Source organism: Vitis vinifera, chromosome 2, assembly GCF_030704535.1.
Source record: "Vitis vinifera cultivar Pinot Noir 40024 chromosome 2, ASM3070453v1".
Taxonomy (NCBI): domain Eukaryota; kingdom Viridiplantae; phylum Streptophyta; class Magnoliopsida; order Vitales; family Vitaceae; genus Vitis; species Vitis vinifera.
In genome coordinates, this window is record NC_081806.1 from 6,456,739 (window position 1) to 6,572,500 (window position 115,762).

The 115,762-nt window shown below is 34.9% G+C and overlaps 6 protein-coding genes across 10 annotated transcripts in view; 2 read left to right on the top strand and 4 right to left on the bottom strand.

Moving 5' to 3' along the window:
• Window positions 1-1,430: 1,430 nt before the first annotated feature.
• On the bottom strand, window positions 1,431-2,641 carry LOC104878324 (uncharacterized). The gene is made up of 2 exons (XM_010648489.1): window positions 2,204-2,641; window positions 1,431-2,051 (listed from the first exon to the last, which is right to left on the bottom strand). Exons 1-2 carry the CDS (start codon window positions 2,639-2,641, stop codon window positions 1,431-1,433), a joined length of 1,059 nt encoding a protein of 352 aa, XP_010646791.1.
• Window positions 2,642-4,164: 1,523 nt separating this feature from the next.
• On the bottom strand, window positions 4,165-92,719 carry LOC100855178 (ATP-dependent Clp protease proteolytic subunit-related protein 4, chloroplastic). Of its 5 annotated transcripts, none has more exons than XR_009464549.1 (9): window positions 92,381-92,698; window positions 80,245-80,448; window positions 75,772-75,827; window positions 71,214-71,340; window positions 70,968-71,045; window positions 70,162-70,279; window positions 69,981-70,081; window positions 69,117-69,234; window positions 68,200-68,553 (listed from the first exon to the last, which is right to left on the bottom strand). XR_009464549.1 is itself a non-coding variant. In XM_059734009.1 (8 exons), the coding sequence occupies exons 1-7, from the start codon at window positions 92,621-92,623 to the stop codon at window positions 70,014-70,016; spliced, it is 894 nt and encodes a 297-aa protein (XP_059589992.1). In that variant the 5' UTR covers window positions 92,624-92,698; the 3' UTR covers window positions 4,165-4,470; window positions 69,981-70,013. The 5 variants fall into 5 exon arrangements, 3 of the variants coding, with proteins under 3 accessions (XP_059589992.1, XP_059589985.1, XP_059589988.1); XR_009464548.1 differs by having other exon boundaries at window positions 69,117-69,237; XM_059734009.1 differs by lacking the exons at window positions 68,200-68,553; window positions 69,117-69,234 and adding an exon at window positions 4,165-4,470.
• Window positions 20,034-21,655, bottom strand: LOC132252794 (expansin-like B1). The gene is made up of 4 exons (XM_059734015.1): window positions 21,462-21,655; window positions 21,278-21,384; window positions 20,551-20,862; window positions 20,034-20,454 (listed from the first exon to the last, which is right to left on the bottom strand). Exons 1-4 carry the CDS (start codon window positions 21,595-21,597, stop codon window positions 20,254-20,256), a joined length of 756 nt encoding a protein of 251 aa, XP_059589998.1. The 5' UTR covers window positions 21,598-21,655; the 3' UTR covers window positions 20,034-20,253.
• On the bottom strand, window positions 64,527-66,178 carry LOC100243043 (expansin-like B1). The gene is made up of 4 exons (XM_002273860.4): window positions 65,962-66,178; window positions 65,778-65,884; window positions 65,047-65,358; window positions 64,527-64,947 (listed from the first exon to the last, which is right to left on the bottom strand). The coding sequence occupies exons 1-4, from the start codon at window positions 66,095-66,097 to the stop codon at window positions 64,747-64,749; spliced, it is 756 nt and encodes a 251-aa protein (XP_002273896.1). The 5' UTR covers window positions 66,098-66,178; the 3' UTR covers window positions 64,527-64,746.
• Window positions 92,720-109,396: 16,677 nt separating the features above from the next.
• Window positions 109,397-110,779, top strand: LOC100852638 (ankyrin repeat-containing protein BDA1). The gene has a single exon (XM_003635033.2). It carries the CDS (start codon window positions 109,397-109,399, stop codon window positions 110,777-110,779), a length of 1,383 nt encoding a protein of 460 aa, XP_003635081.2.
• A 4,391-nt stretch (window positions 110,780-115,170) lies between these two features.
• LOC132254932 (ankyrin repeat-containing protein BDA1-like) overlaps window positions 115,171-115,762 on the top strand; it is a 1,493-nt gene continuing 901 nt past the window's right edge. The window contains exon 1 of the mRNA XM_059742006.1: window positions 115,171-115,762. This exon is cut by the window's right edge and continues 901 nt beyond it. Coding sequence (XP_059597989.1) covers window positions 115,171-115,762 — 592 coding nt within the window.

The following is a 115,762-nucleotide window of genomic DNA, read 5'->3' on the forward strand; positions in this document are numbered from 1 at the left end:
TTGTGTCAAGCCTTGCTACTGGAGCAAATGTTTCAGAATAATCAACACCAAAAAACTGTGCATATCCTTTAACTACGAGCCTTGCTTTATACTTGTTGACTGAACCATCAGCATTTAGCTTGGTTCTAAACACCCATTTTACCCCAATTACCTTTCTTTCTTGAGGTCTATCAACAAGCTCCCAGGTTTTGTTTTTTTTCAATCATGAATAGCTCCTCCTTCATTGCATCCTTCCATTTGGACTCTTTGAGTGCTTCTTCATGGTCGACAGGTTCATAAATTGCAACATTGCATCTCTGATAAATTTCAGAGAGCAATCGAGTACTTCTTACTAGTGGATCATCCTCCATTTCATCTAAAAAACTTGTTTCAAGCTTTGTCTTTGAATCTTCCCAATCCCATTCTTCATTTTCCATGAAGTGGACATCTCTACTGATAATTATAGTATCAGTATGTGGCTGGAAGACTTTATAAGCCTTTGAAATTGTACTATAACCAATAAAAATTTCTGCAGCAACTTTTTTGTCTAGTTTATCTCGTTTAACCTGAGGAACATAGGTAAAACAAAGACAACCAAACACTTTAAGAAAAGTCATTGGAGGTTTGTACCCATACCATGCTTCAAAAGGAGTTTGATTCTTTACTGCCTTGGTAGAGAGTCTATTATGCAAAAATACAGTTGTGTTTGCAGCCTCTGCCCAAAATTTCTTCGGCAAATTCTTCTTGTGGAGCATGCATTTGGCCATCTCCATAATAAATTGATTTCTTAGTTCACTCACTCCATTTTGCTCTGGAGTATAAGGAGCTGAAAGTTGGTGTTCAATTCCTGCTTCTTCACAAAATAAATTGAGTTGACATGAAGTATATTCCTTGCCATTATCAGATCTTAAAATCAGAATTTTGCAGCCACTTTCATTCTCCACTTTTGCTTTGAACTTCCAGAAAGTGTTCCCAACCTCAAATTTGAATTTCAAAAAATATATCTAGCACATTCTAGTCAGATCATCTATAAAAATGATATAATAGCGACTACCTTTGATTGAGGGTGTCCTTTGAGGTCCTCCAACATCGGTGTGAATCAACTGCAACTTATTTCAAGCTCTCCAAGTTGCTGTTGGGAATGGAAGTCTGCTTTGCTTTCCATATTGACAAGTTTGGCAGCTTCTGGAAATCACTTCAAACTCAGGTAAACCTTCCACCATTTCTGATTTTTGCATTTTGAAAAGCCCTTGATAACGATAGTGCCCCAACCGTTTATGCCATAACTCAACAATATTTTCTTTTACTGGAAAAGCTATTTGTTCTTCCTCAAGTGGATCTAATGAGAAACTTTTTCCTCTCATTTTGACCTTAAACAAGTCTTGACCAGAGGCATCCTTGATCAGGCAATAATTATCTTCAAAATACACCTTGAAACCTTTTTCTAGCAGCTAACCAACACTTAACAAGTTTTGGTCTATTCCAGGTACGTAAAGCACATCATCGATGACTTTAGTACCTAAATGGGTTGTAATAGCAACAGTTCCAATTCCTTTCGCAGGAATATGACCACCATGATCTATTCGAACTCTTGCAATTTTTGTAGGCTTCAATTCTTTGAAAAGTTCCTTGTCATGAGTCATGTGATTGGTGCATCCACTGTCAATCAAGCAGCTATCGCTTGAAATGCTACCTGAAAAACAAGTTGCAACAAAGAGATGATCATTTTCATCTTCATTAGCGATTTGGGCATTTGTGTCTTGCTGCTGGTTTTGGTTCTTGCAAATGATAGCTTCATGTCCAAGTTGATTGCACTTGTTACACTTAGCATCTGGCCTTTTCCAGCACTTGAACGGTGAGTGGCCAGTTTTGTCACAATGCTTACAAGGTGGGTACTTTCCCTTGGAACTTCCAGCTTTGTTTTTGTTGCTCCTGTGTGCTGCAGCTTCTCCATTTGATTGTTGGTGCTTTCTATTTTTCTTATTTTTGTTTCTCCAACCATCTTCATGTTTGGCGGGCAAGGCTTCCTCTACAGTTGCTTCTTGTCTCGTAACCATCCGTTGTTCTTGCGCCTGCAAAGAGTTCAACAACTCTGCCAACGTGATTTTGGACAAATCTTTGGTATTTTCCAAAGTGGTTATGGTAGCTTTAAATCTTTCAAGAATAGTAACCAGAGTTTTTTCAACATTCCAAAGTCTTTAAACTCCGAACCAAGCAATCTTACTCTGTTGGCTATGCTTAAAAGCCTTCTAGAGTACTCCTTGATGGTTTCTAACTCTTTCATCTTCTGCAACTCAAAATCTCTGATTAGATTCAGCACTTTCATGCCTTTAATTATATCATCTCCTTCATATTCAAATTTGAGATAACTCCAAATGGCTTTGGCTGATTTCAAAGACATAATTCGGGTGAAGATTGTAGCTGAAATTGCTGCAAATAGGCAGGCTTTTGCCTTAGACTTTCTGGTTTTCATTTCATTGTGATTCTTGACTTGAGCCATCATTGGGTTGTCTGATAGTGGAGGAACGTCATAGTCATTTTCAACAGCCTCCCATAGATCTACAGCGTCTAGGTAGGCTTCCATCCGCACAGCCCATATGGTGTAATTATCACCATTGAAGACTAGAGGTGCTATTATTGAGAAACTTGAGTCTCCTTCCATGCTTGAAATTTTGGTGGAATACGTGGTGTTTTGGTGGACCTCAACTCTCTTGAAAACTCACAATTTTTTTCACTCACGGTCCTTCAAGAATATAAAGCTCTGATACCAATTGTTGGTGTTTTAAGACAAGCTAAGGAAAGAAGACACAATAGAAAATAGAGAAAATATATCAACGGAAGTCACTTTTTTATTTCCTCCATCCAACGTACATTTATAGAACTGGGAAATAACTGAAAAGAGAAAAAAAAATCTCAAATTCAAAACAGATAGTACGTGATCCACAATTTATGAAAGTGGACTCACATCTCCTAAAGAATAGGAACTAACAATAACTTAGTTTTATTCAAACTTTGAAAAATTAAAATATAACGTGGCAGTCCAAAAAGCAAACTTCTAACAAGTGTCTTTAGCCATAGAATTCGACTGTAATCACTTCTGTTTGTAATGTCGCCCATTTTGGTGACTCAATGCATATTCCTTTTTATGTCTTTTGTGTTTTTTTATAATAACACCGACTTTAGAAAAAAATTCGAAATAATAATAATAATAATAATAATAATAATAATAATAATAATAATAATAATAATAATAATAATAATAATAAATAATAAAATTCGAATATGTTTTCTTTTATTCTAATAATAATAATACCGACTAAGAGAGAGCTGTCTTGAGTTCACAAAATTTGTTTTCTCAGAGCTGTTTACGCACACCTTCCCAGACAACTTAAGATGGAAAACGACTCCCAAGTATTCCTTTGTCTATGATTCAGAATGTGAATTTAGTTGATCCAGTTTTCAGTTTTGTAGTAAGGAGACTGAACCTTTTGCACAAGGCAACGTATAGCTAAACAGAAATAGAATTGCAACAGAAGACCATTGTGTTGAGGCCTTGCGTCCCAGTGATCCACGTAGCTGCCAAGTGGACGCACGCTTTCAACCAAGATTGAGTTCTGGTTCAATCTTCCTTGCAAAAGATGTCCGGACAGGGTGTCCGGACACACCCTCCGATGGTTTTGTTAGCCATGGCTCAAGAGATTAAGATGTCTGACTTTTTCAAGGATAGCAAGCTTACCTTCCTCCTTATGTGAAGGTCTTTTTATATAGTGTCAGAAGCTCTGCCTCCCTCTTTAATGGTGGGAAGACTTTTTGGTTCGTCATGATGCCTCTAGGTGGTGGCAGGGCCATCATCACCTTTCGGATGGCTGTCAGAGATCGTGGGATGTGACTTGCCATCATTCTTGTCCTTTTGCTCTGCAGGCGGCGGAACGTGGGTTGTGTCAGGCTGTCGGAATGACGTAGCAAGGCTTGCTCACTTTAGTCGATAATCTGGATAGGGATATGCTATCGTCAGGATGTGATGTTCGCGAGTGCCGTGTGCTTCTCCCTGAGGGAGTTCGGAAAGGGGAGCGCGCCACGTGTCCTTTTAGGGGAATCCGAATAGAGTTGATCCGGATAGCGATGCGCGCCACGTGTCATCAGGGGGGAGGGGTCCCTACACATTGATGATATCTTTGATTAGGGTGGAGTTCATCCTTTTATGGGCTTTCATAAGATAAAATACGATGCATGGTTCCATATACCTAACGAAGCATCTACAAGCACAACTTGGTATAGGAAGACAAATAAATGTTATGGCTATCATTTCATTGGAAGAGTGATTTAATAGTATGACACACGCACCCAAAAATACATGTATTGCCCTAAAAGTGCCACAAAATTCTGTCTACTATTAATTCTGTGGCTCCCTTCCATCAATTATAGTTCCAACACTTGCTCTTGATCCAGTTATGAGCTCATCACCCTCGCATTTTGCATCCACCACTTCTCCTGCCATTCCAATTCAATATACATTGCATCACTAAACATTTGATGAAGCTACAAACATGGACATTTACATCAAATTAACTACAGAACATCTGGACTGACTAGTTATGTATAGACTGATCAGTTTACACTGATAATTTGATATTTTTTCATACACGTGGGGTGGAAAGAGAGAGAGAGAGAGAGGGCCCTAACTTTGGGATAGTGACTATCGCTATGAAGTGACTCTTCCTATTAATGCGTTGGGAGCACTTAGAGCAAAAGATAGAACGCTAAGATGGTACTTGAGGACCAAGACGTGTGGGGTTCATATTTCCAAAACTGTTACTTATGACATCTCTTTCCTACACTTGTAATTTTGGGATGAATAGGAGAGAAGAGAGGGTACTGGCGGGGGCTAGAAACAGAAATACGAAGCAACAAAACGAATTATTACAGAGCCAACCATAAATCCCCATCCCTTCACAATCACTCCCACACTCCAGCAACCATACAGAACAATAAAAAAACCGAGTGCAAAGGTGTAAGGCATATTAAGCATATAGCGAAGCCAGCAACATTACCTACTACACTTTGCTAGGTATCACTTTGGCAAAGTTTTTGGAGGGACAGAGAGAGTTGGAATTACAGGTGGTATAGCCATGAAAAGAACAGTTATCCCTTTTCACCTCCAGAACCTACTGATCCTCCCAGTAAAACAATGGATTGGTTAAGCAACAAACACAGGCTCAGTTCTTGTGGTGGGAATAGAAAGATATACTAGTGATTGAGATGTGAGAGCAGAATTAAAAGTATCACATATAAAAAGGTTCAGTTCCTCCTTGGTATTAGATGCTTTCAGTTACTAATCAGAATCAAGGTACTGTAGGCCATCCTTTATCGATGCTATTATATTAAGCCAATGCCTGTTTGGTCTTCCCTTGCCACCCCTTAGAAGATCAACTTTTGTAACATACCCACCGGTGTCCTTACTTTCACTAGAAAAGCAGCAGCATGCTAGACATTTCAATGTTTGACCTTTTTTATGAAACAACCCCATCCACATCTTGAGACAGGCAACCAGAAAAGACCAGAGAGGTCCATACCTCATGGGAGTCAAGCCACATTAAAAAATCTAATCCTTTTCCCAACAACTTGAATTGCACAAGCAGGAACTGGTGAGATCTTGTGGTCCCAGTTGCCAACTCTTGGGTCTCGACTACAATCTTAAGTTCAAGTACAATCAATATTGAGCAGCATAATCAATACACTGTAACTCGTCACAAACGCCATGAAGGAGTTCAGGAAAAACGTTGAACGATATTCCTAGCAAATTGCTGGGGAAAAAGTGGACACCGAATGTTAACCCTCATCTAAACATTTAATCTATAACTCAGAATCAGTGTCTCACGAACAATTGAGTGTAATCAAACTTGAGTTTACCTGAATACTCATTACAATCATCATTTCAAGTCCCAAACTATCAAATGAGTTGAGCTTTTTTGAGGTCAGCAACAACTCCCCGATCCTCAGAGCTCCTTTCATTGTATAGTACCTGAATAAAATTGAGAGAATGGGTTAGATACAACATGAAAACCAGACTGAATGCAAATTAATTCTTTCGACTGGAGGTACCTTGTCAATAATGCTGTATTCAACACCTTCACTAGGACTAAAATATTTTGGGCGCCTGATGTCAGCTTCAATTTGCTCGGGTGACTTTCCCACATGTTTTGCATAGAGTTTAACCTTGAACATAAGTTAAATGACAAAATGTTCTTTTTCTTCTCATATGCTTGGCTACATGACCAAATGAACAAGTGCTTGTCAGTCAGGTCCATCCTCAGCTTGCTTTAAACTCTAAGGAAAAACAACATTGTTGGATAGAAACTGATTCAACAAGCACTCAAAATAATAAGAAAATACACTTGCCCTTTTTCTAAAATAACTATCAATACTAGTCATCTGACTTGAGAAATTGACTCACACCAACTTATTACAATGAACAAACAAGCATGCCATTTATTACTTCCATACTCAAAGCTGTGGTTTCAGCCATCAATCAAAACTGGAGTGACTCCATAGGTTCCAGATGATGAGCCAATGATTGTATATCGACTAGATAGGAAGAAGAAGAGAGAGAGAAAGAGAGAGGGATTTTATTGTTTAGACAATACAACACCTCTGCTATATATAGCAGGGATTAGGAAAATAGAGAATAACAGAGTTTTAACAAAGAAACGAAAATAACTAATGCTATTGCAACAAACTAAACAAACTAAACTACTAGTTGTTAATTGCTACTTTGCCTAATTTGCTCCCTCAAACGAAGCCTCTGGGAGCCACTGAACCTGCCACCATAAACTTCAATCATTCAAGCTTTTTACCACTCAGTAGAAGCAATCAGACTTTCAAAAGGAGATCCTAAGAACCTTCACTGATTTTCCCTTTCAAAACAAACATCCCAGCAACTCCAAGCAAATATTGCTGTCACACTAAGCCTAATCTCCATTCTTCAGATCAAGAGAAGTAACAGTAAGCTTCCCACGCAGCTTGTCAAAGAACCTGAAAGATAAAGGCTTTGTGAACACATCTGCAACTTGATCCCCAGTTGGTACATGATTGACCACCAACTTTCTCTCCATTACTTTCTCTCTTACAAAATAAAGGTCTAACTCCATATGCTTAGTCTTCGAATGCAAAACTGGATTAGCTAAAAGGGAAACGGTACTTATATTGTCACACCAAATTACAGGAACCATAGTCATCTTAGTTTGGAGCTCAGACAAGAGGGACTGCAACCATAACATTTATGAGGTCAAGCTAGCCAAGCTTTTATATTCTACTTCAGTACTAGATCTAGAAATAGCGTGCTGCTTTTTTGAACTCCATGAAACCAAGCTTTTCCCAAGAAAAACACAATGCCCAGATGTAGACCTTCGATCATCAACATCACTCCCCCAGTCAGCATCGTAAAACCCCACTAAATTCATAGTTTCTGATGGCTTCAACACAATACCAAGATCTGTAGTGCCATTGAGATACCTTAAAATTCGTTTGATAGCCTTCCAATGAGTATCTAAAGGCTTCTGCATAAATTGGCAAACTTTGTTGACACTAAAAGCAATCTTGGGTCTAGTGATGGTTATGTATTCCGAAGCTCCAACAACACTTCTATACTAAAAAACATTATCAATTGGATCACCCGTTCCAGTTGAAAGTTTTAAACCAGAAAGCATAGGAGTGGGAAATGACTTAACTCCATCCATTTTAGTCTTCTTGAGCAGATCCTGAATGTATTTTTTTTTTTAGAGATATGGAGTCCACCATCTGTAGTTTTCTTTACCTCAATTCCCAAAAAATAGCTAAGCTCACCAAGATCTTTAAGAGAAAACAAACCACTTAACTTTGAGATAAGCTCGTGAATCTCTTGACTACTACTTCCTATCACCACAATGTCATCAACATAAACAAGAACAAAGAAAGAAGAACAGTTGGTAAACCTTACAAATAAGGACTGATCTGACTTAGTGGAAGAAAAACCAAACCATTGAAGAGAAATCTTGAGTTTGTCAAACCAGGCCCGAGGTGCCTGCTTTAAGCCATACAAGGCCTTATGTAGTTTGCAAACTAGCTTTTGTTCTTGATTGGTTCTACCATCAAAACCTGGAGGTTGGTCCATGTAAACTTCCTCTTGCAATTCACCATTTAAAAAGGCATTATTGACATCCAACTGCCTTATAGACTAGCTTTGAGAAATAGCAACAGCAAGAACAACTCTAATTGTAGTAGGCTTCACAACTGGGTTGAAGGTTTCAGAAAAATCAAAACCAGGAACTTGAGAGTAGCCCTTTGCTACTAGACGAGCTTTGTACCTAGAGATAGAACCATCAGGATTCCTTTTGAGTTTAAAAACCCATCTGCACCTAACAAAAGTTTTGTTACTTGGAAGAGAAACCAAAGACCAGGTCTTGTTCTTCATCAAAGCTCTAAATTCTTCACCCATTGCTTCTTTCCATTTGGGATGAGAGATTGCTTCCTGGAAAGCATTAGGTTCTTCAACGTTAAGATTAACAGTATAGACCTTCGGTTTAAAAATACCATTCTTTGACCTCATAACCATATGATGTGGTTGTTGTGGTAAAGTGACTGGTCTTGTATTGATAAATTCATTTGGTTCATCTGAATTTGTTGATCAAGGAATTGTACCAGGAAGAGCATATAGATTAGAAGAAGAATATATGGAAGCTGACTCATTGAGAATTGGCACAATTGAAGAAGAATCAGTGTTTGATAAATCCTGTTGAACAGACCTAATGTCTGAACCAGGATTCTCATCAAGTTGATGACTTGACTGAGCTGAAGATGTGGGAAGTGACAGTGAAGGACTGACACTTATTGTCTCTAGGTTTTTAACTAAAGGAATGCAAGGAAGACCAACTGTTGAATGTAAAACAGTTTGAACAGGTTTTTGAAGTTTATCTGCAAAAGGAAACTTAGTTTCATCAAAGATAACACTTCTAGAAATAAACATTCTTCCTTGTTGATTTAAGCATTTATACTCTTTGTGTTTAGAACTATAACTAAGGAAAGTACAAGGTGAGGACCTAAAATCTAGTTCATGTTTATTGTAAGGTCTTAGGTGAGGAAAACAAAGGCAGCCAAACACCTTAAGCTGAGAATAATTGGGTTTAGAATTAAACAAAAACTCATAGGGACTTTTGCTTTAAGACCTCAGTAGGCAACTTGTTGATAATAAAAATAGATGTGGAAAAAGCATCAGACCAATATTTAAGTGGAACAGAAGCTTGAGCAAGAAGAGTCAAACCTAACTCCACTATATGTCTATGCTTTCTTTCAATAATGCCATTCTATTTTGAAGTATGAGGACATGAAAGCCTATGTATTATACCATTTTGTTCAAAATAGGTTTTCAAACTTCTAAATTCACCACCCCAATCTGTTTGAAAGGTTTTGAGTTTACAACCAAATTGGAGTTTAGCTTGAGCTTTAAACAGTAAAAAGGCTTCTTTGGTTTGTGACTTAGTTTTCAAGAAATAAACCTAGGTGTATCTAGAGTATGCATTAGCAAAAGAAACATAATATGTGAACCCATAAAAAGAATTAATTGGAGCTGGCCCCCATAAATCTGATACAACTAACTGAAGAGGCTTAGTATACATAGTTTGAGAAATTGGAAAAGGCAAATTATGACTTTTCCCGAGCTAACAAGCTGAACAAATTGAAGAACCAGATTTGGTAGAAAATGGAATTTTATTATCATTGAGAATTTGTGTTACAATTTTTGTGGCCAGATGACCAAGCCTTTTATGCCACAGATCAAAAACATGAAAACTAGAATTGGTTGTTTCTGGAAAATCAAAATTGTCATTATGCATAAGAAAAGCAGTACAACATGTAAGTTCATTTTGACCATTTGATAAAGAAAGACCAGATGCTTTTCCAAAGAGTTTCTTTGACAGGTTGAACTAATAGAGTCCTTTATGTAGATTGCCCTGCAAGAGTAAAGAGTGATTAGATCTGTCTTTAACAAAACAAACCTTTGGATGAAACTCAAAATAAACATTATTATCTCTAGCAAATTGAGAAACACTTAACAGATTTTTCTTAATTGTAGGAACTCTAAGAATATTTTTAAGAAAAAGAACTTTATTTGGACTAGAAGAAGAAGGAAAAATAGATAAACCAATGTGTGAAATTTCAGGTCCAGTCCCATTTCCCATGTGGATTTTTGAGTTGCCATTATACTCAACACCAGAATTGAGGTTGCCAAGATCATGAGTAACATGGTTTGTGGCTCCTGAGTCTGGGAATGAACAACAATTTTGAAGATCTTCAGGAGTGGCAACAATTGCTTCCATTTTTGAGTAATCTTGATCTTCTTGAGCATCATACTCAGTGAGATTGACATTTCCAACACTAGAAATTGAACCAGATGCTCCATTCCTTGCACCACTTCCTAAAACACCAGGAGTAGGTCCATTAGCAGGCATATTCCCATGGAAATTTGGATTATACCTATAGAAGCAACGATGAACAGTATGACCAAATTTATTGCATAGTTGACACTAAGGCTTGATTCCTCCTTGAGCTCTGCCATGACCTCTTCCTCTATTAGGAACAAAAAACCCTCTAATTATCTGATTTCCTCCAAATTGATTCCTATTCTGAAAACCACTAGAAGGGTAGCCATTAGAATTCCAAGAGGAAGAAGAACCTCTATTAGAATACTGAGAGGTGTAATTCACAGAAAGATCATTAGAGGAGATTTTGTGTGCAATTCTTCCTTCATGAGCAATCAAAGTCGAGGTGACATATTGAAGAGAAGGAGAAGACTTTTTAGAGGAGATAACAGCAATGACAGACTCGTATTCATCTCCAAGACCTTGCATTATAGCAAGTATATGATCTGTGTCTGAAATCTTATGACCAGCAGTAGCAAGAAGATCACAATAATTCTTCATTTTGGTAAGATAATCTCTCATAGTCAGACCATCCTTTTTTAACATATGCATTTGACTCTTGTAGAACATAACCTTTGCAGAAGATTGAGAATTGAAATTATGGGAAATTGTATTCCATACCTCAAAAGCTGAAGAACACCCAACAACCTGAGGCAAGAACGCACTTCCGATTGAAGATAGAAGCCAAGAAATCAACAGATGATCTTGGCGTTGGTAATCTCTGAACTTAGGATTTGGAACCAAAATCCCTGTTCCATCATTCACCATCTTTGGTGGAACTTGCTCTGTTCCAAACAAGAAACCTTCAAGACCATAACCCCGTACAACATTTTCAATTTGATACTTCCACATCAAGAAATTATCATCCTCTAGACGCATAGTAATAAGCTGACTCAAAGGGCTTATTGCCATTCTCAAAGATTCGTCTGTGGTCGTCGGATTGCCTCTTCTAGTTTCAGCTGAAGGATCCAAATGTAGCACCTCTCTAGTAGTCTGATTCACATCTGCCATTGATGTGTGAGCACTGATGCTCTGATACCAAGATAGGAAGAAGAAGAGAGAGAGAAAGAGAGAGAGGGATTTTATTGTTTAGACAATATAACACCTCTGCTATATATAGCAAGGATTAGGAAAACAGAGAATAACAGAGTTTTAACAAAGAAACGAAAATAACTAATGCTGTTGCAACAAACTAAACTACTAGTTGTTAATTGCTACTTTGCCTAATTCAACTCAATGTAAGACATCTCAGCAAATTAGGAATACTCCATTTTTCAAAACATAATAGAGAACTTTCCGAGTTTATGCCACTTAGTTGCTTTTTAAAAGGCATATTTATTTATTATTTATTTTATTTTTTATTTTTATTTATTTATTTTTATGAGAAAAAGGCATATTTCCCACCTCATAGATTCAAGGCTTATGAACATATTATGCCATAGATAAACCTTTCGCAACATTTAAACAAGTCAATACATATTACAATCAAACTCCACCTGCCAGCACTTCATATGTAATAGTAGACAAAGGCAACATAATTGACTGTTAATCTTACCAACTCTGCCTTCACATTCTTCACTTCTTTTCTTGCAAGGTCAATATCTGTCGCCTGACCTTGAAGCCTTGCAATTGGATGCAGATTGATAGGAGGACATGACTTTTCATCTTAAAATTTGAAAAATTCCTTTGGAAATTTAATTAACATCATGACACTCTTTCGAGCCTTGTAAAAAAGACAAAGCAAGAGAACAAAAGATACACAATAGCTTAGAGCAATAAAAAGTACTGGTAAAGAAGAAACCTGCTTTAGCATGATTGTTGATGAAGGCAAAGCTGAACGGTTTCCTTTTGCACCTGCAACCAAAAGTAAGGCTGCTTCTCCCCAAGGATTACCAACACACAAAGTAAAAATCAGTGACTTTACATACCTGCAGCAGAAGATAATAGCTAAGTCAGATATAGGAAAAAGAAGTAAAGAGTTACTCCAAAACTACTAGGTAAGCAACCGTGTAATAACAAAGTTTTGATTTGCATTGGCAAGCTTCTTGTTTTTATTTATTTTGGTTAGGCAATTTGCATTCACGAAGGCTTCTAATAATTGTATCTAGCATCGATACAATACAATACATGTACAAATACAAGATATCAATAACATTTGTCACTACAAAATCAGTGCCAAAAGGGAAAAATATTTACATATTTTGTTAAATGGTTATTGGTGTTAACTTTTATTAGTAAAGGACCTATGCGTTATTTTAGTCTTTTATGGTATTTTGAATACGATATATATGCTTCCCTTCCTCTCAAAATTTTTGGGTGTGTTTTCTTTGTTCATAATCTTCCTCCAAATAAGGGCAAGATTAATATTTCTCGGATACTCAAAAATGCAAAATGAATACAAGTGCTTTGACCCTGTGTCATTAATATTTTATTAGTGCTGAATTAACCTTCTTTAATATACCCTTTGTTTTCCTCATCATGTTTTTTTTTTTTTGATAAGTAAAAGCAATTGTATTAAGAAAGCTTGATGTACACCTTAAAGCATACACGATGTCAAGGCCAAAAGGAAAAGCAAAAAAATCATCCCCTTACAACCCAACCCATCAATGAAATCAGAAATGGACCATGATGTACAATCTACATGCACAACAATCCAATCTAAAAACATGTACAAAAAAGACCGTAAAATAGCTTGATCCACTAATGAGTTGATCATGTTTTCCTCATCATGTTTCACAACTAGACAATGAGTTGTCTCAATCTAATTTTATTCCTCCCCCTTCTATTACTAATAATCCTCCACTTGGAACTAGAAAACCATTACAAGTGTCAAAAGAAACGATTGATTAAAAATAGGGAAGAAAATGAAGCCACCATGTCCAAACTCTCGGAATAACCTTTCCCCTACCCTTCAGTCTTTTACTCATATCATGTCTACAACTTTCATCCTTAAATCTTATCAAAAAGTAATTTTTATTATATATAAGTAAAAGTATTGTATTACGATGAGGCACTAAAATAGGGACCCAAAGACAATGGAAGAAGAGATGCATGCTCTTCTTAATAGAGGTACATGGAAGCTTGCTCACCAGCCCCAAAGGAAGGATATTGTTGGTTGCAGGAGTCTTTGCCAACAAGTATCATCCATATGAGATTATAAAGTGATGGGAGGCTAAGGAGTATACTCAAATTTAAGGTGTAAATTACTTTGAGACCTCTCCAGTTGACTATATTAGTTAGATGTGAGAATGCATTATTTTATGTTGATTTGAGTAAGGAAGTATAATTAGGGGAATTTGAGAGTTCAGTTTGCAAATTAATAAGGTTATTTATAGATTAAAACAATCTCCTCATGCCTAGTTAGATATATTAAGTATTATTTTTCTATCATTTGGTTTTACAAAATATGATATTGACTACCTTGTGTATTTGTTCTCAAGAGGGAAACTGGCATAGTAGTACTCATATATGTAGATTCTCTAACAGTGATATCATAAGCATTGAAGAAGTGAAACATTACTTGAAAAAAAACCATTTTAGACAAAGGATCATGGGTTGTTGGGTTACATCTGAGGCAATTCAACACATACCATATGTAAGATTGTTTTGCCAAAGTAAATATGTATCACATTTGCTCATTGAGATTGGTATGTTAGGAGTAAAGCCAGGGGAGATCCTATGTACCAAATTGGGAAAGTTAATAGACAAGATAGTCCTATAGTTCTAAACCTCCAGATAAAAGAAGGTATCAGAGTTTAGTGCGTACGCTCATTTATTTGACAGCTAGTTCATGGAAGCACCAAAGCAAATTTACTGGGACGCAATGTGCACAATCTTAACGTATCTTAAAGCCTAAAGGTACTATAAGTATGAGAGTAATCTAAAAAAGAAGTTCTAGCTTTGTCCTTGATGCTGCGAGCCTTTCAAATGTGGACTAGGCAGAATCTTCAACTAACAGGTGGTCCGCTAGTGGGTATTTTACCTTGTGCGTGGTAACCTAGTTACTTGGAGAAGCAAAGGTAGAATGTCATATTTAAGTAGAATACAGGACTATGACTCATACAGTGTGAGAGTTAATGTTGGGTCCCAAATTTCTATAGGACTTTGGATTTTCTCTTGAAAAGCTCTTGATCATGTATTGTGATAATTAGGCTATTATTCACACTACCAGTTACCCCATTTTTGACAAAGCACATTGAGGTTGACTCATTTTATCAAAGAAGTTTATGAGCAAGAAAGTAAATTCTCTACACTGATGAGAACTTGACTCAACTCAGGAAAGCCATATTCCAACTGCTTTGGGAGAAATAAGATAAATGTTCTCAAGGATTAGAGTAGAACTTTTACACAAGCATTCCACCAAAGGCAAATCTCTTCTTTCACTTTCTCTTATACTCTGATCTTTCCAATTACTGCTTTAAGATTCATGACTTTCTGATGCATTTAGGCTCACTAGTATCTTCAAACTATTTGTAAAATTTTGTGTTAACATTTATATTTCAATATGGAAGTTAGACATCAATACACAACATAGACTATTGATACATGCCACTTCAATAATTAACTGAATGAATTAGGGTGGATCCAATTGGCTATTAACTTTAAAGGCCAGAGTGATATTTTGTGGTGGAAATTTTTAAAAAAGTTACAAATAAACAAAGCACAATGAGCATAATCCAAAAAAAATGTTGGCACAAACTCAATCATATTCAGTTTGAGGTCTAAAAGACATGCTCTAATTCAATGTGGATAATGAAAGAAGTTTAGGCAAATGCATTGTTCTACAGAAAAACTAAGAGATGATAGGCTTGGAAAAAGTTGGAAACTATCGAATTCCCCAGAAATTACGATAGTCACCAGATCATAGTTGTTAATAGGTACGCTTAAAGCTACTCTAGGCCCAAGGCTCAACTACTCCTAGTCGTAGCTCCTTGCTTGTCAAGGCATGCACCTTGTTGGAGAAGCGCATCTCATCTACTTTACTCTTCCTTTTCTAACTCTTTTATTGTTAGTATTTCTAACAGTGTGTTGAAATTTATATGATCTCATTATTTTTTGGTTGAAGACTTCTTTTAAATGTTTGGAATTTGAAACTTTTTATCAATTGGATTGGATTTTGAATAACTTTTTATCAATTGGATTGGATTTTGAATAACATTATAGAAAATTGACATATTCTAGGTCATATTTCACTTGGCTCAAGCGTGCATCTTATGTTGTGCCTAAGCATAAGCCTAAGCCTAAGCCTAAACCTTAAGAGACTTTTACACCCTAGGTGCACTTATCGCCTTTTAAAACTATTGACTAGATTGAATCCCTGGAACTATAAATTAGTATTTACGCAATTTTTCTTTAGTCAATGAAAATTTAAATTCAGTCAGATTTCTAGTCAGAAATTGGACAGGAAAATTAAATATCCATCTTCTAAAAAGAAATAATCTTCTAAAAAAAAAAGAAAAAAAATCCCATATCCATTTAAAGTAAGGAATAGATAACCTGTATAATGTAATAGTGTAAAAGAAGGAAAATCATATATGATAGCCAAGTGCTTAAACTAAAATAAAATTTGTATATGATAATGAGAAGTGACCTTGTTGAATCTGTGGTTTAAAAGCCACATAAGAATTTTTCTATGGGGACTGATATAAGATGATGTGCAATCTCATTTCAACAAAAAGCATTGAAGCTTCCACAGTAGCAAGGAAAGAAACTCCATTATTTTATTAGAAGAAAAGAAATTTAAAATAGTACTCAATTCTTGAGATAAAACGTAATGATGTTCTAATCCAACCCAATGTGTACTTGAACTAGTCTCACTAAGATTCATGTAGTCTTAAACCTAAAAAAGTTTTAGTTCAACTATTTAACCACTAAGACTTTGGAATTCACTCTTCAAATTCAGATAGCCAAAAGAAGTATGATTTTGGTTCCTGTTTTATTCGTAATGTGGAATCACTAACCCCACGTCGAAGGATTGAGGAAAACCACAGATACACAACCCCTTCCCCTAGAACTGTTATCATGCAAGCTTGGGAATCGAATCTGAGACCTCTAATTTGGGAGTCCGAGAATAAGGTTTTAACCATATCCAACACTTGGATGCATGTGACAGTCAGATACCACTCATTTTGTGCTGATAATACCATCAAAATATTCTACCATTGCAACACCTAGACAAGTTCTCATGACAGAAGATACACGTATAAATACTAAGGTACCAACACACTGATTTTTGTTTCTTGCAAGTATTTGGCACTTTTTCTTGCATTTTAAAATGTATAATTAAAAATGTAATATGGTCTATACTTGTATATCCCAATATGTTGAATCCTCAATCACTAGGATTTGTACCACATAGCCAACTATTAACATGATGAAATAGACGTTGAAACGCAAAAGTTCGCTAAACAACTTGCTGCTGAGATTGCTTCAGGAGAAGTTCTTGCAGAAGAGGTTTCTGTACTGAAATTAGAGTGTTCAAAACTCAAGGAGGACCTCGAACATCTTAGAAATTCTAAGTCAATTCCCGAATTTGCTAGGAGGGAAATTATCCGGACAGATTAGGATCATAGATTTGAAGACTCACAGCTGAGATGGCTAAAGGGATTTTTAAATATGGAGGACAAGACGAGAGTTTCAAACTAAGGACCTCAAACAAAGAACTGGACAAACAATTTCCATGTTCAATGCTTTACCATCAGAAATTGCAAACATAAAGGAGATGAGAGAAAGACAACAATTTGTGTCAGGAACTGGATTTGATGCTGTATTATATCAACCTAAAGATTTCCTTCATTACTTAGTGTATCTGGCCTGGTTTCTATTGTACCTGATTCTCTAGATGCCACCAATGCAACAAAAGACAAATCCTTTAAACTTCAAAGAGAGGGTTGGATGAGTCTAAAGCCGAACGGGAAAGCCTTGCAAGAAAAATGGACCAGATGGAGTACTACTATGAAGCCCTTGTGCAGGAGCTTGAGAAAAACCAGAAGCAGATGCTGGGAGAATTGCAGAATCTGCAGAATTTGCACTCTCAATTACAAGAGGGATAGAAAGCTCTACCTTTGGATCTGAAATTAGTCTCCAAAAATTGAAACAGACGATGATGTCCGAACTTGATTCAGAGAATAAAGTAGGGAAGTTAAAGAATTCTAATATAAAATTGCAACTGGAGAATTCTGATTTGCATGTAAAGGACTTAGGTAATTCCCTGCACCACAAGCCTGAGTAGGAAGTCATGCTGCTAACAGATGAACATGGACATACAAAAAGGTCCGAGGAAAAGGAAATCGACTTCATTTTCGACCACGACCTATGGTCATCCTCTCAAGCTGAATCCAATTGGATGTGATTCTTCAGCCTTCAGTTCTTCAGCTATCAGAAATGGCAGTCCAAAAAGAATAAATTTCTCAGCATATTTCAGAGATTTATACGAGGAATTAATGTCAAAGCTCTTGGAAGTAAGTCCGAACGTAAGGGATTTCAAGTAATCAGAAAAGACCCAAAAATGCAGCGATGTAAGGTATTTGAATACGTGCAAGAGAGTAGAAAGGGAAAATTTAGAGAGAATAACGGCAGCACCTACAACCACCAGCAACAGTCACAACTGGACCCCCAAGCCCCACTCTAGCACGGCCATTCTGGTGCACATTACCCTCTTCCTCTTGCACCCTCTTGTTATCCTCGTATTTTTACATATTTTAAATTGTGTTCTCAAAATCGTTTTCATCCAAATAATTCTTATTTTAAAGAATCGTCCTCAATCCTTCCATAAGCAGTAAGATCCAGATTTTAACAAACCCGTTGCTGCCAATTTTCCCTCTGGTATGCATTTTCACTGTTTTCAAATGATTTTCTTGATTTTCTTTTTTAAGCAAGCATGAGCAAACTTCATGATTCCAAACAATGGAATTCATAGAATCAACTCATGCAAAATCAACTAGGGCTTTGGTGGGGGCCCGATATTCATGATATTCTCATCAATATAGTTTGCTTGATATTTGATTGATTGTACTTCCTCTTTGTGGTATTGAGATTATTTCGCACTTGTTATTAAGCAAACTTGTTTCCCATAGAAGAGTATTAGCTTGCTATCTAGGTACGCTCATCATGCCCTCAAACTCTAAAATTCTATGAATGTGTATGTTATCATGAGCCATGTCCATGTTTGATGCCATAATTGATTGCCTTGATGCTTGTTTGATCATCTTTGATAAAAATGCATATTATGCGTCATATTTTCAAACTACCCTTTGATGTCTTGTGATAGCGCTTGAGAAGCCGTTCAGGTACGCACTTTGACTCTCTCTTATGATCAGACTTTGTTGCTTGACATACTATTTTTTGAAAACCCTTAGCTTACTTAGGTGTCCATAATCAATCATTTATTTGCCACGTTTCCCTCAACTTAGTCAGTAGAGACTTTTATAAGGCTTAGAGGGGGGCTACCTTTTAGAGGTATCTTCCCAATAAGTAACATGATCCTCGGACCTAGACTCGGGTTTTTTCAAAGACATGTTTTTTCCAAAAATTATGGAGTCACATTTTAGGGTTTTTCTTTCTTGTTTTATTTTCCCTTTAAAATAAAAATAAAATAAGGGGCGACTCCGACTTTTTCCAAAATTAATTTTTCACAAATAAAAAGCGAGTCTCGTCGATCAAGTGGGGGCGCACGTGAAAAATGCGGGTCCACAATAATGTAAGAGCCCATTAGAGCCGCAATCCAAGCGTAAAGATTGTGGAAGCTTAGTTGAAACTTTAAGGATAGTGGAACCCTCACTAGGTGAGGAGTTTAAGGGAAGTGGACGTAAGCAAGGGATGTCAAACCACTATAAAATTGTGTTTGATCTCTCTAACTCAATCTCTTTACATTTATTCCTTATTTTGCTTAAAATTGTTGTGGCTGAAAAAGTTTTTGAAAAACCCAATTCATTTGGGTGTTTTTTTTTTTTTTTATAATTAGATTAGCCTTATTTTCTCATTTCTGTTACAACTTCCATGTTTTTTTTTTTTTTTTTTTGTTGTTACATGTCATCTTTTATTAATGTTAACTTATATATCTTATGAACCATTTAAACTTAAGTATAATACTCACTCATCTTTTTAAATCATTGAAATCGAAATTATTAGCATTATTGATGCTTAAATGAGATATAGATGTTGATTAAATTAGAATATTATCACATGATTATAATTAAAAACAATGCCAATCTTCCTTTTAAATGCCGATCTTTGCCTAAAAATGGGTATTTTAAACCTAAAGTTTCTTTAATAATATATTTTGCTCACATATTAACATATTAACCCTAACATGTTATTACATGAGTTTTATGACATAAATGATTCATGTTGTTAAACAAAATAACATGAAATTAGAGAAAATGCTTGTAGCATGGCCCAATTGGAAAACATGCATACAAAGCCAAAGTCATCTCTATCAAATTTATCAAATATTTACATCAATTTTAATACATATTTAATATTTTAATCGCCATTTGGTGAATACAATTTAATGAGTTAGAGCTACTAAAGATGAATCAACTTGTGTTGCATATTAGCATGAGCATGTTGCTTGATCATTTAGTTTTGTTTTGCCAAAATATCTGAAAAAGTGGAACTTTATTGATAATATATATCACTAAACTTGGTACACAGTCCCATTCTTTATTGAGCAAAGCCAAGAGTGCTTTGTTGTAACACCACATACAAACATATATTTGATCACTCCACAAACAAAAAACTAGAAATATTTAATAACCCATATAGCTACCACTTCCTATGATACTCTCTGATTATGCAGAAGTTGGAACCACAATGGAAGAGCTTAATAATCAAGCTGAAATTTTGAGTCATACGCAACCCCAGCCTTCCAATGACTAGGAATCACATTCATCAGCTGCACCCACTTTTGCCCACGTCTCCCACTCACTTGGAACCTCAGGCTTACAGGACCCTTCGGTGGGTTAGCCATGTCCCATACTGCGCCATAGCTCTTCCTCATGCCCTTCCATGCCTGGCTATCCTCCTGAACCCAAAAGGAATTGTGAATTAGTACTCTTAAATTTTATCCATAATTTGATTAGAATGGCAGATGCCTAGGTTGCTGTAATAGTATGTGTACCTGCCATATGTCCACTGCTGTGATGTCGCTTAGGCCAGCTTGGTACAACATGACTAGAGCTAAGTAGTCGGGAAACCGACTGTTCTCATGGACCTTGAAGAAGATGTTGGAACCCGGGTACTGACATGGGACCCTTCTGTATTCTATGCCGACCACCCCATAAGCAAAGAGGTCTGCAGCCTTGTTTGGACGAGCCAACATTGAGAATCCGTGCCGGCTGAGGATGAAGTCGGTGTCATCTCCTCCTCCGTGGTCGGTCACCACTACCTTCATCCCAACATCTGCACAAAGTTTTGGTATCTTGCACCTAACCTGAATTATCAATAAACAATTGAGCACCATTATGGATACAAAAATCGAAAAATCCACATGTTTTAAACAGAACTATTGATGCGGGAGTACTTCAAATTATTTAAGGTGTGGTGAGGGGAAGGGGCAGTTTCAAAGAACACTCGTGTCTAGCGGCTGTCTATTTCAAGCCTTCTCAGTAGTAAAGACTGAAAAGATGAAAATATCGTGCAACTTTTTTCAATTACCCTCTCCTTTCAATCTTCAATATTTCACTTTATGGTGTGGACTTTTTGAACTCGACCAACTAGAAGTGCTACTCATTAATTTTATCTGAAAGCTTATTCTCAAGGTCTATTTACAAGTCATTATTGCATGAAGAATATTCCCTCAGACACCCTTAAAATTTCATCGCATCACACTCGTATATTTTAATTACCTGATAGCATGCACCGCAGCCAGTCCCATCCCTGTATAGCCTAGAAACTGCGCCAACGTTGCCGCCGTTGACATTTCTTCCATATTCGCCAAAGCCACATGCTCCAGCTGATTCAACATATGATCATTACCCCATCTATGATATATACAAAGTATGCATGGAAGAGATCAATTAAGATACGTACTTGGAGTCCCTAAGCCATCAGAGGTGCCATAATATGTTGCCCGTGAGTATGTGAAGGTGTCTTCACACTTGCATAGCACAGGCAAGAGCACAATGACACATAGAAAGCAGCAATAGTGGCTAAGTGGAAAACCCATGTTTATACGGAATTACTCAAGCAAAATATTGGAAGTGAGCTAGCCAAAAGAAGTAGAGGAAGTGAGGTCGAGATGGGTAAGCCTAGAATCAAAGTTCCATATTTATAGTTGAGGTTTAGAGGGCAAGATAGTCTATTTTTTTCCTACCACTATGGACTAGGGAGGCCTAGGATTAGATTATAGATATGTACAAATGGGACACCCGTTTTGACCCCCTAAGACCATAGTTTTACATTTTCTTGGTATGTAATATAAGAAATTCATAAAGAGAGATCAGACTTGTAGTCTAACTCTTTTCATCTCCCCTGGTTGACTTTTGGTTCATATCAGCTCATTGGAGTAGGGAGTACTGTGGGAAATATTCTAAGATTTGGTCATTGTGCTGGTGGAACTAAATTAATTAAACATCTATCTCACATGGAATATTTAGCACTGGTGAGGAGAGCTCAGAAACATGAAGAGGAAACTAAGAAAATTATCAAAGCATGGAAAAAACAAGTCAAAAACCATTTATTGACAAACGTAGATGCATTGTTTAACCATGTATCTTGACATTTGCAGTACTCTCAATGATGTGTTGGTGCGTGAATGAAGACTAACTACAAGAGTAAAATTGAAAGAATTGAAAAGTGGATTAGCTTCTAATTTCACAAATACGTGTATATATATACCTATAAGTTAGGCGGAATAATATTTTGGGATGGAAGTTTTACTTCCTTTTATTTACTTGCTCTTTCCGGACATACATATATATATTATGTTTGGCTCTTAAACATTATTGAAGAAATTAAAATAAATGTTTTTTTTTATATTTGATTTATTATGAAATATATATATATAAAATTAATCTAAAAATTATTTAATTATTATATAGAAAAAAGGAAATGAAATAAGTTTGAAAAATTTTGGAAAATTAATTTACTTATTTTAAATATATATTGTATGTTCTTTTACGGTTTTTTTTTTTACTATTTTTTTTTATTTTGTTTTTCAAAAACCAAACACAGAGAAATTCAAATTCAAATAAAGTGAATTTTGATTTTGGAAGTCATCCAAATAAAGTAATGGATAAAAAATGGAACGGATTTTCCATTATCATTCTACATTCCAATACGAGTATACTGATAGGAGAAAATAAGAAATCTGGGTCTCTGACATCATTAGTGACAATAGTAAAATGCACATTGAAAGTTAAGGCATCAAATCAAATCAAATCAAAGTATCCTTGAATTAAACCATGTCATATAGATTGCAATTGGGATTATTTTAACAATAGAAATGAATTGTGGCCAGTATCCTAATAGTATTTGAATTGGGAAAATGAGTGATGGGCAGAGTCCGTGGGCTGGCTGCAGCCAAGTGGATATGGCTACCAGGGATGCATGGTTGGTTAGACTGAAGAAGATGTCAAAACAAGTGAGCTGGGACTTACAGACTAGTGGTAAATTAGGGGCAAAGGCACTCATCCTTGATTTTTTGGTTTATACTTTATACTTAATAGGTAGCGTGTTATGTACTTTTGACGTGTGCAATGTGGGCTTATGCTGAAAGCGATGTCCAGTACCCAACACAAGGGGCTGGGGCTGCATAATACCCAAATTTGAGTCCCACTTGGGGTAGGTGGCTCTTCATCCTGGCTCTCCATTTGGTCACCACATTCCATTACTAATCACAAAAATAACAAGTGTCTTTAGCCATAGAATTCGACTGTAATCACTTCTGTTTGTAATGTCGCCCATTTTGGTGACTCAATGCATAGTCCTTTTTATGATCTTTTGCGTTTTTTTTTATAATAACACCGACTTTAGAAAAACTAACGCTTTGTTTGGGACGACACTATCTGAGAACTCCTAAAACAAATGCGTTTTTGAGAACAATTCGAATATGTTCTCTCTTATTCTCTACATTGTTTAGAGAACAAAAATAAATACAAAAGGAAGGGAGAGCTGTCTTGAGTTCACAAAATTTGTTTTCTCAGAGCTGTTTACGCACACGTTCCCAGACAACCTAAGATGGAAAACGATTCCCAAGTATTCCTTTGTGATCCAGTTTTCAGTTTTGTAGTAAGGAGACTGAAACTTTTGCACAAGGCAACGTACAGCTACAACAGAAATAGAATTGCAATAGATGACATCTTTGATCAGGGTGGAGTTCATCCTTTTATGGGTTTTCATAAGATAAAATACGATTCATGGTTCCATACACCTAACGAAGCATCTACAAGCACAACTTGGTATAGGAAGACAAATAAATGTTGTGGCTATCATTTCATTGGAGTAAAATAAAAATGAAGAGTGATTTAACAGTATGACAAACGCACCCAAAAATACATGTATTGCCCTAAAAGTGCCACAAAATTCTGTCTACTATTAATGCTGTGGCTCCCTTCCATCAATTATAGTTCCAGCACTTGCTCTTGATCCAGTTATGAGCTCGTCACCCTCGCATTTTGCATCCACCACTTCTCCTGCCATTCCAATTCAATATACATTGCATCAGCTTTCATTTGATGAAGCTACAAACATGGACATTTACGTCAAATTAACTACAGAACATCTGGACTGGCTAGTTATGTATAGACTGATCAGCTTACACTGATAATTTGATATTTTTTCATACACGTGGGGTGGAAAGAGAGAGAGAGAGAGAGGGCCCCAACTTTGAGATAGTGACTATCACTATGAGGTGACTCTTCCTATTAATGCGTTGGGAGCACTTAGAGCAAAAGATAGAAGGCCAAGATGGGACTTGAGGACCAAGACGTGTGCGGTTCATATTTCCAAAACTGTTGCTTATGACATCTCTTTCCTACACTTGTAATTTTGGGATGAATAGGAGAGGAGAGGGTACTGGCGGGGGCTAGAAACAGAAATACGAAGCAACAAAACGAATTCTTACAGAGCCAACCACAAATCCCCCTCCCTTAACAATCACTCCCACACTCCAGCAACCATACGGAACAATAAAAAAACCGAGTGCAAAGGTGTAAGGCATATTAAGCATATAGCGAAGCCAGCAACATTACCTACTACACTTTGCTAGGTATCACTTTGGCAAAGTTTTTGGAGGGACAGAGAGAGAGTTGGAATTACAGGTGGTATAGCCATGAAAAGAACAGTTATTACTTTTCACCTCCAGAACCTACTGATCCTCCCACTAAAACAATGGATTGGTTAAGCAACAAAAATAGGCTCAGTTCTTGTGGTGGGAATAGAAAAATATACTAGTGATTGAGATGTGAGAGCATATGAAAATGTGAATCTCAATAATGGATTACACCTAGAGGGGGGGTGAATAGGTGTTGTATAACAATTTAAAAATTCTCCCAACAATTATTACTTAACCTTAGACTATCTTAATGTCAAGAAACTTTTTGTCCAACAACTTTTCAACAAAACATAACATCCACAAGCAAGAATGCATGCATCAACACTCTCCCAACAATTTATCAATGCAAAACACATGCAAATGCTTCAACACTCCTAAAAAAATAAATCAAAATGTACAGTGAGAGAAAGAGACAATGAACATCGGATTTTAACATGGAAAACCTCCAATGAGATCAAAAACCACGGGCCTATCACTGATTGAAAAACTCCACTATGAAGAATAAAAATTGAGTACAAGGTTTTACCTAGCTCAAGTCAACCAATCCTTCCCGGACTACTTGACTAGTACCTTCATTTTCAGTTTCTCCCTTCTTCTTTCGGAGCACACTTGGAGTCTGCACCAATCTCAATCCCGACCTCTTCTTGAATCCTCACAAGAAGAAAATGGGTATGTACCCAAACCCAAATAGAATGAGAGATTTAGATGTGAACGAAGGAATGAATCAACTCATTTATTGCTCAAGAAAATCCATTAAAAACTAGTTTGGAAAACATTAAGAGAAGTGGATTTTCTTTGCAATCAAAAACCCCAAATTAGGAAAACAAAAATGAGAAAATGAAGAACACTAGGAGTGTGGCTGCTCTTCCCACGTTTTCTGCAGTCACTCCACCAGAAAATGAGAGAAGATTGGTTTTTAAAGTGTAAAAAGAAGCCCTTAATCTAATAGCTGAGATTTGGTCAAAAAAAAAAAAACATTAGTTAGATCGATCCACCCCTGCAACTGGATCGATCCAGAAACAGGGGAATGAAAACCTTGCACCAAAAACCATTTTTCCCAACTTTCTAACACATTTAAAGATTAAAAAACGGGTTGATTCACATCCAATCACTCCACACTCGACTACATATCTCAGCCTCTTAGCAAAGTCTTAGTCTTCAAAGTCAAGTAGTCTGAATAGGAATAGGAAAGCTGAGTTAGGGGACACTTAGGAATTTTGTCCAAAATTGCCAACCTAGCTAAACACTCACAATCTCCCCCTTTGGCAATTCTGGGACAAAACCCTTTACAACACGAATGAGTACAAGTAAGTAAGCCCCACCCAACTCTCATACAAGGCCCCTCACTCACTCAAAACCACAACCTAGGTACTACAATACCTGCAAATAAATCTTAAGAAAAACATTAGTAGCACCTGTACATAGTCCAAGGCACTTCCACAGGATTTGAATAAATTAACACATAGATATCCACATATATCCCCAAAGATCACTTGCCCAAAGATAGTCAATATGCATTCATGAGTTAAAACAACCATGTCCAATATCCACAAATACAAAACAATATGATCATGATCAACATATCAAATATCCAAAGCACAAAACACAATGTCATGATCAACTACATATCAAGTGTAAAATGTCTCCCCCTTTTTGTCCCAGAATGAGACAAAGAGTTGTCCAAAATAAGCCATGTACATAAGACGATCAAAATGAACATGATAAGCAAAGTACATAAGACAAATTCACTACAAGAAATAGAATAATTAGCGACAAAATTTTTAGATTGGGAAAAAAAATTGTCCCTAAATGTATCAATTAGCGATGAAATTAAAAATTTGTCTCAATATTTTTATATACATAGTTTTAGAGACGAAAAATGTATCTTTTTGTTTCCAATTATATTAATATGCAAACTTTCAAAAAAAATAAGTTGTTCATAATCAATTTTGCGACGAAAGTAGACATTTAGGGATGATTTTTTTTTTTTTTTGTTGCAAGATATATATTTTGGCGATGAAATAATGTATTTAATGTTTTGTTACTAAAAATGTTATAGAGATTTAGAGACAAAAATATAGCTTTTGTCGCCAAATATACTGATATGAAGACATTCACATAAGTAAGTTATTCATAAAAAATTTGGCTATGAAAGTAGACATTTAAGGATGATTTTTTTTTTTCAAGATATATATTTTGACGATGAAATATTTGGTTGAATTTTTTGTTAGTAAAAAATGATATAGAAATTTAGACACAAAATTTGTCACTTATGGTTATTTTGCAACAACATGATATTTTTATTTTTATATATTATTTTATATTTTTATTAGAATATATTACTAAAATTAGATTGAACAATATTATATAATATTAAAATATATTTAAATTTAATATATTACAATCCATATATGTAGTATGAATTTTCTACTCGAGTCATTAAATTGGATGAGAATTTGATATGAGATTTTAATATGTAAAATTCCTTTGCATTTATTAGTCTTTTATATAGTGAGTTTTTAAAATTTTGTTTAATTAAATCTGTGTATGACATAGTTATACTTTTGTAATTGTAACATTTTGTTACATTAAATACTTTTCAATTAATGTTATATGATCCAAAAATAATATTACATTTTTAAATATTATTTTATGTTTTTATTAGGATATATTACTAAAATTAGATTGAATAATATCATATAATACTAAAATGTATTTAAATTTAATATGTTTGTAGACCACCCCTTGGGCCTCTTTCTTTTTTGGGCTGTCTTTGTTGGGCTTGGCCCTTTTTTTAAAGAGAGTAGGCCTATTTGAGCTTTTATTTGGCCTACCCAGATGAGGACAAGTGCCCTCACTTGGCCATCCATTTGAGCCTTTTTATTGCCATTTTCGGCGAGGGTTTGAGCACGCAATTCTAGGGCAAGGAGAGGACCTTCCATTTTGGGAGAAAAAGGCGGCGGTTGGGAAAGCATCTTTGGAGAAGAGAAAAACAGAGTAGAGAGGATTTGAACGAAGAGCATTTTGAGAGAGCAGGGCCTTGAGGAGGAGGAACATCTGGAAACGGATTGGAGAGGAGCAGAGCAGAGGAGCCTTAGCTTCTAGAGAGGGCTTTTGGGTCCTCCAGGTATGGTCACTGTGGGTTTCACCTTTATTTATTCATGCTGTTCTCTTCTTTTCTTCAGAGAGCTCAAAAATCACTTTGCTATTTAGATGTGAGTATCAGAGAAAGCATCTGAACCTGATTGATTTTCTTTATGGTTGTTCACGAGCTTGGTGTGGCTTATTTATCCCTTTCTCCTTTGGTCTAGCTTGAAAATAATCTGATTATCCTTTTCTTTTTAACTTCATTGTGCCTTGGAAGATTACATCTCTGTTTTTCATTCATAAATCTGGGTTTAGCTTCTTCCCTCTCTATTCATAAGCACAGGGATGACTCATGACAGATACTTGGTTAAGAAGACTTCTTTGTTTGTGAGTCTGTTTTGCTAATCGTGCTTTTGATATTTTCTCTATACTATTGGAGTTTGGTTTGGGTTCATTTTGACTCCCCAAGAGGAATTCTACTGGTGCCCTCCCTGTGTTATGGGGTGAGTAATGATATTCCTAAGGATTTTAAGAGAGAAAGAACAGGGGAAGGAATGTCTCATCAACCTTGCTGATTTCCCGGACCTGTGAACTTCTCATTTGAGACTGCCATTGCTTTCTGTATTATTAACGGCATCCCTGCCATGGTGGAAATCTCGTCTTCATCCTATACAAGATGTATCTTCCGTGTAGTCACCATCTTTGGAACCCGTTGCTGAAGCTTTCACTAAGTCAAATTGTGCTCGGTTTCACTTGTTGCTACTGACTTTGCATGGAACAATATATGGCCAAGAAAGCTCTCAGGATTTCCACAGCAGAAACAAGGCCAAAGTGGGGTAACCTTATTTGAGAAGTGTATTCAGTAGAGAGAGAGAGGTGGCTTTGTCAGAGAGAGACATTTAGAAGAAAATTTGAGGAATACCCGGAATCGCGGACTGAGTTGGAGACAAAAACGCGGGTGGCGAAATTCAACTAGTTAAAAAAATCTGAAACATGAGCTCCAAGTCGCACAGGAAACTGTGAAGGCACCAGCGAATGAGGTTTCAAATCTGGAAATTATCTAAGATTTTTCTTGATGGTGAGATTCAATGGATTTTTTTCTGGGTTGCAAAAGAGGCCAGTGCATGGTGAGGTTAACAGTTCGTTTTCTTCTTCAAGGATGGGAACTCCAAGGACTGACCACTCGGTGGGGTTAGAAGATGTATTTTGGCGGATGTGGATATCATGAACTACCAATTTGTCAAAATAAATTTGGTGGTTCCCATGGTTATTCGAATGTCAAAGAATTGCAAATCAAGAAGACTTTCCAAGTTGGAATTTACTGGATTTTTTTTAATCCTTGCGGCTATTCTGGTTTGTGGTTCAGAAGGGTTGAATTTCGAGGGGCTATGTTTTCTTTAGTTAAAGAAGAGGCTCAATGATCAGTTTAATCAATTTGTATAACTGGAATCCTAGTGATCATGATACCATGTGAGTGGAGAAAAAGGGAATAAGTATTGGATGTGGACCCACCACACAAGTGCAATTATGGAAATTACAACACTTTCTCGCCAAGTGGGGGGTATGAGTATGGAATTGATCCCAAAGGCTCATTTCCAAGACTAAAAAAAGAGACTAATGGGAACAACAAGATGATTGCGCGTGGTCCCCACCAAAATCCTTTATGCTCTTCTTCATACTTGGCATTTCATGGCCAACTTTCCCATGGACGTGGGCCCTTTTGCTGCATGGACATCCACCTGGCCTCCTCCCAAGGTGAGTTTTATTTTGCTATATTTTCTTTTCAAAATTTCCTCTTTAGAAATTTTCATAGGCCAATAAAATTCCAGATTTAATAAAATTCATGCTGCCATGTTTTCTTCTTGGCATGCATTTTTTATGATTTTTAAAATCATTTTCTCAAACACCTTGAGTTTTCAAATAACTCCTCATTTTCCAAGAGTGGGTTGGGCCCATTTGGACCTTTCTATAGTTTTAGTAAGTTGCATTTTAGGGACCTCATTGGGGGGCCTCATTTTTAGCTCCTTTGGGCCAACAGTCAGGGAATTTTTTTTCCTCTTATCTTTTTTTGTAGCAGCAGGGACCACCTTAGGAGGCCACACCTAGCCAGAGACAGTTTTGAAATTTGAGAAATTTTGAATCATGAATAATATTGAGAAAATTATTTTAAATCAAGGAAAATGAGAAGATTTATTCATGTTTATTAAAAAATGTGAGAGTTGGGAAAACTATTCTAAATCAAGGAAAATTGAAAATTTTTATTTAAAATTAAAAGAAGTTTAAAAAAAAAACTTATTAAATAATAGAAATAGTGCAATAGCCCAATAAATAATAGAAATAATATAATTCATGAAACTGAACATGTTATGGCCGCACAATATAATATAAATCCCACACGAAATGCAATGACCACCATGCATCAATAATTCCTTAATCCTTAAATAATCAAATTAATGTACTTTGGATGTTCGATAAAATTATAATAATAAAGGAAACGTCAAGCTCATTCATTCAAAATGTTGGATCAAACAAAGCCAAACTAATTCTAACTATTCCACATTAATCAACGGATTACAACTAAAACTACAAAAGTGAAAACATGCAAAATATGGCACCAATTTAATTAAATCAATTAACTAAAGTTATATATATAAACAACTACAAATTAAATATTGATGCTTCAAAACTAAAATTAGCAAACTTTAAAACAAGTAAACAATAACATGAAATTAACCAAATTAATTAAATAAAATTATATACATCTACTAAATTGATATTAAATCCTAAATTAAAATAATAAACTTGGAGTATGAAACCAATTAAATTAATAGAATAAATTATGAAACACACGTAATCTACATAAGATGAATGAACTAATTCAAAGGAGCACAAAAATATTAACATGGATCAACTAGAATAACAATTAATAATTTTATGGGTAATATAAACTAACATGGATATTTTAAATAGCAGCTAAAAATTTTAAAAATTTTAAAAATTAACATGAATCAATAAAATAAGAATTGATAATTCCAAGGATAATATAGATAAACATGGAATTTCAAAATCCAACAACAAATAATAAAAAAAATGACATGAATATTCAAAGTTACCAACAAATAATTTTACATAAACTAGCATGGATATTATAAACCTACATTGATATTAGCTTCCAATTGTTTAATTTTAAATTTAAAACAATACAAACCATTGACACCATGTCTGACCTTGTCAACTTGAAATTATATATATATATATATATATATATATATATATATATATATATATATATATATATATATATATATATTTTATTCCATAAAACAAACCACTAACATGTTGAAAGTATTCCATGGCCGTATAAATTATTTATACTACATGAATTCATATATTTTAAAACGTAAACTAAAGCCCTAAGAACTAATAACTTTCCAAAGGAAACTCTAAATAACTACAAATTAATAAGAAACAATTCAAATTGATTTTTAAATATTCTAAAACATAAATAAATAAAACAAGAACTAATAACTTTCTAAAACAAATCTGAATGGCTTTCTTCAAAAAAAAAAAAAAAAATGAAGGTCACACACTTTTCTCAATCTCAAATTCATTTTCTTTTAATCCAAAGATGATTAACAAAAGAAATGTGGCAGCTGCCTGTACTTCCCCACTCTCATTTTTCATTAAAAAAAAAAAAAATTGAACATGGGCACATTAACATAAACAACCCAATGGCCAGCTGTAACCATGCATGGCCTCACCGTTTGTATCCCATTAATTTATAATTTCCATGGCAACCACAGATCAATAGTTTCATTAAGTCCAACCACAAACATTATTTCTATTTCATTGAACAGCTGACCACATACTTCAATGTCCTTATTATTGTTATTTTTTACTTTAATCAACAACACCAACACCGAACTCATTATAGGAAACAGAAAGAATCTTCCATCTATGTTCAAGCGAATCAAACTCAAGTATATGAAAATCAAATTTTGAGACTTTAGAGATATGAGATATTAAAATAAATATTCTTCCAAAAACAAACATGATTTATTAACATTCCAAACTCCCTTCAAAACACAGTGAAAATGGTGGCCTTTTAGGCCCTTAAATCCTACCAGTTTTGGCTAAGACCTCAAGACAAAAACACGAAACTTCAAGCCAAAACAAATGACCAAAATGGCTGAGCCAAACCTTAAATTCAAAGAGGTTCAACACTGTTTGAATCTGGTTTTAGGGCTATGGACGAGATGGTGTCGAGATGGGTTGCTGCATTCCCAAAAGATTATAGTTGGCGGATGTGATCTGCAACTACTGTGTGCTACATGGACTCGCGAATGGCAACGTTGAAGAGGTGGCTGCTTTGAAGAAGACCTATGCTAGTTCTTCTACTCGGCCCTCCGTAGCGTCTTCTCAAAGCTCCTTATGTTGGTAGAGAAGATGATGGTATGGAGAAGACGCTCATTTGGTGTTTGGCCTCCTCTCATTCGCTCTTGCCCGCTACTGAAGATGATTCCCCCCGTGAGCTCTCCTCCGCCTCCCCAGAAAAATCTTTCCCTGCAAGCTCCAACCTCCGCTTCCTCCCTCAACTCCTCTATTTTCTTCTAAAAGTCCAACTCTCTTCTCTCTCTCTCGTTTTCGAATGCTCTGTTATCCCATCTCTTCTAGCACCAACTGCTGCTTTCTCTCTAAAAAATGGACCCAAGAATCAGCTCTACTCTGAGCTCCCTTTCCCGCACTCTCTTCTCAAAACTCATTGAAAAACCCCCCTCAATCCCGACTCTCTCTTTCTCCCCTTCTCATCCTTCTCTCTCTCAAAAATTCCCCAAACCTCTCTCAGCCTCCTCCGTTTTTCCCCTTTCCCAATAACCTCTCTACCCATACCTCCCCATTCCTCTAAGCTGTAGGTGGTCCTTTCAGCGTGGTGACATGAAGCCAAGGTCAAAGTGGGAGAGCTTTTTTAAGGCCCTCATGTCTGCCCAAAACTCCCCATCTCTCCATGGCAAAAACGTTAATGAGGCCTTAAAAAAACCAAATAAAGCAAAGCCACCTTTTGGTGGTCTACAATACCACTTTACTTTTCTAAAAATATTTATAATATTAAATAAAAATATAATATATTTTAAAATAATAAAATTTCCTTTTATTTTTAACATGCTCACATTTTAATATTATACATATTTTTTTAATAAAATAATTTAATTTGATAATCTCAAATATAAAAAATAATATAATTAATTATTAATTAATTTATTTATTTTAAATTTTTTATAATTATTTTCATTTTTATAATTATTTTTAATTTTAATAATATATAAATTATATATTTAATTTTAATTTTTTCATAATTATTACATTGAGAGCCGTGCACTAAAGGAAAGGTGGAGTATCGGTTCATACCCAAACATCATTTAAATTAAAATATCACAATTTCATCATTTCACCTAGTCTTTCAAGAGTAGCCACTCATTCCTACAGGACTAGACACTCACGTTCAATTCCACCTACCACTTCTCTTTGGTTTGACCAACAAGCAAAGGAAACCTCCTTGCTATGAGCTTTATATGGTCTCCTTGCGCATGCATTCTCCACGTGGAAACCAACATCTCTCAAAATAAAAATAAAAGCAAAAGCCTTCCAAATAAGTGTTCTACGATAAGTTGTCTATATAATAATGTCAAGACTCAAGACCAAATCATAGTCAACTTTTTATGTGACCCACCACCAAAAAATAATGGTATATATTATTTATGTATTAAATAATATTGTTAAATAACGTATACTTGGATACCAAGCTATTGAATAATGCAAAAAACTAATATATATGTAATAAACCAATTACTTATCATAATTATAATTTTTTATATTTATAAAAAAATATAAAAATTGGTTATCAGCTAGAATAAACTGATTCTAATATTAAAAAAATGAAAAGATAAAATATGAAATTCTTATCAACAAATTATTGTATTCAATGTATCAAATATCGTTTTTAAATTTCAATTGAAAAAATTTGAGATTTATGCAATTAAAATATAAGGGATTTATATTTAAAACATGTATTTTAAAAATATATTTAGTAACCATATAAAATAATTTATTATAATTTAAAATTTCTAATTAAATAAAAATATTAAAAAATTTTAATTAAATAAAAATATGTTTCACATCTCATTTGAAGGAAATTATTTCTCTTTTGATATTTGAAATGTAAACAAATTAATTTACAAGTATGAAAACACTAATTAAGAGTGTATTTGGTAGTATTTTTATTTGAAGTGCTATTAACATAAATGTTTTATGTGAAAGTATTTTTAGGAAAATTACCTATTAAGAGAGAGTTTTATAGTATTTTTATTCAAAATGTTTTTTCATAGAAGTGTTTTCTCTACAAATGTTTTTAGGAAAATTATTTATAAAGTATTTTTTTATAAAACATTATAAGTGATTTTCTAATACTATAATTTTTTTTTTAGGAACTACTACAAGTGATTTTTGAAAATTATAAGTAATTTTTTTTATATTTGTAATAATATTTTTGAAATTTTGTCTAGCATATATTTTTTTCCTTAAAACACTTTTTATGTTAAAAGGTATTTCTTAAAATCACTAACAAATGAAATGTAAGAATTCTACCTAAATATCATTATTTATTATATTCAACCTTATAATTCTACTAAGTTTGAGAAGTTCTCCCAAATTTGACTAATATTTTATCAACCAAAAGTTATAATTTATATTCTAAATAGATTAGTCATAAAAGTCACTATAATTCATATAAATAAGAATTATACTATAAAAAAAAAAAAAAAAGGAAGCCACCCATTTTTTATATTTTTGCCGATCATCTCTTGTATAAAATACCACATTTTGAATGACAACATTTACAATATAGAAGTGTAAATATGAATACACACATGTTATTTATTGTTTTTTTAAATGGAAGATAAAGATAATTGTAGATGATGGTGAGGACTTATATTATATTCACAATTTTTTTTCTTTTTCAATTTCTAATAATTATAGTAGAATCCCTTTTTCTAAATTTTAAAACTTTCTTGGAAAAGGTGATACCATATATAGTATAATCAAGAACCCTATATCATGTGAAAAATGATACTACAAAAATTAATGTAAGTGTATGTGATACCCATAGTTAAATTTACTTTTTTAGATTTATTTTATTTAATAACAATCTCTTATATAATTCTTGTTCATTGTATAACTTATACCTTATAAAGACCATGTGGTCCATTAACACAATTATTATTCAAAACCTTTAACCTGTTATTAGGTAAGTTTTACAACTTGGTCATGTCAATCACTTTTACAAATTAATTTGATGTTTTATTTTTCAAATATTAAAATGATTGAAAATATACTGCAATAGTATCTTATGCAATAAACCTCATTTGAATTTTTGTATACTTCTATCAATGATTTTGTATATAAAAGTTATTCTATGGTAGACTTAAATGCAAAACTTAAAAATAAAAAATAAAAAATTGTTCATACCAATCACCTTTCCCCGTATATTAACAAACATCTATATATATATATATATATGTAGGAAATGGGAATGGAGGAGGGAGACTATTAGGCTCACTATGAAGCTCTTGTAGCTTTGTAGGTTTGCAGGTGAATCATTATTTCAAAGATAGAGAGAAGGAGGTGATGTTGATGTAAATGATGGAAAGAGAGTTGACATAAATGAGAGAGAGAAAGAGGAAGACAAATAGGGGAAACTAATTTTTATTTTATCAATACAAGTAAATATTACTCAAGATCCAAAAAAAAATTCAAAAATAATAAAATTTGATGATTTGAAAATTGTAATTTATACATCTATATTTATTACTTTCCTCATTTGTCTTATGTTAGGATGGTTAAGTTAAAAGAAAGGTCATGTTGAATATAAAATGCATGCTCAAAATTGTTAAATTATATATAATGATCATGTCTATATCTTTAAATAAATATAATAATCTAATTATAATTTTTTAGAAATTTCATAAAAAGATTTCAAAATTTATATAAGAATTTTGGAATCCTCAAACTTGATATTTTTTGAAATCTAGCTGGACTTGAAGAAGATTATTTTATATTTTTATTTTTCAATGTCCATCCAAAAGTTAATTAAGAAGTCAAATATCTTCACTAATTTTCCCTTCTAATTTCTTTTTTTAGAATTTGTATTTTACAATTAATAACACTTATACTATATAACATTATTATAACCATTTATAATTAGTAAGTACATATAGGGCATAATAAAGGAAAGTGACATAAAAACAATATATATATATATATAAGAAAACTATTAAAACACACAATTTCGTGATATGAAAAGGAAAAAAAAAAGCATAAAAATATTCATATGACATATTAGAAAAAGATAGTCCAATTTAACTAAAAACTATTGTAATATCATTTTTAGATGTAGTTTAGGTAATATCAAAACTATAGGATCACATTGGCATATGTTCCATGTTGTAGTATTAGCTAATGAATTTAAATTCGCAATCAGTTTTTTTCACTCATGATAATCTTCTATTTTTCTATTTTAATTATTAGTAACAATATATTTCAAAAATCAATTTTTTTAGTGAGTTATAATTAAAGTGTAAAAGTAATTTTGAATTTTGATGGTAAACTAAAATTTTATAATTTTACAAGAGACATTCATATTAATAATAATAATAATAATAATAATAATAATAATAATAATAGTTAATTGAAATTAATATTCTTCAATTACTCTTAGACTTTAATTTAATTTAATTATTTTTATTTATAAAGTTATAATCCTATTTTGATTATAAAATAATAACTAATATTATTATAATATGCATTTGTGAAAAACTAAGTTTGAGATAAGGAATCTTTATGCTTTAGCTGTATAAAATAAATACTCAAATGTAAAAGGAAATATATTTATATATATTTTGAGAGGATGTGAGTATCAAAGTGGGTTAGTGTTCATCAATTACAAGAAATAAAATATAGCTTTTGGAGAGTTAGTGGTGCAGCACTAAGTAAGAGAAGTGGCTTTTTTTTCCCTGTCCTTTCACTCATTATGAGAACTACAAGTCTATATGCCTAGAGAAGTGTTTGTTTAGAGCATAATGATGTTGTGAACGGGAGACAAACAATCAAACCTTTTGGTGTTTGCTTGAAAGGAAGTGTTTGGATTTACCAACTCGCAACTTGGAAGTTGGAACTAGGTTCAGTTGTTGAAACCGAGGGCTCAGGAAACTTCCACTGCGTACAACAATTAAACAAGTCTATTCAGAATTTATAAAAATTTTCAATCAAAAAAAAAAAAAAAACAGTCCTTTAATTAAGCATGTAGTACATACCCATATAATTCATGATTTTTAATTTGTTTGTTTAATAATATTTTTAATTACTGTTACTTTTTTTTTTTAATTTAAATATAAGTTAGATTGCATTTTAGTCCTCATATGAATTCTCATCACCAGTACACTTCAAAAGGCGTTGTGATTTATCAAGAATAAAATATGAATGATTTAAAAGACTACCAACTTCTCAAGTTTATAATATTTATGGAGTTTGTGGGAGCATGAAGACATCAATGTAGAAGAGAAGGCAAGACACATCCATATCAACAGGAGCTTAGTTGCAAGCGTCGTCCAATGCTTCAATCAAGCAGAATGAGCTTTTGTGTACACACTTGTCAGTAGCCCAGAGGAAAAGGACCCTACACTTTGCACTCTTCCAAATCTTTCCTCATGTTTTTTTTTTTTTTCAAATTTATACGTTCCAATCCATTCTTTTCACTATATTATAAAATCTTTATTATAAAATAAATATTTTTTTTAGACTCTCTCTCTTCATAGCTATTCATTTCCCTACCTACTAATTTCCTTACCAAAAAATAGGGGACTGGTTTTGGGGGAAATTCTCATGTGTTTCTTTTGAGAGGTAGGTCTGAAAGGATTTTTTAGGGAGCTTTCAGAAAAACAAATGGGGTGAAAGAGAAGAAAGAATAGAGAAAGAAAGAGACTTTGGGAGAAGGAGTCTGGACTGGTTTTTGGACAGCTTTGGGGGGGTTTTCTTTTGGGAACTGTGGAGAGCGAGAGAGGTTTGGACTAGTTTTTTGGAGATAGAGAGAGCAAAAGAAGCCGAGAAAGGAGGCAAGAAGCAAAGAAGATAGGATAATGCTCTCAAGTATAACCATTATAGCTCCCTACTCATTTCATTTTATGATACTACTCTTGATCCTTTTACTGCAATTATTTTGAATGTTGCCCTCTGCCTACCTTTTTGGATCCTCTAGAATGTTGTTCATTTTTTATTTTTTAGTTTTTGAGGTGAAGAGGATTTAGAAGATAGAGCCAAAAGAGGGGACTTACAGACTGGCAGTAGGTGGTGAGAAGATCTAGAGATTTCTCTCTTTTTTGAGGAGATTTAAAAATAACAATGCTTTGACATGAAGAATTATTGCAAAGGTCATGAATAAGGTTAAATTCGTAGGATTTTTGGGTATAATTGACAGGGCACAATGGACTTAATTATATATGTTCAATTTGGAATCCATTTTATGTGTTTCTCATGGAAAATGAATGTGGTGCAAGAGACTCTAATCTGATAATTTTTAAGAATTTTCTTATATTACAAAAGTTTCTAAATATTTACAGTAGATATCTTTGTTGTGCATGTTGTATAATTTTAACCTCTTCTTATCAATTTTCATTCATTGATATAAAGAATATTGGTTATCTTAAAGATCAATTCTATATGCATAATTAAAATTAACAGCTAGTTTCTTGATCTTCTAACAATTTTCCTCTCCATTTGTTATGGTGTTGTCTTGTAGACTTGTTGAGTGGTTGTTGAGTAGCTGATATTTCTTTGCATTAAGGTTAGTAATAATTTGGGCTTCACTTCTTCTTATATTTGATTATATGCTTGATAATTCAATTTGTGAAGTATGTTTTCCTCTTTTTTGTTATGCATCAAATTAGTTGATTGATCAAAATATTTTATTTCTTTATATGAATCTAGAAATACATAAATTTTAAAAAATATTTCTAATAGTGATAGCATGTTAATATTCATATATGTAGTATTTATTTTCAATTTTTTCCCTTATATAGGAAATACTTATTATGTTTTACTAAATTATTTATGATATTAAAGGTTCAATTAATTTAGCATATTATTATGATTAGAAAATTGTGCTAAGAACAAAAAAAGGGCTATGTGTCACATACTACCTTGAGGTTGTTGAATCATTTTTTTATTTTTGAAATATAAAGGACATTCTCTCTTATCTATATGGTTATAATGCATTAGTTTTCTTGCTGAGTTTCCTAGTTAATCCGAATCACTAAATTGCCGCACAAATGCTGATTCGCAACATGTGACCTTATTTAAAAAATCTTGCAAATTATATGATTTGTTTTAGAAGCCTTCTTGAACACATGCACATGTACCTGATTGACAAAAAAAAGTTAAAGAAGTAAATTTCTCATTTTTATTCTTCATATATGCATGCATAAAACCTTAGACTTCTGTTCAAGTATCTTTGTGTGACAAATTTTTTTCTTATTACATGTTAGAGACATTGAAGTTGTCAAAGAGTGAAAATGGTCCTATCAATGAAGTAGTTTCAAATTGACAACTTCTTAATTTGTCTAACATGTGATTAAAATTTTGTCTACAAATTATGCTTGAATTGTCCGGTTGGACAGTATAGGATAACATAATGTCTATGAAATCACCCTAATATGCTTCGTTCATTTCTTAAAATTTCGATAACATTTCCTTTTGTTCTCTGGGTGCATATTTGGACAAGGTTAAATAATGTCTTGCCCATTTCGTGTACTTGGAGAACTATGGGGAAATGCTGTCGAAATTTTGTTGAAGTATAACGAAGCTTATTAGTGGTTGAGTCATAGGGATTATGCATTCCTATATGGAATAGGAACTACCACCTAAATTAGGAAGTTGGATATATTAGAATGCATAAGACACTCATCATATGTTGATATGCTCAAATTACTTTTTTTTTTTTGTGTATTCTTAAATCATCATGGTCCATTTTTATTATAATTTTTATTTATAAGGTTTATGTCTTAGGTAGAAAATTTATAAACTTATTTTTTTTATTCTAATATGAACCTTAAGATTCTCTCTTTGTTGTTGAGATTTTAACTTTCAGAATAAGATTCTAAAAGGCCTACAACACAAAGTTAAGATTCAATGTAATTTGTTTTAGAAGCTTTTTGTAACTATATTGGTATAAATTTTAACTTTTTTTTTTCTCTACAATTTTGATCTTTCATAGTCATACCTTTAGAGAAAATTACTAACATTGGAATGTGAATTATAACTTATATCTTCCTTCTATTTAATGTTAGGTAGAATAATAAGTACTTTAATATTGTCTTTATGTGTTTATTAAGACATCATATTATAATTCATGAATCTATAGTGTTCACTACTTCTTAGTTGGTTGTTATTTAAGTGAGCATTGACATTATAATGATCGTATCGTTGGTTGATAATCCTTATTGAACTTCCCCTATGATTTTTCTTTTCCAAATTTTTTATGGATTAATTAATTACATTGTTGGTTTTTCTTTACCTTTTGTCGGTTGTTTTAAATTGATGGTGTTGAGTTTCTATCAGTAATATTTACCTAGAATTGTAACTTCAAGATCCAATGCAACATACAGGAACTACTATTAACGCATATAGCTACCAAGCTCATTAAGGAATAAGGATTTCGTATATGTGAAAATAGGAATTTGCCTATGCAAAGAACAACACCTCACCTTTGCATCATTCTATCACAAGATAAACTAGTTGTGCATGAGCAATTTCTTTACTTTATATGTGTGAGTATGACCATGTAATAGCGAGACTATGACCACATTGTTTTCACTTAATTTATCTCATTTCCTTATTTCACATATGGTATATACAAATATGCATACATACTTACATACATATGTGTGTGTGAGAGTCTAAATTTATGCCTATACATCATTGATGATTGTATCAGATCTAAGAAGATGGATAGGAGTTGGATGCAACTACAAAATAGACTTTGTAATGAATATGTTGAAGGTGTGAGAACATTTATTCAGGCAGCAAAGCAACACTTAAGAGTGGATAATAAGACACGTTGTCCATGTCGACAGTGTTTAAATGTAAGATTCCAAGATTTGATCATAGTTGAACAACACCTAATTAGATATGGGTTTTCAAGTAGTTACAATAGATGGATACATCATGGTGATGAAGTTGAAGGTGTTTCACATGCGCAGCCTGATATGTGTAGTGATAGTAATGGGTGTGCGATCAATGACAACTATGTTGATGATGAAATTAATGATGCAATAAATGATATGCATGGGCCAAGAAATAAAGAAGTTAGCTCGAATGAATCTATTGGTCATGAAATAGGTAGAAATGGGAAGAATATTGATTATTTGTTTAGTGAAGCTCATCGAGAGTTGTATCCAGGTTGTACTAAGTTCTCAGCTTTGAGTTTTCTTGTAAAGTTGATGCACATAAAGGTTCTTAATCGATGGAGCAATAAGTCATTTGACATGTTGCTCGAACTACTACTTGATGCTTTTCCAGACGGAGCAAACATTCCAAAATCACATTATGATGCGAAGAAGATGTTGCGAGATTTTGGTTTAGGATATGATTCCATTCATGCATGCAAGAATGATTGTGCATTATTTTGGAAAGAGAATGAGACGTTTCACAATTGTCCCGTATGTAACGAACCAAGATATAAAAATGGAAAGATCCCTCAGAAAGTGTTACGACATTTTCCATTAAAGCCAAGGCTACAAAGATTGTTTATGTCAAGATATACATCAGCTGATATGCGATGGCATGAGGAAAAAAGATTCCATGAAGATGGAGTGTTGAGGCATCCAGCAGATTCAAAGGTATGGAAGGATTTTGATAATCAATATCCTTGGTTTGCTCAGGATGCTAGAAATGTGAGGTTGGGCCTTGCAACTGATGGTTTCAATCCATTTGGTACTATGAGTAACAACTATAGTATGTGGCCAGTTGTCCTTGTGCCATACAATATGCCACCTTGGAAGTGTATGAAGGAAAGTTTTTTCATGATGTCATTACTTATTCCTGGGCCACGTGCTCCAGGTAAGGATATTGACATATACTTACGCCCTTTGGTAGATGAGCTTAAAGAGTTATGGCATGATGGTGTCCATACGTTTGACATGTCAAGTGGAGATTATTTTCGCATGCATGCATGTCTACTATGGACTATACATGACTTTCCTGCTTATGGAAACTTGTCTGGTTGGAGCACAAAAGGGTATAAGGCATGTCCTACTAGTAATGAAGACACATCCTCACAGGGCATTAGAAGCAATGTTATATGGGTCATAGGAGATTCTTACCTCTTAATCATAGTTGGAGAAGGAGTCGACAACATGATGGTAAGCCTGAACATAGACCACCACCTAAGACACTATCTGGTGAGGATATTTTACAACAATTGTCTCATGTTTATAATTCTAGGCCTGGTAAGCATATAAATAATAAAGACAAGAAAAGGAAACGAGGGCCTGAAGAATTAAATTGGACGAGAAAGAGTATTTTTTTTTGAGTTGGAGTATTGGTCAAAACTTAAGATGAGACATAATATTGATGTCATGCATGTTGAGAAGAATGTCTGTGATAATGTGGTCAATACCTTGTTGAACATTGTAGGGAAGACTAAAGATACTGAGAAAGCTCGTTTGGACTTGGCCGACATGAAGATAAAGAATGAGTTACATCTTCAATTGAAAGGAAATAAGCTATTAAAACCCCATGCATGTTATACCTTGACTTTCGAAGAAAGAAAAGAATTTTGTAAGTTTCTAAAGTCAGTCAAGTTTCCAGATGGTTATGCAGCAAACATATCTAGAAATGTAAACATTAGCGATGGGAAGATTTTAGGGTTAAAATCTCATGATTGTCATGTCTTGCTTCAACGGCTTCTCCCTGTTGGTATTCGTCCTTACTTAAATAAGGACATATGTACTGCATTGGTTGAATTATCTGGATTCTTCCAAAAGTTATGTGCTAAGACATTGTACGTTGCGGACCTAGAAAGATTAGAGGAAGGAATTGTCATAATATTGTGTAAACTTGAAAGGATATTCCCTCCGGCTTTCTTTGATATTATGATCCACTTAGCAGTGCATTTACCTCGTGAGGCTAAGCTTGCTGGACTAGTAAGCTATCGGTGGATGTATCCATTTGAGAGGTATTTTACATACATTTAACTATATTAAAAAATAATGAAATTTATGTAATGTTATCATGTGATAAATAAAATTGTTTTTTTTTTGGTACTTTTCTTTCATATTTAGGAACTTGGGCACCTTAAAAAAATATGTTAGAAATAAAGCTCGACCAGAGGGTTCAATTGCTGAAACATACACTGTGAATGAAGCTTTAACATTTTGTTCAATGTACCTTCATGGAATTGAAACATGTTTCACTCGAGATGAAAGGAATGAGGATAATCGAGAAGAACAAGCTAGTGGCCATTTATCTATTTTCTCACAACAAGCACGACCAATAGGTGGTCGACAATTACAACAAATTTCGAAAGAAGAATTGGAAAAGGCACATTGGTATGTCATAAACAATTGTCGTGAGTTGCAACCCTATTTAGAGTAAGTGTTAACCAATCTTGTGCGAGTTGTTTAAATATGTTTTTTTTTAGAGCATTTGTGTAATATAACACCTTATATACACACTTTTGTGAACAATGCACATGTAGTGAGCACTTGGATGAGTTACGAAGGATAAGTGCTTCAAATTTGGAGTTGGAACAAGAAAAATATTTTCCTAAGTGGTTTAAAGATCATGTAAGTTATTAATCATGTCTTTCATATTTCTTAATGGTAGAGTATATATTTTAACAACAACAATTAAAATGCATTTTTCTTATTACAGATGAGACAAATGCGTATTAAGCATCCATCTGAAGTCACGAAAGAACTATATTCATTGGCATGTGGACCAGATGCTCGAATTCACACATATACAGGATGTATTGTAAATGGAGTTCGTTTTCACACAAAAGATCGTGATGATCATCGAATTACCCAAAATAGTGGCATTTGTGTTTCAGGGGAGCATGATGGAGAAAATGTTAATTTTTATGGTGTTTTAACCAATGTGCTGGAGTTAGATTATTTATTTGGGTATAAGATTATCCTTTTCAAGTGCAAGTGGTTTGACACAAATCACCAAAGGAAAAAAATACAACAAGATCCACACTTTACCATCATAAACATTAGTTCTACTTGGTATGAAAATGATCCATTTGTACTAGCTACTCAGGCTCATCAAGTGTTCTATCTTGATGATTATAAAAATGGCCAAAATTGGAAAGTTGTGCAAAAGGTTCAACATAGACACTTGTGGGATATTTTAGAGGTGGACAGTAACATAGAAGTTGATGCAAATTTTGACGAGACAAACAAAGATGATGCTTACCAAGAAAATGAGTCATGTGATATTGAATGGTCATTTGAACTAGATGATCAATTAGAACGTTTTGATCGCATTAATGTTAATCCAGAAGTCATAAATAATAACATTTTGTGTATGGGTGATAGAAATGATGATGGTGATGATGATTTCATATGCGATGATATAATAGAAGAAGATATCATTGTTGATAATGATAACATTGTGGAGGAGTGGCTTTCAAGTGAAAGTGAGAGTGACTAAACATGCAAGTATGATATTTAAATGATACTATGTTTTCCATTATCATGTTTTACTAATTCATTTGATCTTTACATATATATGTTTTATTCAAATTTCATTATTTTATTGATTACAAGTTCTCACCTTATTAATAATAGCTGCCTTTCTATATACATATTTTCAGCATAGTTGTAGATGGCTCCTGGAAAAAGACCACGTCCACCTATCATACCTAAGCAGTTAGAGGATAATGTGAATGCAGGTCATATCGATTTTTAATTAAAATTAACTTGTTAAAATATATGTTTGACATTTTTTTTTGTTTAATGAGTTAATGATGTCAAATTAACACTTATACATTAAAATGATCAGCACATAAGATGACAAAGAATGACATTCAAAGACTTAGTACTGATCAACTCAGCCAAGGTCAAGAAGGTATTCCTCCGTTAGTGCAAACTAGTGGGACATGTAAGAGGTTAAACACCAACCTCACAGTGGAAATGATTTTTGACACAGGTAAAGAAGTTGAAATACTTTATATAAATGTTCTAAATAAGTTCATGTAGATTAACAAAATATATGTTCTTGTCATTATTTAGCACAAAAGAGGACACGAAGTGGAAGGATTATAGGTACAAGTCCAATCAAGGAAGCTAATAGAACTCCTCCAAATGTGCAAGTTGATGTTGCTCATACTAGCCTCAACAGAAACTCCACAAGTAAGCATGCATGTTTAATTGGTTTAATTAGATATGTTGAAATAAAAAATTGATTTTTATTTTTTATTTTTTTATTGTTGTAGATGTAACAATATTGAAGGTATAAAAATATAAACTTAGTTAAGTCCCTTTGTAATTGATAAATTTATTATTAGAGATTTAATGTATTCATTTTATTTCATATGTATAACTAGATCAAATGGCTATACATTTAACTTCAATGACTTAATTTCTATTAATTGATATAATTTCTTAATGCTTAGCGCGTAAGATGACTGATAATGATAGCAAGAGAGGAGGCATAGACCGACAACTTCAAGGTGTTGGGAATCTAGAGAACACTACAACTAATGCGACATTGCAAGCCAATGGAACACATAGTAGGCATCAAAACAACTCCACATGTAAGCATATTGCACTAGTTTAATTAGATAAGTTACCTCATAATTTGAAATTGTGATTGTTTTATTACTGTTATATACTTACTAGTGCTAAAGCTATAAAAGCGTAAACTTGGCTAACTCCATTTGTATTTGCTCTATTCATTATCTTAAAATCCATTCCTTTTTATTTGAAATATAACTAAACTAAAGTGTTATAATTTATTTGTATGAAAGAAAAAAAATACCTATATTATTTATTATTATTTTAAATGTATTAGACTATATTATGAAAAATATGCTTTGCAAAATCATTGTTTATAGAAACCATCTTGGTGTTGAACAACATCATATATGTCATTAATTAATTTGTATAATTTCTCAATGCTCAGTACGCAAGATGCCGTGTAGTGATAGTCAGAGAGTTGATACATTTCTACCTATGCAAGATATTGAGAATGGAGATGACACCCCAATTCCCCTTCCAACATTGAAAGATTGTGAGACACCAAGAAATGTTAACAAAAACTCAACTCGTAAGCATGTTGAATTGGTTTAATTGGATAGGTTAAAGAAAATTTGGAATTTTTCTTCTTGTTGTCATAGACTTAACAATATTAAATCTATATAGGCATTAAAAAAACTTTAACTTTTATTTTTGAAATATAGTCAAATTTAGTCTAAATTATGCTTTATTAGTATGTTTGTTTAACAAATTTCTTTATGTTCAATGAAGTTATATGTGCTAATTAATTCTTATAATTTTCTAATGCTCAGCTCGAAGGATGACTCGTAGTCACAGTCGGATAGTTGGTATAGATGACCTCATGCAGGGTTTTGGGAATGTAGAGGACACCATAGCCCCTGCAATAATGGACACGAGTGAGACACCTTTTGATCCTAATAACAACACCTCTACCATGGATGCTGATTCTACCACTGGTAAGGATGTTGGATTAGTTTATATATGTATATATATACATATATATATATTCAACAGGTTCAGTTGCATCACTTGAAATTATTAATTTTCATTGTTTAAGTTGCATTGAAATTAAATGAACTTTCTACTAATATAATTTAATCACAACAAACATTTGAGACTTTAGTGTACATATGGATATACTTCTATGTAAGTTAGATTATCTTATGGAAAACATCATAAATAGAGATTAATCAAGTTTATGTGCATTACTTAAGAAACACATTAATTTTCATAGTTTTTTATTTAAGTTGAAACAAAATTAGATGATCTTTGTACTAATATAATTTAATCACAACAAACATTTGAGACTTTAGTGTTATGAAAACATTTTATTGGATTCACTTCTATATAGTTATAATATAGAAATTATCTATATAAGTTGGACTACCTTATGGAGATTTTAATAAAACAATTACTATAACAACATTCTATTTGTTTTTACAAATATTTTATGTGAACTAATTATTGTTAATGATCAATGCATAGGACGTAGGAAAGTTCGGGGGGACAGTCGAGGTGTTGGGACAGACAAATTGATCCAAGCAAATGGAAGTCGACCACTTGGTGGGGTTGAGATTAAACCCGAAAATAATGCTCCGACTGGTGTCAACAGTAGTAGAATGAAATCTGAAATAGGAACCATTGTAAGAAATTATGCACCATTGGACGTTGAGAAGTGGGCTGATATATCAGAAAGTGACAAAGTTTTCATGATGGAGAAATTGCAGGTATGATGCTTGAAAATATTCCTAATTTGATGCATAATTTTTCCATTACTAATTAGGTTTAGTAATGAAATGATAATTTATATGTTATATGTATACCTATGCATGTATATGAGTGAAAATTAATGTAGACCTTTTTGACTTAAAGTTAGAAATGTTAAATGAGTGTTATACTAATTTAAAATTTGCGAGCTTGCTATTTGTTAGATTTGCTTTGGTATTGATACCATATGGGTGTATGTTTTTGCATTATTATTGTTGTTGTAATTATTATTATTATTATTATTATGGTAATTTGACTTCCATTTTTGGAAGATGTGAGATGTAAAATTTTATGTTATATTACAAAATATATATATTAGTTTGAGCCTATGGAAAACAATACTTTATCATTATTTTCCATTTTCTCCTTAAAGGTAGAGGCAAATAAAATTTAAGTTTTAAAATTACCAGGAAACATTAATTAACTATTCCATGTAGATTAAATAACCAACTAAAAGTAGTTAATTTCTAGTCCTTGTTTTACCATATTTATGCATTCTAACTTTAAATTTTGTAAGCATGTGATCTTTATAATTTTATTACCTTCTATTTTATCCATTACTATCCTTACACTATCATGATTTATTCTAATTATAAAGTTTTGTAATCATCTCCAACTAAAATCCCATATAGAGTTAACTTGTCCTATTTTTTCTTATATTTTTTTCATTCTCTCTAAAATATCTAAGTATTAGTCCACTATGAATAATAATAAATCAACTTTAGTTTATTGACTAACCTTTCTTTGGTTAATAATCTTATTGGCTTAGCTAATTGTGACAAAGAATAAGAAAAATATCTAACTATTGTGCTAAAAGTTTTATTTATAAATTTCAATTGGTCATCTTATTTGCTTAGAAGCTTAAATATTTCTTACTCCACTATTTGTGTTCTAGGAAAAGTTTATAATTGATTTTACTCAAGATCATGTGAAAAAGGCTATAGAAGGCAAAATGGCTGCAAGATACAGAGATCACAGAAACAAGTGCCACAAGCATTTCAAGAAGTACCCAACAATAGCTTTGGCAAAGCAGAATCCGTATAAGCATGTTAGTGACCAAAAGCAGTGGGATTGGTTATGTGATAGATTTGCCTTAGAAAAATCCCAAGTAAAGATTTCATCAAAATCTTGTTTGGTTTGCTTTATCATGTTTAACATGATATGATATTTTAATATTGATACTTTGATCTTAACTTTTAATCATAAAGCGACGCTCAACATTGAACACTGAAAACAGAATGAAGTTACCTTTTACTCATCGAGGTGGATCACGGTCCTTTGTACAACATGTGGAAGAATTGGTAAAATTAAGAGAAATTATGTTATTTTTATTAATGCTTTTAAATTGTTGATTATTGTACTTCACAAATGATTTAACTTTATTCTTTAGTTTAATGAGATATATCAACTTTTATCTTTGGAAATAATTAGCTTATTAAATGCTTAATATTGTCTTTATTGTATTGAATCATGTGTTGGATCTAATATTTTGATTCCATCCTTTAACTAAAACTATTGTTATTATGTATAGATTTTGGTCATTAAAAGCTATGGTGCATTTCATTACAATTCCATACTCTTAAGACTTGGTATGAATGACAATATTAAATATTCTTCTACTTGCATGTTTTCGTTAGCCTTGAGTTTAATGTTCATTCGTAAAACAAATGTATGTCTATACAATGATCACTATGTTAAACTTGAAGTAGGATAGTCTTTTTTTATATATAAATATCGAATTCCATACTCTTAAGACTTGGTATGAATGACAATATTGAATATTCTTCTACTTGCATGTTTTCGTTAGCCTTGAGTTTAATGTTCATTTGTAAAACAAATGTATGTCTATACAATGATCACTATGTTAAACTTGAAGTAGGATAGTCTTTTTTTATGATGTTAACATTACTTTATACATTAGAATAAGTCCATAGTAGCTATAATAAGGATGTATTTTTTTAATATATTTTTAGGATGAATTTAAGGAAATGAAATTGAATTGTTAAATTTATATTTTTGTTGCTTGTATATGTATGTTATTAAGAAAATAAAGGAATAGTCAACAACTTAAGTAGGTGTCAATAAAAACCATGACTAGAAGGCATGTATACTTGTAGCAAGAAGATTTCAGCTTTTACTAGTTGTGGTAGTGATTGCTTGGGAAAAAAATATGGACTATTTGTGATTTTTCAAAAATAAAGAAAGGCATATAGCCAAGGTACTATTATACTCATAACATAGAAGGGTTCTAGATATGACATGTCATGGGCTATGAAAATAGGCCTAGTATGGTCAAGGCATGTTAAGCCTTGACCATAGGGTTCCTTTATAAAACCAATTTTTGCAGCCTTCTTTTTTCAGTAGGTGTACACATTTGTAGAGATGATTTATCCCTTTAATATTGTGGATTTGTATTATACATATAGATCATTCAAAAAGATTAAGTTACACATAAATAACACAACTTAAGACCAAAATTAAAATCAAAAGAATTAATAAATCTTTTAAATTAACAAAATTAAACAAAAAAATATGGACTTTGGTGAAACCAAGTCAATCTAACCCTTTTCTGATAGAGGTTTCTTTGGGTTTTTCTTTCCATCACTACTTTCATCCGGCTCCTTTCAATAACCTTTCAACTATGTTTCACTTTTTCTATATCTCTATATGTATATATTCATAACTATTGTTTGAATTAGAGATTTTAAATTATTGGTTAATTTATGATTTTGGTGAATGATGAAACCTTGACCACTTGCAGCTAAGGGTTTGAATTAGATTGTGTATTATACCATGCTTTTAATTGAATTTTGATCTTTCCATCATTCTGATTTTTAATTTTGCGGATAGTTGGTATTTGTAGTGTTAGATCTAAGGTTTAGAGTTTTTCTACGTTTAGCATTTCACAATGAACTTATTTGGCCTTTGTTGATTACTTTGATCAATTTTTATACTTATTTGCACATACTTTTCATGTCATGCAACCAAATTGTATATTTTATGTTCTATCTAATATTCTAGATATGTTTCTTGATTTGTTTTCCTTTTAGAATAGGGACTTTGACTTGTAAATTTTATAATATGCATTTTTTTCTTTATACAAAGCATATATATTTGCTTCTTTCTTTTTAAGTGAGTCAATTTATTATAAATATCATAATTTTGGCTAGAAAAATAATAATATAACAAAAATTAGATTATAATACAACATTAAAAAATGACTTACTTTATATTACAATAAACATAAAATAAAAATCTGGTTGTTTAACTTGCATAAGAGATCTTTCTTGTGTGACTCATGAATTTTGATCACCATGGATGCAAATTTATTTGAGAGGTTCTATATAGTTTATTGTTTCTTAAAATTATATTTATATTTTTTTTTTACTCATTCGTCATGTTGTTATCTAGGCACGACACACCGGACAAGCGCCAGGACAAATAGAACTTTTCAAGTTAATGCATTGGACTTCTCAAAATGGTTGGATAAACCAAGAAGCAGAGGCTTCTTATGTAAGTTTTCCTTATAGAATCTTCAGCTTGCTTATTTTTTTATTTAAATATGATTTTCAATTTGTTTCTAACTTGTAGCTTAAGTAGGTCACTATACAAAATTGGTTTTTCACATTATGTAATTTTTTTATTTTCATTTGACTGAGTTTAAAAATGATAGATAAAAATGAATTAAATTGGTCTTATTAAATTTTGTGATTCTATATATAGTAGGAAAATTTTATGAAATTCTATAGAAATTCATATGAACCTTCCAAAAATTTGCCATAGTCATAAAGAACATGCTATGAAACTTAAGCAAATTGTTTTTTTCATGAAATTCTATAGAAATTTATATGAACCTTCCAAAAATTTGCCATAGTTATAATAAAGAACATGCTATGAAAAAATTTCAATTTTTTTTTTCATGAAATTCTATAGAAATTTATATGAATCTTCCAAAAATTTGCCATAATCATAAAGAACATGCTATGAAACTTAAGCAAATTGTTATATATATATTCTCTTTTTGCAATAAATTATAGTTGAATTAGCCAAGTTGCCTATTGAAAAGATTTTATTTAATTAGTTTGTGTTTTACATTATTTTACATTTTTTTTTTGTATTTGTAGGAAAAAATGTTAGAATTGCAAAAGCAACCAGTGCCAGAAGGTGGTCAAGCCTTGAAAGAGGCTGAAATATGTGTTCAAGTGTTAGGGTCAAGATCTGGATATATCAAGGGCTTAGGTCATGGCCCTCGACCACCCTCATCCTCATCGAAATCTACACATAAGTCACATCGAGAGATAGGATTGGAGAATGAGCTTAAAGCAACACGAGAGCTTTTACAAAGTCAAGAGACTCGAATCCAGCACCAGCAGTCCCAGATAGCTCAATTAGCTAGTTTTGTTAGTGAAATGCGCCAACACATGCATATTCCAGGATCAAGCTCAAGAAGTTCATCTCCTTTAGATGATACACCGCTTATGGATTCTTAGTCACACTTCATGGATGATGATTGACATTTTCTCCATTAACACTTGGTTTGGAGTTTTTTTGGACATTATCTTTCCTTGACATGTATATATGGTACTTTTGTTTACTGCATTATTTTTTTTGGATGTTATCACATTTTGCAAATGTGTTATTTTTGTGGCCACATTTTGCACATGTGTTAGTTTTGTTATCACATTTTGCATATGTGTTAGTTTGCTTGCTACATATCAATCTTTACTATTTTTTTTTTTTTTTTATGTTATCACATTTTGCACATGTGTTTGTTTGCTACTTTTCTTTTACTTTTAGAACTTATGACATTTTACAAATGTGGATGTCAGTGCTTACTATTTATTTATTTATTTTGTATATGTGAATATACCAAAACTCTTTTGCATTCAATGGAATATTATCAATTATTTATTAAAGCTTTGTTGTCACATAATTTATTTATTCATTTGGAGTTTTTAATTATCAATTATGTAATAAATTAAGTTATAACAAAATTTAATTGTTTAATTAAGTTTTATAATTTAAATTTAAATTTAAATATTGGAATATATCAATTGAATATATTAAAATATAATGACAAAATTATTATATACATATAGACAAAAGTTCATATGTTTAGAGCCATTTATTTATTTTTTTTGTTAAAATATGACCTGAACTTCCAACGGGGAAATAAAGTTTTGTTTCAAAATCCATTTGACAACAAAATTATAATTTTGGTCATTGTATGTGTCTAATTTGGCGACAATTTAATTGATTATCGAGAATTTTTAGCAACAAAATTTTGAACATTTAACAACAAATCTTTTCGTCAAAAAAAATTATTGGAGACAACAAAAAAATTGTCTCTATAAACTATTAGAGGCGAAACATTAAATTTGTTGCAAAAACTTTTCGCGACGAGGATAAGGCGACGTTCATGAAACAAAAAAAAAATTGTCGCAAAAATGTTTTTGCGACAATATTAACTTTTTTGCGATAAAATAATTGTGTCGCTAATAATCATATATCTTGTAGTGAAAGAACTGTCCAAAAAAAAAATAATAACTAGCTGTTACTTGGCTAAGAGAGATGCTTATGGACAAAATCTTCAAACGCGTGCAACTCATCCATGTTGCAAAGCATTTGTCCATCAATTAGTGAGAAGCCTCTCTCCATATGAGATTAGAGTTGAGAAATATACTCAGACAACAAGGTGGATTGAGTAGAAATTTTCTCATCCAAAGCATCAAACCTAGCACAAAGTTGAGTTAGAACACTGGAATCTACATTTGAATCTGCGTCACTTTCACCAAATTTTCTCTTAGCTCTACTATGGCACACCTTCTTCTTAGAACCAAGGGCACCCTTAATCTGTGCTTGATGTCGATTCCAAGAAGAGGTATCAATGGGACCCATTGGCACAAGAAAAGAAGAATTTACAGGAAATACAACTCTAGCCCTTTGGCAGATTTGTGTGATTAAAATGTCATAGGGAAGAACCTCCTTCTTAGACACTGTAGGATTTCCTCGAAAAATCATCTCATCTAAGATGCAAGATGCTAGGTTGATGGGTTCCCGATGAAGGATTTGAGATAAGAGAATGCAACCATTCTTACAAATGTTTGCCCGATGAAAGGAGGGATAAACTGAGAATGATAGAAAAGTAGCTAACACCCAAGCAGGACGAAATAGGCTACCAGTATGTACCATTGAGCCTAGCTGACCTCGAACCTCTCCCCATAAGTCAATAGACACTCTATCCAACAGGTCAGAGGTGATTTCCAAATCACTCACAGAGGGTGCTTGAACCAACGAGATGCCTAAGACTTCAGCAATTATCTCAGGGGTGACTTTAACAACAATTCCAAAAAGATTTGACTGGAGGTAGGACTCATCCAAGTCATGTTCAATAATGTTCGAATAAAACATTCGGACAATAGGAGCACAAGCTGACCGAGTAAAGTTTGCTAGAGGAAGCCATCCTAGTTCTACAAACAGGTCTGGAATTGGTGTGTCAAGAAAAGATTCTAGATGAAGTTGTCTCTCAAGAACAAGAGACCTCTGACGATAAACCTTGGTGTACTGGTCTCTACAGAACTTTGTTGGGAAAGCATTAAAAGGAATCCCATCAATGGAAGCTTTTGCAGGAGCCTTGGAGATACTGGGAGACTGGATAGAAGGAATGATGGGTAAATTTTCATCTCGAGCACCTTTTGAGGTTCTAGAGGATGACCCTTTAACAGGGGCTTTGCTTCTACGACCTTTTGGAGGTATATTTCCCAAATAACCCACTCAAATAGCCTACTGTGAGAAAATCTTACACAAAAACTAACCAGCAACACCAGTGGAAGAAGAACCAACCTGTACACAGAAGACCAGGGGCTACCAGATCAGCGATCCTGTGACGAGGAAGATACCAGATCAGTGATACCACGAGAAACACTGGAACAAATGCCGACTAAAGGAAGTGGAAATGCAGGGCGACGACAAACAAAGAATAAATAAAAAAACGAGACGAGACGAGTTGACTGTACACTGAAACACCGGCAGCAGACGGAAATGAGAATGAGAGTTGTGCACGGCGAAGATTTTCGATGACAATGGTCAGATCGAACCAAACGACAGTGACAGGTAGAGACAAAGGGCTCTTCTCTGGAATGAAAACCCTAGGGCTTGGAAAGAAATGAGAAGATTGACTAGATTTGGGGTTTTTGACATTTCAATTTTTTTTAACTTTTAATTACCAAAATGCCCCTCATCCATTTAACCTATAAGTATAACCAGTTGGGGACAAATTGGAAATTTTCACACAAAACAAAAAAAAAAGTTTAGGGATTTTGAGTTTTTTTTTTTAATTATATTTAAAAAAATATGAAAATACCCTTGATTCATTAAACCAAAGGAATTGAACCAGATGAGGGCAAAAATGGAATTTGACATAAATGCATAAGTGGTATCGATCTTGGTGGATCGATCCACACATCGTTCAAGAGCCCTCGGTGAAAGAACAAAATTGTGCAACTGTAGGAAACTTTTCACAAAAAAATTTCTAAGTGTTGGAGTCAAGTGATATCAATCTTGGTGGATCGATCCACATTTCGTTCAAGGGCTCTCGATCAAAAGACTGTGTACACAGTGGATCGATCTACAAATTCAGCAGATCGATCAACACCCTACTGAAAAATGACTTAGGCAAAAATTTACAATAAAAACACAAGAAAACCAACAAGCTTTCCAAACATGAAAATTTGATTCACCATAGCTAAGATTCAATAGGATGACATACTTATATTTCAATCAATGAGTTAGAATTGATTCATATTGAACAAGAATGCTACCAAGAGCTTAACTTTCAAATTTATTAAATGAATAGGTAAAAAACAAATGATTATCAACATTCTAACAAGTATGTTTAAGCTCAAAGAAAACTTACTCATGACACCATAAAATAGTGAGTATGTTAATTTCTTTCCACTTATAAACCTATATCCACCCAAAAATCAAAAAATCATTTTCAAGACACACTTCTTTCCTAGAGAAATTCAAGATAATATTCCAAGAAGTCAATTTGCACTAGTATTGTCACAAAACACTACCATGGTTCCTTGATCTATTCCATAGTCTCTCAACATTTGTTTGATCCACAAAAGCTGAGAACAACAACTACCGGCAACAATGTATTCCGCTTCAGTTGTGGAAAGCGAAACAAAGTTTTGCTTCTTACTCATCCAAGCAACCAAACAATTTCCAAAATAGAAAAAACCACCTAAAGTGTTTTTCCTATCATCCACATTTCCAGCCCAATCGGCATCAGTGTAGCAAGCTACATCAGAATAAGTGTCAAATGGATACCAAAGACCCAACTCTAAAGTACCAGCAATGTACCTAATGGTACGCTTAAGAGCTATGAGATGAGATTCCTTAGGACATGCTTGATACCTAGCACACACTCCAACACTAAAAATTATGTCTGGTCTACTAGAAATGAGGTACAAGAGGCTACCAATCATGCTCCTATACAATGTTTTCTCTACCCCTTTCCTGGATTCATCCTTACTTAGCTTTAGGTTGGTAGGCATTGGTGTCATAAAATGTTTAGTTGACTCAAGCCCAAACTTTTTGACAAGTTCCCTTGCGTACTTGGATTGGGATATGAAAATCCCATCCTTGAGTTGTTTCACTTGGAAACCAAGAAAATAGGTTAATTCTCCTACCATGCTCATCTCAAACTCACTTTTCATCTTTTTGGCAAAATCTAAAGTGCACTCACTGGAGGTAGAGCCAAACACTATGTCATCCACATAGATTTGTGCTACCAAGAACACTTCATCATTTCTTCTAATGAACAATGTTCGATCAACTCCCCCTCTCATAAATCCTTTCCTAAGAAGATAGGATGTGAGTCTTTCATGCCAAGCTCTAGGAGTTTGCTTTAAACCATAGAGAGTTTTTCTAAGTCTATAGACATGATTTGGATACCTAGGGTCTTGAAACCCTTTGGGTTGCTCCACATACACTTCTTCATTGAGGATCTCATTTAGAAAGGCACTCTTGACATCCATTTGAAACAATTTAAATTTCCATACATAAGCTACAACTAAGAGTATTCGAATGGATTCAAGTCTTGCAACAAGAGCAAAGGTTTCATCAAAATCAATTCCCTCAATTTGCTTGAATCCTTAAGCAACTAACCTAGCTTTATTTCTCACAATCACACCATTTTCATCCATCTTATTTTTGAAAATCCATTTTGTTCCAATGACATTCACATCTTTTGGTCTAGGCACTAAGAACCAGATATCATTTCTAGAAAATTGATTTAGCTCTTCATGAAGAGCCTCTACCCAAGCTTCATCATTCAAGGCTTCTTCAACATTTTTTGGTTCAATTTGGGAGGTATAGCAAACATAGCTTACCTCATTTAGCTTGGACTGTCTCCTTGTTACCATGCTATCCTCATAGTTCCCAATCACATTGCTCAAAGGATGGTTGTTAGGTACCTCTGACTTATTTTTCTTTGATGGCTCAATTCTCCCCCTATCTCCTTTCTTTCCTTACTCATCTTTATTTTCTTCATCTTCACTTAACTTTTCATCTTTAGATTTTTCTTCAATCACTTCAATATCTTTTGACACATCAATTCTATCATCATCACACTCTCTTGACCTTGATCCTATATCATCCACAATCACATTGATTGATACATTTTGAACTCAAAATGTATACTCTATATGCCCAAATTTTGGAGGAATACCCTAAGAATATCCCTTCTTCACTCTTGGATTCAAACTTTCCAAGATTTTCATGATCTTTCAAGATATAGCATCTACTTCCAAACACCCTAAAGTACTTCACACTGGGTTTCTTACCTTTCCACAGCTCATAACAAGTCTTCCTAGTATGAGGACGCATGTGAGTTCTATTGGAAGTATAGCAAGCAGTGTTGATGGCTTCAACCCAAAAATGTGTAGGGAGTTCATGCTAATTTAGCATTGTTCGGGCCATTTCTTGAAGGACACGATTTTTTCTCTCAACTACCCCATTTTGTTGAGGTGTTCTAGGAGCAGAAAACTCATGTTTGATTCCTAGAGAATGAAAAAATTCTAAAAAATTTTGAATTGTCAAATTCTCTCCCCCTATCACTCCTAATTCTTTTCAATGGGATACCCTTTTTCATTTTGAATTTTCAAACCAATGTCCTTGAAATTTATGAATGCCTCACTCTTATCTCTTATGAATGCAACCCATGCATACCTAGAATAGTCATCAACCATCACCAAAATGTATTTCTTGCCCCCTAAACTCTCAGTTCTCATTGGTCCCATGAGGTCCATGATTCATGCCCAATTGGTGTCTCAACTGATTTGTGTTCAGCTGGTGCTCCTTGATTGAGGAAGTGATCAACAAAATTTATACCTATAACACCATACACTAGGGTAGCAAATAAAAAGCTACTATAGTATAGTGGCTCTAGGATCGTTCACTGGGAATGATTAACAAGCAATCAAGGATACCAATTCCAAGTGAATTGGTCTTGTTTCATTTCAAGGTTAGCTTAAGAAATAAAACACAAACTTTGATTGGTAAAGGTTGAGACTTAAACTAACTAACTTAACAGAAGTTTGGAATAATTTAGGAAGAAAAGCATTCCTTGGAGATTTAGGTTCATTGGGGTGGTTCCTCATGCAAAAGACATAGCTCCGGTCAGATGGTTCATTTCCTCGCATTAGAGATTCAACTTAGAGTCAATTCTCTAACCGGTGATGTACAGAGACTCCTTCAATTAGATTTCACTTTAATTCTCTCACTGATGCAACTTGCAATGGTTTTAGCCTCTCACCAAGCCTTAACCATTCAAGGTGATCTTTAACCTTGGATTACCCGTCAAAAGCTCGCAAGAGATAACTAATGGATGTCTCCTAAGAGTCCAAAAGCTTATCAAGTGTTGGCTATTCTAGAAAATCCTACCCTGAAGTCACCTCCCAGAGGCTCGCAAGGGGTAAACTAGTGCATTTCCATGGTTGGAAATCACTTGCCTTTCCAAGTGTTGGCCCAGGTGACTCCAAGGTGTTTTAAGTTAACTAAAAACATTGAAATCACTAAAGGATTTCACTTTCTCTTCATTACTAGCTAAAACCACAGAGCTTTGCATTCTTGCACTTGGAACCTTCCCCGGCAACCTTAGCTCCAAGGAATTAGAGGTTTAGTTACTCATTCTCTGAGGAAAACTCCTCAGAGAATTCATAGCTTAAAAATAAAATGAAAATACAAAGTGAGAAGGTAAGGCAGTAGAAAGAAAAGACCTTTACTTCCTTAACCAAATGTTTACAGAAGGAACTCCTCCTTGAGAACAGGCTCTCGAGAGGCATATATATCAAAACAATATAAAACTAATTGTTACAAAGATATTTGGTCTTTTTACTAACTTAAAAACTAAGGAATCATGTAATTGGTGGTTTACAAGGAGTATTTTGGGATTTAGACAACAAAAATCTAATGGAAAATATCTCCCAATGTCGGTAGCAAGCTTCGAAAGGCTTCAGGAACCATTTCGCAGGAGTAAAATGGTGTCTGCGAAATTTCGCAGACACCTAAGAGGGCTGCGAAATTATTTCGCAACACCGAGCTATCTTCATAGGGCTACGAAGTTGGCTTCCACCTTGAGGTTCCCAGCTCCCTTCTCGCGGCATGGTTCGTGCATCGTCAGAAGAAGAAACACCTTACTGTACAAAAATGCTGCGAAATTCTCGCAACAAAAGGCTGATTCCGCAGCACTTTAGAGTGATTGACTTGCAGTGGCTGTAACTTCTTCGTTTCAACTCCGAATCGCACACTGTTTGAAGCGTTGGATTTTTGACTTCCTGAGTTTTGAAATTGTATATAGCATGCATCATTTGGACTTCAGAAAGTACTCCAAAAGTGGCTGCTACGACTGTCATCAAGAATAGGCTTCATGGCAGATTCTCTTTGCTTTTTCTCCTTGCAATCCGGATTCACTCTTGGCAATTGAATTCTAAGCTTTGCCCAAGATTCCTCATAGCTCTCCTCATTCTTGACTTGCTTTGGTGATCAAAATACTAACAAAAACACCAAAACTTACACAAAGTGATCAAAATTGCTTTAAAGGATCCTTAACATGCCAATTGAGTTAAAAGGCCTAAACTACTACTCAAAAGTGATAAAAAGGATTAATTAAATGCTATCAAATAGCAATTTTTGAGTAGTAATCAGTCCATATGTAAGAGTTCTAAAGGTTTAGAGGTCAAAATTTCATCAACTCTCTTATGTGTACTCCTTGTTTGTTTTCTCTTTTGACAAGGACCACAAATAGGATTAGAGGGTTTTCCAAGCTTAGGAATCCTTTTGATGACTTCATTATTAGTAACCTTCATCAAGTCACGGTAGTTTAAATGACCCAACCTACGGTGCCACAAATCGATTGATTCAATTTTTGAACTACCACACACAAAAGAAGAAGAAAAAAAGGTAGAAGGATTTTGACAAACAGCATAGCAATTATCAGAAGTTCTCAAACCAATCATCACACAATTTCCCTTCAAATAAAACACTTTACATAAATTTTGTGAAAATTGAACATTGAACTTCTTGTCACATATTTGACTAATGCTAATCAAGTTAGCTTTCAATCCTTCCACATACAAAACCTCTTCAAGGTTAGGGTTCCCGAGAGCACAAGTTGTGTCTTTCCCTTTCACACTAGCAACATTGCCATCACCAAAAGTCACATTTCCTCCATCAAATTCAGTGAAATTAGTGAAGAATGATCTATTACCTGTCATATGATGTGAACAACCACTAACAAAATACCATGAGTGTGACTCACTAGCTCTAAGTGCAGTGTGAACAACAAGGCAATTAAGCTCATTCTTTTTCACCCATATTTGTTTTACATTTGTGACTTTGGTCATTCCATTTGAAGTGCTTCCTTGGAAGCCACTATAATGAGGGACATTTGAATCCCTCTTGAACACTCTCTTGCCTCCTTGTAACAACCTATTTCTCAACGTGAATGATTCATTCATTAGGTTGGTCAACTTTCTTTGGAAACTCTTAAACATCCTAGCATAACATCTATCAATGGTGTGTCCCATTTTAGTGCAATGAGTGCAATGAAGTTTCAGTTTTGGAGGAATTTTCTTAGGGACCACTTCTTCACAAGACTTGACAAAAATTGTTTTACCACTACTTGGAGTGGTAGCTTCATCAACAAAACCTAAGCCTCTTTTATAAGATGATTTCCTCCCTAAATTGATCAAATCACTAAGTCTTTTAGAGCTAGGATGTGACTCTTCTTTCCTAAGACTCAACTCATTCTTAAACACTTGACTTTCACTCTTCAATTGATCACACATTTTTTTCATGTCAAAGTGTTCGCCCTCAAGAAGGCATCTTATCTAGCAAAGATTTTTTCTCTCCTTTTAGAGTTTTAATCTCATTGATTAAACTCCTTTTAGAAGCCTTCCACTCAACTTGTTCCTGTTTGAGACTTAAGCACTCCTTGTACAAAGTCTCATATGCAGAGTCAAAACTCATCTCATCACCATTTAAGTCACTTGACTCACAAGACTCACTAAGTGCCTCCTTTTTGAGTGGTTCATCAATGACACTTGCCATAAAGGCTATGAAATTAGTGCATTCCTCACTAGCATTGGATTCTTTTTCACTAGATTGACATGATTCTGAGTCACTCCAAGTGACTTGCATGGCTTTCTTTCCTTTTTTCTTTAAGGGACATTCAGTGGCATAGTGCCCCTTTCCCCCACACTTGAAGCATTCAACCTCAAGGTCCTTTTTGACACTCTTGTCTTCCTTTTTGTCTTTTACATTTGATTTTCCCATTGAATTATTCCATTTTTTAGCATCTTTCTTGGACTTCTTATATTTCCTGAACTTCATGTATTTTTTGAATTTTCTAGCAAATCTAGCAACCTCTCCATCCGACATTTTCTCATTACCCTCACCTTCGGAACCTAAGGACTCCTCTTTAATGGCATTCAAGGCAATGCCCTTTGATTTCCTAGGTGATCCAAGAGTCATTTCAAAGGTTTGGAGTGAACCCACAAGTTCATCCACTTTCCAGGAATCCACATCCTTGGACTCTTCAATGGCAGTGACTTTTGCTCTAGAAGAGATCTTAGAATTTTTCTAACCACTTTGGAATTAGGGATGGGCTCACCTAGATTAAAACTAGAATTCACAATGTCCATCAGTTTTGCATGGAACTCTCCAAAGTTATGATGATCTTCCATCCTAATTGTCTCAAACCTAGAGCTCAACATTTGAAGTTTGGACACTTTCACAACATTAGTGCCTTCATGAGTCACTTGGAGGATATCCCAAGCCTCCTTAGCCGAAGTACATGTGGTTGTCCTATGGAATTCATCCGTGCTAATGGCATTAAAGATGGAATACATGGCTATAGCATTGTTCTCACTAGCTTCATTATCACCTCTATCCCATTCCAATTTAGGCTTGATAACATTAGTTAGGTCTTCCTTCTCTATCCAACATTTTAGGTGGAGACCAACCAAATTCAACGGCATTCCAAACTTTTTCACTTTGCATTTTGAAAAAATATTGCATTCTCACTTTCCAATGAGAATAATTTTTGCCGGTTAAAAATGGTGGTCTCCCAATGGAAGCTCCCTCTTGATGAGGTTCCATGATTGAAATTCAAGGACCGAAATTAATGTCAAGAAACTTTTCTTCCAACAACTTTTCAACAAAACATAACATCCACAAGCAAGAATGTATGCATCAACACTTTCCTAACAATTTATCAATGCAAAACACATGCAAATGCTTCAACACTCCACAAAAATAAATCAAAATGTAGAGTGAGAGAAAGAGACAATGAACACCGGATTTTAACGTGGAAAACCTCCAAAGAGATCAAAAACCACGGGTCTATCACTGATTGAAAAACTCCACTATGAAGAATAAAAATTGAGTACAAGGTTTTACCGAGCTCAAGCCAACCAATCCTTCCTGGACTACTTGACTAGTACCTTCATTTTCAGCTTCTCCCTTCTTCTTTCGGAGCACACTTGGAGTCCGCACCAAGCTCAATCCCGACCTCTTCTTGAATCCTCACAAGAAGAAAATGGGTATGTACCCAAACCCAAATAGAATGAGAGATTTAGATGTGAATGAAGGAATGAATCAACCCATTTATTGCTCAAGAAAATCCATTAAAAACTAGTTTGGAAAACATTAAGTGGATTTTCTTTGCAATCAAAAACCCCAAATTAGGAAAACAAAAATGAGAAAATGAAGAACACTAAGAATGTGACTGCTCTCCCCACGTTTTCTGCAGTCACTCCACCAAAAAATGAGAGAAGATTGGTTTTTAAAGTGTAAAAAGAAGCCCTTAATCTAATGGTTGAGATTTGATAAATAAATATAAAAAAAAAACATTAGTTGGATCGATCCACCCCTGCAACTGGATCGATCCAGAAACAGGGGAATGAAAACCTTGCACCAAAAACCATTTTTCCCAACTTCCTAACACATTTAAAGATTAAAAAACGGGTTGATTCACATCCAATCACTCCACACTCGGCAACATACCTCGGCCTCTTAGCAAAGTCTTAGTCTTCAAAGTCAAGTAGTCCTAATAGGAATAGGAAAGCCGAGTTAGGGGACACTTAGGAATTTTGTCCGGAATTGCCAATCTAGCTAAACACTCACAGCAGAATTAAAAGTATCACACATAAAAAGGTTCAGTTCATCCTTGGTATTAGATGCTTTCAGTTACTAATCCGAATCAAGGTACTGTAGGTCATCCTTTATCGATGCTATTATATTAAGCCAATGCCTGTTTCGTCTTCCCTTGCCACCCCTTAGAAGATCAACTTTTGTAACATTACCCACCGCTGTCCTTACTTTCACTAGAAAAGCAGCAGCATGCTAGAGATTTCACTGTTTCACCTTTTTTATGAAACAACCCCATTCACATCTTGAGACAGGCAACCAAAAAAGACCAGAGAGGTCTATACCTCATGGGAGTCGAGCCACATTCAAAAATCTTATCCTTTTCCCAACAACTGGAATTGCACAAGCAGGAACTGGTGAGATCTTGTGGTCCCAGTTGCCAACCCTTGGGTCTTGACTACAATCTTAAGTTCAAGTACAATCAATATTGAGCAGCATAATCAATACACTGTAACTCGTCACAAACGCCATGAAGGAGTTCAGGAAAAAAGTTGAACGATATTCCTAGCAAATTGCTGGGGAAAAAGTGGACACCGATTGTTAACCCTCATCTAAACGTACATTTAATCTATAACTCAGAATCAATGGCTCACAAACAATTGAGTGTAATCAACCTTGAGTTTACCTGAATACTCATTACAATCATCATTTCAAGTCCCAAACTATCAAATGAGTTGAGCTTTTTTCAGTTCAGCAACAACTCCCCGATCCTCAGAGCTCCTTTCATTGTATAGTACCTGAATAAAATCGAGAGAATTAATTCTTTCAACTGGAGGTACCTTGTCAATAATGCCGTATTCAACACCTTCACTAGGACTAAAATATTTTGGGTGCCTGATGTCAGCTTCAATTTGCTCGGGTGACTTTCACATATGTTTTGCATAGAGTTTAACCTTGAACATAAGTTAAATGACAAAATGTTATTTTTCTTCTCATATGCTTGGCTACATGACCAAATGAACAAGTGCTTGTCAGTCCATCCTCAACTTGCTTTAAACTCTAAGGAAAAACAACATTGTTGAATAGAAACTGATTCAACAAGCACTCAAAATAATAAGAAAATAAACTTGCCTTTTTTCTAAAATAACTATCAATACTAGTCATCTGACTTGAGAAATTGACTCACACCAACTTATTACAATGAACAAATAAGCATGGCATTTATTACTTCCATACTAAAAGCTGTGGTTTCAGCCATCAATCAAAACTGGAGTGACTCCATAGGTTCCAGATGATGAGCCAATGATTGTATATCGACTCAATGTAAGATATCTCAGCAAATCAGGAATACTCCATTTTTCGAAACAGAATAGAGAACTTTCTGAGTTTATGCCACTTAGTTGCTTTTCAAATGGCATTTTTTTTTTTTAATGAGAAAAAGGCATGTTGCTTAATCATTTAGTTTTGTTTTGCCAAAATATCTGAAAAAGTGGAACTTTATTGATAATATATATCACTAAACTTGGTACACAATCCCATTCTTTATTGAGCAAAGCCAAGAGTGCTTTGTTGTAACACCACATACAAACATATATTTGATCACTCCACAAACAAATAACTAGAAATATTTAATAACCCATCTAGCTACCACTTCCTATGATACTCTCTGATTATGCAGAAGTTGGAACCACAATGGAAGAGCTTAATAATCAAGCTGAAAGGCTGAGTCATATGCAACCCCCGCCTTCCAATCACTAGGAATCACATTCATCAGCTGCACCCACTTTTGCCCACCTCTCCCACTCACTTGGAACCTCAGGCCTACAGGACCCTTCGGTGGGTTAGCCATGTCCCACACTGCGCCATAGCTCTTCCTCATGCCCTTCCATTCCTGGCAATCCTCCTGAACCCAAAAGGAATAGTGAATTAGTACTCTTAAATTTTATCTATAATTTTTATTACAGAGTGGCTGATGCCCAGGTTACTGGAATAGTATGCGTGCCTGCCATATGTCCACTGCTGTGATGTCGCTTAGGCCAGCTTGGTATAACATGACTATGGCTAAGTAGTCGGGAAACCGACTGTGCTCATGGACCTTGAAGAAGATGTTGGAACCCGGGTACTGACATGGGACCCTTCTGTATTCTATGCCGACCACCCCATAAGCAAAGAGGTCTGCAGCCATGTTTGGACGAGCCAACATTGAGAATCCGCGCGGGCTGAGGATGAAGTCAGTGTAATCTCCTTCTCCGTGGTCGGTCACCACTACCTTCATCCCATTATCTGCACAAAGGTTTGGTACCTTGCACCTAACCTGAATTATCAATAAACAATTGAGGACCATTATGGATACAAAAATCCAAAAAGCCACATGTTTTAAACAGAACTATTGATGTGGGAGTACTTCAAATTATTTAAGGTGTGGTCAGGGGAAGGGGCAGTTTCAAAGAACACTCGTGTCTAGTGGCTGTCTATTTCAAGTCTTCTCAGTAGTAAAGACTGAAAAGATGAAAACATCGTGCAACTTTTTTCAATTACTCTCTCCTCTTTCAATCTTCAATATTTCACTTTATGGTGTGGACTTTTTGAACTCGACCAACTAGAAGTACTACTCATCAATTTAATCTGAGAGCTTATTCTTAAGGTCTATTTACAAGTCATTATTGCATGAAGAATATTCCCTCAGACACCCTTAAAATTTCATCACATCACACTCTCATATAGTTTAATTACCTGATAGCATGCACCGCAGCCAGTCCCATTCCTGTATAGCCTAGAAACTGCGCCAACGTTGCCGCCGTTAACACTTCTTCCATATTCGCCAAAGCCACATGCTCCAGCTGATTCAACATATTATCATCACCCCATCTAAGATATATAGAAAGTATGCATGGAAGAGATCAATTAAGATACGTACTTGGAGTCCCTAAGCAATCAGGGCTGCCATAATATGTTGCCCGTGAGTATGTGAAGGTGTCTTCACACTTGCATAGTAAAGGCAAAAGCACAATGAAACATAGAAAGCAGCAATAGTGGCTAAGTGCAAAACCCATGTTTATAAGGAATCAAGCAAAATATTGGAAGTGAGCTAGCCAAAAGAAGTAGAGGAAGTGAGGTTGAGATGGGTAAGCCTAGAATCAAAGTTCCATATTTATAGTTGAGGTTTGGAGGGCAAGAAATAGTTGGGGGAATGGCCACCCTTTTTTTTTTCTTTTTTCTTTTTTCCTTCCACTATGGACTAGGGAGGCCTAGGATTAGATTATAGATATGTACAGATGGGACACCCGTTTCGACCCCCTAAGACTATAGATTTACATTGTCTTGGTATGTAAGAAATTCATAAGAAATCAGACTTGTAGTCAAACTCTTTTCTTCTCCTCTGATTGACTGTTTGGTTCAGGTCATTGGAGTAGGGAGTAGCGTGGGAAATATTCTAAGATTTGGTCATTGTGCTTGTGTAACTAAATTAATTAAACATCTCTCTCACATGGAATATTTAGCACCGGTGAGGAGAGCTCAGAAACATGAAGGGAAACTAAGAAAATTATCAAAGCATGGAATAAACAAAAACTATTTATTGACAAACGTAGATGCATTGTTTAACCATGTATCTTGACATTTGCAGTACTCTCAATGATGTGTTGGTCCGTAGATGCATTGTTTAACCATGTATCTTGACATTTGCAGTACTCTCAATGATGTGTTGGTGCGTGAATGAAGACTAACTACAAGAGTAAAATTGAAAGAATTGAAAAATCTCCTGTTTTGGATTAGCTTCTAATTTCGCAAATACGTTTATATATACCTATAAATTACGCGGAATGATATTTAAGGATGGAAGTTTTACTTGCTCTTTCCGGACATACATATTTATTATGTTTGGCTCTTAAAAATTATTGAAGAAATTAAAATATATGTTTTTTATATTTGATTTATTATGAATATATATATAATTAATCTAAAAATTATTTAATTATTATATAAAAAAAATGAAATGAAATAAGTTTGAAAAAGTATGGAAAATTAATTTTCTTATTTTAAATATATATTTTATTTTCTTTTATGGTTTTTTTTTTTTTTTTTACTATTTTTTTTGTTTTGTTTTTCAAAAACCAAACATAGAGAAATCCAAATTCAAATAGAGTGAATTTTGATTTTGGAAGTCATCCAAATAAAGTAATGGATAAAAAATGGAACGGATTTTCCATTATCATTCTGCATTCCAATACGAGTATACTGATAGGAGAAAATAAGATATATGGGTCTCTGACATCATTAGTGACAATAGTAAAATGCACAATAGAAATGAATTGTGGTCAGTATCCTAATTGTATTTGAATTGGGAAAATGAGTGATGGGCAGAGGCCGTGGGCTGGCTGCAGCCAAGTGGATAAGGCTACCAGGGAGGCATGGTTGGTTAGAGCGCACTGAAGAAGCTGTCAAAACAAGTGAGCTGGGACTTACAGAATAGTGGTAAATTAGGGGCAAAGGCACTCATCCTTTATTTTTTGGTTTATACTTCAGGTAGTGTGTTATGTACTTTTGACGTGTGCAGTGTCGGCTTATGCTGAAAGCGATGTCCAGTACCCAAGACAAGGGGGTGGGGCTGGGGCTGCATAATACCCAAATTTGAGTCCCACTCCCACTTGGGGTAGGTGGCTCTTCATCCTGGCTCTCCATTTGGTCACCACATTCCATTACTAATCACAAAAATAACAAGTGTCTTTAGCCATAGAATTCGACTGTAATCACTTCTGTTTGTAATGTCGCCCATTTTGGTGACTCAATGCATAGTCCTTTTTATGATCTTTTGCGTTTTTTTATAATAACACCGACTTTAGAAAAACTAACGCTTTGTTTGGGACAACACCATCTGAGAACTCCTAAAACAAATGCGTTTTTGAGAACAATTCGAATATGTTTTCTCTTATTCTCTACATTGTTAAGAGAACAAAAATAATAATAATAATTAAACAAGTAAGAGAGAGCTGTCTTGAGTTCACAAAATTTGTTTTCTCAGAGCTGTTTACGCACACGTTCCCAGACAACCTAAGATGGAAAACGATTCCCAAGTATTCCTTTGTGATCCAGTTTTCAGTTTTGTAGTAAGGAGACTGAAACTTTTGCACAAGGCAACGTACAGCTACAACAGAAATAGAATTGCAATAGATGACATCTTTGATCAGGGTGGAGTTCATCCTTTTATGGGTTTTCATAAGATAAAATACGATTCATGGTTCCATACACCTAACGAAGCATCTACAAGCACAACTTGGTATAGGAAGACAAATAAATGTTGTGGCTATCATTTCATTGGAGTAAAATAAAACTGAAGAGTGATTTAACAGTATGACAAACGCACCCAAAAATACATGTATTGCCCTAAAAGTGCCACAAAATTCTGTCTACTATTAATGCTGTGGCTCCCTTCCATCAATTATAGTTCCAGCACTTGCTCTTGATCCAGTTATGAGCTCGTCACCCTCGCATTTTGCATCCACCACTTCTCCTGCCATTCCAATTCAATATACATTGCATCAGCTTTCATTTGATGAAGCTACAAACATGGACATTTACGTCAAATTAACTACAGAACATCTGGACTGGCTAGTTATGTATAGACTGATCAGCTTACACTGATAATTTGATATTTTTTCATACACGTGGGGTGGAAAGAGAGAGAGAGAGAGGGCCCCAACTTTGAGATAGTGACTATCACTATGAGGTGACTCTTCCTATTAATGCGTTGGGAGCACTTAGAGCAAAAGATAGAAGGCCAAGATGGGACTTGAGGACCAAGACGTGTGCGGTTCATATTTCCAAAACTGTTACTTATGACATCTCTTTCCTACACTTGTAAGTTTGGGATGAATAGGAGAGAAGAGAAGGTACTGGTGGAGGCTTGAAACGGAAATACGAAGCAACAAAACGAATTATTACAGAACCAACCACAAAACCCCCTCCCTTCACAATCACTCCCACACTCCAGCAACCATCTATAACGGAACAATCAAAAAACCGAGTGCAAAGGTGTAAGGCATATTAAGCATATAGCGAAGCCAGCAACATTACCTACTACACTTTGCCAGGTGTCACTTTGACAAAGTTTTTGGAGGGACAGAGATAAGAGTTGGAATTACAGGTGGTATAGCCATGAAAAGAACAAGCAATCACTTTTCTCCTCCAGAACCTACTGATCCTCCCAGTAAAACAATGGATTGGTTAAGCAACAAAAACAGGCTCAGTTCTTGTGGTGGGAATAGAAAGATATACTAGTGATTGAGATGTGAGAGCAGAATTAAAAGTATCACATATAAAAAGGTTCAGTTCCTCCTTGGTATTAGATGCTTTCAGTTACTAATCAGAATCAAGGTACTGTAGGCCATCCTTTATTGATGCTATTATATTAAGCCAATCCCTGTTTGGTCTTCCCTTGCCACCCCTTAGAAGATCAACTTTTGTAACATTACCCACCGCTGTCCTTACTTTCACTAGAAAAGCAGCAGCATGCCAGAGACTTCACTGTTTGATTATTTTTATGAAACAACCCCATCAACATCTTGAGACAGGCAACCAGAAAAGACCAGAGAGGTCCATACCCCATGGGAGTCAAGCCACATTCAAAAATCTTATCCTTTTCCCAACAACTTGAATTACACAAGCAGGAACTGGTGAGATCTTGTGGTCCCAGTTGCCAACCCTTGGGTCTTGACTACAATCTTAAGTTCAAGTACAATCAAAATTGAGCAGCATAATCAATACACTGCAACTCGTCACAAACACCATAAAGGAGTTCAGGAAAAAAGTTGAATAATATTCCTAGCAAATTGCTGGGGAAAAAGTGGACACCGATTGTTAACCCTCATCTAAACATTTAATCTATAACTCAGAATCAATGGCTCACAAACAATTGAGTGTAATCAACCTTGAGTTTACCTGAATACTCATTACAATCATCATTTCAAACTATCAAATGAGTTGAGCTTTTTTCAGGTCAGCAACAACTCCCCGGTCCTCAGAGCTCCTTTCATTGTATAGTACCTGAATAAAATCGAGGGAAAGGGTTAGATACAACATGAAAACCAGACTGAATGCAAATTAATTCCTTCGACTGGAGGTACCTTGTCTATAATGCCATATTCAACAGCTTCACTAGGACTAAAATATTTTGGGCGCCTGATGTCAGCTTCAATTTCCTCAGGTGACTTTCCGATATGTTTTGCATAGAGTTTAACCTTGAACATAAATTAAATGACAAAATGTTATTTTTCTTCTCATATGCTTGGCTGGCTACATGACCAAGTGAACAAGTGCTTGTCAGTCAGGTCCATCCTCAACTTGCTTTAAACTCTAAGGAAAAACAACATAGTTGAATAGAAACTGATTCAACAAGCTCTCAAAATAATAAGAAAATATACTTGCCCTTTTTCTAAAATAACTATCAATACTAGTCATCTGACTTGAGAAATTGACTCACACCAACTTATTACAATGAACAAACAAGCATGCCATTTATTACTTCCATACTAAAAGCTGTGGTTTCAGCCATCAATCAAAACTGGAGTGACTCCATAGGTTCCAGATGATGAGCCAATGATTGTATATTGACTCAACGTAAGACATCTCAGCAAATCAGGAGTACTCAATTTTCAAAACAGAATAGAGAACTTTCTGAGTTTATGCCACTTAGTTGCTTTTCAAATGGCATTTTTGTTTTTTATGAGAAAAAGGCATATTTCCCACCTCATAGATTCAAGGCTTATGAACATATTATGCCATAGATAAACCTTTCACAACATTTAAACTAGTCAATACATATTATAATCAGACACCACCTGCCAGCACTTCATATGTAATAGTAATTAGAATGCATGGACTATAATAGTGGAGGACAAGGGCAACATAATTGACTGTTAATCTTACCAACTCTGCCTTCACATTCTTCACTTCTTTTCTTGCAAGGTCAATATCTGTCGCCTGACCTTGAAACCTTGCAATTGGCTGCAGATTGATAGGAGGACATGACTTTTCATGTTAAAATCTGAAGAATGACTTTGGACATTTAATTAACATCATGACACTCTTTCGAGCCTTGTAAAAAAGACAAAGCAAGAGAACAACAGATACGCAGTAGCTTAGAGCAATAAAAAGTACTAGTCAAGAAGAAACCTGCTTTATCATGATTGTTGATGAAGGCAAAGCTGAACGGTTTCCCTTTGCACCTGCAGCCAAAAGTAAGGCTGCTTCTCCCCAAGCATTACCAACACACAAAGTAAAAATCGGTGACTTAACATACCTGCAGCAGAAGATAATAGCTAAGTCAGATATAGGAAAAAGAAGTAAAGAGTTACTCCAAAACTACTAGGTAAGCAACCGTGTAATAACAAAGTTTTGATTTGCATTGGCAAGCTTCTTGTTTTTATTTATTTATTTATTTTTGTTAGGCAATTTGCATTCATGAAGGCTTCTAACAAGTGTATCTAGCATCGATACAGTACAATACATGTACAGATATAAGATATCAATAACATTTGTCACTACAAAATCAGTGCCAAAAGGGAAAAATATTTACATATTTTGTTAAAGGGTTATTGGTATTAACTTTTATTAGTAAGGGACCTAAGGGTTATTTTAGCCTTTTATGGTATTTTGAATACGATATATATGCTTCTCTTCTTCTCAAAATTTTTGGGTGTGTTTTCTTTGTTCATAATCTTCCTCCAAAATAAGGACAAGCTTAATATTTCTTGGATACTCAAAAATGCAAAATGAATACAAGTGCTTTGACCCTGTGTGTCATAAATATTTTATTAGTGCTGAATTAACCTTCTTTAATCTACCCTCTGTTTTCCTCATCATGTTTTTTTTTTTCTTTTTTTTTTTATAAGTAAAAGCGATTGTATTAAGAAAGCCTGATGTACATCTTAAAGCATACACAATGTCAAGGCCAAAAGGAAAAGGAAAAGCAAAGCAAAAAAATCATCCCCTTACTTACAACCCAACCAATCAATGAAATAAAAAATGGACCATGATGCACAATCTACATGCACTCTAATCCAATCCAAAAGCATGTACAAAAAAGACCATAAAATAGCTTGATCCACTAATGAGTTGATCATGTTTTCCTCATCATGTTTCACAACTAGACAATGAGTTGTCTCAATCTAATTTTATTCCTCCCCCTTCTATTACTAATAATCCTCCACTTGGAACTAGAAAACCATCACAAGTGTGTCAAAAGAAACAATTGATTAAAAATAGGGAAGAAAGTGAAACCACCATGTCCAAACTCTTGGAATAACCTTTCCCCTACCCTTCAATCATTTACTCGTATCATGTCTACTACTTTCGTCCTTAAATCTTATCAAAAAATAATTTTTTTTGATAAATAAGTAAAAGTATTGTATTACAACGAGGCGCTAAAATAGCGACCAAAAGATAATGGAAGAAGAGATGCATGCTCTTCTTAATAGAGGTACATGGAAGCTTGCTCACCAACCCCAAAGGAAGGATATTGTTGGTTGCAGGAGTCTTTGCCAACAAGTATCATCCATATGAGATTACAAAGCAATGGGAGGCTAAGGAGTATACTCAAATTTATTGTGTAAATTACTTTGAGACCTCTCCTGTTTGCCTACCTTAATTCATTATGTCTTATTATTTCCTTGACTATTGATACTGAATGGAGTCTATATTAGTTAGATGTGAGAATGCATTATTTATTGTTGATTTGAGTAAGGAAGTATAATTAGGGGAATTTGAGAGTTCAGTTTGCAAATTAATAAGGTTATTTATAGATTAAAACAATCTCCTCAGGCCTAGTTGGATATATCAAGTATTATTTTTCTATCATTTGGTTTTACAAAATATGATATTGACTACCCTGTGTATTTGTTCTCAAGAGGGAAACTGGCATAGTAGTACTCATCATATATGTAGATTCTCTAATAGTGATATCATAAGCATTGAAGAAGTGAAACATTACTTGAAAAAAAAACCATTTTAGACAAAGGATCACGGGTTGTTGGGTTAATTCTGAGGCAATTCAACACATACGATACGTAAGATTGTTTTGCCAAAATAAATATGTATCACATTTGCTCATTGAGATTGGTATGTTAGGAGTAAAGCCAGTGGAGATCCTATGTACCAAATTGTGAAAGTTAATAGACAAGATAGTCCTATAGTTCTAAACTTCCAGATAAAAGAAGGTATCAGAGTTTAGTGCGTATGCTCATTTATTTGACAGCTAGTTCATGGAAGCACCAAAGCAAATTTACTGGGACGCAATGTGCACAATCTTAAGGTATCTTAAAGCCTAAAGGTACTATAATATGAGAGTAATCTAAAAAAGAAGTTCTAGCTTTGTCCTTGATGTTGCGAGCCTTTCAAATGTGGACTAGGCAGAATCTTCAACTAACAGGAGGTCCGCTAGTGGGTATTTTACCTTGTGGGTGGTAACCTAGTTACTTGGAGGAGTAAAGGTAGAATGTCATATTTAAGTAGAATACAGGACTATGACTCATACAGTGTGAGAGTTAACGTTGGGTCCCAAATTTTCTATAGGACTTTGGATTTTCTCTTGAAAAGCTCTTGATCATGTATTGTGATAATTAGGCTATTATTCACACTACCAGTTACCCCATTTTTGACCAAGAACATTGAGGTTGACTCATTTTATCAAAGAAGTTTATGAGCCAGAAAGTAAATTCTCTACACTGATGAGAACTTGACTCAACTCAGGAAAGCCATATTCCAACTGCTTTGGGAGAAATAAGATAAATGTTCTCAAGGATTAGAGTAGAACTTTTACACAAGCATCCCACCAAAGGCAAATCTCTTCTTTCACTTTCTCTTATACTCTGATCTTTTCAATTACTGCTTTAAGATTCATGACTTTCTGATGCATTTAGGCTCACTCCTATCTTCAAACTGCTTGTAAAATTTTGTGTTAACATTTATATTTCAATATGGAAGTTCAGACATCAATACACAACATAGACTATTGATACATGCCACTGCAATAATTAACTGAATGAACTAGAGTGGATCCAATTGGCCATTAACTTTAAAGGCCGGAGTGATATTTTGTGGTGGAAATTTTAAAATAAGTTACTAATAAACAAAGCACAATGAGCATAATCCAAAAAAAATGTTGGCACAAACTCAAGAATATTCAGTTTGAGGTCTAAAAAACATGCTCTAATTCAATGTGGATAATGAAAGAAGTTTAGGCAAATGCATTGTTCTACAGAAAAACTAAGAGATCATAGGCTTGGAAAAGGTTGGAAACTGTCGAATTCCCTAGAAATTAGGATAGTCACCGGATCATAGTTGTTAATTTTTTTTTATAGGTAGATCATAGTTGTTAATAGGTACGCTTAAAGCTACTCTAGGTCCAAGGCTCAACTACTCCTTAGTTATAGCGCCTTGTTTGTCAAGGCATGCTTGTTGTTGGAGAAGCGCATCTCATCTACTTTATTTTTCCTTTTCTAACTCTTCTATTCTTAGTATTTCTAATAGTGTGTTGAAATTTATATGATCTCATTATTTTTTGGTTGAATGCTTTTTTCAAATGTTTGGAATCTGAAACTTTTTATCACTTGGATTGGATTTTGAATAATGTTATATAAAATTGACACATATTCTAGGTCATGTTTCACTTGGCTCAAGCGTGCATCTTATGTTGTGCCTAAGCCTAAGCCTAAGACTTAAGAGACTTTTACGCCCTAGGTGCACCTCTCGCCTTTTAAAACTATTGACTAGATTGTATCCCTGGAACTATAAATTAGTATTTATGCAATTTTTCTTCAGTCAATGAACATTTAAATTCAGTCAGATTTCTAGTCAGAAATCAGACAGGAAAATTAAATATCCATTGTCTCAAAAAAAAATCCCATATCCATTTAAAGTAAGGAATAGATCAACTGTATAATGTAATATAGTGTAAAAGAAGGAAAATCATAGATGACAGCTAAGTGCTTAAACCAGAATAAAATTTGTATATGATAATCAGAAGTGACCTTGTTGAATCTGTGGTTTAAAACCACATAAGAATTTTTCTATGGGGACTAATATAAGATGATGTGCAATTTCATTTCAACAAAAAGCATTGAAGCTTCCACAGTAGCAAGGAAAGAAACTCCTTTTATTAGAAGAAAAGAAATTTAAGATAGGAGTCAATTCTTGAGATAAAATGTAATGATGTTCTAATCCAACTCAATGTGTACTTGAACTAGTCTCACTAAGATTCATGTAGTCTTAAACCTAAAAAAGTTTTAGTTCAACTATTTAACTACTAAAACTTTGGAATTCACTCTTCAAATTCAGATAGCCAAAAGATGTATGATTTTGGTTCCTGTTTTTTTCATAATGTGGAATCACTAACCCCACTTCGAAGGACTGAGGAAAACTACAGATACACAACCCCTTCCCCTAGAACGGGTATCATGCAAGCTTGGGAATCGAATCTGAGAACTCTAATTTGGGAGTCAAGTCCATCTACCAGCTGAGCCGCTCGAGGGAGACGATTTTGATTCCAAATTGAAAACTAGGACTTCCATCAAAACCAAACATTTTCATCCTTATAAATATTAGAAGTAACTGTCCACAAATAGCATTCATCATTCTGTGTTTCACTGAATCAAAGGTCAATTGTTCAATTCAATAAGACAGGCAAAAGCACATAAAGGACATGTATCAACGAAAAGGATAAATATATTTTTACCCCATAACATCATAGATTGCAAAAGCTTCTGTCTCATAACCCAACTTCTCCCCACCCTGAAAAAATGTGAAAAATCTTATCAGAAGCAAGAATCATTATATGGGAAAAATGTAGGCACCATTCACCATAGTATATCAAAATACTTTATTAAAAAAGAAAAAAGGAATAAAGGGGAATAAAAATTGAAAGAGCCAATAAACTAGAGCAATACCTTTTAAAAAGCAAAATTGTTTTTCTCATTTACAAGAGGAAAGAAAAAACAAAACTTCTTAGTTGAAGCAAAATGCTATAGCTTTTAAAAAAGGTATGTGTTTGTGTGAATTGTTTTTGCCTCAAACTGCCGCCATTACCATCCACCAACATGCCACGAAAGCCTCAGTAATACCAACATTAATATCACCATCTTCAATAGCAGCAGCAGTACCACCACCACCACCTCCATCAACGACATTACAACTTTTGTGTTTACAACACCACCACAAAAATTATCTCCTCCACCAACACAACCATCGTTTATTCCATTATCATTGGCATCAAGTACTTACTACAATTAATGTTATGCACAGCCTCATAACAGAATCAGCACCCTATGACTGCTTCCACCATCAATCTCAGCAATAACACTTTAATTGAAGCAAGTACAACCATCAACATCAAGCTGACTCATGTTCTTGAATTTATGTTCTTTGTTTCTAAAATACTACTATTGTATCGGTAGGCTAATAAGCATGTTTTTTGGCCTTGTATTAGGAAAAGAATAACGAGAAGAAGAAGAAGAAGAAGATTGAAGCAAGTACAACCATCAACATCAAGCAGACACATGTTCTTGAATTTATGTTCTTTGTTTGTAACATACTACTATTGTATCAGTAGGCTAATAAGCATGTCAAAGCCTTGTATTAAGAAAAGAATAACGAGAAGAAAGAAAAAAGAAAAACAAATTCCAATAAACTGTTGCAAGACAAATAACAGTAACGTAGCACCATATTCCCACCAAGGAAGGCTATTATGCACACAAAATTTGAAAAATGTAGAAGAAGAAAGAAAATGGAAAAACAAATTCTTTTGTTCAAGGGAGACAAATTTTGGATGCAGTTCTTATAGCCAATGAGATAGTGGATGAGAAAAGGCAATCAGGGGAGGAAGGAGTTGTATTCAAAATAGACTTTGAAAAGGCTTATGGCCATGTGAAATGGGATTTTGTGGATCACGTGTTGGAGAAGAAGGGGTTTAGTTCTAAATGGAGGAGTTGGATGAGAGATTGTCTGTCTTCGGTCTCTTATGCTATTCTAGTGAATGGTAATGCTAAAGGATGGGTCAAGGCATCTATAGGTTTAAGGCAAGGTGATCCTTTATCCCCTTTCCTGTTCACTATTGTTGCAGATGTGTTGAGTAGAATGTTGTTGAAAGCTGAGGAAAGAAGTGTGTTGTAGGGTTTCAGGGTAGGTAGAAATAGAGTTAAGGTGACCCATCTGCAGTTTGCAAATGATACCATATTCTTTGTTAACTCTTGCGCGGAAGAACTGCAAACTCTCAAGAGTTTATTGCTAGTGTTTGGGCAAATTTCTGGGCTTAAGGTCAATCTTGACAAAAGTAATCTTTTTGGAATCAACCTTGATCAGAATCATCTCTCTAGGTTAGGCTTGTTGCTTGAATGCAAGGCTTCTGATTAGCCTATACTATACCTGGGTCTTCCTTTGGGAGGGAATCCAACTGCTTGCAGATTCTGGGACCTAGTGATTGAGAGAATCTCTAAGAGATTAGCCGGGTGGCAAAAGGCGTTCTTATCTTTCGGTGGTAGGATAACTCTTATCCCTCATGCCTTACCTACATTCCCAGCTACTTTCTTTCTCTGTTTAAGATTCCCGCTTTAGTGGCTGTAAAAATTGAAAGATTGCAAAGGGATTTTCTTTGGTCAGGGGTTGGAGAAGGTAAAAGGGATCATCTTGTTAGTTGGGATGCGGTGTGTAAGCCAAGGGTAAAAGGGGGTTTGGGGTTTGGGAAGATTCTTTTAAGGAATCGTGCCCTTTTAAGGAAGTGGTTGTGGAGGTTTCCTAGGAAGAGTACAGCTCTGTGGCATCAGGTCATTCAAAGCATTTACGGGACACACTCAAATGGTTGGGATGCCAACACTTTAGTCAGATGGTCACATCATTGTCCTTGAAAGGCTATTGCACAAATCTTTCAGGATTTTTCCAAGTACACTCGATGGGTGGATCAGATTTTCAAAATCCAATATCCAAGGCTATTTAGAGTAGTCATGGATAAAAATATTCTTATATCTTCAATTCTCAGTTCTGATCGCCCTTTCACATGGAACTTCAATTTCTGTCGTAATCTTTCCAATTCTGAGATAGAAGATCTAGAACGTCTCATGTGATCTCTTGATTGTATGCATATATCCACTTCAGCTTCAGATGCGAGATCATGGTCCTTATCTTCTTCAGGATTGTTCACAGTCAAATCTTTCTTTATAGCCTTGTCACAAATGCCCAGATTATCTCCACTTTTCCCTACTAAGTTTGTATGGAATTCTCAAGTCCCATTCAAAGTTAAGGCCTTTGTCTGGCTTATGGCACACAAGAAGGTAAATACTAATGACTTGCTACAATTGAGGAGACCCCAAAAAGCTCTTAGTTCTGACATTTGTAAGTTGTGCATGAAGCAAGGAGAATCAGCAGATCATATTTTCCTTCATTGTTCTGTGTCGTTGGGGTTGTGGCACAGATTATTTCAGCTAGCCAAGATGGATTGGGTTCCTCCGAGAAGCATTTCAGACATGATGTCCATCAACTATAAAGGTTTTGGCAATTCCAAGAGAGGGGTGGTTTTGTGATAGAATGCGTGCATAGCTTTAATTTAGGTTATGTGGCGGGAAAGAAATGCCAGGATATTTGAGGACAAAGCTAGGAATTCAGAGAACATATGGGATTCAATTCATTTCCTTGCTTCTCTTTGGGCTTTTTGTTCAGCTGTTTTTAAGGGCATTCCCCTTATCATGTTACAACTAGATTGGCTAGCAGTGTGTAGTTCCAACGGGACGGTCTAGTCAAGGGAGATTGTTCGTAGTTTTCTTAGTGTAGTGCCTTATTATCTTTTTGTGTTGTTTAGTTTTATCTTTGGTGGGAGGATTCCTCATCCTTTTAATGTACTTTTTTTCCTATCAATATATACATGTGATGTTTCCTATCAAAAAAATAAATAAATAAACCGTTGCAAGACAAACAATAATAATATAGCGCCATATTCCCATAATTCAACAAAACTTTAAAGGAACTTAGATGACATCTTCAGAAGTGTTCAATTCTAGAGGAAAATGTTTTTGTTCCATCCAAACATAACGATCAGTGTCAACAACATAGGAAGAACTGCTAAAGTTCTAAAATGTCAATATATCATATATATGGTGAGGAATTACATTCATGTCCCAACATCATGGTTTTAAGCTTTCTTATACTTCTTGAACTTCCATCAATTGTTTTTGTCCCCAAGAAATCAAAGGTGTTGCCAGAATTCGAGAATAAGGTTTTAACCATATCCAACACTTGGATGCATGTGACAGTCAGATACCACTCATTTTGTGCTGATAATACCATCAAAATATGCTACCATTGCAACACCTAAACAAGTTCTCATGACAGAAGATACATGCATAAATACTAAGGTGCCAACACACTAATTTTTGTTTCTTGCAAGTATGTGGCACTTTTTCTTGCATTTTAAAATGTATAATTAAATATGTAATATGGTCTATAATTCTATATTCCAATATGTTGAATCCTCAATCACTATGATTTGTGCCACATAGCCAGGTAATAACAGAAAATGAAGGTCAGATGAATGCTGTCGTTCAAAAACTACTGTTTCTTTCCCAGATACTTGATCACTTTGAGATATGATAGTTGACTTATTAATACTCTATATCTGTGTCTTCACAAATATTTTTGTCTATCACACAGAACTTAGTATCATGGCTATAAAACTTTTGTTATGACTTCAAATTTTCATTCACAATTGAAACCTTATTCATCTCACTTCCATAACCAAATGGACATATGAACTCAATGAACTTTGATGTTTATTTTTATCATCTTTCAAAAGCATGTCTCCAGCATTTTCTTAATCTATCCATAGTGTTCAAGGTTTTGTGGATCTTTATCATTGTTAGATTTTGTGGATTGGGTAGGCTCACGATAAGATGCGATAGTAGGTTTTTGTGTCTTCACGTCTTTTTGTCCTTTTTTCTTCGTACATGACATATATACTTTCTTTCTTTTAATACAATTCTTATTTACCTATCAAAAATAAACAAATAAATAAAAGACAAACCCTATTCATGTCACACCAATTCCTCAGTCTAAAATTGGGCAACCTGTTGTTGGAGATCAGATGACATTAATAAAGGTTATAGACCCTGAAACATATTTGAAAGAAATCTGAAGCAAACTGGATAAAATAAAGAACACAGTTAACCTTGGTTGTTCCAGTGGAGTTTATGTACAGATAAATTGGCTTCTCAGCATCATCATACTGAAGGTAAAGGAATTCTGCTAGGATCAACTCAGTGACAGAAGGAACAAGAGACATGCCCAAGTATACAATTCGATTCTTGAACAAGTAAGATGGTAAATCGGGAGGAGGTTGGTCCAATGCACTTCCCCTTGTAAAAGGAATGACCTGTTTGCAAAAGTATGACAAATGTACACATATATAAGATGAATGCAGGTCAAAAACTGAAAACATATTTGATATTCTTAGTGCAATAAAGATCAAGAAAAAAATGTACAGAAAAATAACAGGACATTTCTTGCAAGGAAGAGAGAGAGAGAGAGCAACAGAACATATCTCACAAGGATTAAGAAAACAAAATTATCAATAAAAGCAGACTTGGAGAATCAAAATGAATCAGTCAATTCATCCAGCTATATCTAATCTCATGCTGCAAAAATGATAAGAAAGTTGCAGCACTGTAGGATAGCCTATAATATTTTGATCAGTGGATAGCCTATAATATTGCACCTTTTTTTATATATATAAATAAAGACTTAAATTAAATTAAAAAGAGCTGCCAAAAGAGTGACCCAAGGTATACAAGAGACAAACCTCCCTTCACCACTAAGGCTCACACAAGAGAAAATAGAGGAAGAACCTCAGCAAGTACCCAACATTTCAAAAAAAACTTACTAAAGTCAAGGAGACAAACATCTATAAACAACTTAGATTCTGACCACAGAAAGTAAACAAAATCCTATTTCAGCTTTTGAACAGAAAAAACCTCATTATCAAACGCAATGTTGTTTCTTGTCTTCCAAACCATCCAAAATAAACACAAAAGGCTTGCTCGCCAAACCTTCTTGCGTTTTTTGCCCACAAAAGACCTGTCATCCCAATAGAGTATCTCTAACCAATAAAGATAACACCCAAGACACCCTAAAAAACACAAAAGCAGCTCCCATAAAGCCCTTATCTTTTTACAATGGAGAAACAAATGATCTATAAATTCTTCATATTCAAGGCACAAGTAACACCTATTTGTTAAATACCAATCTCATCTCTAAATTTGATTCAAAGAACTTTACCCCCCACACCACCTCCCACACAAAAAACCTAACTCTAGGTTGGACCCAAGAAAGCTAAATGCCGCTCATTGGAAAATACCCGCCAATGTTGGGTTCCAAAACATTGTAAAGGGACTTAACTATAAACTTACCATTCTTTGACATTAACCAAAGCAATGTGTCTTCCACATCCCTACATGCTCTTTAACCATGCAAACAAGCCAAAAATCTCTCCACGCAATCTATGTCCCAATTATAAAAAGGTTTAGAGAAACAAGGATTCCAACCCCCTCTGCCCTTAAGCTGAAAAATTCCAAACATCCTCCACCCATGCATCCTTAGAAAGAGCTAAAGCAAATAAAGAAGAAAACAACACACACAACAGATTGTCCCCACACCACCTTATTCCCATTAAGACTAATTCATTGAAACCCATCAAAACTGAAGTCAAGAATACTTGTGCAAGAGTTGTGACAGGAGCAACCTCCTAGAAAGTTCTGATGTTGCATCCCTCTGAAAATTTTGCCCACCAAATAAAGGCAACTGTCTATAATCAAATAACAGATGGTTTGGGGTTTGATTTTTAAGACTTATCAGGAGGAAGGAGAAATTAGGGCTTTATGAATCAAATAAGGATTTAAAAGTTATTGTTTTATCAAGTTATTAAAGGGAAATTTTAGGAATAAATTCTGGCAAGCTAGGAACATTCAATCTTTTCAATGCCAAGATAGCATAAAAAGGAAAGTTTAGAATATATGATCATGGCCAAAAATTTAGTATAAAATATAAGGAATGGCTGATTATTTGTAAAAATTGTGCATCAATGCAAATATTAAAATTAAGAGAAGTGAAAGATGAAGAAAGAGAAAATAAAAGTCGTGATCTTACTAAAACCTTCCAAGGGTCTCATCTAAAAGAGAACTAATGGAGTTTTACCACTGAAAAATGGCAAACCTACCAAGAATTGAATTATTAAATTCTCTACAACTTTTGCATTTTTTAAGGCAAAATGGAAGATATGGACACACAGACACAAACATACACACATAAAATGGGGGGCGGCAACTCTAGGACATATAGAAAGATGCTGAGAAAGATACTGAAAAACAAAATAACAAAGAAAACAAATTACAACACAGAAAAACTAGCCTTAACCCAGGTTCAGGATATCCATAAAATCCAAAAAAAGAAAAACACTCTTAATACCCAAGAACCCCTCCACCATGCATAGAGAGATTTAAGAAACATATCATTCAGCATCGCAACAAAACGGTCCAAACCATCTAAACTTTCAATTCCTGTCTGTCTAGAGACACCAAAACAAGCACAAGGGGTCCATTTCCCATACCCAGCTTCTGCTCAGTACCTTGCCAACAAGACTGCCATTCCAACTAGCCAAAGCACCTTTAGAGTGAGGTAAAAACCAAGGTACACCAAACAATACAACATGGCTCCCAGACCCCACTAACTCAAATATATATGTAATCCTCTACTTCTCTTCAAGTTCCTATGTTACTGCTATACATTAATTTACAACAATATCATTTCTTTTTGCAACTTAAAGGAAGTTTCTTCAAAATGAAGCTTGTAAATGTCAGCCTTGGTTAAACTTTGATCTCCTGCAACTGGGACGGATTCATGAAATATAATAAAGCATAAAAAATTGCTCTAAAATTTACTTTAACCCATAAACTCTTCAAACAAAATTAGTCAAACAAACATAGAAGCTCTTATTGAACTTAAAAAAAGAGCTTTTGGCTTTTAAGAAAGAAGTCAAACCAAACAAGGCATAAAAATCAGTTTGGAGTGAGTATTAAGAGCATTTGTTCAAATAATGCTAGGTACTACTTCAATCAATTTTTAACCCCTTTCTTACAAAGAGAAGGCATTATCCATTGATCTTACTAAGAAAGGATATAAATGTTATCATCTCTATTCTAATTTATTTTTTTTTTTTTGTTTCTATGGATGTGATTTTCGCAGAAAATCAACCTTTCTTTACTCAGTCTTATCTTCTAGGGGAGACATTAATAGAAGACAAGGGTTATCCAGATCTGCTTTTGTTGGATTTGCCAACAAAAACACCTGACATTGCTCAATCCAAAACTGAAACTTCTTCCAAGTTCCAAAATTCTGCAGAAAATATTTCAACCTGTATTCCTGCTCATATCATAGAAAATCTAGGAGCTACATCTTCACCTAACTCCATTGATTCTGGTCTCATTGCTGTCACACCTTTTCAGGTTTATTCCAGGAGGAGACCATCTGTTCCCGAACCTGTGCAAGTCCAACAAACTGAACCGCAAACAGGTACTGAGTCTTCTCTCTCTGATTCTTCTTCTCTTGTTGATGATCTTGACCAACCCATTGCCATTAGAAAAGGAATTAGAAGGTGTACACAATATCCTATGTCTCACTTTGTGACTTTTTGTCCTTTAGAAATTTGTCTCCAAAATATAGAACCTTCTTAGCCCAATTAAATTCCATTGAATAACCCCAAACACTCCAAGACACTAGGCAATGAGAATTGAAAAAAGTCTATTAGGGAGGAGATGGGGGTACAGGAGAAGGAAAAAAAAAATCAAACATGAGAAATAGTTGAATTCCCCAAAGGAAAAAACTTGTGAGATCTAGATGGGTATTCACACTCAACTACAAATTTGATGGGTCCCTAGAAAGATATAAAGCTAGGCTAATTGCAAAGGTCTATACTCAAACTTAAGGTGCTGAGAAACATTCACTCCAATGGAAAAAATGAATATTTTTTTTTTCTTTTTTGATAAGAAACGAAGAAAAATATATTAATAGAAGAAAAGATACAAGAGAAAGAGAAGAAACCAAGAGAAGGATGAGAGGTCCTTCCCACAAAAACAAAAACTAAACAACAGAGAAAACACCCAACTAAAGAAAACTACAAACAAAGAAAAACTCCAACACTCTCAAACTTTTGAACCGCAAACCGCAGTCCAGTTGAGTTGTAAAACACTTAAAGGAACTCCTCTAAAAGCTGCAGTACAAAAGGCCCAAAGAGAGGAATAGAACAAAATCAAACCCCATAACATCTCTTCCGTTCTCCCCTTATCCTCAAAGATCCTATTGTTTCTCTCTTGCCACACCATTCATAACAAAGTAAGGCAAGCGATTTGCCAAAGTGTCTTGCCTCTTAATGAGTTCCCCAAGCCTTTAAAAGCAATAACCAGCATGTCCTCAATACTCCTTGGAGGGTCCCAAGCCAACCCTGCTAGATTGAACAACTTGTGCTAGAGTCCAATGGTAATAGGATAATGAAGAAAAAGGTGGTCGATTGATTCTCCATTTCCTTTGCAAAGAATGCACCATTGAGGACAGAGGGATTTGTAGGGTCTTCTCAATTGCAACTTGTCATTGGTGTTTACCTTCCCATGTGCTACTAACCAAGCGAGGGCCTTAACCTTTGAGGGAGCTTTTGAACTCCACAAAAACTTGGCTGGAATGATCAAGATAGGATTTGAGACTCTTGACAAGGCCAAGAAAAAAGATTTCACTGAAAACAAGCCTGATGATGACAAAGACCACGCTCTTGAATTTGCCAAAGAAGGAGAGAAAAGCACTGAACTAAGGGAGGACATTAATCTCTGAAGGAGATCAATTTCTAAATCAGTAAGATTGTGGCGAAAATTAAAATTCCAAGACAATGGAAATGAATTGCCAAGGACATTTGAAACAGTGAGGTTTTTCACAGAAATAACTCTATAAAGACCAGCAAATTGAGAGCACAAAGTTTGGTTATCCCACCAAAGATCTTCCCAAAAATGAATTCTCTCCCCATTCCCCACCACTAGGCGGACAAAAAGGGAAAAATCCTGAAAAACTTGAGCAATAGCCTTCCAAGGACATCTGTGTGACCATCTAACCACCATGTTGGCGTCCCATCCATTAGGATGTGTCCCATAAATACTCGTAATAACCTTATTCCAAAGACCATTCCTTTCTCTAGAAAACCTCCAAAGTCATTTCCCTAAGAGAGCAATATTTCTCAAAGAAGTCTTCCCAAAACCCAAACCTCCCAACTCCTTTGGTCTAGTAACAAAATCTCATCTGATAAGATGATCTTTCTTCCCTTCCCCCGCCCTCGACCAAAGAAAATCCTTTTGCGGCTTCTCAATCTTTGAGGCTATTGATACTGGGATTTTGAATAGAGAGAGGAAGTAGCTAGGGATGTGAGACAGACTTGACTGAATTAAAGTAATTCTCCCTCCCAGAGACAAAAAGGCATTTTTCCAACCATCCAACCTCCTCAAAATTCTCTCAACCACCGGATCCCAAAAGTCTATTGTCTTTGAGTTCCCTCTCAAAGGAAGGCCTAAATAAGACAAAGGTCACTCTGACACTCTGCAATAAAAAACTGAGGCCAAACTAGACAACTCTTGCCTAGTATTAATACCTGAAATGGTGTTTTTTTCTAAGTTGATTTTTAAACCTGATACTTGCCCAAACACCAAAAGGATAATCTTGAGGTTTTGAAGATGTTCCAGAGAGGCTTTAAAGAAAAAGATGGTGTCATCTGCAAACTGCAGCAAAGACACTCTAATCTTATCCCTCCCTACAAAGAAACCCTCAGTTAGTCCAGATTCCTCTGCTCTAATCATCAACCTACTTAGAACATCTGATATTAAAGTAAAAAGGAAAAGAGAAAGGGGGTCTCCTTGTCTCAAACCTCTAGAGGCCTTAACCCAACCCTTTGCATTCCCATTAACTAGGATTGCAAAACTTGATGAAGACAAGCATCCCGTTATCCAAGATCTCCATTTCAGGCTGAACCCCTTCCTTTCTAGCACATGATCTAAAAAGCCTCAATCCACATGATCATAGGTCTTCCTCAAAATCAATGTTGAAGACAACCCCTTCCTCCCCTGACCTTCTTTTCTCATCCACCACTTCATTGGCTATCAACACAGCATCCAAAATGTGTCTCTCTTCAACAAAGGCTCCTTGAGAGCCATAGATTGTTTCATGGAGGACTTTGCGTAAACGCCCTGATAAGACCTTAGCAATTATCTCATATAAACTTGTAACCAAGCTAATAGATCCAAAATCTGAGATTTTAAAAGTTTGGCTTTTCTTAGGCATCTAGCAATGAAGGTCGCATTTGTACTTTGATTTATTATCCCATTGGTGTGGAACTCAAGAAACACCCTCATAAGATCCTCTTTGATCACATCCCAACACTTTTTTTTTTTTATCAGAAACGAAGAGAAATATATTAATAGAAGGAAAGATACAAGAGAAAGAAAAGAAAAAAGAAACAAAGGAAACCACTAGAAGGATGAGAGGTCCTTCCTACACAATCTGAACAACATAAAAACACCCAACAATAGCTAAAAACAAAGAGAAACCCCCAACACTTTTGATATACTGCAATAGTAAAACCATCAGAACCAGGGGCCTTTTCCTTATTCAATTGGAAAACTGTCATTTGTACCTCCTCTTCAGAAAAAGGTCTGTCCAACCAAACTGCACTCTCTCCAAGAATAATAACCCAATCTACTCCTTCAATCCTCCAAGAAGCACCTTTGGGTTTGGAATAGAGTTTCCCAAAGAAATTTACAATCTCCTCAGATATAACCTTAATGTTGCTTAAAGTCACCTTCCTCTCAGAGATCAGAGACTTAATGAACTTCCTATTTTGCCTACCATTGGTCATTCTATGAAAGAACTTAGAATTGCAATCCCCTTCTTTAATCCACTTGACCCTAGATTTTTGTCTCCAATGAACCTCTTCCTTTAATAACAAATCCTCTAGCTCCCTTCTTCTTAAGGTCCTCTCTGATACCAAATCAAGATTCAAATTCCCTTCTTGTTCAATTAGATCAATCCTAGCTAAGTCCGAAAGAATGAGTTTTTTCTTCTCTCTTAAATCTCCAAAGGCCACTTTATTCCAATCTTTCAACTTTGATTTAACAAACTTTAATTTCCTCATGAACTTGTGACCTTCCCAACCTTCAACCGTACACCCTTGCCACCAATCACTAAACTTCTCCTTAAACTCATGATGGAGCAACCACATATTCTCGAACCTGAAGGGAGTCGGACCCCATTTTAAAGGATTAGTTTCCAAACAAATTGGGTTATGATCTGAGGTCCATCTAGGAAGCGCCTCCTGAAGACAACCTCTTGCAAATAGGAACAACCTACATGTTTGACCAAGTAAAATCCGCATTTCTTAGAGGGGGATCCAACAAACCACTCTCCCTTATAAACTTGTCAAAACACCTCATGTTGAATGTTAACCTAGAATCACCCAGTTTCTTAGAGATCCTCCTGATTACATGAAAATCCCCTCCTACACACCACATTGGGAAAGTCAGACCGTACAGGTCTTGAAGCTCCAACCAAAAGTCCTTCCTCCACAAAGGCTTATTCGGGCCATAAAATGAAGTTAACCAAAAAGACTCTTCCTCACTAGAGTTCAACTTCACAGTTACAGAGAAAGATCTTAACACCTTCTCTGTGCACTTGAACTTATTTGAATCCCATATAATCACAATCCCCCCTGAAGCCCCGCAAGTAGGAAGAGCAGCCCACTCCATGTTTCTACCTTTCCAAACACTACTCACAAACCTCTTATCCCAAATTTGTCTCTTTGTGTCTTGAAGCATCACAACATTTGGATTTTGAGAACTTAAAAACCTTCTGACATTCCTCATTTTCTTCTTAGAACCTAATCCTCTTATATTCCAACTTAAGATATTCATGTAAACAAAAAACTCAGCACAAACCGCAACCAAACCTAAGCCTCTCCCTTGGTTCCACAATCATTTTTCCTCTTCCTTCTGAAATAGACTTTGTCCACAGAAAGAGTACTCTTGCTCTCTACTTCCAGAACTTTTCCTTTATCTCTGACAATTCTAATCCTCAAACTCTCCAAAACCGACTGAACATTGACCATTTTCCTAGGCGTGAGGCCCTCAATCTGAAAACCTTCCAACGGGAGAGCGGGATGTTCTGGCTCTGGGGACGAAGCCTTGCCTGAGACGCAAAGCTCCTCTGGGCTACTAAGTGATTCCCTAAGGAAATGACAGTCTTTAAAATTTCAGTTAGAGGCTTCTACGGGAAACTCCATACCTTCAGAAAAGGGCATGCCAACACGATGACTAAGCTCAACACCAGGAGAATTCGAAAAGGGAACACCTTGAGAAGCAAAGTTGACACCAGCGGAATCGAAGAAAAAAGGCTGACACCGAAAATGATGAATAGTAGAAACAGAGGAGACGGGAAGAGATTTTGGAGCAAAAGCCCTAGCCAAAGGACGGACCTGCTCAGAGGAAGCTGAGAAAGGAGGACACACCTTGTTTACCAAACTGCAACACGAAATCCCTTCGTCTCCCTCTGTTTCCCCAATGAAAACTTGGGACGTTTCTGGAATAGGAGAAAAAACGCCCTTATTGGAGACTGAACCACCCCGGAAAATGGCTAGATTTGCTTCCGCTGAGCTACCCCCATCAAGGTTATGTTTCGGTGCAAAAGGCAACATCTTTAGGCTCGGAGGCTAGCTTCTCACTTTGCGCCTTGCAGAGACTGAGGGGCCTTTTAACTTTGACGACTCTTGAGAGTGAACAATCGACATTACCTCCTTTGCGGAGGATCCTGAGCACTGGAGCTTTGAGGATGAAGGCACTACAAGGCGCCATTAGAGGATCCTGCTTCTGTTTCATGGACTAGACCAGCAAAAGGCCTAAAACTCTTCACCCCAAACTGGGCCCTAACAGATCGGGCTTTAAAAAAAACATCTGGCTTTGTTGGCCCGATAACGCTTCCCACCGCTGGGCCCAAGAGACTCCCTCCCCTTCCTTTTTCCGCTTTGGAAGCCAAATTTGAAACCGAAGAACGAGAACAGGAACAATGACGAGGCATCCAGCTGTAGCACTCATTGTCCCTAGTAGTAGCACATAGTCCCACAGCGTTCTTTGGCCTTTAAGAGACGCAACCTCCCACTGACATCAACTAGTCCTTGCTGCAAGTTGACTCAGGCCTGAGAAGGTTGTCTCCTTCCACTTCTCCGATGATTGAAACTACAATCGTAAATGACTAGGCCCCATCTTCCACCTCTAGCAGCACAGGTAGCACGACATTTGGAAGCATCTCCACCCACAACTTTACCTTTGACAAGTCTACAACCTTCAGAGATTCCCGTGCCACCTTCGTTACCTTCCCCTACTTCTGCAGAATGTATCTCGGCTAAACCTCGTCCCACAAATGAAAAGGAAGGCCTCTTAGTTCTAACTAACCCCTTCTAAATTTTCCGAATACAACAGTATTTTCTCTTGGCGACCATCTCCTCAGAACAATAGGCCCTCCTCTCACTGTTAAACTCCCCTGATCTTGAAACCAATCAGCTCTCCTTGCAGAATCCATGAAAAAGCACCCATTGTAAGCAAAAATAGGGGTTACAAACACCATTCCTTTCGTACCCATCATCCTCGCAATAGCTTTTCCTACATAAAACCAATCTAGTATTTTTCCTTTACTTTCACAAATTACAGCTCTGGCCCATTTTCCAACTGGCAGCGGAGCTCCGTTCCTAGGTCCTTCCTCTACAACCACATCTGGATAAGACCGACCTCCTTTATAAATGCCCTTACTCACCTGAGAATCTTTAATCATCTCCTTCGAGGCTCTAACAGCTTGATCAGACAAGTCTTGCACTGAAGAAATAGTCTTCCTAAGGGCTTCCCACCCATTGCCTTCAACACCCTCAGGAACAACTGGAACTAGAGGTTTCCTCTTTGTAACAATTTCTATAATTTTCATAAATCTCCCTCTTCTATTGAAACAAATCTCCATCAAATGAGTCCTAGTCTTGCCCTTAATCTTTCGAATAAAACCCCTGGAAGCCTCCAACTCCACAGCTTTCTTCAAATGCTCCAACAACCAATCCAGCTCCTCCTCTCCAAAACCTATCGAAACAACAAAGCCTCGACTTCTCTTTGTTATTGAGATCCAAGTTCCCCCATTGGAGCCTTCAAACTTTATCTGGAAAGTCTTTCTCTCCACTTCAAAAAACATCGCCATTATCACAGGTGTAGTTTTCCGAGAGTGGCCGTTGTGATCAATGGAGAAGATAAGAGTCTTAATGGAAAAAATGAATATTGTGAGAGTATTGTTGTCCTTAGCAGCTAACTTTGATTGGTATTTACACCAGTTCAATGTTAAAAATGTTTTCTTACATGGAGCCTTAGAGGAAGAGGCTTATACGGAACCTCCACCAGGTTTTGATGAATCTTTTCACAGGAACAATATTTGCTAGTTGAAGAAAGCATTGTATAGACTCAAGCAGTCTCTAAGGGCGATGAAGTAAAAGTATAGCCAGGGAGACCATACTTTGTTTATCAAACATTTAGACACAAGGGGAGTTACTGCTCTCTAATTGTGTATGTGGATGATATAATTATGATGTGAGATGATAAAGAAAAAAGAGACTTGCTCAAAAGAAAACTAGTAGAAGAATTTGAAATTAAAGATTTAGGAAGAATTTGCAAGTGGTGTAGTCAACCATTTTATGCACCAACCAAAGGAATCTGATCTTTGAGCAATTAATCGGATCTTGCAATATCTCAAGTCCACTGCAGGGAAAGGAATACTTTATAAGAAGAATAAGGAGCTAAGTTTGGAAACCTATACTGACAACAATTGGGTTGGCCTAGTTGTTGATTAAAGATCAACCTCAAGGTATTGCATACTACTAGGAGGAAACTTAGTGACTTAGAGAAGCTAAAAAACAAATTGTGGTGACGGGATCAAGTGCAAATGTAGATTTTAGAGCTATAGCTCATGGTATTTGTGAATTGTAGTCATTGAAAATTATCCTTGAGGGTCTAAAAATTGGGTGGCATGGATCAATGAAACTCCACTGTAACAAGTCTACCATTAATATTGTACATAATCTGGTTCAATATAATCGAACTAAACATCTTGAAGTCGATAGACATTTTGTAAAGGAGAAGTTGGAAAATGGATTGATATGCATACTATATGTCTCAACAAACAGACAGTTGGTCAATATCTTGAACCAAGGATTGGTTAATCCTTCGTTTCACACTATTCTAGGCAAGCTAGGAACGGAGAACATTTGCTACAAAAATCTGGGAGTATATTTGTTGCCCCACTGTGTTTAGTTATAAAAGTTTAAATCTTTGACTTGTAGGAATTGATAATTAAATCCCTAATTTGTAGGAATTGATAAAGTTTTAGTTTCTAAGAATAGTCAAATTCTTTTGTATAAATTTGTAACTATGTATTTTTATTCATGTCTGCCTGTTCAGTATTGTAGCCCTTGTTCAAGGATAGGTATGTAAACAGGTCAGGGAAGACACCCTCATCCCTCTCCTGCTTGTAAATTTACTCCCCATCCCTGCCTTATTTACCATCTTAGACTAGGCAGGACAAGGACGGAGAATTCCCGTTAGGGAATTCTCTATTAGGTTTTTTTTTTTTTTTTTTTTTTTTCACAATTTTACATTCATCTTTTTAAAATAAATAAATAAATATATAAATAAATAATTTTACATATATAATGGGAATCACTCCCTTCCCCACGCCCCAATGGATTTTTTTTGTCATCCTATGTAATGATAATTTTCAACAACCACATTCTAATAATATCAACTTATTTTCAAAATTCACCAAAGCTCTTCTTATAAGTTCACATAAAATTCAACACTATTTGAATTAGTTACCTTCATTTCTGAGACATGGCAGCCATTTTTTATAATGTCTTTTATTGGACTGATTTTCAACAGAAAATTCTGAGTAAAGAATAAGCGCCTGCTCAATTTCCAGAATTCTACAAAACCTACCTTTAGTAATTCTCAGAACTACGCATAGACCTTAAATTCGAGTTATCCACATATGAAAATAGAAACAATTACACTCAAATTTTGAAAGTATTAATGTAGTTTTCTTAGCAGCTACATAGGTTATGAAAAAATCAAATCAAACCAAACATGGTAGGCAAAGAAGAGAAAAATGAAACTCAATGGGAAGCACGTTAACAGGCGTATCTGGAACAGTACCATGGTGACACCACCTCTCTTGGCATGAGAACCCGAAAACGACGCCGAATAGAGGGACGAAGGCCGGATTTTCTGTCCGGAGAAGTCGGAGGCGACGCTGCCGCCGACGTACGGAGAGAGGAGATTGGCTCTGAGAGAGAAGGAAGCTAGGGTTCTGTTTGAACTGGTAGTGCCTGAATTGGTGGGCGGTGCTAACATGCGCGTATGGGTGAAGAGATTCGAAGCCATGGTTGCTACTCCCATCGCTGTGTGCGTTCTGCTCACTGCTCGGTTTCGTGAGAAAGCGAGTAAAATAAGCTGGAGATGGGGTTTGGTTTTTCTCCGGTTTCTCCATAAGGTTTTCTTACGGTTGCGCTGGGCCTGACACGTGTGCAAAAAAATCTTTTATGGAAATCAAACGGTTCTTGAGTTTTTATTTTATTTAGAGTAAATTTGATGAAATAATAGGATAAAATTAATTTCAATTCACCTTTTTAATGGATTTTTACTTTTAATAATTTAATTTAAATAGGATTTAGACCTTCGAAATACTAGAGTAGATCAAAATGAGAAATTCATTTTATTTTTATTTATTAGTTCGAAGAGATGGAAAACACGTAAGACTCTAAATTGAATGTAATTCTATTTATTAACCTCAAATATTTTCACTGGAAATTTTAAGTGCATTTACATGAGAATTGCAAGTGTCTTTGCTAAACTATGCAATTTTCATAAGAAATTTTAAATTTGATTTTTCTTATGATCATTTTCATGATTTAATGATGATACTTTTACGACGCTAATGTTGTTTAAAGTAAACTTCTAATAAAATCATGGCATCTCTAAAATATATGTGCATTATAATGAAAAAATTCAATGAGTAATTTTGTTTCGTTGAAGAAACTTAGTACATTTATAAACTTTCCTTGTGCACTCGCTTAATCCAAATTATGTAGAGAATTTTTTTTTATTTCATTTCATTATTCAAATCTTTGTTAAGATTCATTTTAATTCTTATTTTCATACATTATTACCCATTAGTCTTAAACTAGAACTTTCACATTTCATACTTCGGAGAAAATGCTAAACGATGTATTGAATCGATACATTTAAGTGAAATATCAAAATCAATGTTTCTTTCTTTAAAAATCAAACTTGAAGGTCAAAAACTATAAAACCGTAAAACTAATTGAGTTTATATAGTAAATATATAACCATGACATGTAGCATACCCTAATTGGTTACTTCTATCAAAATTATATCACAAATATCCCAAAAATATGATAAATTACAACTTAGAAATCAGTTGGAGTAATTTCAAATTGGATAGGTGCGTGGGAGCCCCATTTCAAATTAATTGAAGCTTGGATGCCACAAAACAACCCTTGAATTCGAAATCTTTAGTAAATTCAAAATGGATTTCTATTGATAAGTGACATTGGGGATTCTAAAATGCTATTTTGTAATTAAGGTTCATGAATTTGAAATGGCTTGCCAATTTTGAATCCAGTCATTGTCTTATTGTCTCCTTGCATTTCTCAATTCGAAATGATTCAAGCATTTCAAATTAGGTGTTGACATACATTCTTTCATCTTCTAAGGTTCGTTTTGATCTTTCCTATTCTTTCTTGGCTTGGCCTTCAATATGCCTACAAACTTTGATTGAATACCTCTCCATCTCCTCTATAATGCTTTGCTCATCTCTTTTGTTTGTGCCTCAGGTCCATTACTTTTGCCTCAACTCTTATTATTCTCACAATCCTTAAAAGTCTCTTTCATATATAAATGAGACTTCATCTATCTCAATTAGTGATGTACTTCACTTTTGCATCCTTTATACTCCTTTTTCATGTCTCTTAACACAAGATAAATGTTAGATTCATAAAGCTAACTTGAATTTAAGTTAAGTTGGATTATTTGTATCTTAGGTTATGTATAAATTATGTCATTTATGTCCTTTTAGGGCACATATTTGGGTACCAATCATACTTTTCAAACTAAACTTTAGTAGTCCATGTATGCACAAATTTTGTGAAGGTCTTGCAATGTAAGCAAAACAATAGGAAAAATATGTGAAACACAAATTTTATTAAAATTATTAAATTGTGAGATATAATTTTTATGGTAATATTCCCTTGCAAAAGAATATATCCCTTTGATTCTTTCACTTTGACCACAATTTGAAAGACGACAATGAAAATGTTTTCTTGATTTTAGAAAGCAATCGAGGGTTATAAGTGACTTGTTCCTCGAATGAACTCATTGAAAGATGAAGATCGCATGTATAGCTTTTTCTTCTTTGTAAAGCCTATTTTCCTATGTAGAGTGGTTTTGTCAATCTGAAGAAGCCCCCATCATTGAAGAAAGTCACCTCTATTTATAAGTAAAATTATAGAATTAAATTTTGGAATTCCCCAAGATTTAGTTACTTAATTCAAAGAATTTAGTTCATTGATTTTAGCAACTTGTCTTTTTCATAGGGAAATTTGTTGGTTCATCTTCATGGCATGAAGAACTCGAATTTGACAAAAGAATCAAAACCATAGTTGTGAGGCTTAACAAACAAAGAAAACAAGATCCCACTAATCACTTCGCTTGTCTTCTTGGTATAGTAAAGGCTTAGGGTATCTTCCATGAATGAGCGAGAATTGTTTAAGAAAGAGGCGGAACATCGTTGTCCGTGGTGGCAAAGGAAAAAGGAGATATTGATTCAATCGAAGGTAGACTTTTGATGAGCGAAAGTAGATGCACAATGATATTGACCCTGGATTGACTATGTTAGTGCTCTATATCTAATATGTTTGTCTCTTGTTTGAAGTAGAATATTTATTTATTTATTTCTTATCTTTTAACTTTAATTGGAAGATTTGATTTTATTTGCAAGACTAAATTTTATGGTCGTTCAAATTTCACCATATGTCACTTTTTTAATGTATGTCACATGTCAAATGTATGTAGGACTTATCACTTGTTGATCCCAAATTTTGTCCCAATTAAGGAGCCACATTTTTTTTTGAAGACCAACTTAGTGATAATTTATTTTATTAAAAAATTTTATGTCTATAATCCCAAGCAAATAAAGAGAGCAAAAGAATGAAATAATAATTAATACAACTTGCAACTTGATATAATCCCCTTCATATCCAAACTACTGATCAAGTGATCAATCTTCATAGAATTGAAAAAGTAAACACAATTTAGGTAATTTCTTAGTTGCCTCACTTTGTTCTATTACACTTAAGCATGCATCCATGTTTAGCATCTTCCTTAGTCCTCAACCTAAGCCTCATGTGTGTAACTTAAGTGTCCTCTTATCATGTTTCCCTTAAAATTCTTTCTCTTAACCTAAAATTGATTCTCTTAGTTTGAAATGGGAAGAAAGACTTATAAGTAAACCTTTTCTTGTCTTTTTCCTTCAAGAAAAAAATCTTTCTATATGCCTCAAATAGGAATCCATGGATAACTCCTAGGTATTCACCTAAGGTATTAGATATTGAGGATCTTTGAAAGCCACTATCTATAAGATATCACCACACCTCAATAAAAAAATGTCAAATTTCTCAAGTACGCATTTATAATTTTCCATCATTTTCCATCCTAATTTCAATCGTCAATTAGAACATTGAACTGTGAATTAATAAATTTTTTGATTCAATGACTATTTCAACTATGAAAAAATTGGCCATCAATATAAAAGGTATGGTAGATTGATGGATAAATGATAAATCAACTCCTGATGATTTCTTGTTTACGACTAATTAAATCTAAAGCTTTGTTCAAAGAGTGCATATAGGATGTCCACAAAAATAAAGATTCTTGGGAGGCTAAAATTGAGCCACTACCCAAATTAGAATACCTTGGTTGAATATAATAACTTTTATCCAAAATAGGAATATTTACCACATGAGTTTATTGGATATAAAGTCATGGCATACACTTGGTGAAAGCCAAATGACTACTCATTTATAAAACAGTTGTTGCCACATGTATTCAAGTTCATCAATCATCAACATGAACAATCAATTACTTAAATAGAACTTCACTTAAAAGAAAAGTGTAATGATCTACACTCAACTGTGTATATATTGTCCACTCTAGACCCAAAGAGGTTATCACAACTTTAAAATGTTCCTACAGGATTAAAAGAAGTTCATACTTATACAGTGTCAGAAACTTTTCTCACTATCCAACTTGGAATGTCACAAACACCCTTCCATGCAAACATGATGTCCTCATTATGTCCCACTAGATTATGGGGCTAAACAAACAAACACTCCCCTACGAGGCCAAACCCTCACATCGGGGTCGAAGATCGACTTTGATACCATTTCTAATGACTCACATCTAATCATGTGGATATTGTTTGCTTTGGGCCTAAAGGAGTCCTCATGACTTTAAAACGCGTTTATAGGGTTAAGAAGAGTTTATACTTATATGGCGTTATGAACTTTTTTCCTTATCTGATGTGGGATGTCATAAAAAAAAAAAAACAAAAACAAAAACAAACAAACAAAGGATTTTTTTTATTTTATATATACAAATATCCATGGCTGAAAACTTAAATTTTTAAATATTTCATTAATATCATTATCAAGCAAAAATGCTCAATTTTATAAGATAATTCTATATAAATATTCTCATTAAGAAAAGTAAAACAATCATTTACATGTCATTCTTAGAAGTAACTTTACTGTGCTCGACTTCTACTCATAATCTTGTATGTTACACTTAGTTAAATAAATTATTGTGAGAAAAAATTCTAAGAATTTATTTTATAATCTTGTATCTCTAATGCTCTTGCTGCAAAGCATTCAAAACACTTCCAAGTTTTGTTGTTGTAAGAATCACCTTACACCTAAAACTCCCTAACTTGGATTGATCTAGTTATAATAGCATGCTTATTTACTCCAATAGTCTTCACTTGCCTCAAGATAAGAGAATGATTTAGTAGAGTCATTAGCAAAAATAGGAGGAACTGAAATATTACTATAAGAAAGAAAGCTTATAGGAATGAACACATTTTTCTATAAAGATTTGGGAGAGAGGTGCTAGAACTTCAAGAGGGTGTGACTGTGATAATGGTTGTGTTAATGAAGTAGTTGAGATAGGGATTAGAGTAGGTGGAACAACCATAGGTCCAAAATAAAAGCTCATCAAATGTAATATCCTAAGATATAAACAAATTACTCTTTGGATCAAGGCATTTAAAACCTTTGTGATTCAAACTATATCAAAGAAAAGTACAACAAACTAGTTGGTATTAAAGTTTATATTTGTTATAAGGCCGAATATTAGGAAATTAGCAAGCACAATCAAAGACTTTAATCATTGAATAATTTGGTTGTGTATTGAATTAGTCCTCAAGGGGAGACTTGCTACCAAGGACTATATAGGAAGCCTATTTGATAAAAAAAAAACAGTGGTATGAAAAGCCTCATCCTATAATTTTATAGGCATAGACACATTGGCTACAAGGGTAAAATCATGTTCAACAATATGGCGATGCTTATGCTTAGAATGCCATTTTGTTCGTCTGTATGCAAACAAGAATTCCCATATATAATGCCATGAGACTTTAGTATTATTGCAACCAAAATAATTTGGAATCAATCTTTCCTATAATAACTTGGTTGGTGTTTGTTTTTTGGTTAAATAGAAAAAACCAAAAAACAAACACCACCTTGGTCTTTGCCTACGTTGGTGCCATGTGTATGGGAGCTAATCTTTTTTTTTTTTTTTAATTCTTGAACAAACATGATAATCATGTTTACAATGATATAAATGTAAAGTGATGGGTCTTCTGTTCATCAACCTTCAGGATATGGAACATTTTTCTTGCAGGGCATGTTAAGTCTCCTTTGAGTCCTTTGCTTATAATGGGTTGGGCCTAGCATTGCCAATGAAGTCCAACACACCACCTTGGCCTTAGGCTGCATTCACACTACCTATTTACTCCTTACCCTTTTCTTTTTTACATTTTTGGGAGGATTGTTCTAAAGGAATTGGGCATTTGGGAATTTAGAAAGAATGGACTTCATAAAGACTTTTTTTCCACGAAATATAGCTGTCCTGTTTACTTGACGGTTGGGTCAAAAAAAAAAAAAAAAAAAAAAAAAAACAAAAACAAAAAACAAAAAACAAAACAAAACAAAAAATTAAAGTGAGAAAATGATTGAAAGAAAATATTTTATATAAAACCTAGTGACAAGCTTTAATAAAATTAAATTTGATAACAATATATATATATATGACCAAAGAAATATATATTTTTAAAAAATATTTCATTAATATTATTATTAAGTCAAAAGGGAAACGAGAAAAAATAAATAAAAATTGCCCTTTTTCTACTCTCTCTTCTTCAAGAACCTGACTTTAGAAAAATTTTCATATGCACCCCAGAGGAAATGGGAACATAAAGAAGTCATGGTTTCTATGAACAAATAAGTTAGACAAGTCACTTTCATAGGAAAATTTTGAATTTCCTTTGTGTTCGAAAGCTCCCCTTGTTAAAGAAATTGTCAAAGGCTTAATTTCAATACAAGGTTGCTTGTATTTAGATTTAAAAGACGATTTTTCTTGAAATAAATTAAGTTTCTGATTTTGAAAAACTCCATGAAATATAAAAATAAATTTAAAACTTTATAAACTTTTTCATAGCCTATTTTAAGTCTTTTATTTTTTATTTATTTTTTCATTTATATAGAAAAAGTGAAGAATTTGAAACTGCATAAATATTAAAATAAATTTTATAATATTTAATTTTTCATGTCATTTTTTTTCCCTTATCGGTAATGGGATGACCCAGACCGACAAGTAGTGAGAAAAAGACTGTTCAACGTCTGATTTAGGCATGAATATGGTGCTGGCGGGGTTAGCGGAAATTAAAAGGAAAGGGCTTTCTTCAAGAACGCGGTCCTCTATTGAGACCCCAAGACCACTTCCAAAGGCTTAGAACGACTGTATAGCAGCAAAACTTACAAATAAGGAAGGACCAAAAGGCAGACGACCATATGTTATTTGGCAGTATGGATCCAATGATGTTCAAGGCTGCAAGAGATGGAAATGTTGTAGATTTGTTCAATCTCCTGGAAGCTGATCCTCTTATCTTGGAACGCCTTGTGACTGCATCTGCAGATACTCCTCTCCACGTAGCTGCCATGCTGGGACACCTGGATTTTGTAAAGGAAGTCATCAAGCACAAGTCCAATGTGGTGGAATACGTGAAGGAACTGAATCAACAGGGATTTAGTCCCATGCACTTGGCTGCTGCACATGGGCATGTTGATGTAGTGAGGAGGTTGATAGAAATTAGCTCTGAGCTTTGTTGTCTCAAGGGGAGAGATGGAATGACTCCTCTTCACTGTGCTTCTGTAAAAGGAAGGGCTGAAACGATGAACCTGCTTCTCTCCGCTTCCCCACTCTGTGTTCTAGAGGTGACAGAGAGGGGTGAAACTGCCTTGCACATTGCTGTCAAGAACAACCAGCTTGACGCTCTTAGAGTACTGGTGGAATGGCTCTGGAGGAGCAAAACTTTGGTGGTCATCAACTCCAAGGATGGTGATGGGAACACTGTTCTCCACCTGGCTGCAGCCAGGAAAAATCATCAGGCTATTGAATTGTTGCTGAGCTGCAATGATGGAGTTCCTGAAGTTCTGGAAGTTAACGCCATAAACAAGAAAGGACTGACTGCGATGGATCTTTTAATGCTTTGTCCATGTGAATCAGGAATAGTCCCCGCAGAAGCTGAAAGGCTTTTCAGGGGAATTGGAGCAGCCAGAGATAGAGTGTCGGATCATATTACTAGTACTCCTCGCCCATACCACAACCATAATCAGGTTTCCTATCAGAAAAACCCTCTAGCAGGTCACACTAACATTGTGGCCCGCTCAATCTCCTCTAGACAAGATACCATGCTTGGGGATGAATACTGGGTCACCTGGAGGAACTACTTCAAGTTTCAGTTTGACAGGGACACACCAAGCAACGTGCGGGAGGCATTCCTAGTAGTGGCTGTGCTAATAGTAGCTGTAACATATCAGACAGGCCAAAGCATTAGTACTTGGGGTCAGCATGAGGCTTCTGATAAATTTGAAATGATTTGGGCATCCCGCAATCGGATCTTGGTCTCCTTCTACGCTCTTTCTAACACCATAGGGTTCTTTGTATCCTTGGATATGATTTTGGTACTCACCAGCAAGTTCCCAATGTGTTGGGGGCTAGTTGTGGCTGTACATGCAATTGCTGTCAACTACACCATCTCAATTGTTGGAATTACCCCCTCAGGAGGGATGAAGATTGCCTCTGCTGTGCTCTGCATCACATTGCTATTGGCAATAAGATTGACATCCAGATGCATAAGAACACGGTCTAGGTGGCGATTACACAGATCATCTGCCGAGAGACTGGCACGATACGAGTGCGGAAGACTGATTGTTTGAGTCTCTAATAGTTATAGCTCGCATTTGCCTACTGTCAGTTGGTCTTTGCCACTGTTGATGCCATGTGTATGGCAGCTAATCCCCCTTTTTTATTCTTGAATAAATCATGACAAACTTGTTTACATTAATCTCAGTGTTTTGTATGCTGCTTCTGTTCATCAACGTGCTGATACTCCTAAAATGACTTCTTGGGAATGGTTTTACTTATTCAAATCCAAGATAACGTTCAGGTCGGAACATATTTCTTGCAGGGCCTGTTGAGGATATGGTTCCGCTTGATTTGGTCAATCCGTCCCCTTTTTGTCAAGGGAATAAATCAACACACTTTATTTTGTCAATCCATTAACTCTATCAAAGAAGTTATGAAGAGAAAAAATTGATGGAGTGCTTGAAATTGGTCTCAGACATATCCCAAGAATCATACCAAAGATCTCATACACATTGTCTAGCGTACAATTTATATATATATATATAAATTAATTAAATGAGATCTAAAGCGTTTTGAAAAGATTTCCATCAATCTTGTGACTGGTTTTGTGCTATCTCCCAGGACTCCTGTCTCTTGCAGTAGCTGCTGGGGTGGAGCAATAAACAATGACAGAAACCCATATACAGCTATGGCTTATTAATGTACTTCAGAAATTTATTGGAGATTTTGTAACATGGTTTCTGAAAGGTTTAAACTACCAAGACAGCTGCGTACAGTCAAGGTTCCTGGGTGTTGAGCTCTCTTAAATAAATGGGAGCACGAGGAGAAACAACCACTTGCAAGTCCAGATTAGGTTCTATATAATAATCTGAAAAAGTTTGGTATTGATCAATTTGTGTAGCTCACTTTGGACCCCTCTTCTGATGTAGAAGGAAGAACTAAAGCTGAATTTATTTGGGAAGTTGAAGAAAGGTAGTACATATTGAATCAAGCAACTTCAGGGGTTGGAAGTAGAATGGATCCATTGTTGTTCAAAGATGCAAGAGATGGTAGCATTGAGGCTTTACTCAAGCTTCTGGAAAGTGATCCTCTAATCCTGGAGCGTGTTGCAACCACAACTGCAGATACTCCCCTGCATGTTGCGGTCGTGCTTGGACATTTTTGCAAAGGAACTCCTCAAGCACAAAGCCATTGTGGTGAAATATGTGAAGAACTGAACCAGCATGGATATAGCCCCATTCACTTAGCTGCTGCAAGTGGGCACGTCAATGTTGTGGAGATGCTCCTAGGAATTAGCCGTGAGCTTTGCTATCTCAGGGACAGAGGAGGTTTAACTCCACTACGCTTCCATTAAAGGAAGAACTGACACTATTAGTCTGCTTCCCTCCGGTTCTCCACTTTGTGTTGTGGAGGAGACAGAGAGGGGAGAAACTGCCCTGCATATTGCAGTGAGAAACAACCAGCTTGAAGCTCATAAGAGTACTGGTGGAAGGGCTCAAGAGGAGTAACAATTTGGTGATTACAAACTGGAAGGACAAGGAAGGGAACACCCTTCTCGACTTGGCTGCAGCCAGAAGAAATCATCAGGTAAGTCTCATAGATGCTACTGTTCATGTTGTACCTAACTTATCTCCCCTGCAAACTCTTGTAAAACTACTAGTTGCAACTTGTCATATTCCAGATCCGTTTTATGGATTCTTGAAATAAACAGGTTATTGAATTGTTGCTGAACTGCAATGATGGAAGTGCAGGAGTGCTGGAAGTGAACGCCACAAACAAGATTGGCCTAACAGCATTGGATATTTTCCTACTTTGCCCATGTGAATCAGGTGGCTGTTCAGAGACTGAAAGGCTACTAAGGAGAACTGCTGGAGCAGCAAGAGAGTGGACCTCAAACCCTATAAGTACTCCTGTCCAAACCACTCATAATCAAGTTCCCAAACATTCAGACTTCCCAATTCGCATTGATAATAATGTGGCTCTCCAACTTGGGAAGCCACGCTCGTAACAGCATTTCCACTCAGCCAAATCCTCTAACTCCCACAAACAATGGGGTGCCCTCAAACTCCTCAAGACCGCCAACTACATCTGTGCCTTACATTGTGTTTCCCTCAGATCATGGTACACCAAGTGAAGTTCGGAATGCAAAGCTAGTCGTGGCTATATTGATAGCAACAGCCACTTACCAGGCAGTGCTAAGTTCCCCCGGTGGGCTTCAGCCGCTGGATCCTAAATCTGGTCGTGGTGTAGTTGCAGAAGACAGATTCTTGCGGCTATTTTTCGTGTTTTTGAACAGTACGATGTTCCGCATATCCTTGTATATGATTGTGAAACTCATCGGAAAGTCCCATATGCAACTGAGCTTGTTGCAGCCATAGTAGCCATGTTCTTCACCTATGAAACTGGGTTGTTTATAATTGCACTCAGAAGTGGTATCGGGATACAATTCGAAATCCCCACTATATGTATGCCTTCTCTTCTACAAGGTCTGTCCACAATTATAAAAATGACCAGGGTGGTTTGGAAAGAGCTCATGCGCGGCTCACAACCCACAAACATGGTGTGATCCATGCCCCCAGACTGACGAGGGCTACTATTCAGTGTGCGCTGCTGCTGTAATTCTTAGTATATTTTTGGGGTTTGGCTCTTTGTATGGTGCCTCATCATCTCATATTAATGTTTTCTCTGATTCTATATGATCCCGTCCACTCTCTGATAGTATGAACTCACAGAATTTGTTCAATCATTACTTGAAATAGTTAGATTTGATGAATTAAAAAAAAATTAAATTAGATAAATACTCAACTTGAAATTTGTTATTTTAGGTATGACTAGGTGGGTTTTCTTGATGGAACCATATCCTCTCCATCCGAGTCTTTCTGAACAAGTGATCCCCTGTTGACCTAAGAAAAAACATCTCCGGAAGTATGGGGTAAATTGCAGAAACTCTAGGCTAGTGTTAGCGGTATCGGATAATGCATCTCAAAGTGGGACTCACTTTACTTTGATCTCTCGTGGAAAAAAAATCCCTTACTTGTTGGGACGTCCTTAAGTCTTGGGCTTGGGTTCGAATCCTGGGGAGGCCACTCTGGTATCCGGCCCATGCGGCTGCCCAGGGCCAAACAAACAAATGACGTCCCAACAAAAACGTCGGCCTTTTTTGCTCTGGTGGACACCCATCTGGTGGTACCGCCCAGCGCAGAGTCTTATGGGGCCATTTGTTTATTTGGCCCTTGGGGGTGACGTCCCCAGGATTCGAACCCAAGCCCAAGACTTAAGGACGATAAGGTTGCCCTCCTGGTACCATCTGCGCTAGACTTAAGGACGATAAGGTTGCCCTCCTGGTACCATCTGCGCTAGTAGCACAGATGGTACCAGGAGGGCAACCTTATCGTCCTTAAGTCTTGGGCTTGGGTTCGAATCCTGGGGACGTCACCCCAAGGGCCAAATAAACAAATGGCCCCATAAGACTTTGCGCTGTCCGGCCCAACCCGGACACCAGAGCAAAAAGGCCGACGTTTTTGTTGGGACGTCATTTGTTTGTTTGGCCCTGGGCAGCCGCATGGGCCGGATACCAGAGTGGCCTCCCCAGGATTCGAACCCAAGTCCAAGACTTAAGGACGATAAGGTTGCCCTCCTGGTACCATCTGTGCTACTTCGAATCCTGGGGAGGCCACTCTGGTATCCGGCCCATGCGGCTGCCCAGGGCCAAACAAACAAATGACGTCCCAACACTAGCACAGATGGTACCAGGAGGGCAACCTTATCGTCCTTAAGTCTTGGACTTGGGTTCGAATCCTGGGGACGTCACCCCCAAGGGCCAAATTAACAAATGGCCCCATAAGACTTTGCGCTGTCCGGCCCAACCCGGACACCAGAGCAAAAAGGCCGACGTTTTTATTGGGACGTCATTTGTTTGTTTGGCCCTGGGCAGCCGCATGGGCCGGATACCAGAGTGGCCTCCCCAGGATTCGAACCCAAGTCCAAGACTTAAGGACGATAAGGTTGCCCTCCTGGTACCATCTGGGCTGCAGCACAGATGGTACCAGGAGGGCAACCTTATCGTCCTTAAGTCTTGGACTTGGGTTCGAATCCTGGGGAGGCCACTCTGGTATCCGGCCCATGCGGCTGACCAGGGCCAAACAAACAAATGACGTCCCAACATTACTAATTACCTTCACGACTATCAAAGGTTTGGCTGATCGATCGGTACTTGCTAATATGTCTTTGAGGGATGATGATCTTATTATTTATGCTCTCAATGGTCATGAATTTGCATTCAGAGGTATAGCCATAGCAGTTCCTGTCCATGAAAGATGAATCTCATTTGAAAAGCTCCACAATAAGCTAATCAAACACATACGCTAATCAAACACAAATACTTGGATTTTACCGATATATCCAAAATATTCGTGAATATTTTTACACATCGATTGAACATAAATGATTTAAAATTAATGGAAATGTTTTGAAAGTTTTCAAAAAATGATCAAATAAGAAATAATACAAATATTAAAGTTATTTTATAAATATAATTGATATAAGTAAAATTAAAGATAATATTTATCAAATTCTTATAAAAAAATTAACTTAAATTCTTTTAATATATTTATATTAATTTATTTTAAAATTTTTAAAACGTTTTTATTAAAACATGTTTTATTATATTTTAAATGAAAAATTAAATTAATTTATATAAAATATTTTATTTGAAATTTAATTTCTACAATTTTATTAAAAATGTGGTAACAACTTTTTCTATTAACATTAATTTATTTAAATAATTAAAATTATTAATAATTTATCTTATCAAATTAATTTTAATTTATAAAATATTAGAACTTCCTTAATTTTTTATATTGTAGCAATTTTTTTGGGTAAAATAATATTTTTAATATTTAAAATAAAAACATTTAAAATTAAATAAAATTGAAAGGATAAATATATAAAAAAAAAGTGAAGTGATAATAAGTTTTAAAAATATGATTAATGAAATAAATATGAAAAGTAGTTAAAAATAAAATGATAATATAAATTTAAAATGAAAGATAAATTAAAAATAAAAAGAAAAACGAAAAAAAAAACTGGCATCACCCTCCATGATTGTTTAGAAAAATCACTAATAAATTGTTGATTTTTCGAGGAAAAAATTCCTCCGTGCATGCTCTGGAAAATGTTTTTGTCCATATTTCCACGATATTTTCCAATTTTTCCATTACTGTTACTACCTCATCTAAACTTGAATTGGGTTTGTGTCAAAGTTTGGCAACTTGAATCAAATTTGTACCCAATTTAATATTTTTATAATATTAATTTATGAGGTATATTAATCTAAAGAATATCAAATTATATGATATCATGTATGGTTTCCATTTAAAAAAAAATGATATATAGATTTATTTTTACATTTTTTGTTATTTTATTGAAATCTTATACTATTTATTATTTAAGTTTTTATATAAATATATTAAAAAATTATGAGACATTATGTATTGATTTTGAATTATTCAAATTCATCAATCCGACCAACTTGAGTCTAAATCGACTAACTCGAACTCAATCTAGTTTAGAGAAATGAGATTGAATTGAATATCTTAGGTTAAATATTCTATTGGGTTAGATTTGAATTGATTGTTACGTAATTAATTAACATTTATATTAAGGTTGGTTCGAGTAACTTAGTCATCAACCTCACTTATCCACCAAAAAAAAAACATAAAACCTATAATTTGTATACACTTGAACAATAATACTTGTAAAACGAAGTTAAAACAAATAAAAATAAAATGATATTTTGAGTTTATATATTTGTACTCAATTCAACTATCCAAAATTTATTATATGATTTCAACGTTCCAAATTCGTAGTTGGCAAACTGTGGACCCCGTATTTCGCTCGATGCGTTCCTACTTGATGGTGACACTCGTTTTTTTATTTATTTAGCGAAAAAATGATTTTTTGAAAAGACTTGGAGTCGTCACTTATTTTTATTTTATTTTTAAGGGAAAAACAAAATACGAAAGAAAAACCCTAAATGTGACTCCTAAAAAAAAAGAAGAAAAATCGAGTGGGAGAAAGATTTTTTTTTGGAAAAAAAAAATTTGGAGAGTGGGGGCAGCTAGGGGAGTGAGGTCTGCCGTTTTTTTCTGGAGAAGAAAGAAATGGAGCAAAAAAAAAAAAAAGGGAAAAAAAAACTAGTTTTTGAAAGGGTTCAAAAATGAGAGAAAAGCTGGTAGAGGTTGGAGCAGAGAGAAGAAAACAGTAGCAAGGAGGGGGAGAAAACACGCTGCTCTCACTGCGTAAGAATCCATTTATTGTGATTTATGCAATTCCAGTTCCTTTGCTTTTTATGTTTCCTTTTCTCCGTATGTCACTTCCAGGTAGAACTTGTCATGCATTCCATACTGAATTTTACTTCACTTCCTTTTATTTGTATTATACGTCTTCCGTTTCGGCTTTTAATTTATAGTCTTGAATTTGAGATAGGGGTCTCCTAAAGTTGTTCTGCAAAGTATCCTGCCAAAGAAGACTGACAAGGCAGCAGAGGAATCCAAGCCACCACCAAACGCGACCTAGTCTCCCATAAAGACTTGGTTCATCAGTTGTGTTAGAGAAAGACTTTTCTCCCTGTCTTGCTCTTGAAGGCTCTTAGAGCCATTAATGGGTTTTCTTGGTTGGGAATCATTTCATGGTAGTAAAGTCTACGGAGAAATTTTGGTGGGCCATTCGTGGGGCACATATGCCCATACACTTTTTATTTATTTATTATTTATTTTATTTTTGTAAGACTTCATGCTCACACGTTTTCACCAATCTTTTTTTTTTATATATATAAAAATCAACTTTCAAAATTTTTGATTTTCAATCACTCCAATCTTCAAATTAATTTTTCAAAAATTACAACTTCCAAATTCAATTTTTTTTAGGATTCCATTTTCAAATAAATTCCCAAAATTCTATTTTTTTTTTTACAAAAAAAACCTCAAAAATTTTAAGTTTAATTTTCAAAATTATAATTCTTAAATTTAATTTTCATAGTTCCAATTTTCAAATAATTTTTGAAATTCCAATTTCTTTCAAATTTAATTTTCAAAACTCCAATTCTCAATTAATTTCCAAAATTCCAATTTCTTTCAAAATTAATATTCAAAACTCCAAGTCTCAAAATTAATTTTCAACACTCCAATTTTCCAATAATTTTCCAAACTTCAATTTTCTAATAATTTTCACACCTCCAATTTTCAAAGAATTTTCCAAACTCCAACTCTCAAATAATTTTCAAAATTACAATTTCTTCCAAATTTAATTTTCAAAAGTTTAATTCTTAAATTTAATTTTCAAAACTCTAATTTTCAAGTAATCTTCGAGACTTCAATTTTCAAATAAATCTCAAAAATCCAGTTTTCTCTCGAACAGTTTTAATATCACTCTGGTTTTCAAATAATTTTTTGTTTTCCTTGATTTTTAAATAAGCATGAATTTGATTTTCATAATTCCAAACTAATGGAATTTGTGGGACTAATTCATGTAAAATAAATTTGACTTTGGTGGGGGTCCTATATATGAGTTTTCTTTTCTGATTGCCAACTGTTATACTTAATGAATATTGTTTGATCTTTGTCACGATGTTTGATATGCATGAGATAATTTTATACTTGAACTAACCTTGTTTCCATGACAGCGCACTATTACTTGCTGTTAAGATAGAGTTTTGCCATCGAATGAGAACGCATCGTGTAAAATGTGGGGTCCACACAAACCTTAATTTTTTTGTTTTATTTAAAACCTAATGACAACCTTTAATAAAATTAATATCAATATTGTAAAAATTATTATTATTATTATTATCATTTATATAAAAATATATGTGGAGGAAAACTCAAAACTTTTAAATATTTCATTAATATAATTATCAAGTAAAAAGGCTCAATCTTATAAAGGTAATTCTATCTAAATATTCTCCTTAAGAAAAGTAAAATAATCATTTACACGTGATTCTCACAAGTAACTTTACTGTGTAGTCAAATAAATTATTATGAGAAAAAATTCCAAAGAAATTTTTTTTTTATAACTTTTTCTACACTCAATAGAAGAAATTGACTGACTTTAGAAAAGTATTCATGTGCCATGAAAAGGAAATAGGAACCTATAAAAGTTATGGTTTCATGAATTGCCTTGGTGCTTCTGGATATTTTCAACTATCTTAACTCCTTCCCCAAGATCTTTCTTTGAAAGAAACTGTCAAAGTCTGATTTCAAGAACACAAGTCATTCTTTTCAGAACTGAAAGGCAATTTCCTTTGTCTTGAAAATAAAAGTAGATCTAAAATTTTAACAAAATTTTCTCACATGTTCTTTCTAATTTACTTCTAATCTTTTGTTTTTTTTATTTTTGTTTGTTGGAAGTCCCAAATCGACAAAAGCAAGTGGGAAATTACTAGGCATGAAATTCCATGGAACTTCCAATTTGGCGTGGATATGAAAGTAACCGTGTGGGGTTGAAGAAGAGAAATCTAGGTGGAAACTAAAGGCTTTCTTCAAGAACACGTCCTCTATTGGGCTCCCAACAACCGTAAAGCCGAAATTCTGGACAAAAAAACACGTAAGAAAGACCCAAAAGGTCGACTATATATCATTTAAATGCAAAGCAATTCGGAGCTAGGGTAGCAGTATGGATCCAATAATGTTCAAGGCTGCAAGAGATGGAAATGTTGCAGATTTGCTCAATCTCCTGGAAGGCGATCCTCTTATCTTGGAACGCCTCGTGACTGCATCTGCAGATACTCCTCTCCATGTAGCTGCCATGTTCGGACACCTGGATTTTGTGAAGGAAGTCATCAAACACAAGTCCAATGTGGTGGAATACGTGAAGGAACTGAACCAACAGGGATATAGTCCTATTCACTTGGCTGCTGCGCATGGGCATGTTGATGTGGTGAGGATGTTGATAGAAATTAGCTCTGAGCTTTGTTGTCTCAAGGGGAGAGATGGAATGACTCCTCTCCACTGTGCTTCTGTAAAAGGAAGGGCTGAAACTATGAGCCTGCTTATCTCCGCTTCCCCACTCTGTGTTATAGAGGTGACAGAGAGGGGTGAAACTGCCTTGCACGTTGCTGCCAGGAACAACCAGCTTGACGCTCTTAGAGTACTAGTGGAATGGCTCCGGAGGACCAAAGCTTTGGTGGTCATAAACTCTAAGGATGGTGATGGGAACACTGTTCTCCATCTGGCTGCAGCCAGAAAAAATCATCAGGCTATTGAATTGTTGCTGAGGTGCAGTGATGGTGCTCCTGAGGTTCTGGAAGTTAACGCCATAAATAAGAGAGGCCTGACTGCATTCGATCTTTTGATGCTTTGTCCGTGTGAATCAGGTATGGTCCATGCAGAAGCTGAAAGGCTTTTCAGGGGCATTGGAGCAGCAAGAGATGGAGTGTTGGATGACATTAATAGTACTCCTCGCCCATACCACAACCATAATCCGGTTTCCTATCAACAAAACACCCTAGCAGGGCACACTAACATTGTGGCAGCTCCCTCAACCTCCTCTAGACAAGCTACCATGCTCGGGGATGATTGGGTCACCTGGAGGAACTACTTCAAGTTTCAGTTTGACCGGGAGACCCCAAGCAACGTGCGGGAGGCATTGCTAGTAGTGGCTGTGCTAATAGCATCAGCAACCTATCAGACAGGGCAAAGCATTCCTACTTGGGTCCAACAAGAGGGTTCTGATAAATTTGAAATGATTCGGGCATCCCACAATCTAGTCTTGTTCTTATTCTACTCTCTTTCCAACACCGTAGGGTTCTTGGTATCCTTGGATATGATTTTGGTACTCACCAGCAAGTTCCCAATGTGTTGGGAGCTGGTTGTGGCTGTACATGCAATGGCTATCAACTACAGCATCTCAATTGTTGGAATTGCCCCCTCAGGAGGCATGAAGATTGCCTCTGCTGTGCTGTGCATCACATTGCTATTGGCAATAAGATTGACATCCAGATGCATAAGAACACGGTCTAGGCGGCGGATACATAGATCTGCTGAGAGACTGGTATGATATGAGTGCGGAAAACTGATAGCTTAAGTCCGTAGTACTTGACTTGCATTTAGCACCTTAGATACCTACTGTGACCATGAGATGTTGGTATTTTGAAATTGCATTAAATTGTTGTTTAGTGTTGAAGCTTTTCTGATTAATCACATAAAATTACTAGTTGTTAGACTGTTCAATATTGCATGGTTAAACAAATGATAAACAGCTTTTTAAATTGGATCGCTATCAATTCATACCTCACAGGAAAAATGTAAACTGTTTTTATATCTGCCTACTAGAAGGGAAAGCAGATGCACAAAAGAACAACTTGAAAAAAAGATAGGGATTATACTAATCTTAAATAGTTCTTTCACATGTAACAATCTTTGACTAGTTCCAAAGCTAACTAATCTTAACGTACAGCTTCGTGAATTAAATCTAACTAACTAAGCTGCCTTAACATTTGGCCCCAAACTTAGGGTAGTTAAGTTCTCTACTTTGAGTTTGTCACGTAGTTGTAAAAATCTTAAACTAGACACAACTTTTGTAAACACATCTACACTCTGATCAAAGGATGGAACATGTCAAATATCAATGTTTCTTTTGTATAGCCTTTTCTCCCACAAAGTATAAGTCTAGTCTTATATGTTTTGTTCTTGCATGCAACACCGAACGGCAAACTGAACCGTACTTAGATTATCACAAGGACTGTAACCATGTCATTTCAGCTACAACATTAGTAAGATTTTGGTATTTAGCCTCAGTGCTTGATCTAGAGACTATGTGTTCTTCTTAGAGTGCCAAGAGATTAGATTTGAACCAAAATAGACAAATCTCCTGATGTACATCACCTTTCATTTGGGTCTAGTGCCCAGTCAACATCACAAAACCCCATCAAATTAAAAATATGCGATTTCCTCATATACAATCCATATTCTAGAGTCCCTTCCAAGTATATAAGAATCCGCTTTACAAACTTCCAATGGGACTCTAATGGATTTTGCATACATTGACACACCTTGTTCACATTATATGCAATTTCAAGTCGAGTGATTGTTACATATTGAAATACACCAACAATAACCTATGTAGTTTCACATCTTGGAATGGATGACCTTTAATAGTAGAAAATTTTAACACACTTGTCATGGGAGTGTTAAGACCTTTGGCATTAAGTACCTTAGCCTTATTCAACAAATCTAAGATATACTTGATTTGTTGAGTGAAATTCTTCTACTTAACCTGTATACCAAAGAAGTAGTTAATCTCCCCTAAATCCTTCAAAGCAAAAGTTGTATTTAGGTTTGCAATAAGAACAACAACTTCACTTTGGCAACTACCAATTACTAAAATGTCATCTAGAAGAATAAAAGTGGAATGACTAGGCATAACTGAATGAATAATGACTAGTTGAACTTTGCTAAGCAAAAGCCAAACAAAACCAAAGCTACCTTAACTTGTCAAACCAAGCGCAAGGAGCCCATTTCAAAACGTATGGCACTTTGTGTAATCTACAAACTAAATCAGGTGAAGAAAGATCAACAAATCCCTCTAGTTGCTCCATGAAGGTCTCTTCTTGTAAGACCCCATTCAAGAATATATTATTTACATCAAGTTGACATAGAAGCTATTTGTGTGATAATGCTAAAGTTGACACAATTTTGATTATAGTAGGTTTAGCCAATGGGCTGAACATCTCATGAAAGTTAAATCTAGCTTATTGATGGAAACCCTTTGCAACCAACCTTGCTTTATACTTTTGGATTGATCTATCACAATGCTCTTTCACTTTAAGTACCCATTTACAACTTATTGCTCTTCTACCAAGTGGAACAGTAACTAAAGACCAAGTTTGATTTTGTAAAAGAGCTAAAAATTTTTCTACCAGAACTTCAAGAGGGTGTGACTGACAATGGTTGTGCTAGAACTCCGTGTGTATGCAAACTGGAATTCCTATATACAATGCCATAAGATTCTAGTATTATTGCAACTAAATATAATTTGGATTCAGTCTTTCCTATGGTAACTTGGTATTTGCCTGCAATTGGTGCCATGTGTATGGGAGCTAATCCCATTTTTCTAATTCTTGAATAAAACCTGACAATCATGTTGACAATAATATAAACATTTGTAATGGGTCTTCTGTTCATAAATGTTTGCAATAGGTCTTTTGTTCATAAACGTGCTTAGCTTGACATACACATAAGTAAAGATAAAAATATCGATAATTATAAATATATCGGTATTTCAATTTTACGGATATATCAGTGGATATTTTGACACAAAATATTGATAGACTTAAAATTGATCAAAACTTATAAAAATATAAAATAAAACTCTTATAAATGAAATTAAAAGTATAATAGATATTTTAAAATTGTTTTATTGAATAGATTGATATATTTAATAAATTGATATATATATATGTCAATAAAAAATATAAATTTGATAAATGTACATTGATTATTAAATTATATCAAATATTATTTGATGATAATATTGTAATATTTTATTATAATATGTTTAATTTTAAAATTATGATATATTATAAAATAAATTATGATAAATATATAATTTTTTTAATGTTTAATTAATATATTAATAATATTAAAAACACTATGAAGAAAATTATGATATATTTTTGCTAATCAATTAAATGAATTTTTTTCATGTAATTATAAAATAGTTATAATTAATTTATTTTTTAAAGTATTTTTTTAATATTTTGTTTATATCATAACTTTTGATATATATTTGTTTGGTGCATATTACTTAACAAAGGGCAAACTTGCCACAGTGGTGCCGTGTAATGCATGCTAAACCTTGGAGAATAGCTCAATTTTGAGCTTTGACCGTGTTGACCAGTCATTGACCACCAATATATCTATAAGATATATCGTTTAATTGAGGCCGTCGATACATGATATATCACCGAAATCTCGCGATATTTTAATCACTGCTCCCAACACACCACATGGGCGGCTTGGCCTTAGGCTGAATTCAACACTACTCATTTATTTATTACATTTAAAAAAAAAACACATTTTTGGGAGGACTGTTCAAAAGGAATTGGGCATGGGCATTTGGGAATCGTAGAAAGAATGGAATTCATAGACTTTTTCTGTTTTCCATGAAATACAGCTGTCCTCTTTACTTGGACGGTTGACCAGCTTTAATAAAATTAAATTTGACAATAAAAAAATTGTTGTTTGATGAAAATATAATATATATGACCGAAGAAATATATATTTAAAAAAAATATTTCATTAATATTATTAAATGAGTACCTTATTTTGTAATTATCCCTAAACAATTTCATTTGTCACACAATGAAAGTTAAAATGATCACTTATGCACGATTCTCACAAATAGCCTTATTTGTTCTATTACAGATATCTCATTGACAAATAAATTATTATGAAAAAAAACTTAAGAAATCCTAAGAAGGAAAAAAAGAGAAAAATTGAGTGTCATTTTTCTGCACTCACTTAGAGAATTTAACTTTAGAAAAATTTTCATGTGGTCAACAAAGGAAATGGGAATGTACATAGAGAAGTTAGAGAAGTTACTTCCGTGGGGAAATTTCAATTTCCTTGACTATATTTGGTTTTGCAAAGTATTAAGAAAAAAATTATTAAAAAAAAATGATTTTACCATGTTTGATTTCATTATTTTTTATTATAAATAAATATAATTAAAATTAATTAAAAATTTATATATTTTAAATTATTTATCTTTATAAACTAGAGAAAAATAAGTTAAACAAATTTAAAGAAAAATATAAAAATGATTTATTAATTTTAAATTTATTTTTATTTCGTTTCATTTTTTCTCTTTGTTTTCTTTCTTTCACATTTTCCTTCAAATTGTAATGAACCAAACATAGCCTTTGTGTTAAGAAATTTCCCATTTCAATGAAACTGCCAAATGCTTAATTTCAACACAAGATTTCTCGTTTTTAGACTTAGAAGATAATTTCTTATTGAAAAAAAAATGAGTTTTTGACTTTGAAAACACTGAAACTCCATAAGTATATAAAGAAATACAAAAATAAATTTAAAACTTAATTAAAAAATTTCATAGGCTATTTTAAACTTTTTATTTTTTATTTTTTATTTCATTTATATATAAAAAGTGAAGAATTTTAAACTGCATAAATAATTAAATAAATTTTATTATATTTAATTTTTCATGATCTTTTTATTTTTTATTTTTTATTTTTATTTTTAATCTAGGCATGAAATTCCTTGGAACTTCCAATTTCGTGTATATATACGTAGAACGGCTTTCTTCAAGAACACGGTCTCACAATAGACTCCAAGGTCACTTCCAAATGCGTAGAACGACTGTAAAGCAGGAAAACCTACTACATAAGGAAAGACCAAAAGGCAGACGACCATATGTTATTTGGCAGTATGGATCCAATGATGTTCAAGGCTGCAAGAGATGGAAATGTTGCAGATTTGTTCAATCTCCTGGAAGCTGATCCTCTTATCTTGGAACGCCTTGTGACTGCATCTGCAGATACTCCTCTCCACGTAGCTGCCATGCTGGGACACCTGGATTTTGTAAAGGAAGTCATCAAGCACAAGTCCAATGTGGTGAAATACGTGAAGGAACTGAATCAACAGGGATATAGTCCCATGCACTTGGCTGCTGCACATGGGCATGTTGATGTAGTGAGGAGGTTGATAGAAATTAGCTCTGAGCTTTGTTGTCTCAAGGGGAGAGATGGAATGACTCCTCTTCACTGTGCTTCTGTAAAAGGAAGGGCTGAAACGATGAACCTGCTTCTCTCCGCTTCCCCACTCTGTGTTCTAGAGGTGACAGAGAGGGGTGAAACTGCCTTGCACATTGCTGCCAAGAACAACCAGCTTGACGCTCTTAGAGTACTGGTGGAATGGCTCTGGAGGAGCAAAACTTTGGTGGTCATCAACTCCAAGGATGGTGATGGGAACACTGTTCTCCACCTGGCTGCAGCCAGGAAAAATCATCAGGCTATTGAAT

Bases quoted from the DNA above. Each gene is read 5' to 3' on its own strand.
- LOC104878324 (XM_010648489.1), bottom strand. From the start codon at position 2,641: ATGGAAGGAGACTCAAGTTTCTCAATAATAGCACCTCTAGTCTTCAAT. The intron at 2,052-2,203 runs GTAAGATTGCTT...AACTCTTTGCAG, and splicing joins TTTTAAGCATAGCCAACAGA to GCGCAAGAACAACGGATGGT.
- LOC132252794 (XM_059734015.1), bottom strand. From the start codon at position 21,597: ATGGGTTTTCCACTTAGCCACTATTGCTGCTTTCTATGTGTCATTGTG. The intron at 21,385-21,461 runs GTACGTATCTTA...ATGTTGAATCAG, and splicing joins TGATGGCTTAGGGACTCCAA to CTGGAGCATGTGGCTTTGGC. The intron at 20,455-20,550 runs GTACACATACTA...TTTTGGGTTCAG, and splicing joins CAGCAGTGGACATATGGCAG to GAGGATAGCCAGGCATGGAA.
- LOC100243043 (XM_002273860.4), bottom strand. From the start codon at position 66,097: ATGGGTTTTGCACTTAGCCACTATTGCTGCTTTCTATGTTTCATTGTG. The intron at 65,885-65,961 runs GTACGTATCTTA...ATGTTGAATCAG, and splicing joins TGATTGCTTAGGGACTCCAA to CTGGAGCATGTGGCTTTGGC. The intron at 64,948-65,046 runs GCACGCATACTA...TTTTGGGTTCAG, and splicing joins CAGCAGTGGACATATGGCAG to GAGGATTGCCAGGAATGGAA.
- LOC100855178 (XM_059734009.1), bottom strand. From the start codon at position 92,623: ATGGGAGTAGCAACCATGGCTTCGAATCTCTTCACCCATACGCGCATG. The intron at 80,449-92,380 runs GTACTGTTCCAG...TTTTGCAAACAG, and splicing joins AGAGAGGTGGTGTCACCATG to GTCATTCCTTTTACAAGGGG. The intron at 71,046-71,213 runs GTTTCTTCTTGA...ATCAATCTGCAG, and splicing joins CAACAATCATGATAAAGCAG to CCAATTGCAAGGTTTCAAGG.
- LOC100852638 (XM_003635033.2), top strand. From the start codon at position 109,397: ATGGATCCAATAATGTTCAAGGCTGCAAGAGATGGAAATGTTGCAGAT.